This window comes from Pseudorca crassidens, chromosome 20 (genome assembly GCF_039906515.1).
Source record: "Pseudorca crassidens isolate mPseCra1 chromosome 20, mPseCra1.hap1, whole genome shotgun sequence".
In the NCBI taxonomy this organism is placed as follows: Eukaryota; Metazoa; Chordata; class Mammalia; order Artiodactyla; family Delphinidae; genus Pseudorca; species Pseudorca crassidens.
The window spans coordinates 7445476-7583338 of NC_090315.1; the positions used below are offsets into that span (position 1 = coordinate 7445476).

At 52.1% G+C, this 137863-nt stretch overlaps 9 protein-coding genes, 2 long non-coding RNA genes and 1 pseudogene across 14 annotated transcripts in view; 6 read left to right on the plus strand and 6 right to left on the minus strand.

The window, feature by feature from the left end:
• Positions 1-2890: 2890 nt before the first annotated feature.
• On the minus strand, positions 2891-12300 carry LOC137214808 (sialic acid-binding Ig-like lectin 5). Its single transcript, XM_067719080.1, has 8 exons — positions 11802-12300; positions 11307-11585; positions 11038-11085; positions 9023-9280; positions 8653-8937; positions 8248-8344; positions 7816-7897; positions 2891-3677 (listed from the first exon to the last, which is right to left on the minus strand). The coding sequence occupies exons 1-8, from the start codon at positions 12298-12300 to the stop codon at positions 3501-3503; spliced, it is 1725 nt and encodes a 574-aa protein (XP_067575181.1). The 3' UTR covers positions 2891-3500.
• Positions 11239-12818, plus strand: LOC137214933 (uncharacterized). 2 transcript variants are annotated; one of them, XR_010939094.1, is made up of 3 exons: positions 11239-11371; positions 12337-12591; positions 12778-12818. It is a non-coding gene; the product is annotated as an uncharacterized lncRNA (long non-coding RNA). The 2 variants fall into 2 exon arrangements; XR_010939095.1 differs by having other exon boundaries at positions 11263-11376.
• A 4860-nt stretch (positions 12819-17678) lies between these two features.
• Positions 17679-27497, minus strand: LOC137215479 (myeloid cell surface antigen CD33-like). The gene is made up of 8 exons (XM_067720758.1): positions 27449-27497; positions 26999-27382; positions 26502-26780; positions 26233-26280; positions 23588-23845; positions 22252-22348; positions 21242-21323; positions 17679-18174 (listed from the first exon to the last, which is right to left on the minus strand). The coding sequence occupies exons 1-8, from the start codon at positions 27495-27497 to the stop codon at positions 18001-18003; spliced, it is 1371 nt and encodes a 456-aa protein (XP_067576859.1). The 3' UTR covers positions 17679-18000.
• Positions 27498-32904: 5407 nt separating this feature from the next.
• Positions 32905-47258, minus strand: LOC137214830 (myeloid cell surface antigen CD33-like). Of its 2 annotated transcripts, XM_067719140.1 has the most exons (8): positions 47225-47258; positions 46781-47158; positions 39261-39638; positions 38781-39059; positions 38502-38549; positions 37109-37205; positions 36100-36181; positions 32905-33368 (listed from the first exon to the last, which is right to left on the minus strand). In XM_067719140.1, exons 1-8 carry the CDS (start codon positions 47256-47258, stop codon positions 33195-33197), a joined length of 1470 nt encoding a protein of 489 aa, XP_067575241.1. In that variant the 3' UTR covers positions 32905-33194. The 2 variants fall into 2 exon arrangements, with proteins under 2 accessions (XP_067575241.1, XP_067575242.1); XM_067719141.1 differs by lacking the exons at positions 46781-47158; positions 47225-47258 and adding an exon at positions 39705-39756.
• Positions 47259-50726: 3468 nt separating this feature from the next.
• On the minus strand, positions 50727-54877 carry LOC137215480 (myeloid cell surface antigen CD33-like). The gene is made up of 8 exons (XM_067720759.1): positions 54765-54877; positions 54321-54698; positions 53842-54120; positions 53561-53608; positions 51432-51528; positions 51052-51084; positions 50971-51017; positions 50727-50743 (listed from the first exon to the last, which is right to left on the minus strand). The coding sequence occupies exons 1-8, from the start codon at positions 54796-54798 to the stop codon at positions 50727-50729; spliced, it is 933 nt and encodes a 310-aa protein (XP_067576860.1). The 5' UTR covers positions 54799-54877.
• Positions 54878-58827: 3950 nt separating this feature from the next.
• LOC137214932 (uncharacterized) lies at positions 58828-81890 on the minus strand. Its single transcript, XR_010939093.1, has 3 exons — positions 81554-81890; positions 61319-61483; positions 58828-61100 (listed from the first exon to the last, which is right to left on the minus strand). It is a non-coding gene; the product is annotated as an uncharacterized lncRNA (long non-coding RNA).
• Positions 68424-70194, minus strand: LOC137214899 (sialic acid-binding Ig-like lectin 7; annotated as a pseudogene).
• LOC137214844 (cytoplasmic tRNA 2-thiolation protein 1) lies at positions 75954-84712 on the plus strand. The gene is made up of 3 exons (XM_067719177.1): positions 75954-76080; positions 79591-80134; positions 81575-84712. The coding sequence occupies exons 2-3, from the start codon at positions 79627-79629 to the stop codon at positions 82108-82110; spliced, it is 1044 nt and encodes a 347-aa protein (XP_067575278.1). The 5' UTR covers positions 75954-76080; positions 79591-79626; the 3' UTR covers positions 82111-84712.
• A 10521-nt stretch (positions 84713-95233) lies between these two features.
• Positions 95234-100272, plus strand: LOC137214871 (kallikrein-14-like). Its single transcript, XM_067719232.1, has 5 exons — positions 95234-95550; positions 96381-96546; positions 98058-98311; positions 99133-99269; positions 99871-100272. The coding sequence occupies exons 1-5, from the start codon at positions 95511-95513 to the stop codon at positions 100024-100026; spliced, it is 753 nt and encodes a 250-aa protein (XP_067575333.1). The 5' UTR covers positions 95234-95510; the 3' UTR covers positions 100027-100272.
• Positions 100273-113412: 13140 nt separating this feature from the next.
• Positions 113413-124802, plus strand: KLK12 (kallikrein related peptidase 12). Its single transcript, XM_067719245.1, is given in 8 exon segments — positions 113413-113613; positions 114050-114209; positions 116213-116367; positions 116370-116471; positions 117350-117483; positions 118321-119842; positions 121533-121607; positions 122586-124802. Coding segments are annotated over 6 exon segments (783 nt in total). The 5' UTR covers positions 113413-113537; the 3' UTR covers positions 118477-119842; positions 121533-121607; positions 122586-124802.
• Positions 124803-126286: 1484 nt separating this feature from the next.
• Positions 126287-130183, plus strand: KLK10 (kallikrein related peptidase 10). Its single transcript, XM_067719329.1, has 6 exons — positions 126287-126323; positions 126770-126874; positions 127580-127763; positions 128404-128675; positions 128863-128993; positions 129544-130183. Exons 2-6 carry the CDS (start codon positions 126784-126786, stop codon positions 129694-129696), a joined length of 831 nt encoding a protein of 276 aa, XP_067575430.1. The 5' UTR covers positions 126287-126323; positions 126770-126783; the 3' UTR covers positions 129697-130183.
• A 4142-nt stretch (positions 130184-134325) lies between these two features.
• LOC137214869 (kallikrein-9-like) overlaps positions 134326-137863 on the plus strand; it is a 5271-nt gene continuing 1733 nt past the window's right edge. The window contains exons 1-3 of one of the 2 annotated variants that reach the window (XM_067719230.1): positions 134326-134552; positions 134727-134883; positions 137363-137628. In XM_067719230.1, coding sequence (XP_067575331.1) covers positions 134510-134552; positions 134727-134883; positions 137363-137628 — 466 coding nt within the window. In that variant the 5' untranslated portion in view covers positions 134326-134509. The remainder of the gene's footprint in view (positions 134553-134726; positions 134884-137362; positions 137629-137863) is intronic. The other variant, XM_067719229.1, reaches the window with a different exon arrangement.

Consider the following 137863-nt stretch of genomic DNA (forward strand, 5'->3'; position numbering starts at 1 on the left):
CCGGCTACAACTAAGACCCAATGCAAATACATAAATAAATATTTTTTAAAAAGACTCTTCCCCAGATGATAGGACAGGGTTGAAGAAGGCTTCATGCTGAAAGCTGGGCCTTGAATACTACTGGACCTGGTAGCTGGGTCTTGAGGCACTTTATACAGTGGCCAGGGGAAGCTTACAACCCCCGGGGGGAGAAGAAGATGCAGACTCACCAATTCAGGAAGTGGTTAGGACAGTGGCCTCTTGGAGGAACAGACAGAGAGGAACCTAAATGGAAACCAGAGAGACTGGAGAAGGGGAGGAGGCCTGTTTCACAAGATCCAAGACGTGCTGGGCCAGGAGTTGTGTCCTGGTGGGGAGATGGCGCTAATCCAGGCACAAGGGTGCGATGCTCTCCTGGGCTGATACTGCGAGTCAGGCACCATGCTGCTGGATGGACATTCTCGAGTCCTGGACGGAGGACCCAGGCGAGAACCAGGCTTGAGGGGTGATGCAGAGTCCGGCTTGCGATACACTGAAAGCAAAGCACCTGTGGTCAATCAGGGAGAGATGTGGAGGAGGACACTGGGATTCAGAACTTAGGAGAGAGGCTTGGGCTGGAAACAACATGGGAAGCCTCAGCAGAGCCCGGCCGTGTCTTCCCCTTGCACTTGAGTGCAAATCATTTCGAAGGTTTACTGAGTCCAGTTTATGTGTTGTGTCCAAGGCTAGGCTCTGAAAACACAAGGCTGGACACAGTACTGTCCCTGCCCTGGGGAAGCTTATCGTTTGGTGGAGATCAGAGTTAGAAACTTACAAGGATCATCTTTTTAAAGCTTAATGTAAATTTTATTCAAGAGTAATAGTCATATAGAAAAGAGCACACATCATAATTGTTTGACTCAAAAATGTTTCATAGGGACTTCCCTGATGGCGCAGTGGTTGAGAATCCGCCTGCCAATGCAGGGGACACGGGTTCGATCCCCGGTCCGGGAAGATCCCACATGCCACAGAGCAACAAATCCCGTGCGCCACAACTCCTGAGCCTGTGCTCTAGAGCCCGGGAGCCACAACTACTGAGCCTGTGTGCTGCAACTACTGAAACCCTGGTGCCCTAGAGCCCACGCTCCGCAACAAGAGAAACCACTACAGTGAGAAGCCCACACACTGCAACAAAGAGTAGTCCCCGCTCGCCGCAACTAGAGGAAGCCCGTGCGCAGCAACAAAGACCCAATGCAGCCAAAAATAAATAAAAATAAATTTGAAAAAAAAAAAAGGATAGGAGTAGGACCCAGTATTTAAAAAACAACAACAACCTTTCATAGAGTGAATATATCTGAGCAATGAATGCCCAGATCAAGAAACAGATCCTTACTGGAAACCCCAGGATACCCCTACTGCCCTCCTACAGCCAGTACCCACTGAGGGTAACCAGTATGTGGACTTCTAACACCTAAGATTAGGGTTTTTGATTTTTTTTTCAGCTGCGCCACATGGCTTGTGGGATCTTAGTCCCCCAACTAGGGACTGAATCTGGGCCCTCAGCAGTGAAAACTGCTTTTTAACTTTTTTTTCCTTTTTTTTTTTTTTTTTGTGGTACGCGGGCTTCTCACTGTTGTGGCCTCTCCCGTTGCGGAGCACAGGCTCCAGACGCGCAGGCTCAGTGGCCATGGCTCACGGGCCCATCCACTCCGCGGCATGTGGGATCTTCCCGGACCGGGGCACGAACCCGTGTCCCCTGCATCGGCAGGCGGACTCTCAACCACTGCGCCACCAGGGAAGCCCCTTGATGTTCTTTAAGGAAACATTTTTTATTGTGATGAAGTACCCATGACATACTGGTTTAACCATGTTTCAAGTGTACAATTCAACGGCGTTAAGCATATTCACATCGTGCAACCATCACCTCCGTCTGTCTCTAGAACCTTTTCATCCTCCGAAACTGAAATTCTGTACCCACTAAACATGAACTGTCCACCGACACCCCCAGTCCCCAGCCCCGGGTAACCACTATACAGTACTTTTAAAAACATTGTGGTAAAAAAAAATAACATAAAACTTACCATCGTAACCATTTTTAAGTGCATGGTACAGTAATGTTAATGACATGCACATTGTTGGCCATCAAATCTCTACCATGTTTTCATCTTGCAAAAATGAAACTCTACACCTATTGAAGAGCAATTTCCTAACTCCCCTTCTCTGAGTCTCCCCCAGGGCCCCTCTACCTTCGTTTCAGAGTTTGATTTCCTTAAATACTTCCTAGAGCTGGAATCATGCAGCATTTGTCATTCTGTAACTGGTTTATTTCACTTAGCGTAATATCCTCAACACTTGATTTCCTTGACATTATTTTTATTACCTTAGCCAGTGTGACTATGCAGTTGGCACCACTGTGATTTTAATTTTTATTTCCCTGACAGCTACAGAAGTTGAATACTTTTCTCTATGCTTATTGGCCATTTGACTATTTTGTCTTTCTGTTCGGTTGTCTGCCTTTTTCTAATGGATTCGTGGAAGCTCTTTACATAGCCCTTTAAATTTTTTTTCAAATTTATTTATTTTAAAATATATATATTTATTATTATTATTATTATTTTATTTATTTTTGGCTGCGTTGGGTCTTTGTTGCTGCACGCGGGTTTTCTCTAGTCAGGGTGAGCAGGGGCTACTCTTCGTTGCGGTGCGCGGGCTTCTCATTGTGGTGGCTTCCCTTGTTGCGGAGCACGGGCTCTAGGCATGTGGGCTACGGTAGTTGTGGCACGCGGGTTCAGTAGTTGTGGCTCGAGGGCTCTAGAGCACAGGCTCAGTAGTTGTGGCGCATGAGCTTAGTTGCTCCACGGCATGTGGGATCTTCCCAGACCAGGGCTTGAACCCGTGTCCCCTGCATTGGCAGGTGAATTCTTAACCACTGTGCCACCAGGGAAGCCTTCAAATTTATTTTTAAATTATTTATTATTAAAAAAATATATTCATTATATATCCTGGGTGTCCTTTGTTAGATACATGTATTGGGAAATATCGTCTCCAACCAGAGAGGTAAATTTAGATTTACTTAAAAAAAATAATACATGTTTTATCTCCTCCCTCCCGGAAAAACAAACAAAAAATAATTCATGTTCTTAAAAACAGTCAGGCAAAACAGAAATATGTGGCAGAGCTGACATCTCCCTCCATGCTGAGGCTAACTTAACACATGACAATGTAGTTAGCAACTCCCAAAGTGCATTTTTCCCACTTAACAATGTACCTAATGGATATTATCCCCATTTTACAGAGAAGGAAACTGAAGCACAGAGAGGTAAAGTGATTTGCCTGATATAACACCCTCAGGGTTGCCAGGGTCTGGATTTGAACCTAGGACTCTCTGTGCCCTTCAGCCGCTCCAAGGAGCTTCACCTTCTCATTTATAAGCTCTGGCTCAGAGGGCAGCCAAGTCCTCAAGAATCGGTGCCTGGCACACATTTTCTTCAGAGATGCGTTTTCTGGGCTCCAGCCTGGTTCTGGGGTTGGGGACGGGGGCATCATTTCTGGATCTTGATCTCTGAGTACTCAGTGGTGTCCTGAAAGTTGTGGGTCCTCAGCCTGTGGAAGTTGAGGGTGGCGTAATGGAGCTCCTGCTCCTTCCCTGGGGTGGAGGTGGCCGGAGCTGGGGTCTGGTAGTCCGAGGGGCTGTCTGAACAGGATTCATTGAGGTGACCCTGAGTGGGACGAGAGAAGAGCTTCAGAGCTGGCTGTTGAGGTCTGGAGAAGGGAACCTGGGGCTTGAGGGGGGCAATTATTCCCTTATCCATTTCACACCCATTTCCTGAGGATTCACTCATTCACTCACTCACTCATTCATTCATTCCTTTAATCATAGTGGTCTGTTCTTCTTGTTTCTCACCCCACTGAATGCTTACAACTTCCCTCCATGGATGATATAAATGTTATCCTCATTTTACAGTTAGGAAAACAGACCGAGTGAGCAAGGTGAAGTGATTCTTCCACAGACAAGATCCCTGACCTTGGACAGTCTATGAGGACAAGGGGACTGTATGAAATTGTTGCGCACTCAAAACTTATCGAATTGCAAATTGTGATTTGATGGACAGAAGCAGGGTGCTGTGGGTGAGAGTCACAGAGGTCTGCAGGAGACCTGAACTACCCTCCAGGGGCTCACAGTGTGGTGGGGACAGGCCTGTGATTATTACAGGGATGCATGACGACAGTCGGTCTGGTATAGGGCAGGGGAATATTTAAATGACATAAATTGGCATGACATTAAAAAAGAATGAAATAAAACAGAAACAGACTCACAGACATAGAGAACAGACTTGTGGTTGCCAAGGAGGGTGGGGTGGGGGAGGGATGGATTGGGAGTCTGGCATTAGCAGATGCAAACTATTATATATAGAATGGATAAACAACAAGGCCCTACTGTATAGCACAGGGAACTAAGTATCCAGTGATAGGGCTGCCCTGGTGGCACAGTGCTTAAGAATCCGCCTGCCAATGCAGGGGACATGGGTTTGAGCCCTGGTCCGGGAAGATCCCACATGCTGTGGAGCAACTAAGCCCGTGCGCCACAACTACTGAGCCCACGTGCCACAACTACTGAAGCCTGTGCGCCTAGAGCCTATGCTTTGCAACAAGAGAAGCTACTGCAACGAAAAGCCCGTGCACTGCAACGAAGAGTAGCCCCTGCTTGCTGCAACTAAAGAAAGCCCACATGCAGCAATGAAGACCCAACGCAGCCAAAAATAAATAAATAAGTTCATTAATTAAAAAAAAGCAATATCCAGTGATAAACCATAATGGAGAGGAATATGAAAAAGAATGTGTGTGTGTGTGTATATATATATATATATATATATATATATATATATAAAACTGAATCACTTTGCTGTACAGCAGAAATTAACACAACATTGTAAATCAGCTATACTTCAATAAAATACATTTTTTAACAAAAGAAGGAAATAATGCCGTTTTCAGCAACATGGGTGGACCTAGAGATTATCATACTAAGTGAAGTAAGTCAGACAGAGAAAGACAAATATCATATGATTTCACTTATATGTGGAATCTAAAAGAATGATACAAAAGAACTTATTTACAAAACAGAAACAGACTCACAGACAGAAAGCAAACTTATGGTTACAGGGGAGGCAGGGAGGGATAAATCAGGAGTTTGGGATTAGCAGATACACACTATTACATATAAAACAGATAATCAACAGGGTCCTACTGTATAGCACTGGGAACTAGGTATAATATCTTTTAATAAACTATAATGGAAAATAATCTGAAAAAGAATATATATATAGGAATCACTTTGCTGTATACCAGAAACTAACACAATATTGTAAATCAACTATAGATTGATAAAAAATAAAAATAAAAAAATTAATTGGGGCAAGAAAGATGACTGAGGGCTTGACCAATGCAAATGGGATCAGGACAGAGGAAATCTCGAATGCAAACGCACAAAATCACAAAGAGTGAGCCCTGCCTGGAGATATAAGGATCCTGGAACCACTTACAATATGGGGCAGGGGTGGGGGGATTTGCACACCGACAAGCACGTCTGCAGCACCAGCTGGGTGTCCTACCATTCAGCTCAATTCTGACACTGTTAAGGGCTCGGTCCCACAAGACTGTCCCACCCTCAACCTCACATGCCAATCACAAGTCCCAGATTCTCACCTGTGCTTCTGACCAGACAGCTGTCGATCAGAGATTCCCACAACCCCTCTCCTCAGATTCCATTCATTTGCTAGAGCAGCTCACAGAACTCAGAGAAATATTTCACTTATTAAATTAGCTGTTTTTTTTAAATTAAAGTATATAACTCAGGAACAGCCAGATGGAAGAGATGTGTAGGGCAAGGTATAGGGAAAGGGTGCAGAGTTTCCATGCCCTCTCCGATTGCTTCAATCTCTTCAAATCTCCACTTGTTCACCAACCTGGAAGCTCTCTGAGCCCCATACTTTGTGGGGTTTTATGGAGGCTTCATTCCATAGTCATGATTGACTGAATCATTGGCCCTTGGGGATTGAACTCATCCTCCAGCCCCTTTCCCATCCCTGGAGGTCAGGGCGTGGGACTGAAAGTTCCAATCCCCCAATTGCATGGTTGGTTCTCCCAGCAACCAGCCCCCATCCTTAGGTGCTTCCCAAAAGTCACTCCATGAATATAACAAGAAATACTTTTATCACTCCCATCACAGGAAAGTTCAAGGGTTCTAGGAGCTCTGTGCCAAGGAATAGGGGATAAAGACCAAATATATATTTCTTATTATAAATCATAATATCATAGAATATAATCAGCTCATTTTGTGGGGAGGGACAGGATGCCGGCTGGAGAACTTGGCAGGGGACAGATCACAGAACCCCAGACTGAAGAATTTGGTCTTGATTTCCTAGGCCTGCGCTGTCCAGCGCAGGAGCCCCCAGCCACACGTGGCTCTGGAGCCCATGAAACGTGGTGAGTCAGAACAAAGATGTGCTGAGTACAAAATGCATACTGGAGTTTAAAGTCGAGAAAGAAAGAAAGAAAGAGAAAGAAAAAAAGAAAGAAAAAAGAAAGAAAGAAAGAAAGAAGAAAGAAGGAAAGAAAGAAAGAAAGAAAGAAAGAAAGAAAAAAGAAAGAAGAAAGAAGGAAAGAAAAAAGAAAGAAAAAAGAAAGAAAGAAGGAAAGAAAGAAAGAAACGCAGGAAGGAATGAAGGAACAAAGGAAGGAAGGAAGGAAGAAAGAAGGAAAGAAAGAAAGAAAGAAAGAGGGGCTTCCCTGGTGGCGCAGTGGTTAAGAGTCTACCTGCAAATGTAGGGGACATGGGTTTGAGTTCTGGTCCCTGGAGGATCCCACATGTCATGGAGCAACTAAACCCGTGAGCCACAACTACTGAGCCTGCACTCTAGAGCCCAAGAGCCACAACTACTGAGCCTGTGAGCCACAACTACTGAAGCTCTTGCGCCTAGAGCCCGTGCTCCGCAACAAGAGAAGTCACCACAATGAGAAGCCCACGCACCACAACGAAGAGTAACCCCCACACGCTGCAACTAGAGAAAGCCTGTGTGCAGCAACAAAGACCCATGCAGCTAAAAATAAATAAATTAAAAAAAAAAAGAAAGAAAGGGGGAGGGGGAGGGAGGGAAGGAAGAAGGAAGGAAGAAAGAAAAAGAAAGAAAGAAAGAAAACAGAGGAAGGAAAGAAGGGAGAAAGAGAGAAGGAAAGCAAGTAAGAAAGCAAGAAGGAAAGAAAGAAAGGAAGAAAGAAGAAAAGAAAGAAAGAAAGAGAAATCTCAATAATTTGTATGTTTATGTTGACTGTTGATGACATGAGGTTTGAAATAACACTTTGGCTACGTTGGCTTAAATAAAATATTATATTAAAATTGATCTCATGTTCCTTTCTACTTTACTCACGTGGCTAAGTTTTAAGTTATATACATGGCTCGCATATTTCTGTTGGATCTAGACAGTGGGGAGCAAGCACAGGGTGACTGAAGGACAGCCGTTCGGGGAATTTCTTGCCGAGAGCTTGTTCGGGGAGGAGAGATGAAGCCAGTGACCCGGCAGAGAGAATGTGAGGGCTCAGCAGGGAAGGGGTCAAATGGAGATGAGCTTTGCTAAAAGGAAGATGGACAGGACTTGGGCAATTCTTGGCTCTGGGAAGTGATGGAGGGGAAAGAGGAGAGGGTGACTTGAGTGCAACAGGAAATTCAGGAGGAAGAACAAATTTGCAGGTGGGGAGGACGAACTCATTTTTTGAGGTGCTGGGTAAGCTGCTACAGACCCTGTTAGGGGAGAGGTGTCCAGCGGAGACACTGGATGGAAAGTTGCCCACATCACTCACCAGAGAGATGGAAGTCAGTGCGGGACGGACGCCATCTCTGCCTGATGCCTTCTCCGCTGATTTCTTCCTGTAGATCTTCACTCTGAAAAGAGAGACCAGGGCCTTTCTTGGCTTGGTGGACTCACTGCATGGAGCTGAGAAGGACTGACTGAATGCAGGCTGGCGTCCAGCTGCAGAGGCCATGACCAGACCACCTGTTCCCTCCTCCAGGATGGCTGGCACCAGAGTCCACACTTGGCCAAGATGTCAGGAGGCTGCATTCCTGATGCCGCTTTGACTAACGGCCCTCCTTCCTGGCTTCATCACTCTACCAGGGCCCTCAGCTCTGAGCTTTGAGTTTTGAAAATTTCTTTAAGTCTCCCCCTCCTTCGCCCCTTGCCCCCCATACCACCACCTCGGGAAGTCTTGTCCCAAACTGGGACCACCACTCACACAAAGAAGATGAGGCAGAGGCAGAGAGCTAGCAGGGCTGTGACGCCGGATCCCCCGACGGCCCCCCAAACCACACCAGTCCTGAGTGCTGGCCTCCCTGCAAATAAGAGACTTGGGGTGACCTGCAGTCTCCCTAAGCAGGCACCTAAGTGACGAGCCTTCTCAAATCCATGACCCACGAGTGTGCCCACTTCTATCCAGGACTCTGTCTTTTGTCCCCCATCCTTCTATATAATTGTAGGTTCCTGTGTCCCCAGCCCCCACCCCAGCCAACCGACAGAGGACCCTGAACTCTAGTTCCCCTTTTGCCCTGAATCAGGCCCATTTCTCTCCCTCTCAGTATCTTCTAGGACGCAGACTCGTGTGTCCCCTTTCCCCGGACACGGCCCTTCATAGCTCCCAGACCTGGCAGCAGCAGGACAGTGGCGCTCTGTTTCCCGTGGCCGTTCTGGGCCTCGCAGCTGAGTCGGAGGCCAGAGCTGAGCCCCTCGCGGAGGCTCAGGGAGCTGTTGGCCCAGGGCCCAGCCGAGCTGGAGGTGACCTTGAAGGAGGCGTTGCTGAAATTCCCCTCCAGCAGCCCCTCCCCCAGCCGCCAGCGCAGGGAGGGGGCCGGCTGGGCTCGGGAGGAACAGTCGCAGTGCAGACCCTCCTCCTCCTGGGAGCAGGAGGGTCCCTGCAGCTGCGGGGGGTCTGTGGGGAGAGATGGGAGGGATCAGAGGAGACTCTCCCCTCCCTAGAACCCAGGGGTCCTTCCCTCAGGTGTGTTCCAACTCACTTTTCACAACGAGGCTCAGAGATGCTTTCTGAGAGCCTAACGGATGCTGAGCTCGGCAGACATATTTCCCATGGTCCTCCAGTTCCACCCGGGGCAGCTCCAGGACCCCTGGGTTCGAGGAATTGGAGGGGCTCAGGGTCAGGCTCCCCCGGATCCAGCTCATCCTGGCAGGAGGGTTGCTGTCGGCAACACAGTCCAGGCGTAGGAACTGGCCCTCCTGGACTGGGAGAGATAGGCTTTGGCCCAGACTTTCAGGTCCTGGCAGGACAGAGAGAAAGCTAGCTTCAGTCTGCCTGTCTGTCTGTCTGTCTCTTTCATTGCCTAAGGGCTCATATCTTCCTGTTTTGTAGCACTTGTCAATTTCCTCTGTGTAAAAACTCCCATCTTGGCCAATTTCAAGCACCTAATTTGAAGCCTCTGAACTCAGAAGTGGGAAAAGATGGACACAATGGCACAACTGACTCTCGCCAACCAGTAAGAGCTAGTCCCAGTACATCACTGAATGCAACTTAAAAAAAAAAATGGCGGGGGTTCCCTGGTGATCCAGTGGTTAGGATTCCGTGCTTCCACTGCGGGGGGCACGGGCTAGATCCCCGGTTGGGGAACTAAGATCCCACAAGCCACGCGGTGTGGCCAAGAAAAATGGCATGTTTTTGCCTAGCAAAATCACCGTGCACTAAGTCAAAAGCCCATGATTAGGATGAAAAGAAATCCTCTCAACTTATACACAGATGATTGCGTTAATATGAAAAGAGTTTCTTCAAATCAAGAAAAAGACCACAAAGAAATACGCATGGGGCTTCCCTGGTGGCGCAGTGGTTGAGAGTCTGCCTGCCGATGCAGGGGACGCGCGTTCGTGTCCCGGTCCGGGAAGATCCCACATGCCGCGGAGCGGCTGGGCCCGTGAGCCATGGCCGCTGAGCCTGTGCGTCTGGAGCCTGTGCTCCACAACTGGAGAGGCCACAACAGTGAGAGGCCCGCGTACCGCAAAAAAAAAAAAAAAAAAGAGAAAGAAATACACATGGTTTTTAAACACAATGAAAGATACCCAACCTATTCACAAAATGATAATGCAAGTTAACATGATAGTGTATTCACTTATGGTATCAGCAAGGATGAAAATGTTTAGCAGGGAAATAGACACATAGCAGGGGGTAGCGTAAGCAGAACAACTTCCATGTAGCTCGATTCGGCAATATCTGTAGAAATTACAAACATGCCCTTCGATCTAGGACTTTCTTCTCTCTCAAGAGTAATCTTCCAGACCCACACATTTGTCTTGTCTTTGCAAAGGATTGGAAACACCGTAGTTTTCCACTAACAGGAGACCTATTAAGTACTTTATCATATAATATACTTCTAATTGGAAAACCATGGGGTCATCATTAAGAATGAAGAAGGTTTCCTAGGTAAGATACAGGAGAATCTCCAAGATATACCAAGTTTGAGAAAAAGGCGAGTTTAGTTTGTAGAAATGTACCAACGTCACTTCCTTAGTTGTGACAAATATGCCATGTGGATGGAGGATTTTAATGATGAGGAGAGAGATTTGTGGAAAGTCTCTGTACCATGTGAGTCTAAAATTACTGCATATGAAAAGTTTATTAAAAAATACTAATAGAGATGCAAAGCATGTGGGTAGTATGATCTGCATATATGTGTGTGTTTTAAAATGTATACGTGTAGGTTCTATTCGAAAAGATAACCAAGAGGGGAGATACACAAGTGCTGAATACTATTGGGCAGGATGTGGGACAAGGATGGAGCCCTGGCAGTGGGGACAGCCACGTCCAACAGGCAAGGAGGAGGCCACGCGATACCCCATGAGAGCAGGGCCAGCGAAAGGGGGAGGCCAGTGCGTAAGCTGACGAGCCAGTGGGGGTTTTCCCACCTCTGCTGTCCCTCCCCGGGCCTGAGCCTCTCTGCCATCTGAGTTCTGATCCCCAGCTCTGCTCCGAAGGGCAGAGACACTTCCACTTCCACCACACCCCTGGAGAAGAGAGGTTTAGACCTACCTGTGTCTTCCTTCCGGAACACTCTGATGGTCGGCTTCTGGGGTGCATCTGGACAGACAGACATAACAGTCCCCTTTTCAGCGGCAGGAAGGCAGGCATTGGCCCTTTTCCCCCAGAAACATTAGAAATAGGAAGAGGGTGGAGTAGTGTCCTCTTTCCTTCCTCCCCAGTTCCAGCTTGCAGGGCTCAGCACGCAGTAGCCCAGGCCCTCCCTCCCGTCCCCAACGCCCTCCGCCCTCAGGGCCCCGGCATCCCGGCCCTGCGCTCACAGGACACGTTGAGCCTGATGGTTCTGTCTGTGCTCACGCCAGCTCCGGGGAAGGTCACTCGACAGGTGAGGTTGGTGCCGTGGTCCTGGGGCCCCAGGGTGAGGGTGAGCACCGAGGAGTGGGGGCCCTTGGGGTGCAGGGAAGGGAGGGCAACCCCGGTCCAGGAGAAGGTGTGGGGTGTCCCCCTCTCACAGGCCCATGGCACTGCACAGGTGATATTCCTGGGGAGGCCAGATTCTAGGGTCCCCTGGACGTGGATGTCGGGTGTCTGTGTCAGAGCTGAAGAGGAGAGAGAAAGAGACCCAGGTCCTGGACGGGGGGCCCCGAGTGTGCCCCTCAGAGCTGTCTCTGCCCCAGGCCAGCCGCAGCGGCCTGTCCTCTAGGTACCCTTGGGCCCCTCCCAGGATGAGAAGACAGGGGGTCCCCTCCCAGCCCTGCCCTGGGGACACTCAGGGCTCCTGTGTCTGTGTGTCCTCTCCTTGACACCATCCTTACCTGTTACATGCAGGTGGAGCTTGTCCTCAAAATAACTATATTTCACAGTAGGCCCTCTCTCCACCCTAAAGAAGTATGTCCCCGTGTCTCCCTGCCGTGCATCTCTGATGTCCAGGGAGCAGCTGTAGGTCCGGGGGTCTCCAAGGAGGTGGAATCGGCCCTGGGTGTCCGTCAGCACCTCACGATCTGGGTTGTTTGTGGCCACTAGACGATCCTGGCGGGTTCTGGCCCCTTCCTGGAACCAGTAGCCGAAAGCTGGGACAGAGTCGTTCCAGTCGTCCCGGGGATACTGGAAGGAGCAGAGCACGCGGACACACAGGCCCTCCTGCACCGTCACAGGCCCCCACACCCACAGCCAGTATCTCTTGTCCTGAGCCAGGGACCCTGCGAGGAAACGAGGGTCAGCCGCAGCCCCTGCCCCGGCCACCCCTCTCCCCGCAGCCCATCCACCTGCCCACAGCAGGGACAGCAGCAGCAGCGGTGGTGGCAATAGCAGCATCTTTGGGGTAAGAGTGATGGGGCCTTTGTGTCACAGGATTGAGAGGAAGCCCCCACAGGAAGCCCAGAGCTGAGGTCAGAAGGTAACCGACCACAAAAGAGGAACTCCGCGCCCACATGCTGCCGGAGCTGCGTGGACCTTGGAGAGTCACCACTTCTACTTTCCATGTGAGGCCCTGGTGAGGGTCACGAGCAGCGAATACAGCCCAAAGGCGTCTCCCGGATCCCTGTCCACAGCCTGTCCCTCCCACACCTCTGTCCGCAGGAAATCAGGCCGGTCAGTCCCCGCCAGGTGTGAGATGCAGGAGGGGCAGCCGGGAAGGCTCCATGCATGAAAGACGGGGATGGGTCCCGCCAGGGCGAAAGAGGTGGTGGTTAGTTACTGAAATTGTAACAGGGAAGAGTCAATCCTGACTCCGTGTTGGATCTGTTTCTTCTACTTTAACCTTTGCTTTCCACTGCTTTTGTTCATTAAAAGGATACTGTCTCTACATAATGGCCTGCCTCGGGGAGCCCTGCCCCTCTGCCTGAAGGTTAAAACAAAGTGGCCTCGTTCAGGGAAACATCTGGGCGCCGTTCCACCCGTGAATGGCTGCAAGGAAGAAGAAATGAACGCATTCCCTCCCCGAGGCTGGCCATTCCAGGAGATGTTTGCAAAGCTTGTGGCCTTTTCACTTTACTTCCTCATCTCCTCTCCCTCTCTGTGCTGTAAAAGAAATTGGCATCCAAACCCCAGTCAAAAGGTTCTTCAGAGACACTAGTCTGCCGTCTTCTAGGTCTGCCAGCTTTCCGAATAAAGGTGTCATTCCTTCCCTCAACACCTCATCTCCGATTCACGCGCCCGTTGTGAGGCGAGCAGAGCAAGCTTGGACTTGGGAACAAAATGAGCACGACAACGGCACAGGGGCACCTCTCCTTTCAGGGGAGTGGAGCACAAGGCAAGAATGCGGCAGACGTTGTCTCCACCCTTGAGAACTTCTCCAGCGCCCCAGCTCCTGCTGATACAGTGTGAGATAGGGGCAGCCCAGATAGAGGCTTGGAGGAAACCCCATCGCTCCGTGCAGCTAGAAGGCGAGTTCCCAGGTATACATGGACAGAGAGGATGAGACCAGGATCCAGGAGGGTGGCCACCAGGACACGATCCCACAGGGGGTCCTGAGGCTTCCTGACCTGCTCTCAGCCCCCTGCCCCAGGCCTCCCTGCACATGCCAGGCTTGGGAGCCGGGCACTGGGAGCAAAATGGCAGCCAGCGTGGCCCTGGGGGGATGCCAGTGTTTGGAGGTAGGTGGGCCCCGCCCTTCTCCCTTCCAGGCCTCAGTTTTCTCATCTGTCACATGGAAGGATCACAATGTTCAACCCTCGTCTGTGGGAGAATCTGACACAAGGACAGAGGCGGGCGTTTTCTACAGACTCTTCTGTGGCTGTCTTGCAGGTCAGGTGTCTGGCCCTGCCCGTTCCTCAGGGCTCACTCTGAGTCCCACCCTCAGTGGTGGTCAGCGCTTCCCTGGGGCTTCCTCCCCTGAGGGCTTTCATGCGGGGCTCAGGGGCACAGGCTCTGCAGCAGATGGCTCTAGGCTTGCGCTTGCTTCCCTAATCCTTGCTGTGCCACCTTGGGGAGGCGCTTAACCACTCTGTGCAGAGGTGTGCCTGTGCTCGCACGGCGTTGGAAGCTGGATTGTGTCACCCCCCAGCTTCCTATGTGCACGTCCTAACCCCCAGTACCTCTAAGTGTGACTGCATTTGGGGACAAGGCCTTTAAAGAGGTAATTAATATAAAATCAGGTCATTGGGCTGGGCCTTCATCTAATAGGACTGGTGTCCTTGTAAGAAAGAGAGATTAGGACACAGACACATACCGAGGGAAGACCACGTGAAGATACAGGGAGAAGACGGCCATCTACAAGCCAAGGAGAGAGGCCTCAGAAGGATGTCTATATAGGTGTGACTGAATCACTTTGCTGTACAGCAGAAATCAGCACAACATTGTAAAGCAACTATACTTCAATTAAAAATTTAAGATAATAATACTAAGAAGCCAGCCCTGCTGACACTTTGATCTCAGACTTCCAGCCTCCTGATCTGTGAGAAAATGAATTTCTGTTGCTCAAGCCGCCCAGTCGGCCGTACTTCCTTACGGCAGCCCTAGCAGGTGAACCCACGGGGTCACCCCGAAGATTCGATGTGTTCCTACAAGTGGAGGGCTCAGAGCAGCCTAGAGCAGCCCAAATTGACGCAGCCCACACAGTGGCCCGTGGTCAGCCTGCAGGATGGGGCCACTCCAAGGACAGGAGGAGAAAAGGGAATGAAGGAGGTGGTAACCCGAGGACACCTCGGCTTCTCCTGCTCTCAGAGTGGCGGCAGGGAGCGGTGGCGTGAAGCGAGATCTTAGTTCCCTGCCCAGGAATTGAACCTGGGGCGCCTGGATGAAAACCAGGAATCCCAGCCACCACACCCCCTGGCCCTTGCCCCAGTGAAAAATGCATCTCTCACGGAGGCAAAACTGTAAAAACAGGTACAAAGCTTATTATCAGAGACACAGCACAACAACAAGGGGGAGAGCACACAGAGACACAGTTTGTTTAGTTAAGATAGAAGCCGGGCAGAGACGCACACCCGCAGGGAAACGGTGTGGGCGTCCCCCCAATGAGGAAGAGCCCCATAAAAAGGCGGTTACGTCATTCATATAGGGCGGTTCTTCCGGGTCTTTGTTTCCCTTTGGCCAATTATCTGGTTTCTTTTTCCACACCTGACCTGCCCTAGGACCCTCAACAGCATGCGTGCGCAGCTTTTTCCCAAGATGGATTCCAGCCCAGAGGCCTATGGGACGGCCTTAGCCTCACGTTATGGGGTGGCGCCCCCCCTTTTGGACCCCAAGGAGCCTCTCTGCGCATGTGCAATGTCTCCCTTGCCCCAAGGGTGGCAAATGCATGGCCTCGTGACCTTTTAACAGGGTGTGTCCCACTCTGTTCCTGCCATAAAAATGTCCAATGTCTGGTTATTTACCCTATTATTTCTGTCGCTGGTTTTTATATCGAGGTGCAGATCTCGAAAGATAGACAGGAGTCCGGTCATATATGGAGTCCTGGAGCCTGTTCGTCTCTTGCTTCAGGAAATGTAAACAGGGGGCTGGGAATGAATGTCCGGCCTGCAGCCCATCTTCTCACCCCAGGAAGTGTGAACAAGAGGCCAGTTGTGAATGTCTAGCCTAGAGCGCATCTATCTCCTGCCTCACTCCGTGCACCGGCTCTGATCTCTGCTCGCTCTTACTTCACTCTGGCCACACTTCTGCTCCCCTCCCCAGGCCAGGACGTGCTGAACAGGCCGCTGTTCGGGCAGGTCCCTCCACTGGCTGAGCTGGTGGCCGCTCCTGCACCCTGGGTGCCTGTCTCCCATCTGTTGAGCAGAGTGTCCTGTGGGGTTGGGCTAAGGCGAGGCCACCACTGGAGGAGAACCAGCCAGGGTCAGGAAGGGGGACGGAGACACAATCACAGTGGGGCGTGGCCTGGGCTGATGCAGCGGGGAGGACGGGGCTGCGGGAGCCCCAAGGAGGGAGGAGGACAGAACCCGGATGATGGGACAGGTGAGCGCATTCCTGACACTATGATGATAACCCTTGACTGTTTCTCAGTCAGGGTTTGGGAAACGGTGGGTGTGAGTGTTCATCCCCGTTTGGCTGTAGGAACTGGGATGGCCTGACTCTGCATTGTTTCTCCAGTCCTGGGGTCCTAAGGCAACCTGCCTTCTTCTTACCACTTTCCAGAATTCTCCTTTGGTTGTGTCTTGCACCATGCGCAGGGTTTATCGTTGTGAACAGAGGGAGAAGCAGGGAACAATGGGCCAGTGTCCTCTTGCCTGGGTTGGAAGGCTAACCATCGACCTTTAATGTGATGAGTCGCATCGCGCAGGCTGACGTTATCATAAACGGAAGTCTGACCTAACTGTCCTTCTGGGTGGAGGCGCCGGGTTTGGGCCCCAGGCCTTTTCTTACACCACACCAGAATCTTTCATCTGTTCGAGTGTCACTTTAGAAACTGGGGCGTCATGCATGGTCCCTGCCATGGTTTTGGTGCTGCTGGTCTATTTGGGGCTGTTTTTGTTTCAACTGATTTGCAGTAAAATTAGAGTGTTAGGCTTTGTAGGAGGACGTTTCCAAGCTCTCGCTTCCCTCTACCTTCTCAACCCAGACTATAATTTTGAACGCACTTTGAAGGATAAGAAGGTGTTAGCCAGATGACTTCATGGGGCTGGGTCTTCCTGGAAGGAGAGATGCAGGTGCTTAGAGACAGTGAGGGATGCATCGGAATGGGTTCTTAGAGAATGGCTTGAGGGATAGGTGGTTTGGGGTACGGTGATGGAGAAGCAGATTGGGTGAGACTAAGAATAACCTCGAACCTACAACCCTGGGGCTGCCTGTTCTTGTGAATAAAGTTTTGTTGGCACCCAGCCACATTAATTCGTTTGCAAATTGTCCACGGTTGCTTTTGCACGACAGTTGAATAGTTGCAACGGAGACCCTACGGCTTGAAAAGCCTAAATACTTACCATCTGGCCCTTTAGCAGAAAGGTCTCCTGACCCCTGACCTCAAACGTCAGGTTGAGAAGCTTGTAAATTATTCTTTGGGCTTGAGGAGAGAGCGGTATTTTGGCTGTGGTCAGCTCTAAGATTTAGGAAATTCTCTAAATGTTATTACTTGATTTTGGCTATAGCAGGACTAGTAGAAGACACGGAGGGTGGAAAGGGAAGATTCAGGAATGGCAAGAGATGGTGCTGGAGGTCCAGTCAAGGAAGGGATCCATGGGAGGGTTTTGAGTAGACAGGGAGACTGACATGTAGCCGATGTGGTGCCCGGGACAGGACATACCCAGCCTCTGGGTGAAATGTGCAAACAAACAAACAAAATGTCGCCTGCGGTTTCAGTAAACAAAGGATGTTGTCGCCATTAAACAGTCAACCACTGCGGTCTCCCCCGAAGGTGTGCCCTGAGGGGAATTCAGGACGAGAAAAACGCGATCCTGGCCCTAGGTTGTTAAGCTGCATCTAAGGACTAATTTCCAATCAGCTCAGACTGTGCATCCTCCCATACACAGAAAAGCTCTGAAAGCTCCAAAGTCATTACTCTGATCGTCTGATGTTTGTGGTTGGACATCTTTTGATGTTCGACTACATGTTTGTGTGTTTGTTTTCAGCAAAAACACCCTTATATCCTGGCTCCTCCCTGACCTCTTTGGAGCAGCTCCTCAGAGCTATGGGAGAGGCTCTCTCCCAGGCTATAGTCCTCAGTAAGGTCCCCAAGTAAAACATAATGTGCAACTTTTAGGTTGTGAGCTTTTGTTCCGTGGACAAAGGTCACAATGTATGAAGACTTCTGTTGCATATTTGGTACTTTCGTTTAATCCTCACAACAACCTTGTGATGCTGGACCTCTCACATCCATTTCACCAAAGCAGAAAACCAAGACATGGCGGGGTAAGGTGCCGCGCATGATATCATACTCTTGCTGAATGAGAAAGCGTGGGTTTGATGCCAGGTGTCTCTGAATGCAAAGCCTAAGATAGTTCCAATAGAGCAGGAAAGTCACTAACAGTAGTTCATAAACCTATCACCTACGGGGATGTTAAGTCTCTAAGGATTAGCCTGTGGGTCCCGCTTCCTGTAGAGGAAATGGACGTCGTGCCTGAGGCTGATGCCGCGTGCGGTCCCTCACTTGGTCCTGATCTCCGTGTATTCTGAGTGGGCACTCTCCTGAGGATGACGCGTCCCATGGAAGCTGAGGGAGGCGTAATGCAGCTCTTCCTCCATCCCCGAGGTGGGGGTGGCCCCTGCCGAGCTGGTGGGGTCAGGAGGATCCTCTAACTTGGACTCTTGCCGGTGATCCTGGATGGAGAGCAAAGGAAGGGGTCAGATCAAGGTAGTTTCGGGGGGAGAAGGGAGAGAGGGTCCAGGAAGTGAATTTGACTCTGGGACAGAGCATCATTCATTCTTCCATTCTGCTAGCAAACGTTTCTGAAGGTTCCATTGATTCAGTCATCCAACACATATAACGCTATAGATTGTTTTCCAGTTCTACTGAGCACCCACACAGACCTATGGAGGAAATATTACTACGTTACAGGGAGAGAAACGAAGTCTCAGAGAGGGTAGGTTCTTCCCAAGGTCACACATCTATTGATCACAAACTCAACTCCTGGCCCTCTGAGGTTTCCTGAGGTTTTCCGTAAACAGGAGGGTGTTTATGGAAACTCACTTCTCCTGTGTGTCTCTCCTTTACTCTCGCACCATTATCACACTCACAACACTTCTGTCACCAGATGTGTGGGTTCTTTGTACCCCCACACCAAGGAATTCTCCCACACCAGCTGGGTGTCCTGCAATGTAACTCAATTCTGATACTATCTGCCTGGAGAGAGTGTCAGATCCCACAGGTTGAGGGCTCAGTCCCATGAGACTGCCTCCCCCCTACTTCAGGTGTCAATCACAAGTCCAGGTTGTCACCTGTGCTTCTGACCAACTGGCTATAAATCAGAGGTTCCTAGGACCTCCTCCGCAGGTTTGAGTAATTTGCTGGAGTGGCTCACAACACTCAGGAAAACCGTTTACTTACTAGATTACTAGTTTATTATAAAAGGATATAGCTTAGGACGGCGTGAAAAGTCCGATGAAGAAATACACAGGGCAAGGTATGTGGGAAGGGGTGCAGGGTTTCCACCCCCTCTCAAGACACATCACTCTCCCAGCACCTCCACTTGTGCACCAGCCAGAAGCTCCCTGTGCCCCATACTATTGGGATTTTTATGGCGGCTTCGTCATGACTAAGCGATGCATCTCTCCAATGCATCAGCTCGTCCCAACCTCTGAGCCCAGCACTTGTGGCTCCCTCTGTCTAGAGCCCTTCAACGACTCTCTTTCAGGGGCTCCCACTGTGTTCCTTCACTTGCTGCAGGGGTTTTCTCAAAGCCTCCCACCCCCAGAACTGTCCCTCCCATTGCATCTCCCTCCATAGCTCTCATTTCCTGTATAGTTTCACTACTCACCTGTTCATTGCTTTCACCACAACCGCCCCACTCCCCTCAATAAATGTAAGCCCTTGACAGCAAGGGACATTTTCCACTTGTAACATATGTCTCTGTAAAAATACAGAGATTACCCAAGTGCTCAGAACAATCAACAAGTGGGAGATAGTTGCTGAAGGAATAAGTGGATGCATGGGTGATGGATTCGCTCAGAGACCTCAGTGATGGCCACATTAGCCATAGGTCAAGAAATAAATGAAAGTCAGGGATCAGAGGATGAGCATGAGTAGGGCTGGTTGATACGGACACGGGAGGAGAAGGGGGCAGATGGGCAATGATTCTGAGGGGCAAAAAGCTTACTTTGCTTGAGCAAGCCTGTTTGGAAGAAGTGCAGCATTAAAGCTGACTCTGGTTTTCCTGCCCTAAATGTCAATCAAGTTGTTTGGCAGTGTGGAGAAATAGTGCATTTCAGACTTGGGCAGGATGGGACGACTGTCTAATACAGATGCAGGCAGTGCAGATGCAGGCAATGCAGGTGCAGGTAATGCAGACGCAGGTAATACAGATGCAGGCCATGCAGGTGCAGGCAATGCAGGTGCAGGCAATGCAGATGCAGGTCATGCAGGTGCAGGCAGTGCAGGTGCAGGCAATGCAGATGCAGGCAATGCAGATGCAGGTCATGCAGGTGCAGGTAATGCAGGTGCAGGCTATGCAGAGGCAGGTAATGCAGATGCAGGGCATGCAGATGCAGGTAATGCAGGTGCAGGCAATGCAGATGCAGGCAATGCAGATGCAGGTCATGCAGGTACAGGTTATTCAGATGCAGGGCATGCAGATGCAGGCAATGCAGATGCAGGTCATGCAGGTGCAGGTAATGCAGGTGCAGGCAATGCAGATGCAGATGCAGGTAATACAGATGCAGGTCATGCAGGTGCAGGCTATGCAGATGCAGGCAATGCAGATGCAGGTAATCCAGATGCAGGTCATGCAGGTGCAGGTAATGCAGGTGCAGGCTATGCAGGAGCAGGTAATGCAGATGCAGGGCATGCAGGTGCAGGTAATGCAGGTGCAGGTAATGCAGATGTTTGGGGGAAGGTGGGGAGGCTTCAGCAGGATAAGAGCTAAGAGGGGAGCTCAGCTCAAAGGGAGTGTTTGTATCAAGCTGTATTTAGAAGAAACACAGACATGCTTTGCAGTGTATCAGTGCAGGAAGAGGTGATGGGGGAAAGGGATAGATCTCTGGTTGGGAGTCAGGAAGAAGAGTACCACTGATGAATTGGAGAACCCAGCAGAAGTATGTTTAGGGATGTATTCACCTTGTGTTTCTGATGTTTTGACAACCGGGGCTCTGTTAACCCTCGAGGGATTGCCCCTGCCAGTGCTAGTCAATTTCTAGAGATTCTAAGGGATCTGCCTGCAAGCCTGCCCTTCATATTGCAAACCGATCAGCCCAAACCACTTCCTTTATCAAACTCTTACTCTCTGGACCGTTATCCTGCTCTCATCACCCCGGGGCCAGGTACCAGAAAACCAGAGACAACCCCTACACCCCAGAGCATTCTGAAATCATTCAACTAGACAGTCCTCAGTCTGCTTACCCTGCCTGTTCCTTCCCACGTAAACCACAAAATCTCTTGCCCAGGTTTCCTCCTCACTCCCTCTGCCTCTTGACAGACCCTTGTGCTGCCCCTCATGGCCCTGCAGGGCGTGGCACGCCCCCTCCTCTTGGGAACTGTACTACCTGTCTTTTTTGTGGCAATCGTCTCCTGATCTCTTGGCCTCACACAGAGAAATCATAATAAATCCTACATTTTCAAAGACGCAGGAAGGGGAAGAGCTCATTTCTGGACATGCTGAATGGAGCATGGCTGTGGGCCGCCCCGGGAGATCTGCAGGGCAGGCTGCATTGCCGGGATGCCCGTGTCACTCACCAGGGAAGTTGGTCCTATGACAGGGTGGATGTCCTCCATACCCACTGCAGTCCTGGCTGCTCTCTTCCTGTAGGTCTTCACTCTGTTGGGAGACACGAGGGTCTGTGACACAGGGTATCTCTTTTGAGGCTGGAGTGAGTGACTAAGGCAGGTCAAGAGTAGGGTGAGCCCAACATATTCAGAAAAAACCATAATTTGGAAAGATACCTGCACCCCAACGTTCATAGCAGCACACTTACAATAGCCTGGACGTGGAAGCAACCTAAATGTCCATCGACAGAGGAATGGATAAAGAAGATGTGGCACATATATACAATGGAATATTACTCAGCCATGAAAAGGAACAAAATAATGCCATTTTCTGGGACATGGATGGACCTAGAGATTGTCATACTGAGTGAAGTAAGCCAGACAGAGAAAGACAAATGTCATATGAAATGGCTAATATGTGGAATCTAAAAAAACGGTACAAATGGACTTATTTACAAAACAAAATAGAGTCACAGACGCAGAAAACAAACTTATGGTTACCAAGGGGGAAAAGCGGTGGGGTAAATTGGGAGATTGGGATTGACATATACACACTGCTATATATAAAGCAGATGACTAATAAGGACCTACTATGTAGCACAGGGAACTCTACTCAGTACTTTGTAATGACATATGGGAATAGAATCTAAAAAGGAGTGGATATATGTGTATGCAGAACTTATTCAATTTGCTGTACATCAGAAACTAGCACAACATTGTAAATCAACTCTACTCCAATAAAAAGTAAATATTAAAAGGGTAGAGGGAGCCCAGGGGCCTTTACAACAAGACTGTGACAAGGTCCCTTCTCCCTCCCGGCTTCTGGATCTGGGACCAGGGCTGGGAACACACTCAAGCCTGGCCAGGTGTCTACGAGCTGGATCTTCATGACCCCTGCACCGCCCCGCCCTTGCTCTGGGTCCTCACAACCCCTCCAGGGGCCTCTTCTCCTCCCCTGGCCCACAGCCAGCCCAACTCACGTGAAGAAGATGAGGCACAGGCAGAGAACAAGCAGCGTGGTGACACCAGCTCCCCCAAGGGCCCCCTCAATCACTCCTGCCCTGGCCCCCGAGTTTCCTGCAGACAAGAGAGACTTGGGGAGAATTCCAATCCTGATGAGCAGGCATAGGTCTCCTCCTCCCCGTAGCAGGTAGAGTGGGGTGCCCCTCCCTTCCCACCGAGGGTTCAGGCCCTAGGTTCCCCCACCATTTGTAGGACCTCAGCCTTGTCCAAAAGGACAGTCTATGCCGCACTTCTTCTCCAGCCCACATACTCCCAACAAACTTCAGCTCTTCGTGGAGTCAGATATTTCTCCATCCAGGGTCTCTCTGCAAAAGACTCCAGACCTGGCCACAGCAGAGCCATGAGGTTCTGGGCCCGTGGACATTCCAGAGAGACAGAGAGCACTGTGGGAGGCTGAGGGGCCTTGCCTCTCCTTCCTTCCAGGGAGGGGGACTAAATCTGCTCTCCTGGCCTCTACTGGCCCTGTCCCTCAGGGTCCACGGTGATCTTGTTTGCCTTCAGAGGGAGGTGGCAGCAGGAAGCTTCTCAGACCTCCAGGTCAGGCCCAGACAGCTCTCCTGGCCCTGCCTGGTGGCACCCCAACACCCAGGGCAAGGGATGTGTGTCCGGGCATCAACTGTCAACAGTTCGGTGGGCACTGCTGAGACAGCCCTAATGGGGCTCTGTCCAGATGGGGGACCAGGTGTTATGACCAGTGGGAATACAGCAGTGAGGGGAGCGCTGGGCTCCAGAGAGGGCTCAGGGTGAGGGCTGAGGGGCTGACAGTCACAAAAATGGCCCAAAGAGATGTTGGGACAATGAAACTCTTCTGTATGATACTATAATGGCAGATACATGTCATTATACGTTTGTCCAAACCCATGAAATGTACAACAGCAAGAGGGAACCCTAACGTCAATCATGCACTTTGGTTGAAAATGACGTGTCAGTGGAGATTCATCGATTGTAACAGGCACCCTCTGGCGGGGCGTGCTGTTGGGGGGAGGCCGTGCGTGTGTGGGAAAGGGCAGCGGGGACGAGGGAAGTCTCTTTACCTTCTGACGAATCTGCTACGAACCCAAATCAGTTCCTGAAAATAAAGTCTACTTAAAAAATGCCCCCCCGCAAGGCCTTCGGTGACGGAGAAAGATAAAGACCATATTTAGAACAGCCGCAGTGCAGACCCTCCTCCTCCTGGGAGCAGGAGGGTCCCAGCAGCTGCGGGGGGTCTGTGGGGAGACATGGGAGGGATCAGAGGAGACTCTCCCCTCCCTAGAACCCAGGCGTCCTTCCCTCAGGTGTGTTCCAACTCACTTTTCACAACGAGGCTCAGAGATGCTTCCTTGGAGCCCAACGGATGCTGAGCTCGGCAGACATATTTCCCATGGTCCTCCAGTTCCACCCGGGGCAGCTCCAGGACCCCTGGGTTCGAGGAATTGGAGGGGCTCAGGGTCAGGCTCCCCCGGATCCAGCTCATCCTGGCAGGAGGGTTGCTGTCGGCAACACAGTCCAGGCGTAGGAACTCGCCCTCCTGGACTGGGAGAGATAGGCTTTGGCCCAGACTTTCAGGTCCTGGCAGGACAGAGAGAAAGCTAGCTTCAGTCTGCCTGTCTGTCTGTCTGTCTCTTCCATTGCCTAAGGGCTCATATCTTCCTGTTTTGTAGCACTTGTCAATGTCCTCTGTGTAAAAACTCCCATCTTGGCCAATTTCAAGCACCTAATTTGAAGCCTCTGAACTCAGAAGTGGGAAAAGATGGACACAATTGCACAACTGACTCTCGCCAACCAGTAAGAGCTAGTCCCAGTACATCACTGAATGCAACTTAAAAAAAAAATGGCGGGGGTTCCCTGGCGGTCCAGTGGTTAGGATTCCGTGCTTCCACTGCAGGGGGCACGGGCTAGATCCCCGGTTGGGGAACTAAGATCCCACAAGCCACGCGGTGCGGCCAAGAAAAATGGCATGTTTTTGCCTAGCAAAATCACCGTGCACTAAGTCAAAAGCCCAAGATTAGGATGAAAATAAATCCTCTCAACTTATACACAGATGATTGCGTTAATATGAAAAGAGTTTCTTCAAATCATCAAGAAAAAGACCACAAAGAAATAGGCATGGGGCTTCCCTGGTGGCGCAGTGGTTGAGAGTCCGCCTGCCGATGCAGGGGACACAGGTTCGTGCCCCGGTCCGGGAAGATCCCACATGCCGTGGAGCGGCTGGGCCCGTGAGCCATGGCCGCTGAACCTGCGTGTCCGGAGCCTGTGCTCCACAACGGGAGAGGCCACAACAGTGAGAGGCCCGCGTACCGCAAAAAAAAATAAAAAAAAAAGGAATACGCATGTTTTTTAAACACAATGAAAGATACCCAACCTATTCACAAAATGATAATGCAAGTTAACATGATAGTGTATTCTCTTATGGTATCAGCAAGGATGAAAATGTTTAGCAGGGAAACAGACACATAGCAGGGGGTAGCGTAAGCAGAACACCTTCCATGTAGCTCGATTTGGCAATATCTGTAGAAATTACAAACATGCCCTTCGATCTAGGACTTTCTTCTCTCTCAAGAGTAATCTTCCAGACCCACACATTTGTCTTGTCTTTGCAAAGGATGGGAAACACCGTAGTTTTCCACTAACAGGAGACCTATTAAGTACTTTATCATATAATATACTTCTAACTGGAAAACCATGGGGTCATCATTAAGAATGAAGAGGGTTTCCTAGGTACAGATACAGGAGAATCTCCAAGATATACCAAGTTTGAGAAAAAGGCGAGTTTAGTTTGTAGAAATGTACCAACGTCACTTCCTTAGTTGTGACAAATATGCCACGTGGATGGAGGATTTTAATGATGAGGAGAGAGATTTGTGGAAAGTCTCTGTACCATGTGAGTCTAAAATTACTGCATATGAAAAGTTTATTAAAAAATACTAATAGAGATGCAAAGCATGTGGGTAGTATGATCTGCATATATGTGTGTGTTTTAAAATGCACATGTGTAGGTTCTATTCGAAAAGATAACCAAGAGGGGGGATACACAAGTGCTGAATACTATTTCATTCTTGTTAAATTGCGCTAGGGACTGAACTATGTTCCCCTCACATTCATATGTCAAAGCCCTAACCTCCAATATGATGGTATTTGGAGGTATTTGGACGGGTCTCTGAGAAGTCATTAGGGTTAGATGAGGTCATGAGATTGAGATTCTCACGATGACGTTAGTGTTCTTATAAGAGATACCAGAGAACGTAGACAAAAAGCAGCCGTGCACAAGCCAGGAAGCGAGCCCTCACCAGGAACCCAATCAGCCGGCGCTTTGAGCTCAGACGTCCCAGCCTCCAGAGCTGTGAGAAATAAACTAGTTTTTAAGCCACCTAGTCTCTGGTGTTTTATTATGGCGGCCTGAGCTGACTAACACACATGGTATGCTTATTCTTTTCTTTATTTTTTTCAACTACGTTCTACTTTTTGTTTTATTTATTTAGTTATTTTGGCTGTGCCGTGCGGCATGCAGGATCTTAGTTCCCTGAACAGGGATCGAACCTGCGCCCCCTGCATTGGGAGCGTGGAGTCTTAACCACTGGACCGCCAGGGCAGTCCCGTATGCTTACTATTGTAAACAATGACATTAAAATGAGGGAAGGAAACTGAAGGAGTAGGTGGGGTCTAGATCCTAAGGAGAATGAGGGCAGGATGTGGGACAAGGATGGAGCCCTGGCAGTGGGGACAGCCACGTCCAACAGGCAAGGAAGAGGCCACGCGATACCCCGTGAGAGCAGGGCCAGCGAAAGGGGGAGGCCAGTGCGTAAGCTGATGCGCCAGTGGGGGTTTTCCCACCTCTGCTGTCCCCACCCCGGGCCTGAGCCTCTCTGCCATCTGAGTTCTGATCCCCAGCTCTGCTCCGAAGGGCAGAGACACTTCCACTTCCACCACACCCCTGGAGAAGAGAGGTTTAGACCTACCTGTGTCTTCTTTCCGGAACACTCTGATGGTCGGCTTCTGGGGGGCATCTGGACAGACAGACATAACAGTCCCCTTTTCAGTGGCGGGAAGGTAGGCATTGGCCCTTTTCCCCCAGAAACATTAGAAATAGGAAGAGGGTGGAGTAGTGTCCTCTTTCCTTCCTCCCCAGTTCCAGCTTGCAGGGCTCAGCACGCAGTAGCCCAGGCCCTCCCTCCCGTCCCCAACGCCCTCCACCCTCAGGGCCCCGGCATCCCGGCCCTGCGCTCACAGGACACGTTGAGCCTGATGGTTCTGTCTGTGCTCACGCCAGCTCCGGGGAAGTTCACTCGACAGGTGAGGTTGGTGCCGTGGTCCTGGGGCCCCAGGGTGAGGGTGAGCACCGAGGAGTGGGGGCCCTTGGGGTGCAGGGAAGGGAGGGCAACCCCGGTCCAGGAGAAGGTGTGGGGTGTCCCCCTCTCACAGGCCCATGGCACTGCGCAGGTGATATTCCTGGGGAAGCCAGATTCTAAGGTCCCCTGGACGTGGATGTCGGGTGTCTGTGTCAGAGCTGAAGAGGAGAGAGAAACAGACCCAGGCCCTGTGGGGGGGGAGCCCAAGTGTGCCCCTCAGAGCTGTCTCTGCCCCAGGCCAGCTGCAGCGGCCTGTCCTCCTAGGTCCCCTTGGGCCCCTTCCAGGATGAGAAGACAGGGGGTCCCCTCCCAGCCCTGCCCTGGGGGCCCTCAGGGCTCCTGTGTCTGTGTGTCCTCTCCTTGACACCATCCTTACCTGTTACATGCAGGTGGAGCTGGTTCTCTAAATAACTATATTTCACAGAAGGCCCTCTCTCCACCCTAAAGAAGTATGTCCCCGTGTCTCCCTGTCGTGCATCTCTGATGTCCAGGGAGCAGCTGTAGGTCCAGGGGTCTCCAAGGAGGTGGAATCGGCCCTGGGTCTTCGTCAGCACCGCACGACCTGGTTTGTTTGTAGCCACTGGACGATCCTGGTCGATTCTGGCTTCTTCCTGGAACCAGTAGCCGAAAGCTGGGACAGAGTAGTCCCAGTAGGCCCGGGGATGGTGGAAGAAGCAGGGCACGCGGACACACAGGCCCTCCTGCACCGTCACGGACTCCTGCACTTCCAGCCAGTATTCGCTGTCCCAAGCCAGGGACCCTGCGGGGAAACGAGGGTCAGCCACAGCCCCTGCCCCGGCCACCCCTCTCCCCGCAGCCCATCCACCTGCCCACAGCAGGGACAGCAGCAGCAGCGGTGGTGGCAATAGCAGCATCTTTGGGGTAAGAGTGATGGGGCCTTTGTGTCACAGGATTGAGAGGAAGCCCCCACAGGAAGCCCAGAGCTGAGGTCAGAAGGTAACCGACCACAAAAGAGGAACTCCGCACCCACATGCTGCCGGAGCTGCGTGGACCTTGGAGAGTCACCACTTCTACTTTCCATGTGAGGCCCTGGTGAGGGTCGCGAGCAGCGAATACAGCCCAAAGGCGTCTCCCGGATCCCCGTCCACAGCCTGTCCCTCCCACACCTCTGTCCGCAGGAAATCAGGCCGGTCAGTCCCCGCCAGGTGTGAGATGCAGGAGGGGCAGCCGGGAAGGCTCCATGCATGAAAGGCGGGGATGGGCCCCGCCAGGGCGAAAGAGGTTGTGATTAGTCACTGGAATTGTAACAGGGAAGAGTCAATCCTGACTCCGTGTTGGATCTGTTTCTTCTACTTTAACCTTTGCTTTCCACTGCTTTTGTTCATTAAAAGGATACTGTCTCTACATAATGGCCTGCCTCGGGGAGCCCTGCCCCTCTGCCTGAAGGTTAAAACAAAGTGGCTTCGTTCAGGGAAGCATCTGGACGCCGTTCCACCCGTGGATGGCTGCAAGGAAGAAGAAATGAACGCATTCCCTCCCCGAGGCTGGCCATTCCAGGAGATGTTTGCAAAGCTTGTGGCCTTTTCACTTTACTTCCTCATCTCCTCTCCCTCTCTGTGCTGTAAAAGAAATTGGCATCCAAACCCCAGTCAAAAGGTTCTTCAGAGACACTAGTCTGCCGTCTTCTAGGTCCGCCAGCTTTTCGAATAAAGGTGTCATTCCTTCCCTCAACACCTCATCTCCGATTCACGCGCCCGTTGTGAGGCGAGCAGAGCAAGCTTGGACTTGGGAACAAAATGAGCACGACAACGGCACAGGGGCACCTCTCCTTTCAGGGGAGTGGAGCACAAGGCAAGAATGCGGCAGACGTTGTCTCCACCCTTGAGAACTTCTCCAGCGCCCCAGCTCCTGCTGATACAGTGTGAGATAGGGGCAGCCCAGATAGAGGCTTGGAGGAAACCCCATCGCTCCGTGCAGCTAGAAGGCGAGTTCCCAGGTATAAATGGACAGAGAGGATGAGACCAGGATCCAGGAGGGTGGCCACCAGGACACGATCCCACAGGGGGTCCTGAGGCTTCCTGACCTGCTCGCAGCCCCCTGCCCCAGGCCTCCCTGCACATGCCAGGCTTGGGAGCCGGGCACTGGGAGCAAAATGGCAGCCAGCGTGGCCCTGGGGGGATGCCAGTGTTTGGAGGTAGGTGGGCCCCGCCCTTCTCCCTTCCAGGCCTCAGTTTTCTCATCTGTCACATGGAAGGATCACAATGTTCAACCCTCGTCTGTGGGAGAATCTGACACAAGGACAGAGGTGGGCGTTTTCTACAGACTCTTCTGTGGCTGTCTTGCAGGTCAGGTGTCTGGCCCTGCCCATTCCTCAGGGGTCACTCTGAGTCCCACCCTCAGTGGTGGTCAGCGCTTCCCTGGGGCTTCCTCCCCTGAGGGCTTTCATGCGGGGCTCAGGGGCACAGGCTCTGCAGCAGATGGCTCTAGGCTTGCGCTTGCTTCCCTAATCCTTGCTGTGCCACCTTGGGGAGGCGCTTAACCACTCTGTGCAGAGGTGTGCCTGTGCTCGCACGGCGTTGGAAGCTGGATTGTGTCACCCCCCAGCTTCCTATGTGCACGTCCTAACCCCCAGTACCTCTAAGTGTGACTGCATTTGGGGACAAGGCCTTTAAAGAGGTAATTAATATAAAGTCAGGTCATTGGGCTGGGCCTTCATCTAATAGGACTGGTGTCCTTGTAAGAAAGAGAGATTAGGACACAGACACATACCGAGGGAAGACCACGTGAAGATACAGGGAGAAGACGGCCATCTACAAGCCAAGGAGAGAGGCCTCAGAAGGATGTCTATATAGGTGTGACTGAATCACTTTGCTGTACAGCAGAAATTAGCACAACATTGTAAAGCAACTATACTTCAATTAAAAATTTAAGATAATAATACTAAGAAGCCAGCCCTGCTGACACTTTGATCTCAGACTTCCAGCCTCCTGATCTGTGAGAAAATGAATTTCTGTTGCTCAAGCCGCCCAGTCGGCCGTACTTCCTTACGGCAGCCCTAGCAGGTGAACCCACGGGGTCACCCCGAAGATTCGACGTGTTCGTACAAGTGGAGGGCTCAGAGCAGCCTAGAGCAGCCCAAACTGACGCAGCCCACACAGTGGCCAGTGGTCAGCCTGCAGGATGGGGCCACTCCAAGGACAGGAGGAGAAAAGGGAATGAAGGAGGTGGTAACCCGAGGACACCTCGGCTTCTCCTGCTCTCAGAGTGGCGGCAGGGAGCGGTGGCGTGAAGCGAGATCTTAGTTCCCTGCCCAGGAATTGAACCTGGGGCGCCTGGATGAAAACCAGGAATCCCAGCCACCACACCCCCTGGCCCTTGCCCCAGTGAAAAATGCATCTCTCACGGAGGCAAAACTGTAAAAACAGGTACAAAGCTTATTATCAGAGACACAGCACAACAACAAGGGGGAGAGCACACAGAGACACAGTTTGTTTAGTTAAGATAGAAGCCGGGCAGAGACGCACACCCGCAGGGAAACGGTGTGGGCGTCCCCCCAATGAGGAAGAGCCCCATAAAAAGGCGGTTACGTCATTCATGTAGGGCAGTTCTTCCGGGTCTTTGTTTCCCTTTGGCCAATTATCTGGTTTCTTTTTCCACACCTGACCTGCCCTAGGACCCTCAACAGCATGCGTGCGCAGCTTTTTCCCAAGATGGATTCCAGCCCGGAGGCCTATGGGACGGCCTTAGCCTCACGTTATGGGGTGGCGCCCCCCCTTTTGGACCCCAAGGAGCCTCTCTGCGCATGTGCAATGTCTCCCTTGCCCCAAGGGTGGCAAATGCATGGCCTCGTGACCTTTTAACAGGGTGTGTCCCACTCTGTTCCTGCCATAAAAATGTCCAATGTCTGGTTATTTACCCTATTATTTCTGTCGCTGGCTTTTATATCGAGGTGCAGATCTCGAAAGATAGACAGGAGTCCGGTCATATATGGAGTCCTGGAGCCTGTTCGTCTCTTGCTTCAGGAAATGTAAACAGGGGGCTGGGAATGAATGTCCGGCCTGCAGCCCATCTTCTCACCCCAGGAAGTGTGAACAAGAGGCCAGTTGTGAATGTCTAGCCTGGAGCGCATCTATCGCCTGCCTCACTCCGAGCACCGGCTCTGATCTGTACTCGCTCTTACTTCACTCTGGCCACACTTCCGCTCCCCTCCCCAGGCCAGGACGTGCTGAACAGGCCGCTGTTCGGGCAGGTCCCTCCACTGGCTGAGCTGGTGGCCGCTCCTGCACCCTGGGTGCCTGTCTCCCATCTGTTGAGCAGAGTGTCCTGTGGGGTTGAGCTAAGGCGAGGCCACCACTGGAGGAGAGCCAGCCAGGGTCAGGAAGGGGGATGGAGACAGGATCACAGTGGGGCGTGGCCTGGGCTGATGCAGCGGGGAGGACGGGGCTGCGGGAGCCCCAAGGAGGGAGGAGGACAGAACCCGGATGATGGGACAGGTGAGTGCATTCCTGACACTATGATGATAACCCTTGACTGTTTCTCAGTCGGGGTTTGGGAAACGGTGGGTGTGAGTGTTCATCCCCGTTTGGCTGTAGGAACTGGGATGGCCTGACTCTGCATTGTTTCTCCAGTCCTGGGGTCCTAAAGCAACTTGCCTTCTTCTTACCACTTTCCAGAATTCTCCTTTGGTTGTGTCTTGCACCATGCGCAGGGTTTATCGTTGTGAACAGAGGGAGAAGCAGGGAACAATGGGCCAGTGTCCTCTTGCCTGGGTTGGAAGGCTAACCATCGACCTTTAATGTGATGAGTCGCATCACGCAGGCTGACGTTATCATAAACGGAAGTCTGACCTAACTGTCCTTCTGGGTGGAGGCGCCGGGTTTGGGCCCCAGGCCTTTTCTTACACCACACCAGAATCTTTCATCTGTTCAAGTGTCACTTTAGAAACTGGGGCGTCATGCATGGTCCCTGCCATGGTTTTGGTGCTGCTGGTCTATCTGGGGCTGTTTTTGTTTCAACTGATTTGCAGTAAAATTAGAGTGTTAGGCTTTGTAGGAGGACGTTTCCAAGCTCTCGCTTCCCTCTACCTTCTCAACCCAGACTATAATTTTGAACGCACTTTGAAGGATAAGAAGGTGTTAGCCAGATGACTTCATGGGGCTGGGTCTTCCTGGAAGGAGAGATGCAGGTGCTCAGAGACAGTGAGGGATGCATCGGAATGGGTTCTTAGAGAATGGCTTGAGGGATAGGTGGTTTGGGGTACGGTGATGGAGAAGCAGATTGGGTGAGACTAAGAATAACCTAGAACCTACAACCCTGGGGCTGCCTGTTCTTGTGAATAAAGTTTTGTTGGCCCCCAGCCACCTTAATTCGTTTGCAAATTGTCCACGGTTGCTTTTGCACTACAGTTGAATAGTTGCAACGGAGACCCTATGGCTTGAAAAGCCTAAATACTTACTATCTGGCCCTTTAGCAGAAAGGTCTCCTGACCCCTGACCTCAAACGTCAGGTTGAGAAGCTTGTAAATTATTCTTTGGGCTTGAGGAGAGAGCGGTATTTTGGCTGTGGTCAGCTCTAAGATTTAGGAAATTCTCTAAATGTTATTACTTGATTTTGGCTATAGCAGGACTAGTAGAAGACAGGGAGGGTGGAAAGGGAAGATTCAGGAATGGCAGGAGATGGTGCTGGAGGTCCAGTCAAGGAAGGGATCCATGGGAGGGTTTTGAGTAGACAGGGAGACTGACATGTAGGCGATGTGGTGCCCGGGACAGGACATAGGCAGCCTCTGGGTGAAATGTGCAAACAAACAAACAAAATGTCGCCTGCGGTTTCAGTAAACAAAGGATGTTGTCGCCATTAAACAGTCAACCACTGCGGTCTCCCCCGAAGGTGTGCCCTGAGGGGAATTCAGGACGGAGAAAAACGCGATCCTGGCCCTAGGTTGTTAAGCTGCATCTAAGGACTAATTTCCAGTCAGCTCAGACTGTGCATCCTCCCATACACAGAAAAGCTCTGAAAGCTCCAAAGTCATTACTCTGATCGTCTGATGTTTGTGGTTGGACATCTTTTGATGTTCGACTACATGTTTGTTTGTTTTCAGCAAAAACACCTTTATATCCTGGCTCCTCCCTGACCTCTTTGGAGCAGCTCCTCAGAGCTATGGGAGAGGCTCTCTCCCAGGCTATAGTCCTCAGTAAGGTCCCCAAATAAAACATAACGTGCAACTTTTAGGTTGTGAGCTTTTGTTCAGTGGACAAAGGTCACAATGTATGAAGACTTCTGTTGCATATTTGGTACTTTCGTTTAATCCTCACAACAACCTTGTGATGCTGGACCTCTCACATCCATTTCACCAAAGCAGAAAACCAAGACATGGCGGGGTAAGGTGCCGCGCATGACATCATACTCTTGCTGAATGAGAAAGCGTGGGTTTGATGCCAGGTGTCTCTGAATGCAAAGCCTAAGATAGTTCCAATAGAGCAGGAAAGTCACTAACAGTAGTTCATAAACCCATCACCTACGGGGATGTTAAGTCCCTAAGGATTAGCCTGTGGGTCCGCCTTCCTGTAGAGGAAACGGACGTCCTGCCTGAGGCTGATGCCGCGTGCGGTCCCTCACTTGGTCCTGATCTCCGTGTATTCTGAGTGGGCACTCTCCTGAGGATGACGTGTCCCATGGAAGCTGAGGGAGGCGTAATGCAGCTCTTCCTCCATCCCCGAGGTGGGGGTGGCCCCTGCCGAGCTTGTGGGGTCAGGAGGATCCTCTAACTTGGACTCTCGCCGGTGATCCTGGATGGAGAGCAAAGGAAGGGGTCAGATCAAGGTAGTTTCGGGGGGAGAAGAGAGAGAGGGTCCAGGAAGCGAATTTGACTCTGGGACAGAGCATCTATTCCTTCTTCCATTCTGCTAGCAAACGTTTCTGAAGGTTCCATTTATTCAGTCATCCAACACATATAACGCTATAGATTGTTTCCCAGTTCTACTGAGCACCCACACAGACCTATGGAGGAAATATTACTACGTTACAGGGAGAGAAACGAAGTCTCAGAGAGGGTAGGTTCTTCCCAAGGTCACACATCTATTGATCACAAACTCAACTCCTGGCCCTCTGAGGTTTCCTGAGGTTTTCCGTAAACAGGAGGGTGTTTATGGAAACTCACTTCTCCTGTGTGTCTCTCCTTTACTCTCGCACTGTTATCACACTCACAACACTTCTGTCACCAGATGTGTGGGTTCTTTGTACCCCCACACCAAGGAATTCTCCCACACCAGCTGGGTGTCCTGCAATGTAACTCAATTCTGATACTATCTGCCTGGAGATAGTGTCAGATCCCACAGGTTAAGGGCTCAGTCCCATGAGACTGCCTCCCCCCCACTTCAGGTGTCAATCACAAGTCCAGGTTGTCACCTGTGCTTCTGACCAACTGGCTATAAATCAGAGGTTCCTACGACCTCCTCCGCAGGTTTGAGTAATTTGCTGGAGTGGCTCACAACACTCAGGAAAACCGTTTACTTACTAGATTACTAGTTTATTATAAAAGGATATAGCTTAGGACGGCGTGAAAAGTCCGATGAAGAAATACACAGGGCAAGGTATGTGGGAAGGGGTGCAGGGTTTCCACCCCCTCTCAAGACACGTCACTCTCCCAGCACCTCCACTTGTGCACCAGCCAGAAGCTCCCTGCGCCCCATACTGTTGGGATTTTTATGGCGGCTTCGTCATGATTAAGCGATGCGTCTCTCCAATGCATCAGCTTGTCCCAACCTCTGAGCCCAGCACTTGCGGCTCCCTCTGTCTAGAGCCCTTCAACGACTCTCTTTCAGGGGCTCCCACTGTGTTCCTTCACTTGCTGCAGGGGTTTTCTCAAAGCCTCCCACCCCCAGAACTGTCCCTCCCATTGCATCTCCCTCCATAGCTCTCATTTCCTGTATAGTTTCACTACTCACCTGTTCATTGCTTTCACCACAACCGCCCCACTCCCCTCAATAAATGTAAGCCCTTGACAGCAAGGGACATTTTCCACTTGTAACATATGTCTCTGTAACAATACAGATATTACCCAAGTGCTCAGAACAATCAACAAGTGGGAGATAGTTGCTGAAGGAATAAGTGAATGCATGGGTGATGGATTCGCTCAGAGACCTCAGTGATGGCCACATTAGTGATAGGTCAAGAAATAAATGGAAGTCAGGGATCAGAGGATGAGCATGAGTAGGGCTGGTTGATATGGACACGGGAGGAGAAGGGGGCAGATGGGCAATGATTCTGAGGTGCAAAAAGCTTACTTTGCTTGAGCAAGCCTGTTTGGAAGAAGTGCAGCATCAAAGCTGACTCTGGTTTTCCTGCCCTAAATGTCAGTCAAGTTGTTTGGCAGTGCGGAGAAACAGTGCATTTCAGACTTGGGCAGGATGGGACGACTGTCTAATACAGATGCAGGCAGTGCAGATGCAGGTCATGCAGGTGCAGGTAATGCAGACGCAGGTAACGCAGATGCATGCAATGCAGATGCAGGCAATGCAGGTGCAGGTAATGCAGGTGCAGGCAATGCAGATTCAGGTCATGCAGGTACAGGTCATGCAGGTGCAGGCAATGCAGATGCAGGTAATGCAGGTGCAGGCAATGCAGGTGCAGGCAATGCAGGTGCAGGTCATGCAGGTGCAGGTAATGCAGATGTTTGGGGGAAGGTGGGGAGGCTTCAGCAGGATAGAGCTAAGTGGGGAGCTCAGCTCAAAGGGAGTGTTTGTATTAAGCTGTATTTAGAAGAAACACAGACATGCTTTGCAGTGTATCAGTGCAGGAAGAGGTGATGGGGGAAAGGGATGGATCGCTGGCTGGGAGTCAGGAACAAGAGTACCACTGATGAATTGGAGAACCCAGCAGAGTATGTTTAGGGATGTATTCACCATGTGTTTCTGATGTTTTGACAACCGGGGCTCTGTTAACCCTCGAGGGATTGCCCCTGCCAGTGCTAGTCAAGTTCTAGAGATTCTAAGGGATCTGCCTGCAAGCCTGCCCTTCATATTGCAAACCGATCAGCCCAAACCACTTCCTTTATCAAACTCTTACTCTCTGGACCATTATCCTGCTCTCATCACCCCGGGGCCAGGTACCAGAAAACCAGAGACAACCCCTACACCCCAGAGCATTCTGAAATCATTCAAACTAGACAGTCCTCAGTCTGCTTACCCTGCCTGTTCCTTCCCACGTAAACCACAAAATCTCTTGCCCAGGTTTCCTCCTCACTCCCTCTGCCTCTTGACAGACCCTTGTGCTGCCCCTCATGGCCCTGCAGGGCGTGGCACGCCCCCTCCTCTTGGGAACTGTACTACCTGTCTTTTTTGTGGCAATCGTCTCCTGATCTCTTGGCCTCACACAGAGGAATCATAATAAATCCTACATTTTCAAAGACGCAGGAAGGGGAAGAGCTCATTTCTGGACGTGCTGAATGGAGCAGGGCTGTGGGCCGCCCCGGGAGACCTGCAGGGCAGGCTGCATCGCCGGGATGCCCGTGTCACTCACCAGGGAAGTTGGTCCTATGACAGGGTGGATGTCCTCCATACCCACTGCAGTCCTGGCTGCTCTCTTCCTGTAGGTCTTCACTCTGTTGGGAGACACGAGGGTCTGTGACACAGGGTATCTCTTTTGAGGCTGGAGTGAGTGACTAAGGCAGGTCAAGAGTAGGGTGAGCCCAACATATTCAGAAAAAACCATAATTCGGAAAGACACCTGCACCCCAACGTTCATAGCAGCACACTTACAATAGCCTGGACGTGGAAGCAACCTAAATGTCCATCGACAGAGGAATGGATAAAGAAGATGTGGCACATATATACAATGGAATATTACTCAGCCATGAAAAGGAACAAAATAATGCCATTTTCTGGGACATGGATGGACCTAGAGATTGTCATACTGAGTGAAGTAAGCCAGACAGAGAAAGACAAATGTCATATGATATGGCTAATATGTGGAATCTAAAAAAACGGTACAAATGGACTTATTTACAAAACAGAAATAGAGTCACAGACGCAGAAAACAAACTTATGGATACCAAGGGGGAAAAGCGGTGGGATAAATTGGGAGATTGGGATTGACATATACACACTGCTATATATAAAGCAGATGACTACTAAGGACCTACTATGTAGCACAGGGAACTCTACTCAGTACTTTGTAATGACATATGGGAATAGAATCTAAAAAAGAGTGGATATATGTGTATGCGTAACTTATTCAATTTGCTGTACATCAGAAACTAGCACAACATTGTAAATCAACTCTACTCCAATAAAAAGTAAATATTAAAAGGGTAGAGGGAGCCCAGGGGCCTTTACAACAAGACTGTGACAAGGTCCCTTCTCCCTCCCGGCTTCTGGATCTGGACCAGGGCTGGGGACACACTCAAGCCTGGCCAGGTGTCTACGAGCTGGATCTTCACTACCCCTGCACCGCCCCAGCCTTGCTCTGGGTCCTACAACCCCTCCAGGCCCCTCTTCTCCTCCCCTGGCCCACAGCCAAAGCAACTCACGTGAAGAAGATGAGGCACAGGCAGAGAAAAAGCAGCGTGGTGACACCAGCTCCCCCAAGGGCCCCCTCAATCACTCCTGCCCTGGTCCCCGAGTTTCCTGCAGACAAGAGAGACTTGTGGAGAATTCCAATCCTGATGAGCAGGCATAAGTCTCCTCCTCTCCTTAGCAGGTAGAGAGGGGTGCCTCCCCTTCCCACCGAGGGTTCAGCCCCTAGGTTCCCCCACCATTTGTAGGACCTCAGCCTTGTCCAGAAGGACACAGTCTAGGCAACACTTCCTCTCCAGCCCACATACTCCCAAAAAACTTCAGCTCTTCTTGGAGTCAGATATTTGTCCATCCAGGGTCTCTCTGCAAAAGACTCCAGACCTGGCCACAGCAGAGCCATGAGGTTCTGTGCCCCGTGGACATTCCAGACAGACAGACAGACAGCACTGAGGGCTGCTGAAGGGCCTTGTCTCTCCTTCCTTCCAGGGAGGGGGACTAAATCTGCTCTCCTGGCCTCTACTGGCCCTGTCCCTCAGGGTCCACGGTGATCTTTTGTGCCTCAGAAGGAGGTGGCAGCAGGAAGCTTCTCAGACCTCCAGGTCAGACCCAGACAGCTCTCCTGGCCCTGCCTGGTGGCACCCCAACACCCAGGGCAAGGGATGTGCGTCTGGCCGTCACCTGTCAACAGATTGGTGGGCACTGCTGAGACAGCCCTAATGGGGCTCTGTCCAGATGGGGGACCAGATGTTATGACCAGTGGGAATACAGCAGTGAGGGGAGCGCTGGGCTCCAGAGAGGGCTCAGGGTGAGGGCTGAGGGGCTGACAGTCACAAAAATGGCCCAAAGAGATGTTGGGACAATGAAACTCTTCTGTATGATACTATAATGGCAGATACATGTCATTATACGTTTGTCCAAACCCATGAAATGTACAACAGCAAGAGGGAACCCTAACGTCAATCATGCACTTTGGTTGAAAATGACGTGTCAGTGGAGATTCATCGATTGTAACAGGCACCCTCTGGCGGGGCGTGCTGTTGGGGGGAGGCCGTGCATGTGTGGGAAAGTGCAGCGGGGACGAGGGAAGTCTCTTTACCTTCTGACGAATCTGCTACGAACCCAAATCAGTTCCTGAAAATAAAGTCTACTTAAAAAATGCCCCCGCGCAAGGGGTGACGGAGAAAGATAAAGACCATATTTAGAATGGGCAGGGAGGGAGGTGTGGGTCACTTTGGCAAGACCAGAGTCGGAGGATACGGCAGGAAGAGACCTAATGGGGGCCTTTTGTGGCTAATTGCAGGACCACACCCGACCTGCACCATTTGAGCTCTGAAAGTGCAGCTCTGACCCAACCTGGAAGAGACCCCACTCCACTCAATGCCCCATGGATGGGGGGCTCCGTCTTACCTGTGCCATCCCCTGAGCACACACCTCTTGCTGGGCTCTGTGGAGCACCTAGGAGTGGAAGACAGGATTTCCTTCCTCAGTGAGAGGACTGGGGTGAGATAAGCGTAGGCATCCCCCCTCCACACACCCAGAAGCCACAGAAATGCAGGAGGGACAGGGCTTCTGTCCTTCCAGGCCCTCCTATTCAACCGGGTCTCCAGGCAACAGCACCAAGCACCCCCGGCCTGGCCCACCTGCCCCCATCCCCTCACGCCCCGGGCATCACGGCGCAGCGCTCACAGGTGACACTGAGCTGGATGGTCCTCTCCACGATCACACCGTTTGTGGGGAACTTCACCTGACAGGTGACATTGGTGCCATTGTCCTGGGGCTGTGGGGTGATGGTGAGCACTGAGGACAGGTGGGTCCTGGGGCCCAGGGAGGTGAGGGCGGCTGACGTCCAGGAGAAGATGGGGGGCGCGCCCTGCTCACAGGCCCAGGGCACAGAGCAGGTCAGGTTCCCGGGGCGGCCCGCCTCCAGCGTCGCAGGAATGAGGATGTGGGGTGTGTGGTTCAGGGCTGATGAAGAGAGGGGGAGACGGGGTCAGGAGGAGGGTTAGAGGTGCAGCCCTGAGATAAGCTTCAGGCTTTGGTCTAGCCCGTCTTTCTGAACCCCCACTTGCTCTCCCCCCGACCCCTCCCAGGAGGGGGTCCTATCCGAGTCCTGCCCTGGGGCTCCAGGTCCTTCCCCTGAGGCCTCTCCCGGGCCCCACTCCTTACCCGTCACATGCAAGGAGAGCTTATTAGACTTATAACTCCATAATGTCTCTCCTCTTTCCACACGAAAAAAATATGAACCTTGATCCCTCCTCCTGGCGTCTCTGACGTCCAGGGAGCAATTGTTTCCATGGTCCCCTAGGAGGTTGAATCGGCCTTGGGTCTCTTCCTGAACTTCACGTTCTGGGTTGTTTGTGGCCACAGGGGCATCCAGGTTCACTTCGGCCCCTTCCTTGAACCAGTAGCCGAAAACTGGGACAGAGTTGTCCTTTTTGTCCCAGGGATAGTAGAAGGAGCAGGGAACGCGGACACACAGGCCCTCCTGCACCGTCACGGACTCCTGCACTTCCAGCCGGTATCTGCTGTCCCAAGCCAGGGACCCTGCGGGGAAACGAGGGTCAGCCACAGCCCCTGCCCTGCCCACCCCTCTCCCCGCAGCCCACCCACCTGCCCACAGCAGGGACAGCAGCAGCGGCAGCATCTCTGAGACGGAGGGCTTCTGGGCGTCCTGTGTGTGAAAAGAGAAGGGGCAGGAGAGAGGGAAGTAAGGCTGCGGGGAGACCCACGGGAAGCCGGGGAGGAACACGAGACCCAGCTGTTCACAGAAGAGGAACTGCAGAGCTGGACCTCGGACCCCCTCCGCACAGAGCGGACAGACACCTCTCGGTCCAGAGACCTCGGAGACCTGCCCAGAGAGGAGCAGGCAAGGAGGAGAGTCCTCTCCTGCCCCTCATCTCGGGTGGGTCCTTCCAGCACCAGAGCCTCTGAGGACACGGAGGCGTAGGACACGGCGAGCCTCCTAAGGTCCTCCCGTCTGAGCACCGCTGTCTACACCAGGGAGCCGCTCAGCTCCTGACTTGACCTGGAGGGTCCCAGCCTCACCTAGACCCTCGGGTGGTCGGTCCCGCAAGATGTCGGGTTCTTTAGGGTCTGTGTGAGCGTCTGGGGCAGAAGACAAGAAGGGGCTCCTGGGTGACGTGAAGGCAGCCGCCAATCATGCCTTCACTCCTTCCCCCAACACTGAGCACCTTGGGCTGGTGACCTGGAGACCAGAAGGGCTACGGCTGGCCCGGTCCCTGCCCAGGAGATGCTCCCACCCGGGCCCATCACTTCCTCCCCAAACAGGCAGCGCTGTCGGGCTTTAGAGCTGCATCAGTGGTGAGATTGCCGAGTGTCCGGCAGCATACTGGGTATTTTCTAAAAATATGATATGGGATGTTTTTTTAACTTCTACTATGCTGATTCCCAAACTTTCAATGGCATCTTCAGAATAAAAACCATGTAGCATCTTCATGTAGAACAAACGTGCAAGCACATGTTCTATGTCAGCGCAAAGGAAATTTCTTTTTTTTAACGAGCCTCCAAATTATTTAGTTTTCAATTTAGTTTCATTTTTAATTTGTATTGGAGTAGGGTTGATTTACAATGCTGTGTTGGTTTCAGTTGTGCAGCAAGGTGATTCAGTTATGCATATACATATATCTATTCTTTTTCAGATTTTTTCCAATATAGGTTATTGCAGAATATTGAGTAGCGTTCCCTGTGCTATGCTTTGTCCTTGTTGAGTGTCGATTTTATATATAGTGGTGTGTATGTGTTAGTCCCAAACTCCTCATTTATCCCTCCCCCATCCCCTTTCCTCTTTGGTAACCATAAGTTTGTTTTCTATGTCTGTGAGTCTGTTTCTGTTTTGTAAATGAATTTAGTGGTATTAGTTTTTAGATTCCACATGAAAGTGATATTATATAATGTTTATCTCTGTCTGACTTACTTCACTTAGTGTGATAATCTCTAGGTCCATTCTTTTTTTGGCTAGGTGATATTCCATTATATATATTCATATATATATCTCACATCTTTATCCATTTATCTGTGGATGGACACTTAGGGTGCTTCCATGTCTTGGCTGTTGTGAATAGAGCTGCTATGAACATTGGGTTGCACGTACCTTTTTGAATTAGAGGTTTCTTCGGATATATGCCGAGGAGTGTGATTGCTGGATCATATGCTAACTCTATTTTTAGTTGTTTTTTGTTTTTTTTTTTTGCAGTACGCGTCACTGTTGTGGCCTCTCCCATTGCAGAGTACAGGCTCCGGACGCGCAGGCCCAGCGGCCATGGCTCATGGGCACAGCGCTCCGCGGCGTGTCGGATCTTCCCGGACCGGGGCACGAACCCGTGTCACCTGCATCAGCAGGCGGACTCCCAACCACTGCGCCACCAGGGAAGCCCCTATTTTTAGTGTTTAAGGAACTTCCATACTGTTCTCCATAGTGGCTGCACCAGTTTACATTCCCATCCACAGTGCAGAGGGTTCCCTTTTCTTCACACCCTCTCCAGCGTTTATTATTTGTAGACTTTTCGATGATGGCCATTCTGACGGGTGTCAGGCGATACCTCATTGTAGTTTGGATTTGCATTTCCGTGAGGATCCTTTTCAAATGAAAGTTCAATCCTGTCTCTGCTCTCCTCAAAGGCTTCCGGATACTTGCATTGGCCTGGAAGCCCTTGGGATAATTGTCTCTTACGGGAACACAGAACCTGCTTTCTTCCACTTTCAAGTCTTCGCTCAAACATCACCTCGGGCACACTCTCAGCAACAGAAAACAGCCCCCGAATGTCACGTGTTCGCTCCCTGCCCGATGCTTCTCCAGACACACATTACCATCAAACACACTCAATATTTTTCCTTATTTTGTTTAAATGTTTATATCCTTCTTATATCCAGAAGGACAGCTTCTTGATGACAGAGAGTTAAAAACAATTTTTTATTGAAACATAATTATTTACAAAGTTGTGTCTATGTCTGCTGTCCAGCAAAGTGGCTTAGTTACTCATATACATATAATACATGTGCTTTTCCATATTCTTTTCCATATGGTTTATCCGAGGATATTGACTATAGTTCCCTGTGCTGTACAGTGGGACCTTGTTTATCCATTCTGTATATAATAGTTCACATCTGCTAAACCCAAACTCCGAATCCATCCCCACCCGCCCCCCAGGTAACCACAAGCTTATTCTCTATGCTTGATGACGGAGATTTTTTTTTTTTTTTTTTTTTTTTTTTTTTTGCGGTACGCGGGCCTCTCCCTGTTGTGGCCTCTCCCTTTGCGGAGCACAGTTTCCAGATGCGCAGGCTCAGCGGCCATGGCTCACGGGCCCAGCCGCTCTGCGGCATGTGGGATCTTCCCAAACCGGGGCACGAACCCGTGTCCCCTGCATCGGCAGGCAGACTCTCAACCACTGTGCCACCAGGGGAGCCCGATGACAGAGATGTTTGATCCTGTGCTCACTGATGCGCCCTGGGAACCTCCAACAAGGGGGCACAGAGTACATGTTCAATAGTTCTTGCCGAATATTCTATAATTAAGTGTATCCACTCTTCCATCCAAAACCAGACAGTGAAACACACACACACACACACACACACACACACACACACACTCACACACACACACACACACGGGGACATTTAAGCCTGAGCCTGAGGATATGCTCAGGACTTGGAGAGGCAGGAATGGGGAGAGAAGGATGTTTCAGGGGAAGGGACTGCACGTACAAAGTCTCAGAGTCACAGAGGTCTGGCCAGGCTGGGTGTGGAGATGTGGGGAGATGCAGGGAGAGGAGGGATGTGGGTGGAGAGTCCAGCAGGGCAGAGCCCGCCAGGGCTGCAACTCCAGCCAGTGGTGTGTGCACCTTGGTCTCTGGCCGTGGAGAGGAAACACAGCTGTCCCTGCTGTGCAGCAAGAGGATGGTAACGGTCTCTGCGAACAGTGCGGAGGCCTGTGTTTCCCAGGGAGATGGAGGCAGGAGGTGGGTGGGTTCAGAGACCCAGGGAAGAGAGGAGGCTGCTGGAACGACTGGGGTCAAGATGGGAAGGGGACGGGCATCAGGACGAACTGTGCTTAGGAGGAAGGATGGACAGCACTTAGTGATTATTCGATCCTGGAGAAGAGGAGCGGGGATGAAAGGGGACAAACCCCGTCCTTCCTTCTGGCCTTAGAGATGGGGGCCACCTTGTCATCAGTGTGACAGGGAACCCAGCAGAGAAGTGGGTTTGGGGAGGAAGATGGCAGCTCCACTTTGGGTACGCTGAGTGGAGCAATCCTGGGGGCCATTCTGGGGCAGGTGTGCAGTGGGATGTTGGGTGGTAGGATGCCGACATCACTCACCCAGAGGGGTAACCTGGAATGGCGTTTGCAATAGACGCGCCCCCTGCCGGCCTGGCGTTTGCATCTGACACGCCCCCTGCAGGCCTGGCTGCCTTCCTCCTGCGGGACGTCACTCTGAGCCAGAGAAGAGACCAGGCTCTGGTCAGATCGGGTGCCGCGGGCCGCAGACTCACCCTGTTCCTTGCTCAGGGGCGCGGGGATGACTGAGGTGGGAGAGGCAGGTCTGGCCCCACAGACACTCTAGAGCACAGCGGCTACCCTCAACCCTGACACTGGGTGGGGAGGAGACCCTGCCCCAGGGGACTCCTCACCGACCCCAAGCCCCACACCCCCATTCCCCCTTCCCGTCAGCCTCCTGCCAGCCCCGCCCCGGCCCCCTCCAGCGCTGGTTTCAGGGTGCAGCCACCTGCATCCTGCCCTCCCCACCCCTCCCCTCTCCCCTCTCCCTGGGGGTGCTCACAGGAGGGCGATGAGGACCAAGAAGAGTAGCGGGATCTTGACAGCCGCTTCCCAGATGGCCGTCAGAATCACCTGTGCTGCGACGTGGCCCGACTGCCCTGCAGGAAAATGGGACCAGGATGGAATCATCTGCTCAATCCTGTGTCCTTCCGCTCCCAGGAGGACTCTGGACGTTGGTCTTACAGGCTTTCCTCATCCACTGGATGCCGAACCCCGTGTGCCCGGGGTATCAGCCCACCCCATGCCCTTACCTTCCAGCAGCTGAACAGAAAACAAAAATGCATAAGTTGGACTTCATGAAAATGAAAAATTCGGCTCATCAATCGACTGAGAAAGTGAAAAACCAACCCCTTTAATGGGAGAAAATATTTGCAAACCATAGATTCGATAAGTGTGTGATATCCAGCCTATATAAAAGCTATACGAAAAACAATTCAAGAACAAAAAGACAAACAACGCAATTTTTTAAAACGGGCAAAGGAATAAAAAAATTCTCCAAATAACCAATACGTTCATGAAGAAAATGAACAACGTCATTACTCGCTCCATAAATGTAAATCAAAACATGATGAGATATTCCTTCACACCCGCTAGCAGGCTCGAATTTTTTTTTGAGGAAAATAATGTCGACAAGGATCTGGAGAAATTGGAACCCTCATACTTTGCTGGTGGGAATGTAAAATGGTGCTGCCAGTGTGGAAAACATCTGGCATTTCCTCAGAAATTTAATATTAGAAACTACCATTTGACCCAGAAATTTCACTTCTAGGTACATGCCCGAGAAAACTGAAATCAATGATACAAAAAAAATAAAATAAAAATAAAAAGGAAAAGTATAGCAACGTTCATAGCAGCATTGTAAGAGCCAAAAAGTGGAAACAACCCAAACGTCCATCCACTGCTAACTGGATGGAGACAAGCTGGCGCATCCGCGCAATGGAATATTATTCAGACAGAAAGGAACTGATACTGATACACGCTCTACGGATGATGCTTGAGAACGTTTAGCGAGAGAAGCCGGACAGAAAAGGCCACTGTTCTGTAACATTCCACGTGTATGAAGTATCCACTATAGGCAGATCCAGAGACATGGAGAGCAGCCTCCAGACCTGGCCACAGCAGAGCCATGAGGTTCTGTGCCCGTGGACATTCCAGAGAGACAGAGAGCACTGTGGGAGGCTGAAGGGCCTTGCCTCTCCTTCCTTCCAGGGAGGGGGACTAAATCTGCTCTCCTGGCCTCTACTGGCCCTGTCCCTCAGGGTCCACGGTGATCTTTTGTGCCTTCAGAAGGAGGTGGCAGCAGGAAGCTTCTCAGACCTCCAGGTCAGGCCCAGACAGCTCTCATGGCCCTACCTGGTGGCACCCCAACACCCAGGGCAAGGGATGTGCGTCCGGGCATCACCTGCCAACACTGTGGTGGGCACTGCTGAGACAGCCCTAATGGGGCTCTGTCCAGATGGGGACCAGGTGTTATGACCAGTGGGAATACAGCAGTGAGGGGAGCGCTGGGCTCCAGAGAGGGCTCAGGGTGAGGGCTGAGGGGCTGACAGTCACAAAAATGGCCCAAAGAGATGTTGGGACAACGAAACTCTTCTGTATGATACTATAATAGCAGATACATGTCGTTATACATTTGTCCAAACCCATGAAATGTACAAGAGCAAGAGGGAACCCTAACGTCAATCATGCACTTTGGTTGAAAATGACGTGTCAGTGGAGATTCATCGATTGTAACAGGTGCCCTCTGGTGGGGCGTGCTGTTGGGGGGAGGCCGTGCGTGTGTGGGAAAGGGCAGCGGGGACGAGGGAAGTCTCTTTACCTTCTGACGAATCTGCTACGAACCCAAATCAGTTCCTGAAAATAAAGTCTACCTAAAAAATGCCCCCGCGCAAGGGGTGACGGAGAAAGATAAAGACCATATTTAGAATGGGCAGGGAGGGAGGTGTGGGTCACTTTGGCAAGACCAGAGTCGGAGGATACGGCAGGAAGAGACCTAATGGGGGCCTTTTGTGGCTAATTGCAGGACCACACCCGACCTGCACCATTTGAGCTCTGAAAGTGCAGCTCTGAGCCAACCTGGAAGAGACCCCACTCCACTCAATGCCCCATGGATGGGGGGCTCCGTCTTACCTGTGCCATCCCCTGAGCACACACCTCTTGCTGGGCTCTGTGGAGCACCTAGCAGTGGAAGACAGTGTTTCCTTCCTCAGTGAGAGGACTGGGGTGAGATAAGGGTAGGCATCCCCCCCACACACACACCCAGAAGCCACAGAAATGCATGAGGGACAAGGCTTCTGTCCTTCCAGGCCCTCCTACTCAGCCGGGTCTCCAGGCAACAGCACCAAGCACCCCCGGCCTGGCCCACCTGCCCCCATCCCCTCACGCCCCGGGCATCATGGCGCAGCGCTCACAGGTGACGCTGAGCTGGATGGTCCTCTCCACGATCACACCGCTTGCGGGGAACTTCACCTGACAGGTGACATTGGTGCCATTGTCCTGGGGCTGTGGGATGATGGTGAGCACTGAGGACAGGTGGGTCCTGGGGCCCAGGGAGGTGAGGGCGGCTGACGTCCAGGAGAAGATGGGGGGCGCGCCCTGCTCACAGGCCCAGGGCACAGAGCAGGTCAGGTTCCCGGGGCGGCCCGCCTCCAGCGTCGCAGGAATGAGGATGTGGGGTGTGTGGTTCAGGGCTGATGAAGAGAGGGGGAGACGGGGTCAGGAGGAGGGTTAGAGGTGTGCCCTGAGATAAGCTTCAGGCTTTGGTCCAGCCCGTCTTTCTGAACCCCCACTTGCTCTCCCCCCGACCCCTCCCAGGAGGGGGTCCTATCCGAGTCCTGCCCTGGGGCTCCAGGTCCTTCCCCTGAGGCCTCTCCCGGACCCCACTCCTTACCCGTCACATGCAAGGAGAGCTTGTTAGACTTATAACTCCATAATGTCTCTCCTCTTTCCACACGAAAAAAATATGAACCTTGATCCCTCCTCCTGGCGTCTCTGACGTCCAGGGAGCAATTGTTTCCATGGTCCCCTAGGAGGTGGAATCGGCCTTGGGTCTCTTCCTGAACTTCACGTTCTGGGTTGTTTGTGGCCACAGGGGCATCCAGGTTCACATCGGCCCCTTCCGGGAACCAGTAGCCGAAAGCTGGGACAGAGTTGTCCCTGGTGTCCCAGGGAAGGTAGAAGGAGCAGGGCACGCGGACACACAGGCCCTCCTGCACCGTCACGGACTCCTGCACTTCCAGCCGGTATCTGCTGTCCCAAGCCAGGGACCCTGCGGGGAAACGAGGGTCAGCCACAGCCCCTGCCCTGCCCACCCGTCTCCCCGCAGCCCACCCACCTGCCCACAGCAGGGACAGCAGCAGCGGCAGCATCTCTGAGACGGAGGGCTTCTGGGCGTCCTGTGTGTGAAAAGAGAAGGGGCAGGAGAGAGGGAAGTAAGGCTGCGGGGAGACCCACGGGAAGCCGGGGAGGAACACGAGACCCAGGTGTTCACAGAAGAGGAACTGCAGAGCCGGAGCTCGGCCCCCCCTCCGCACAGAGCGGACGCACACCCCTCGGTCCAGAGACCCCGGAGACCTGCCCTGAGAGGAGCAGGCAAGGAGGAGAGCCCTGCCCTGCCCCCCATCTCGGGTGGGTCCTTCCAGCACCAGAGCCTCTGAGGACACGGAGGCGTAGGACACGGCGAGCCTCCTAAGGTCCTCCCGTCTGAGCACTGCTGTCTACACCAGGGAGCCGCTCAGCTCCTGTCTCGACCTGGAGGGTCCCAGCCTCACCTAGACCCTCGGGTGGTCGGTCCCGCAAGATGTCGGGTTCTTTAGGGTCTGTGTGAGCGTCTGGGGCAGAAGACAAGAAGGGGCTCCTGGGTGACGTGAAGGCAGCCGCCAATCATGCCTTCACTCCTTCCCCCAACACTGAGCACCTTGGGCTGGTGACCTGGAGACCAGAAGGGCTACGGCTGGCCTGGTCCCTGCCCAGGAAATGCTCCCACCCGGGCCCATCACTTCCTCCCCAAACAGGCAGCGCTGTCGGGCTTTAGAGCTGCATCAGTGGTGAGATTGCCGAGTGTCCGGCAGCATACTGGGTATTTTCTAAAAATATGATATGGGATGTTTTTTTAACTTCTACTCTGCTGATTCCCAAACTTTCAATGGCATCTTCAGAATAAAAACCATGTAGCATCTTCATGTAAAACAAACGTGCAAGCACATGTTCTATGTCAGTGCAAAGGAAATTTCTTTTTTTTAACGAGCCTCCAAATTATTTAGTTTTCAATTTAGTTTCATTTTTATTTTGTATTGGAGTACAGTTGATTTACGATGTTGTGTTAGTTTCAGTTGTGCAGCAAGGTGATTCAGTTATACATATACATATATCTATTCTTGTTCAGATTTTTTTCCAATATAGGTTATTGCAGAATATTGAGTAGAGTTCCCAGTGCTATGCTTTGTCCTTGTTGAGTGTCGATTTTATATATAGCAGTGTGTATGTGTTAGTCCCAAACTCCTCATTTATCCCTCCCCCATCCCCTTTCCCCTTTGGTAACCATACGTTTGTTTTCTATGTCTGTGAGTCTGTTTCTGTTTTGTAAATGAATTTATTTGTATTAGTTTTTAGATTCCACATGAAAGTGATATTATATAATGTTTATCTCTGTCTGACGTACTTCACTTAGTGTGATAATCTCTAGGTCCATCCATGTTGCTGCAAATGGCATTATTTCATTCTTTTTATGGCTAGGTGATATTCCATTATATATATTCATATATATATCTCACATCCTTATCCATTTCTCTGTGTATGGACACTGAGGTGGCTTCCATGTCTTCGCTGTTGTGAATAGAGCTGCTATGAACATTGGGTTGCACGTACCTTTTTGAATTAGAGGTTTCTTCGGATATATGCCGAGGAGTGTGATTGCTGGATCATATGTTAACTCTATTTTTAGTTGGTTTCTTTGTTTTTCTGTTTTTTTTTGCAGTACGCCTCACTGTTGTGGCCTCTCCCATTGCTGCGGACGCACAGGCCCAGCGGCCATGGCTCACGGGCCCAGCCGCTCCGCGGCATGTGGGATCTTCCAAGACCGGGACACGAACCCGTGTCCCCTGCATCGGCAGGCGGACTCTCAACCACTGCGCCACCAGGGAAGCCCCTATTTTTAGTTTTTAAGGACCCTCCATACTGTTCTCCATAGTGGCTGCACCAGTTTACATTCCCATCCACAGTGCAGAGGCTTCCCTTTTCTTCACACCCTCCCCAGCATTTATTATTTGTAGACTTTTCGATGATGGCCATTCTGACGGGTGTAAGGCGATACCTCATTGTAGTTTGGATTTGCATTTCTGTGAGGATCCTTTTCAAATGAAAGTTCAATCCTGTCTCTGCTCTCCTCAAAGGCTTCCGGATACTTGCATTGGCCTGGAAGCCCTTGGGATAATTGTCTCTTACGGGAACACAGAACCTGCTTTCTTCCACTTTCAAGTCTTGGCTCAAACATCGCCTCGGGCACACTCTCAGTGACAGAAAATAGCCCCCAAATGTCACGTGTTCGCTCCCTGCCCGATGCTTCTCCAGACACATGTTACCATCAAACAGACTCAATATTTTTCTTTATTTTTAAAAAATGTTTCTATCCTTTTTATATCCAGAAGGACAGCTTCTTGATGACAGAGAGTTAAAAACAATTTTTTATTGAAACATAATTATTTACAAAGTTGTGTTTATGTCTGCTGTCCAGCAAAGTGGCTTAGTTACTCATATACATATAATACATGTGCTTTTCCATATTCTTTTCCATATGGTTTATCCGAGGATATTGACTATAGTTCCCTGTGCTGTACAGTGGGACCTTGTTTATCCATTCTGTATATAATAGTTCACATCTGCTAAACCCAAACTCCGAATCCATCCCCACCCGCCCCCCAGGTAACCACAAGCTTATTCTCTATGCTTGATGACGGAGATTTTTTTTTTTTTTTTTCTTTTTTTTTTGCGGTACGCGGGCCTCTCCCTGTTGTGGCCTCTCCCGTTTTGGAGCACAGGCTCCGGACACGCAGGCTCAGTGGTCATGGCTCACGGGCCCAGCCGCTCTGCGGCATGTGGGATCTTCCCAAACCGGGGCACGAACCCGTGTCCCCTGCATCGGCAGGCAGACTCTCAACCACTGTGCCACCAGGGGAGCCCGATGACAGAGATGTTTGATCCTGTGCTCACTGATGCGCCCTGGGAACCTCCAACAAGGGGGCACAGAGTACATGTTCAATAGTTCTTGCCGAATAGTCTATAATTAAGTGTATGCACTCTTCCATCCAAAACCAGACAGTGAAACACACACACACACACACACACACACTCTCACACACACACACACACACACACGGGGACATTTAAGACTGAGCCTGAGGATATGCTCAGGACTTGGAGAGGCAGGAATGGGGAGGGAAGGATGTTTCAGGGGAAGGGACTGCATATACAAAGTCTCAGAGTCACAGAGGTCAGGCCAGGCTGGGTGTAGAGACGTGGGGAGATGCAGGGAGAGGAGGGATGTGGGTGGAGAGTCCAGCAGGGCAGAGCCCGCCAGGGCTGCAACTCCAGCCAGTGGTGTGTGCACCTTGGTCTCTGGCCGTGGAGAGGAAACACAGCTGTCCCTGCTGTGCAACAAGTGGATGGTAGCGGTCTCTGCGAACAGTGCGGAGGCCTGTGTTTCCCAGGGAGATGGAGGCAGGAGGTGGGTGGGTTCAGAGACCCAGGGAAGAGAGGAGGCTGCTGGAACGACTGGGGTCAAGATGGGAAGGAGACGGGCATCAGGACGAGCTGTGCTTAGGAGGAAGGATGGACAGCACTTAGTGATTATTCGATCCTGGAGAAGAGGAGCGGGGATGAAAGGGGGCAAACCCCGTCCTTCCTTCTGGCCTTAGAGATGGGGGCCACCTTGTCATCAGTGTGACAGGGAACCCAGCAGAGAAGTGGGTTTGGGGAGGAAGATGGCAGCTCCACTTTGGGTACGCTGAGCAGAGCAATCCTGGGGGCCATTCTGGGGCAGGTGTGCAGTGGGATGTTGGGTGGTAGGATGCCGACATCACTCACCCAGAGGGGTAACCTGGAATGCCGTTTGCAATAGACGCGCCCCCTGCCGGCCTGGCGTTTGCATCTGACACGCCCCCTGCAGGCCTGGCTGCCTTCCTCCTGCGGGACGTCACTCTGAGCCAGAGAAGAGACCAGGCTCTGGTCAGATCGGGTGCCGCGGGCCGCAGACTCACCCTGTTCCTTGTTCAGGGGCGCGGGGATGACTGAGGTGGGAGAGGGCAGGTCTGGCCCCACAGACACTCTAGAGCACAGCGGCTACCCTCAACCCTGACACTGGGTGGGGAGGAGACCCTGCCCCAGGGGACTCCTCACCGACCCCAAGCCCCGCACCCCCATTCCCCCTTCCCGTCAGCCTCCTGCCAGCCCCGCCCCGGCCCCCTCCAGCGCTGGTTTCAGGGTGCAGCCACCTGCATCCTGCCCTCCCCACCCCTCCCCTCTCCCCTCTCCCTGGGGGTGCTCACAGGAGGGCGATGAGGACCAAGAAGAGTAGCGGGATCTTGACAGCCGCTTCCCAGATGGCCATCAGAATCACCTGTGCTGCGACGTGGCCCGACTGCCCTGCAGGAAAGTGGGACCAGGATGGAATCATCTGCTCAATCCTGTGTCCTTCCGCTCCCAGGAGGACTCTGGACGTTGGTCTTACAGGCTTTCCTCATCCACTGGATGCCGAACCCCGTGTGCCCGGGGTATCAGCCCACCCCATGCCCTTACCTTCCAGCAGCTGAACAGAAAACAAAAATGCATAAGTTGGACTTCATAAAAACGAAAAATTCGGCTCATCAGTGGACTGAGAAAGTGAAAAACCAACCCCTTTAATGGGAGAAAATATTTGCAAACCATAGATTCGATAAGTGTGTGATATCCAGCCTATATAAAAGCTATACGAAAAACAATTCAAGAACAAAAAGACAAACAACGCAATTTTTTAAAACGGGCAAAGGAATAAAAAAATTCTCCAAATGACCAATACGTTCATGAAGAAAATGAACAACGTCATTACTCGCTCCATAAATGTAAATCAAAACATGATGAGATATTCCTTCACACCCGCTAGCAGGCTCGAATTTTTTTTTAAGGAAAATAATGTCGACAAGGATCTGGAGGAATTGGAACCCTCATACATTGCTGGTGGGAATGTAAAACGGTGCTGCCAGTGTGGAAAACATCTGGCATTTCCTCAGAAATTTAATATTAGAAACTACCATTTGACCCAGAAATTTCAGTTCTAGGTACATGCCCGAGAAAACTGAAATCAATGATACAAAAAAAATAAAATAAAAATAAAAAGGAAAAGTATAGCAACGTTCATAGCAGCATTGTAAGAGCCAAAAAGTGGAAACAACCCAAACGTCCATCCACTGCTACCTGGATGAAGACAAGCTGGCGCATCCGCGCAATGGAATATTATTCAGACAGAAAGGAACTGATACTGATACACGCTCCATGGATGATGCTTGAGAACGTTTAGCGAGAGAAGCCGGACAGAAAAGGGCACTGTTTTGTAACATTCCACGTGTATGAAGTATCCACTATAGGCAGATCCAGAGACATGGAGAGCAGCCTCCAGACCTGGCCACAGCAGAGCCATGAGGTTCTGTGCCCGTGGACATTCCAGAGAGACAGAGAGCACTGTGGGAGGCTGAGGGGCCTTGCCTCTCCTTCCTTCCAGGGAGGGGGACTAAATCTCCTCTCCTGGCCTCTACTGGCCTTGTCCCTCAGGGTCCACGGTGATCTTTTGTGCCTCAGAAGGAGGTGGCAGCAGGAAGCTTCTCAGACCTCCAGGTCAGACCCAGACAGCTCTCCTGGCCCTGCCTGGTGGCACCCCAACACCCAGGGCAAGGGATGTGCGTCCGGGCGTCACCTGTCAACAGTGTGGTGGGCACTGCTGAGACAGCCCTGATGGGGCTCTGTCCAGATGGGGGACCAGATGTTATGACCAGTGGGAATACAGCAGTGAGGGGAGCGCTGGGCTCCAGAGAGGGCTCAGGGTGAGGGCTGAGGGGCTGACAGTCACAAAAATGGCCCAAAGAGATGTTGGGACAATGAAACTCTTCTGTATGATACTATAATGGCAGATACATGTCATTATACGTTTGTCCAAACCCATGAAATGTACAACAGCAAGAGGGAACCCTAACGTCAATCATGCACTTTGGTTGAAAATGACGTGTCAGTGGGGATTCATCGACTGTAACAGGAACCCTCTGGCGGGGCGTGCTGTTGGGGGGAGGCCGTGCGTGTGTGGGAAAGGGCAGCGGGGACGAGGGAAGTCTCTTTACCTTCTGACGAATCTGCTACGAACCTAAATCAGTTCCTGAAAATAAAGTCTACCTAAAAAATGCCCCCGCGCAAGGGGTGACGGAGAAAGATAAAGACCATATTTGGAATGGGCAGGGAGGGAGGTGTGGGTCACTTTGGCAAGACCAGAGTCAGAGGATACGGCAGGAAGAGATCTAATGGGGGCCTTTTGTGGCTAATTGCAGGACCACACCCGACCTGCACCATTTGAGCTCTGAAAGTGCAGCTCTGAGCCAACCTGGAAGAGACCCCACTCCACTCAATGCCCCATGGATGGGGGGCTCCGTCTTACCTGTGCCATCCCCTGAGCACACACCTCTTGCTGGGCTCTGTGGAGCACCTAGCAGTGGAAGACAGTGTTTCCTTCCTCAGTGAGAGGACTGGGGTGAGATAAGGGTAGGCATCCCCCCCCCACACACACCCAGAAGCCACAGAAACGCAGGAGGGACAGGGCTTCTGTCCTTCCAGGCCCTCCTACTAAGCCGGGTCTCCAGGCAGCAACACCAAGCACCCCCGGCCTGACCCTCCTGCCCCCATCCCCTCACGCCCCGGGCATCACGGCGCAGCGCTCACAGGTGACGCTGAGCTGGATGGTCCTCTCCACGATCACACCGCTTGCGGGGAACTTCACCTGACAGGTGACATTGGTGCCATTGTCCTGGGGCTGTGGGGTGATGGTGAGCACTGAGGACAGGTGGGTCCTGGGGCCCAGGGAGGTGAGGGCGGCTGACGTCCAGGAGAAGATGGGGGGCGCGCCCTGCTCACAGGCCCAGGGCACAGAGCAGGTCAGGTTCCCGGGGCGGCCCGCCTCCAGCGTCGCAGGAATGAGGATGTGGGGTGTGTGGTTCAGGGCTGATGAAGAGAGGGGGAGACGGGGTCAGGAGGAGGGTTAGAGGTGTGCCCTGAGATAAGCTTCAGGCTTTGGTCCAGCCCGTCTTTCTGAACCCCCACTTGCTCTCCCCCCGACCCCTCCCAGGAGGGGGTCCTATCCGAGTCCTGCCCTGGGGCTCCAGGTCCTTCCCCTGAGGTCTCTCCCGGACCCCACTCCTTACCCGTCACATGCAAGGAGAGCTTGTTAGACTTATAACTCCATAATGCCTTTCCTCTTTCCACACGAAAAAAATATGAACCTTGATCCCTCCTCCTGGCGTCTCTGATGTCCAGGGAGCAATTGTTTCCATGGTCCCCTAGGAGGTTGAATCGGCCTTGGGTCTCTTCCTGAACTTTACGATGTCGGTTGTTTGTGGCCACAGGGGCAGCCAGCTTCACATTGGCCCCGTCCTGGAACCAGTAGCCGAAAGCTGGGACAGAGTTGTCCCTGGTGTCCCAGGGAACGTAGAAGGAGCAGGGCACGTGGACACACAGGCCCTCCTGCACCGTCACGGACTCCTGCACTTCCAGCCGGTATCTGCTGTCCTGAGCCAGGGACCCTGCGGGGAAACGAGGGTCAGCCGCAGCCCCTGCCCTGCCCACCCCTCTCCCCGCAGCCCACCCACCTGCCCACAGCAGGGACAGCAGCAGCGGCAGCATCTCTGAGACGGAGGGCTTCTGGGCGTCCTGTGTGTGAAAAGAGAAGGGGAAGGAGAGAGGGAGGTAAGGCTGCGGGGAGACCCACGGGAAGTCGGGAAGGAACACGAGACCCAGGTGTTCACAGAAGAGGAACTGCAGAGCCGGAGCTTGGCCGCTCCCCGCACAGAGCGGACGGACACCCCTCGGTCCAGAGACCCCGGAGTCCTGCCCAGAGAGGAGCAGGCAAGGAGGAGAGCCCTGCCCTGCCCCCCATCTCACGTGGGTCCCTCCAGCACCAGAGCCTCTGAGGACACGGAGGCGTAGGACACGGTGAGCCTCCTAAGGTCCTCCCGTCTGAGCACCGCTGTCTACACCAGGGAGCCGCTCAGCTCCTGTCTTGACCTGGAGGGTCCCAGCCTCACCTAGACCCTCGGGTGGTCGGTCCCGCAAGATGTCGGGTTCTTTAGTGTCTGTGTGAGCGTCTGGGGCAGAAGACAAGAAGGGGCTCCTGGGTGACGTGAAGGCAGCCGCCAATCATGCCTTCACTCCTTCCCCCAACACTGAGCATCTTGGGCTGGTGACCTGGAGACCAGAAGGGCTACGGCTGGCCTGGTCCCTGCCCAGGAGATGCTCCCACCCGGGCCCATCACTTCCTCCCCAAACAGGCAGCGCTGTCGGGCTTTAGAGCTGCATCAGTGGTGAGATTGCCGAGTGTCCGGCAGCATACTGGGTATTTTCTAAAGATATGATATGGGATGTTTTTTTAACTTCTACTCTGCTGATTCCCAAACTTTCAATGGCATCTTCAGAATAAAAACCATGTAGCATCTTCATGTAAAACAACGGGAAGCACATGTTCTATGTCAGCGCAAAGGAAATTTCTTTTTTTAACGAGCCTCCAAATTATTTAGTTTTCAATTTAGTTTCATTTTTATTTTGTATTGGAGTAGAGTTGATTTACAATGGTGTGTTGGTTTCAGTTGTGCAGCAAGGTGATTCAGTTATACATATACATATATCTATTCTTTTCAGATTTTTTTCCAATATAGGTTATTGCAGAATATTGAGTAGAGTTCCCTGTGCTATGCTTTGTCCTTGTTGAGTGTCGATTTTATATATAGCAGTGTGTATGTGTTAGTCCCAAACTCCTCATTTATCCCTCCCCCATCCCCTTTCCCCTTTGGTAACCATACGTTTGTTTTCTATGTCTGTGAGTCTGTTTCTGTTTTGTCAATGAATTTATTTGTATTAGTTTTTAGATTCCACATGAAAGTGATATTATATAATGTTTACCTCTGTCTGACTTACTTCACTTAGTGTGATAATCTCTAGGTCCATCCATGTTGCTGCAAATGGCATTATTTCATTCTTTTTATGGCTAGGTGATATTCCATTATATATATTCATATATATATCTCACATCTTTATCCATTTATCTGTGGATGGACACTCAGGTTGCTTCCATGTCTTGGCTGTTGTGAATAGAGCTGCTATGAACACTGGGTTGCACATACCTTTTTGAATTAGAGTTTTCTTCGGATATATGCCGAGGAGTGTGATTGCTGGATCATATGCTAACTCTATTTTTAGTTGTTTTTCTTGTTTTTCTGTTTTTTTCTTGCAGTATGCGTCACTGTTGTGGCCTCTCCCATTGCAGAGTACAGGCTCCGGACGCGCAGGCCCGGCGGCCATGGCTCACGGGCACAGCCGCTCCGCGGCGTGTCGGATCTTCCCGGACCGGGGCCCGAACCCATGTCCCCTGCATCGGCAGGCGGACTCTCAACCACTGCGCCACTAGGGAAGCCCGATGACAGAGATGTTTGATGCTGTGCTCACTGATGCCCCCTGGGAACCTCCAACAAGGGGACACAGAGTACATGTTCAATAGTTCTTGCCGAATAGTCTGTAATTAAGTGTATGCACTCTTCCACCCAAAACCAGACAATGAAACACACACACACACACACACACACACACTCACACGCGGTGACATTTAAGACTGAGCCTGAGGATATTCTCAGGACTTGGAGAGGCAGGAATGGGGAGGGAAGGATGTTTCAGGGGAGGGACTGCACATACAAAGTCTCAGAGTCACAGAGGTCAGGCCAGGCTGGGTGTGGAGACGTGGGGAGATGCAGGGAGAGGAGGGATCTGGGTGGAGGGTCCAGCAGGGCAGAGCCCGCCAGGGCTGCAACTCCAGCCAGTGGTGTGTGCACCTTGGTCTCTGGCCGTGGAGAGGAAACACAGCTGTCCCTGCTGTGCAGCAAGAGGATGGTAACGGTCTCTGCGAACAGTGCGGAGGCCTGTGTTTCCCAGGGAGATGGAGGCAGGAGGTGGGTGGGTTCAGAGACCCAGGGAAGAGAGGAGGCTGCTGGAACGACTGGGGTCAAGATGGGAAGGAGACGGGCATCAGGACGAGCTGTGCTTAGGAGGAAGGATGGACAGCACGTAGTGATTATTCGATCCTGGAGAAGAGGAGCGGGGATGAAAGGGGGCAAACCCCGTCCTTCCTTCTGGCCTTAGAGATGGGGGCCACCTTGTCATCAGTGTGACAGGGAACCCAGCAGAGAAGTGGGTTTGGGGAGGAAGATGGCACGTCCACTTTGGGTACGCTGAGCGGAGCAATCCTGGGGGCCATTCTGGGGCAGGTGTGCAGTGGGATGTTTGGTGGTAGGATGCCGACATCACTCACCCAGAGGGGTAACCTGGAATGGCGTTTGCAATAGACGCGCCTCCTGCCGGCCTGGCGTTTGCATCTGACACGCCCCCTGCAGGCCTGGCTGCCTTCCTCCTGCGGGACGTCACTCTGAGCCAGAGAAGAGACCAGGCTCTGGTCAGATCGGGTGCCGCGGGCCGCACACTCACCCTGTTCCTTGTTCAGGGGCGGGGGGATGACTGAGGTGGGAGAGGGCAGGTCTGGCCCCACAGACCCTCTAGAGCACAGCGGCTACCTTCAACCCTGACACTGGGCGGGGAGGAGCCCCTGCCCCAGGGGACTCCTCACCGCCCCCAAGCCCCGCCCCCCACTCCCCCTTCCCGTCATCCTCCTGCCGGCCACGCCCTCGCCCCCTCCAGCGCTGGTTCCGGGGTGCAGCCACCTGCGCCCTGCCCTCCACACCCATCCCCTCTCCCCTCTCCCTGGGGGTGCTCACAGGAGGGCGATGAGGACCAAGAAGAGTAGCGGGATCTTGACAGCCGCTTCCCAGATGGCCGTCAGAATCACCTGTGCTGTGACGCGCCCCGACTGCCCTGCAGGAAAGCGGGACCAGGATGGAATCATCTGCTCAATCCTGTGTCCTTCTGCTCCCAGGAGGACTCTGGACGTTGGTCTTACAGGCTTTCCTCATCCACCGGATGCCGAACCCCGTGTGCCCGGGGTATCAGCCCACCCCATGCCCTTGCCTTCCAGCAACTGAACAGAAAACAAAAATGCATAAGTTGGATTTCATGAAAACGAAAAATTCGGCTCATCAATCGACTGAGAAAGTGAAAAACCCACCCATTTAATGGGAGAAAATATTTGCAAATCATAGATTCGATATGTGTGTGATATCTAGCCTATATAAAAGCTATATCAAAAACAATACAAGGGCTTCGCTGGTGGCGCCGTGGTTGAGAGTCCGCCTGCCGATGCAGGAGACGCGGGTTCGTGCCCTGGTCCAGGAAGATCCCACATGCCGCGGAGCGGCTGGGCCCGTGAGCCATGGCCGCTGGGCCTGCGCGTCCGGAGCCTGTGCTCCGCAACGGGAGAGGCCGCAACAGTGAGAGGCCCGCGTACCGCAAAAAAAAAAAAAAGGGAAAAACAAACAAACAAACAAAAAACAATTCAAGAACAAAAAGGCAAACAGTGCAATTTTTCCAAACGGCCAAAGGAATAAAAAAATTCTCCAAATGACCAATACGTTCATGAATAAAATGAACAACGTCATTACTCGCTCCATAAATGTAAATCAAAACATGATGAGATATTTCTTCACACCCACCAGCGGGCTCGAATTTTTTTTAAGGAAAATAATGTCGACAAGGATCTGGAGGAATTGGAACCCTCATACATTGCTGGTGGGAATGTAAAATGGTGCTGCCAGTGTGGAAAACATCTGGCATTTCCTCAGAAATTTAATATTAGAAACGACCATTTGACCCAGAAATTTCAGTTCTAGGTACATGCCCGAGAAAACTGAAATCAATGATCCAAAAAAAAAAATAAAATAAGAATAAAAAGGAAAAGTATAGCAACGTTCATAGTAGCATTGTAAGAGTCAAAAAGTGGAAACAACCCAAACGTCCATCCACTGCTAACTGGATGGAGACAAGCTGGCGCATCCGCGCAATGGAATGTTATTCAGACAAAAAGGAACTGATACTGATACACGCTCTACGGATGATGCTTGAGAACGTTTAGTGAGAGAAGCCAGACAGAAAAGGCCACTGTTTTGTAACATTCCACGTGTATGAAGTATCCACTATAGGCAGATCCAGAGACATGGAGAGCAGATCAGTGGTTGCCAGGGGCTGGGTAGGGGAGTGTGGGGAGTGACTACTTCATGGGTACCAGGCTTCTCTTTGGGGTGATGAAAACATCAGATGGATGGAATTAGGTAGTGGTGATGTTTGTACAACATCGTGAATGTTCTCAAAGCCAACTATTGTACGTCTTAAACTGGCTAAAATGGTGAATATTATTTTATCTGATTTTTCCTCAATAAAAAATAATGCATTTAGGGACTTTGCTGATGGTGCAGTGGCTAAGAATCTGCCTGCCAATGCAGGGGACACAGGTTTGAGCCCTGCTCTGGGAAGATCCCACATGTCGCAGAGCAACTAAGCCCGTGTGCTACAACTACTGAGCCTGCGCTCTAGAGCCCACGCACCACAGCTACCGTAGCCCGGGCGCCTAGAGCCCATGCTCCACAACAAGAGAAGCCACCACAGTGAGAAGCCTGTGCACCGCAACGAAGAGTAACCCCACTCGTAACAGCTAGAGAAAGCCCACATGCAGCAATGAAGACCAAATGCAGCCAAAAATAAATTAAAAAAAAAAAAAACCTTCTCTGAAAGCCACTGGGGAGGGGAGTTCAGGTCGTTTGAGTACGAGCTACTCATTCTCCCTGCTTGGTGCCCTGCAATAAATGCTGTACTCTCCTTCACCACATCTTGGTATCAGTAGATTGGCTTTGCTATGCAGACCCAAGCTTGGTTTGGTAACAGAGTGTTGGTGGTTCTGTGTGGGTGTCTGGGGCATAACAGATGAGTAAGGGTCTTAGGTAACCGTTGGAAGCAGTTCACCCATTCATTCATTCACTCCTTCATTCATTCACTCAACAAACACAGAGTGAGCGTCTGGTCTGTGATGAGTCTGGAGGCAAAGAGGAGACACAGCCAACTCTATTCATGTCCTGATGCTCCCCGCCCCAGGGAGACACAGACAAATCTACAAGCGTCTGGTGGAGACCCTGAAGGTGGAAACACAGGCTGGGGCAGCAGGGTTACAGGCTTCGTCAGCAGGTTGCTTTGGACACAAGTGATCAACTGGACATGGCCTGGACTCTGAGGGGACAAAAAGGAAGGTTCTCAGCTCTTGGACCCTGCTGTGGGCCCAGGGTCAATGAAGAGGCCAGATCGCCAAGAGGGTAGATCAGGGGAGGGGGGCTCTTCTCACCTCTTCCCTCATCCTCGCTGCTCATGGGACACCTGGCATTTCACAGTGCCCTCAGCTGGCCTTCAGGTCTTGCTTTATTTCTCACCTCCCTTCGTCCTGGGCTGACACTCTGTCATCCTGCCACTCCTGCTGGAGGCCACACCTGCGCTCACAATTGACCCCCGGTTCCCGCGAGAGGATCTGATGGGCTCGTTTGAATAATCCCACCGCTGATTGGGAACTTGTCTTAGTCAGCTCAGCTTCTGTCACAAAATGCCAACCAGGTGACTTGAACAAACACATTTATTTCTCACGGTTCTGGAAGCTGGCAAGTCCGAGATCGCAGTGTCAACAAATTTGGTTCCTAGTGAGAACTCCCTTCTTAGCTTACAGATAACTGCCTTCCTGCTGTGTCTTCACAAGGTCTTTCCTCATAGCATGCATGTGGCAGGGAGTGTGGCGGGGAGAGAGAGATTGCTCTTTCTCTTCCTCTTCTTATAAGGCCATCAATCTTATGCATTTATTGAATCTCAATGATCTTGGAAAAGCACTCTCTGAATAAATCAATGCTGGGGAGTTAAGGCTTCAACATATGAATCTGCAGGGGACAACATCCAGTCTGTAGCATTCAGGTTCCATGGGGTCCCCACATTCCGTCTTGTCCTCTTCATAGGAAATTCCATACCTGTCACATGCAAAGAAAGCAAGCCACATTAGTAATTATGTTCTGCCTCTCCTCTCTCCACTGGAAAGAAGTATGTCCCATTCGCCATCATCCTGGTTTCCATGATGCTGAAAGCACAGCTATGTTTCCCAGGGTCCCACAAGGAGTTGGAATCACCCCCTGAATCCCAACCTGCAGTATTTAGTCCAGGTGGGTTGTGGCCACAGGTACATCCTTACCAGGCTTGTCCCTCTTCTGGAACCAGTAGCCACAGGCAGGTGTGGATTCATTCCAGCCATCCCGAGGGTAGGAGATGGTGCAGGACACAGGGATGCACAGGCCCTCCTGTATCATCAAGGACTTATTCACTTCCAGCTGGAAATCCAGATGCTCAGCCTGAGGCCCTGGGGGTGAAAGGCTTGACCTCAGCCCCCCGCCCCCATCCTACTTACTCATTCCCAGATGGTAGGGGCAGCTCCAGCTCTGGAATGGGAAGGGCCAAGCCCTTTTCTGGCGTCTATGTTCCCTCTTTCAAGGAACCAAGAGCGCTAAGACCAAGAGGAAGTCCTGAAAACAAGTGTGTGGGGGGGGGGGAGGGGGAGAGAGGGAGGGGCAGGGCGAGAGAGAGAGAGAGAGAGAGAGAGAGAGAGAGAGAGAGAGAGAGAGAGAGAGAGAGAGAGAGAGAGAGATTGTGTGTGTTTGCAGAAGAGGAGTCTTAGACCTGCTCTCATCAGACCTAGGCTGTCTTGGGAGATGGTCCTCACTTACTCATTTTTCAGAGAGACACTGCAGTCCAGAGAGGGCAACGGACAACCCAAGATACTTGGAAAGGCAAGATCTGCTCCCCCGTCTCCTGGCTGCCTCTCCACGTCCTGTCCTTTGGAACCTGCTTTGCATATCAGGGACCCAGGCACTCCCGGGCAGGCATCAGAGAGTCACTACTTTTCATCATGCTGGCATATTATTCCTGCTGGGGATTAGTTCTGGAGTGGCCCGAGTTGGCTTTAAAGGCAGAAGAGTGTGGAAGAACCCCAAGTGAGCTGAGGGAGGAAGATTTTCACTCCTTCGTGTAATTAGCAATACAGAGTGAACACATTCAGTGCACCAGGGGCTGGGACTAAGACCTGGCCTCACCGCTCACTGTTCAGTGGGATGGGTCATAGGCAATTCCAGCATTTCAGTGATAGGAGCTGGAACAGGGGAAGAGCAGAGCCCTCGCTCTTCTAGGTTTTCCCCTGAATCACCACACACCTGATCCCAACATCTGTTTGTTTTAAAAGGTGGGGGTGGGCGGGTCATTACTACCATCCGGTGGCCACAACCTGAACTTCTGCTTCTGTAATTTCCCACGTGAAGAGGTGGTCCAAACAGCAGCTCACTACAGGTTTCTACGAAAGAATGCTTGAGTACATGGGTGAAGGCTGTTCCTCTCCGCCTAATTCAAAGTGCAAAGCTGCTCTGGAACTTGCATCCCACATCAATCTTTTTTTTTAACGGAGGCTCTTGCTCTGGGCAGCACCTCCTTTACTCAAGGTTAACACGTGCGACTGTTTCTGTTGCTTTTCACATGCTCTGAGCACCTTGTACGCGTGTGCCCGGAGATGCCTGATTCACACAGACTACTGTCTATTCTGTGGTGGGAAGAGCAAATTGTGTCTGGTATGAAGGCAGGACATAGGTTTGTATCAGTGTGCAGTAAGGTTCTGTTACAAAATTTCCTGTGTAGCGGCCGCGAAAAGCCCTTCTCTCTCTCTGCAGAGGTTCCTGGAATGCTACTTTTTACCAACCTCCCATCTAGTGCAGAGAAGCCAGAACAGAATCTACCGTGAAACCGCAGTTCACCAAACGAGGATGAGGGAGGGCATTCTTGCCTGTTTGAGACCACCCTCCTTTGGGAATTTTCAGAGGCAGAAATCAGGTTGTGGCCATCAGATGGCAGTAACAATTCCTCAATTTCTAGTCTTAATTAAACCCAACAGCTATTGGAATCAGGTGACAGGTTATCTGAGACTTGTATGATTAGCCAGATGTAGTCCAGTTATGGTTGAAGCATGTTAGGGTGAGCATCTAGTGTCAATTAATTACTGTTCTAAATTATTTACCTACAGCAGATCCTCTGAGCCTTAGGAAAACCTGCCGAGGTCAGTAGTAATGATCCACTTACCAGTGATGAAGTTCAGAGATGTCAACACATTTTCTTTCTTTTTTTGTTTTAAACTGCGTATTGAGATATAATTTATATATGAATTTATATATCATATAATTATATATGATATCATTTATATATGATATAATTTATAAACATGGGACACATTTAATGTATACAATTTGATGAGTTCGGACATATGCATTTACCTGTGAAACAATGACCACAACCAAAATAAGAGAAATACTCATCACCTCCCAGAGTTTACCTGTGCACAGTACCGGTAACTACAGGCGCTACGTTGTACAGCAGATCTCTAGAACTCATTCATCTTGCATAACTGAAACTTTATATCCCCATTTCCTCTCCCTCAAACCCCTGACAACCACCACTCCATTCTCTGCTTCTCTGAATTTGCCTATTTTCGATACTTCCTAGAAGTGGAATCAGGAAGCATTTGTCTTTCTGTGACTGACTTATTCCACTTAGCATAATGCCTTACAAGAAATGCTTGAGAGAGTTCTTCAAGTTGAAACGAAAGGATGGTAAAGAACGACATGAAAGCATACGGGAGCATAAAACTCACCGGTAAAGGCAGATAAAGAGAGAAATACAGAATACCGTAACAGGGCAATGGTGGTGTGTAAATCACTTTGAATTTGAGTCTGAAAGTAAAAGACACAATTATTAAGGATAACTGTAGTATCCACTATTTGTTAATGGATACATAAGATCAGAAGATATAAGTTGCCACACGAAGAACGTGAAGTGTTGGGGGTGAAATCGTAGCGTTTGGTTATGGGATTAAAGTTAAACTGTTGTCAACTTATAATAGACTATTACCACATGGTGATAGTTCATGACCCCGCTTTCTAGAGAGCAGATCCAGCTCTTGCTTGGAGACAAGATTTGAATCTCATCTTCCTGTCTGTAGAGCAGGGGTCCCCAACCCCCGGGCTGTGGACCGTACGGTCCTCGGCCTGTTAGGAGCTGGGCCGCACAGCAGGAGGTGAGTGGAGGGCGAGCGAGTGAGCCAAGCTGCATCTGCTGCGTCCCACTGCTCCCCATTTCTCGCATTACCGCCTGAACCATCCCCCCTCCCTGCGCCTGTCCATGGAAAAATTACCTTCCACGAAACCGGTCCCTGGTGCCAAAAAGGTTAGGAACTGCTGCTCTAGAGCATCTGGGGTTTTTTTTGTTTTTCTGTTTTTTAAATTGAAGTATAGGTGACTTACCATGTTGTGCTAGTTTCAGGTGTACAACAGAGAGATTCAGATTTATATATTCTTTTCCTTTATAGATTATTACAAAATACTGAGTAGAGTTCCCTGTGCTATTCTGTAGGTCCTTGTTGGTTATCTATTTTATATATAGTAGTGTGTATATGTTAATCTCAGACTCCCAATTAATTCCTCTCTCCTCCACCCCCACCCTTTTCCCTTTGGTAACCATAAGTTTGTTTTCTGTGTTTGTGGGTCTGTTTCTGTTTTTAACAGTACACTCCAAATCCCCAACCTGCCCCCCACCCCACAAAAATATATATAGTGAGGGATAAAATGTGGATTGGAGTTAAGTATTGACTCGTCCACCAGGTCTGGGGCTCCTGTCTTATATGTCTCTGCCTCCTGAGTCCCCTTTATTTTTTTTTATTCAGGACATAGTTTGACCTGGCTTTAGATGTGGCTGGATTTCAGGGTGCATATGATGGAAGGGCCTCTCTCTCTCCTCGCTTTTTTGGTGGTGTTGTTGATTTGATTCAGCCTGGTTTTTGTTCTCAGATTCATACAGGTAGGAGCTGTGATGCCCACTTTGCAAATGAAGACACTGAGGCCTGCAGAGGTTAGGTAAGTTTCCTTTAGAAACTGGAGTCTGGGCACATCTCACTGCCTCATGAGGTCCAGACCCTTGCAGCTGCGCATGTAGCTCAACGTTCCCTGGGGAACGTTGGTAGCGCGCCCTCTGCTGCTCATCCAGGGAATTACCGGGATCACTGCACAGGTTTCCACTGCCCTGATCATCTTTTTTTTCTTTTTGGCAGCGCTGTGCTTAGTTCCCCCGCCGGGGATTGAACCCACCACGGCAGTGAAAGCACTGAGTCCTAACCACTGGATCTCCAGGGAATACCCCAACTTTTTCAATCCATATTTTTTCACTATCAACTTCTTCCTGATGCCTAGTTCCCACCCTATCACTCAGGGGCTAATCTATCTCAAGATTTATAGTCTCACTACATAGGTATGATAAATAGGAAATAATAATATTATTATTACTGTTACTATTGGTTTTTTAAAAATTTTTATTTATTTATTTATTTTTGGCTGCGTTGTGTCTTCATTGCTGTGCGCGGGCTTTCTTTAGTTGTGGTGAGCAGGGGCTACTCTTCGTTGCGGTGCGCGGGCTTCTCATTGCTGTGGCTTCTCTTGTTGCTCTAGGCACGCGGGCTCAGTAGTTGTAGCTCGCGGGCTCTAGAGCGCAGGCTCAGTAGTTGTGACGCACGGGCTCAGTTGCTCCGCGGCATGTGGGTATCTTCCGGGACCAGGGCTCAAACCCGTGTCCCCTGCATTGGCAGGCAGATTCTTAACCACTGCGCCACCAGGGAAGCCCCGCTACTGTTAATCTTAATCTTATTACTATTTTCCCATTCCACTCCCTTCCTCTCTGGAAGCTGATAGGGGACCCTGCCACTTACCCTCTCTATCCAATTCTTACTGTACCCCCATGAGGATGTAGACCAAGAACGGGATCGCCGCGTTTCACAACTCCATGGCTCCCCCTGGTGGTCGGATGCACTTGGGGTGATGGGGTTTGCCCAGGCAGGTCCACAAGGATGGGGGCTGGGGGTTATTAGGTCTCCACCTTGTTTAGAGTTCCACAAAGATTCCAGGTTAATATTCCTTGTGCTCTCCAGGCCTGATACATAGGTGGGAGTGGAAGCTTATTAATGTCCGTGCTGACTGCACCAGGCAGGACTTTGCCGTGGGCGGGGCTGTGACGTTTTGCTCTTCTGATAAGAACGAACAAAGCTGGGCTCCGGAAAGCGATTAAGGGCTCTTTGAGCCTGCTCCCCTGGCTGCCCCCTGCTCCCAGGTGAGCACTGGGGCTGGCTAAGGGGAGCTATACCTGGTATTAGCATGTGTTTCCTGAGGGAATCAATTCCGCAACATCGGTCAGACTTCTCTGATTCCGGATGTTCAGGGGCTGATGATGTAGGAAACCTCACGCTCCTTGACTAGGGTTCAGACAAGATGCTCCATGTGATAGGGAATCCAGGATGGAATGGGCCAGGGCCAGCTCCGCCGTCTGCTTGAAGGCAGGAGAGTGAGTCTCTGGAGGCTGGGACGTGTTGCAAGCCTGCAGTCACCTCCCGAGGGTCTCACTGCATTAAACTCTCAGGTTCGTGCGATGAACCGGAACTGGACTCTGAATGAAACCGGTTCTATCTATCTTGGTTCCGACTCATTGGACCAGTCATCGCTGATCACGTACAGTCTGAATAAAAGGGAGGGACATTTCTCTGCAATAACTTGGCACAAAACTCTATCTGATGGGGCAGCTCCATGTCGGATGTCGCCAAAGAGGTCCGGTCAGAAGCTCTCTGTGAGAGAGGTTGCTGGTCTCCTGCTATTATCCCCCACTTCCCTTTAGAAATAAAGACCCCCCTCCCCACCCCACCCCCCACCATGGACACTTGTTCTTTCCCGCCCCTTTTGTATGTAACATTCAAGATGACCCAGGGGCAGAATTCTGATAGCATCACAACGTGTGGGAGTTTGGTGAAACTCAACGTGAATCAAGGTAAGTGTGTTCCAGCAGGATAGGTGTTAGCTCTTCTCTAAATGTTTGATAGAATTCGCCTGTGAAGCCATCTGGTGGCATGGACATATATACACTACCAAAGGTAAGGTAGATAGCTAGTGGGAAGCAGCTGCATAGCACAGGGAGATCAGCTCGGTGCTTTGTGACCACCTAGAGGGGTGGGATAGGGAGGGTGGGAGGGAGAGAGACGCAAGAGGGAAGAGATATGGGGACATATGTATATGTATAACTGATTCACTTTGTTATAAAGCAGAAACTAACACACCATTGTAAAGCAATTATACTCCAATAAAGATGTTAAAAACATAACTAATGTAGAAAAAAAAAAAGGTAAGCATGTTCTAAGACTGAGAAAGTGGGGGGTGGCCGTAGTGATAATGCCCCCCAGAAAGGCTATGCTTTTCATCCAAATCAGAACTTGCTTTGAATGCAGAAAGAAGGCAATGACATTGTAAGAAACACAAAAGACTGAAGAATTCGATTACATCCTTTCTTATCACATTAGTTTCCTGCATTAGCCAACAGCTTATACTGAAAATGATGACCTAGGAGGAAATGGAAGGATACGGCCCCAGAGTTCTTTCTCCTTCTCATCCTTCCTTACCCATCAGGAATCTGAGGGCAGAGCACGTGGGCAGAATGTGCCTGTATCAGGAAGTGAAATAAAAACACTGAGGTAACAGGGAATGTTATGAACCTACTGTTTCCCCCCAACTAAATTCGTATGTTGAAGTCCTAACCCCCCAGTCAGGACCTTTAGAGACATAATTAAATAAAAATGAGGTCATCAGGGTGGGTCCTAGTCCAATCTGCCTGGTGCCCATATAAGAAGAGGAGATGAGGGCACTGACACACCAAGAGGCAAGACCCTATGAAGACAGCAAGAAGACCGCCACGCACAAGTGAAGGAGAGACGGTGCCTCAGAAGGCACCAACCCTGCAGACACCTTGATCTTGGACTTCTAGCCTCCAGAACCGTGAGGAAATAAAGGTCTGTTTTTTAAACCACCCGGTCCGTGGTACTATGTTATGGCAGGCTGAGAAGACTAACACAAAACCTTATTGTATAATGAGTGCAGATTTCCAGTTTCGGAAGATGAAAAAGGTTTGGAGAGTGATGGTGGTGACGGTTGCATGACGATGTGAATGTACTCAAAGCCACGGGACTGTGTACTACTTAAAAATGGGTAAAAGAGTCCATTTTATGCTCTGTATACTTTGCCACACACACACAAATTTGAATTAGTGCAGTGCGGTGTTTCCACTATTCTGTTAAGAACAAAATACATACACCTGTACCACCGACAAATTAGGAATCGTGCAAACTCCAGGATTTCATAGATGAGTTAAATGTTCTTGTATTCAAAACTGGCATTGCACAATAGAAAGACGAATGGTAAACTAATGCTAATAGTTTAAATTTTAATTTTTCCTAGAGCGACATTAAATAGAAAATATAAATCGCCACGACGAGTCAAGAGAAGCACAGCAGGGGTTTCCCTGGTGGTGCAGTGGTTGAGAGTCTGCCTGCCGATGCAGGGGACGCGGGTTCGTGCCCCGTTCCGGGAGCATCCCACGTGCCGCGGAGCGGCTGGGCCCGTGAGCCGAGGCCGTTGAGCCTGCGCGTCCGGAGCCTGTGCTCCGCAACGGGAGAGGCTGCAACAGTGAGAGGCCCGCGTACCGCAAAAAAGAAAAAAGAAAAGAAAAGAAAAAAAAGAAAAGATGGTTAGAGGTGCGGTCCTGAGAGAAGCCTCAGGCTTGGGTCCAGCTACTCCTTCTGAGCCCCCACCTGCCTTACCCCGACCCCCATCTCAGGAGTGTCTCATCCCAGCCCTACCCAGGGACCTCTAAGGCCTTCCCCTGTGACCGCTCCTGGATCCTCTTCATTATCCATCATATACAAGGAGACCAGGTTACACATGTAATTCTATTTCATTCTTCCTCTCTCTATCCTAAAAAAAGTATTTTCCATCGTCCCTCCTCCTGTCATCGCTGATGTCCAGGGAGCAGTTGGTCTGGGGGTCCCCAAGGAGGAGGATTCAGCTCCGAGTTTCCTCCTGTAGTTTATGATTTGGATTGTTTGTGGCCACTGGAGCCTCCCAGTCTGTATCTTGGAACCAGTAGCCATGAACTGGGGTAGAGTCAGTCTAGCATCTCCTGGGATAGTAGAAGGAGCAGGGCACATGGACACACAGGCCCTCCTGCACCGTCACCAGCCCCTGCACTTGCAGCATGTAATCCTTCCTGGACTCCCTTTGGCCCTCGGCCCCCTCCGTCTACCAGAACAGGGCCACCAGCAGCAGCAGAAGCATGTCTGGGGTTGACAGTGCCAGGGTCCCCCAGGGAAAGTCTGTTTCTCAGGGTTCGTCTTTCAGGAACTACACATTGCAAGGTTTAGAGGAGCCCCAGCAGGAAAATGTGGGTGAGGTCAGAACATTGAGCCTCCTCAGAGGAGGAACTTCACAGCCAGAGACTGTTGGCACCAGGAGAGCCCTTCGAGATCAACCACGCACCACCCCACGTCCACTCCTGGGGACACTGGACCAGGGAAGGTGAGAGACTTGCCCAAATCCACACCCCATGCTGGGCCTGAGCTCCATTTCCTGCCTCCCTGTCAATGCCCTTCCCCTCAGGGGTCATTTTCTGCAAAGTGAAAGTTGGTCCCTTCTGGCCAGACCCCTTGAGTCGCAGGGTATAATTTGTGGAGGTCGGTCCAGCCAGGGTGGGACGTAGGGACATGGGAGGTGGAGGGGACCTCTCCCAGTGTCCATGTGATGGGCATCCCCTCTCTGCTCCTGACATCACACACCAGGCCTAGACGCTGTCCCTTGAGTCACCGTCCAGTGGGGAGACAATAGATGTCCTGGCACCTGGAGCTGTGATGGGGGATGCACAGGGGTGTAGGGTGTCGCTGTCCCCACAAGGTTGGAAGTTGAGTGTCAGGAGGACTGAGTAGAGGGGAATCTCGGGCAGTGGAGTTGAGGATTCTGTGTATTAACACACATGGAAGACTTGGAGGGGAGGTGGGCTTTCAGGATGCCTGGGGAACAGAGCATGGTTCTCTGTACGGATTTCGAAAGGGATGGAAACTAGCCCATGTGTTGTGGCTGTCCAGGTGCCAGGATTATTTCTTCACTGCTGGTGTGTCTCATGACCACACTTCTCTTTGTTACTCCAGAGTGTGGTGGGGGTCTGTCAGCCTCTGGGGCTTTGCCCGCGCAGGTTCTGCCCCCAGAAGTACAGGTGTGCAGGAGACCTGGAGCGAGGAACACCAGCCTGGCAGTCGCCCACCCTCGGGGATGGTAAGGATTTCATGAGAGAAAAGACATGCACCGAACTGACAGAAGATTATTTTTAACTGTGTGGCTGGGGGCTGGGAGGAAGTGGTTGGAAGGCATGGCAAGCGGTGACTCCTCAGAGCCATGCTGGGTTTTTTTGAAATATTATTGGGGAAAGATATAAGACAACTTACCGATTCAACACAAAACGAACACCCTCCAAGAAACAGAACACTGCCAGGCCCCCAGGATCTCTCTCTTGTTTCTCCTCCCCATTCCCACACTTCACTCCTTCAATAAGCCCCTAGCCTCACTTTAATGCTATTTGGTTCCTTGCTTTTCTCTGTAGTTTTAACATCCGAGCATGCTGCCTTCAGTACTATGGCTTTGCACTTGTTTTTCTTAAGACCTGGTATAAAGAGAGAGAACTGCCATCTGTTTTCTTCCATTCAGCTTCATGAATCTGCCCGTCCTATATCATCCCCTTCCTGGAACCATTACCCATAACACGGGGTAGCGTCGGTGCTGGGATAATTGAGAAGGGAAGGTGCAGGGTCTAAGCACGCAGGGCACACGCACACCATCACCAACTCCTGCATTTTCAGCTGGTATCTCATCCTGCAGCCCCATCCCCCTCCTCGTCCTGGCCAACTCACTCTCTCCTAGCAGGGGTAGTTACAGCATCTCTGTGCTCAGAGGCGCAGGGCTATGCCCAAACTATTTCCCATGGTCCTCAATTTGCAAAGAAAAGCAGAATAATTGGAGGAGAGACACAGGGAAGCCACAGAGGATCTAACAGTGTGCGAAAGAGGAACTTATGACCACAGGACATCAGAGCTAGGAGGACTTTTAGCCCCAGTTATTCAATTCGCAGAAGAAGACACTGAGGTTCAGGGTGGGCAAGTGGATTGTCCAAATCACACAGGAGCCCTGTCTCATGCACCATGGACTGCACAGGGACACACTTCATCAATCTTTGCCCAGGGTTCATTGGCTGGGTGATAAGAAGTGTATGTTAATATGAGAAGGAAGAATTGTCTACTCTTACAATGAGGCGAGGGAAGACATTTCAGTCACTCATCAACCATCCACACTGTGCCTTTAGGTTTCTAGTAAAGATTCAGCTCTTGCTCTTGAGGAAAGCAGCATCTGATTGGGGGGACAGGTTATGTGACAATTTCAGTGCCATAGGGAAAATGCCTGTGATGGGAGAAACAAAGGCAGGTGATGGGTGGGGCTCTTGTTCTTCTGGACTAGAAGGTGAATTCTCAGAGTGGAATAGGCCAGGAAGACATAGTAGGGACTTTCAGGCACTCACAGGGTATGTGAATTCTGCAGGTGGTCCTGGACTCTCAGGTACTATGTTCTCCATCCCACTTACTCTCCCACTGTGCTGGGGATCCTTCACCAGCAACCAAGTTCTGTGCTCTGTTCGTGACCACCCCCACCTCTGCCCCAGCAGGGGTCGGGCCTCTGCCCAAGACTTGCTCCTAGGGATCCCGGGGATCCCTGGGAAAGGGCGATGCCGCTGTCCGTGGTGCTGATTCAGAGTCGAGTGCTGACTCAGGATGTCTGCAGCTCTGGGGCAGAGGAGGGGGAGCTGATCACAAAGAACAGGGACCCTAGGTCTGTATTCAGGAGGGTCAATATGTCAGATGTGCTGGAAAGGGTCCAGGTCTGCCTGCGAGGAAGCGCTCAGGGGAAAGGAAGACCTCTGTTTCTCCTCCTTGACCTTTTGGCAACCCTCAGGAATGTCCCATGGACATTCAATAACATAGGCTGTCGACACCGGTCCAAGCTCAGGGAAGGTGAAAGTTTTGTGCTACCCTTTTACAGATATGGTCCCATTTCATTTTCTGAACACCCCTGACAGAAAGGGGTAATCCCCCCAACAGAGAGAGGGTGCAGCTGACAGACGGATGAGTAGCTGTAGGTACTAGTCTCCAAAGACCACTCCAAACAATCCTACCCCTGCCTTATGCAAACATGGTCATCCTTTCATTACATAATGGAATTTATTATGTCTTCCTCTCGAATCTGGATTGGGCCCGTGACTGCTTTTCCCAATAAAATGTGGAGGACAAAACGTCCTGAGATTTGTATGACTCAGATATTAAGAAGGCCTGGCAGCTTCTGCTCCTGCCTCATGGATCCCTGGGTATCTGTGCAAGCAGTCCAGGGGACTCTGATGGAAAGAGATGCTACACAGAGAAACCCTGAGGGGTTAGACCTTCATCCCCAGCCCCAGCCACAGTTTCAACATGACTGCCTGAAAGAGTTCAAGGCAAAACTAGAAGTGAAACTGCCCACCTGGTCTCTGGCCAATTCATAGCACCATGAGATAGCATTAAATGATTGTTGGGGCCATTGAGTTTTAGGGTGGTTTGCTGTGCAGCAATACATAACCGAACTAGCAGCCCACACGAATTATAGCTAATAGGGGAAGAGGGAAATTGGAGGCTTACTCACCACCAATTTTCTCACGTACTGTATGTAAGTACGTAGGTAGGTACGTATGTATTTATTTATTTGCTGCAATGCACGGCTTGCGGGATCTTAGTTCCATGACCAGGGATGGAACACGGGCCATGGCAGTGAAAGCACCGAGTCCTAACTACTGGACCGCCAGGGAATTCCCCCACATACTGTATTTAAAGGATGACTTTTAAATGGTAACTTGAAGCCTTCAGTGAAGATAACCTGTGGCGTCTTTGTCAGGCTGGTGAGCTCCAAGCAACAGGGTGGCGCTGCCCGTGGTGCTGAAATAGAGCCAGGTCCTGAGCTCAAAAATCGCCCAGCTCCAGGAGGGGTCTGATCCCTCAAGCATGGGATCCAAGACTCAGGCCAGGAAGGAAGCCATATAACCTGGAGTGGTGAAAAGATAAGGTCTTCTTAACAGAAAAGGATTAGGGGACAAGAAGACCCTCTTATCAGTGGGCTGGGGTTCTCTTATTTTTCTCTCTGCTTCCTAGTTCATCCTCAGGGATGCTTCTGCATGTCTGCCTGTCCTATTGCTTAAGGGAATAAAGGACAGTGAGTCTACAGGAAAGACCATGGGGCCTAAGGTTGAGGACACTAATGGGGACCAGAGAGAGAAGGATTACAGGAGAGTTTAGGACCTTATGTAGAGAGATTGAGAAATGAACTGATAGGAACTCATCGGGGAGGGACCGTCAGTTTCGGCAAGTAATTATAATAATAGTGAGAAGTATTCATAATCCTCATTAACTATTATATTTCAGGAAAAATGTTAAAATATGTTTTCTCATAAGACCTTACTAGGTATGATTTGTACTTATTAAATAGAATGTTTAGATCTAGGTTTTGGAGGGACCAGCTGACTTTCCCTCATTCTTGAATGTTGATTGAACACCTACTCTATGCAAAGCACCATCCCACACATGAGGTTAAATGGTGTCACGGTATGGTCTATAACATCATCAACACCAGGTCCAGCTTCCCAGAGGCAACGACATTTGATTACCACCTTGGTAGCCTTCCTTCTTTTTTTTTTTCTGGGCATTTGTTTTCTCTATTATATATCCTATTGGAAGTATGATTTTATGTTGTTCTATTTTATTTTTCTGGGCAATTACCTAGTCTTCTAAATTCAATTCTCACTTAAATATATATATATATATATATATATATATATATATATATATATATATATTTAGTTAGTTAGTTAGTTGCACCAGGTCTTAGATGTGGCAGGCAGGCTCCTTAGTTGTAGCATGCGAACACTTATTTGAGGCACGCATGTGGGATCTAGTTTCCTGACCACGGATCAAACCCCGGCCCCCTGCATTGGGAGTGCAAAGTCTTAAACACTGCACCACCAGGGAAGTCCCCTCACTGTTTTTTTAAAAAAGAGGAAATGTGCTATATTTAATAAAACTTTCAAATGAGGTTGGGCATTTATTTTGCTTCCACTTTATCTTGAGTGAAAGTGCTTTTCTTTTCTTTTCTTTTCTTTTTTTTTTGGCTGTGCCGCGCAGTATGTGGGATCTCAGTTCCTCGACCAGGGATCGAACCTGTGCCTCCTGCAGTGGAAGCGCAGAGCCTTAGCCTCTGGATCTCCAAGGGAAGTGCCCCAAAATGCTTTAAATTCACCACCTCTGGAGATTCATTTTACCAGTTCTTTCTAATTTGGCAACTGGAATAAACTTTCTAGAGCACAAACCACTCTTTGTAGGTGTTGTTAATTCAATTTGACTTCACATAAGCCCTTTAAGGCAGGTATTGCTATTATCATCCCCATTCTACAGATGAGCAAACTGAGACAGTGCATGTAAAGTGCTAAGCACACTGTCTAATAACCTCTGCTTGAATTTTTTCCCGTGATGCCCTGGCTAGCAGTGATTGAGGCTCAGCTTCCAGAGCTCCTAACACCGACGTCAAGCTTTGTCACCTGTATTAACTATGACTCTCTCACCCCCACCAGGCAGAGGGCTAAGAGGACTGTGACTTCGCTTGTGTCACCAGAACCTAGCACAGGGCCAGCCTGGCACAAGGAGACCTCAGGAAATGACCATTCAACAGATGAACCAACGAGCCAGTGATGACAAGAACTGGCCCATGATGACCCTTGACGGTGACTTCATGGAGGCCATCTCATCTTACACTAAGGCATCATGGCTCCCCTGTCATGAGGAAAACATGGCCTCCACAGTGCCTGTCAAGTCACTCGTGACATCACTCACCACAGACCCGCACACCCTGGGGCTGTGCACCTCTGTCTTGGGATCCCTGAGGCTCTGGTCCCTTCATCGTGAGGACCTCTGAGCACCAGTTTTGGGGGGATCTGGTTTGGGGACCCTGGGTCTCAGTTTCTGAGGCCCAGGATCTATGGTCTTCTGCGTCTAAGAGATCTGAATCTTTGGTCTTCTTTGGCCCCCAGATTTCAGTTTTGAGGGCCTGGGGGGTGAACTCTCCAGGTCTCTGGGCTTTGGTTGGGGAGAGTTGTCTCTGGAGTCCTGGTTCTCTCGGCTGCTTGAAGTCTCAGGGGTCTGGGTCTCTGGGTCACTGGAACTCCGAGTCTCTATGACACGGGGCCTAGGGACTAGCGAGTTTCAGGGATCTGAGTCTTTGGAACCCTCAGTCTCAGAAGTCGGAGGCTCTAGGGCTGATGCACGCGCAGAGACCTCAGCTTACACACACACTGCTCCCTCTCCCCACCCTACGCGTCCACACGCACCATTACCACCCCTGCAGGCAATGCCTAGATCCATTCCGAACCCCCACCTTCAGGTTCTCTGCGCTGCGCATGCGCTGTCTCCTTTTACACCCACGACAAAACCCCGCACTCCCACCTTCAATTCCCACCCGCAACCCCACCTCAAAGGGTAAAAATAATATGCTCTATAATCCCTCTAAAAGCCTATAATAATCCCATTAAAGCAGATCATCCGAATACAGCCATTTCGCCTTTTAAGCGTCCTGCATGGTAACAGATAACTACCACAGCAAACAGTACACGCCCCACGGCCCTCGCCCGTGCGCAGGCGCAGACGGAAACAAGGCAGTGCATTTTGGGAGTGGTAGGCAGAGCGAAACAAGGGGCCGCAGGGACTGCTGGGAGTTGAAGGCCGAGGGCCCAGTAACCACAGGTGCTTCGGGTGGAGCTGTTGCATGGGGTTCTGGGAGTCGTAGGCAAGACAGCCCCCAAGGCCTTGTGGTAGTCGTAGTCTCTGGAGCCACTTCCGCGCCGGAGTTCCGCGTGTTCGGCAGTTTGGACCATCCAGCACCGCGTTCTACTCAGGTATTTCCTCACCAGCTGGTCGGCTCGTGAGCGCCCGCTCTTTGTTGCGGTGCCGTGTGAGGGTTGAGGGTCTCTCTGGGGGTGAAGCCACTCGCTTTTGATTTCCCAACGCTTGTATCGCAGAGGCCTTCTGACCGGGATCCCCACTTTGGGCACTGCGGTCCGGCCTGTCTCTTGCTCGCCCATCCCCTCCCCCAGGTTGGAATTCGACCATTTCCCTGCCCCCGCTTCCAACTGGGTACGTCCGGGAGGTCCCTACTCTGTCCTGGAACCTCTGTCTTGATAGAATGATGTTACACACTCTCCGTCCTTCCGACAAGGCTGCGATTCGGAGGCATCCCTGGGGGTCTGGGTCTCGTCTTCCGGGCGCATTTATTATTCCCTCAGCCTACAGATCTTTCCTGAGCACCGACCCTGTGCCAAATCCCGTGCGAGGCAGGAGAAGTCAGTGGTGGCCGAAGCAGACCCTGTCCCTGCCGTTAGTGAGCTCACAGTACAACGGGGGAGACAGGCCTGTCACCACGAAGGATACCGTCATGATCCGGTTGGGGTGGGGGCATACATGGGGCTCTGCGAGCCCAGAGGAGGCGCCTGACCCAGCCTGGGGTCTATAACGTCTTCGAGGGGGAGGTGCATAACAGACACTTCAAATCTGACATGTCCAAATGGAATTCTGGTCAGCTCCCCTCTGACTAAATGGTCCCATCATCCTCCCAGGTGCTCAGGCCCAAACCTCCAAGTCCTCCTTTCCTCTTTCCTCATGACCGCACCCTCCACCCCAATCCAAGTCCTGTGCAAGTCCCGTGGACCCTGCCTTCAAACTAGATACAAAATCCTACCTTTTCTTGTCGTCTCCACTGCCAGCACCCCAGCCCAGGCCACCATCATCTCACTGACTATTGCCATAGCCTCTTCCCTGGCCCCGCTGCCTCTGATCCTGCCTGCCACGGCCTGTTCCCCACACAGCAGCCAAAGGGGAACTTTTAAAACCCAAGTCAGATCGTATCCCTTCTTCGCGCAAAACCCTCCCATGGCTCCCATCTCTCTCTGAATGAGATTAAAACTGTATCATGACTTCTGAGCCTCTGACAGTCTGCACAGACTCATCGCCTGCCAGGGTCTTCCTCACTCAGGGGGTAGACCCCTAGGACCGAGTGACCATAGATTTAGGGGGAGAAGAGGGATGAGTCCAGGGTGACTTTATGTCTTGTCCTGGGGAGGAGCTGGAAGTGGCAGTCCTCTCAGGACACAGGGAACAGCTGGGCAAGCACAGGTTTCTCCCTGTGGGGAGCAGGGTTGCTGGTCAGTTTGGGCGCCTAGGATCCCAGAGGACCAGCGGGGATCCTCAGTGGGGCATCTGGAGGACCAGCCCGATGGACGTCATTATTCAGAGTCACCCACAAGGAAAATGAGCTGGGAAGGACCTGAGAACTATAGAGGACTCTCCAAACGAGACTGAAGGCTGAGCAGGAAGCAGACCAGGAGAGCGAGGGAGAATCAAGTCAAAGCGGGGGGTGGGATAGGGTGTGTGTGGGGGGGAAGATTTCAAGAGGGCGTTGCTCAGCTGTGACGGATGTGGCGAATGGTCATGGCCAATGGGTCCTGAGGGCTGCTTGCTGGGCCCAGTGACAAGGAAGAGTACTCTGGGCAGAGGGAAGAGCAGTGCTAACACTTTCCTGGGTAGGTGTTTCCTGGGGTGTTGGAGAGTAGAGGCCAGAGTGGCTGAAGGAGAGTGGAATGTGAGGTCAGAGAAAAAGGGAGCCTCATCAGACATAAGCTTTTACGAAAGTGAGATGAGATGCATGGACGAATGTAGAGGAGATACTGGGCAGGATCCCACTGGCTGTTTTGTGGAGAATTTTGTGTGTAGAGGAGGGGAGGGTGGGGTGGGGAGACCAAGGAGGAGCCTCCTGCAGTAAGAGCGCCATGGCTCAGCTCAGACTAGGGTCGCAGTTGTGGAGATGCTAAGGAGTGTTGGGCTTCTGTTTTGAAGCTACAAACAGGATTTGCTCCATTCTAGTTGGGCATCTGGGGTTTGAGGTCTGGGGAGGATGCCCCAGGTGCATCTTCAGTGGCGCATTTGGAGGAAAGGCTGGGACTTGCCATTGCAGTTGGGAGTCACCCACAGGGAGAGTGAGAAGCAAGAGCAGTCGTGGGTCCTGGACCACAAGGCTCCTGCCCTGAGTAGCTGGAGGGATGGAGCTGCCCTTTACCGCAAGAGAAGCAGGTTTGGGAAGGGGAATCAGGAGTCTAGGTTTTGAGATGCCTGTCAGACGTCTGGGTTGCACTGGTCCTTAATTGGTGTTACAGGCAGTAAACATACAAGTCACATAAAATGATTCCACACATTGTGGTAAATCCTGGAAAAAGGGTGACCTGCTCAGGGGCTACTGCACTAGTTCAGCCTGGAGATGATGGTGGGTTGGGGAGGAGGGACTCAGTCTGGTGGGTTTTCATGGGTTCCCCAAGCAGGTGGGTTCGAGGAGAGAGGGTTGGAATTTTTGGCTGGGTGGGGACGGATGAGGTGGGGGGAACAGAAATGAGTTAAAACTGGGCTGATCCAAGTCTTGGTAAGGCCACAGAAGCTTTCGGGAGATTCTGAGACCACAGCAATCCTGGAGGCCCACACCCCGCCCTCCCCCGCCCCCAAAACAGAAGAAGCCACAGTTGATCTCCTTGGAGGTACGACCCATGCTGCCTCTGTGTCTCCCTGGAGGAGATGACTGCCCTGCCTTTCAGAGGATACAATCGGGACCAATGCCTAGAGACAGTATCCCACCCCCACCAAAGTGAAATCCAGTTGGTCTTTTCTGTCCATCCCCCTTCCCCTAACAGAGCTGCAGTTCCCTGGACTCCCTCTGTTCTTAGATCACTGACCCCTCCCAAGCTCTCTGAACAGCCCTGGGAGCCCAGGTCAGTGATAACCACCCTGTCCTTCTGACCAGGGTTGTAAAAGGGCTGGCCTCCCTGGAGACTGTGAAACTGGCCCTTAATAGGCACCTCCATCCCTCCAAACAGAATCCGACCTAATTCTGGGTGTAACTTGCCTGTCTCTCCCTCTCCCCTCCACCTCTCCCAACCAGCTCCTTCTCTTCTTGGTGTGTAATGGGTGTAATCCAAGAAGCCTTCCTGGAGGCACTAGCTTCCTTAAACTAGAATACAGTTGACCCTTGAACAACATGAGTTTGAACTGCGCTGGTCCCCTAATACTCTGATTTTTTTTTTTTTCCAATAAATACATACAGTACTACACCATCCGCGGTTTGGTTGAATCCGCGGATGCGGAACCAGAAAGGCCGACTGTAAAGTTATGCGGATTTTGGCTGCGTCCCTGGCCCCCGTGTTGTTCAAGGGTCAACTGTATACGTATAACCCTCCCTTACTCTGGAAAAGGCCTACTCGACCTGCATTATTCCTGGTAGAGACACTACGCAAGCAGCCTCTCTGTAGGCAAGGACTCCTGCAATCCGGAATCCACGTGTAACCCGCCTCCCCTCTCCACCCATCCAGGAGAAGCCGACCCTCCCGCCTCGCCAGGACCCCGCGATGCCCGCCCCGCAGTGCGCCTCCTGCCACAAGGCGCGAGCCGCCCTCCGCCGTCCGCGCTCGGGCCAGGCGCTGTGCACCACCTGCTTCTGTGCCGCCTTCGAGGCCGAGGTGCTGCACACGGTGGTCGCGGGCCGCCTGCTGCCGCCCGGCGCCGTGGTGGCCGTGGGCGCCTCGGGCGGCAAGGACTCCACTGTGCTGGCGCACGTGCTGCGGGAGCTGGCCCCGCGCCTGGGCATCTCGCTGCACCTCGTGGCCGTGGACGAGGGCATCGGCGGCTACCGGGACGCGGCGCTGGCGGCCGTGCGGCGGCAAGCAGCACGCTGGGAGCTCCCGCTCACCGTCGTGGCCTACGCAGAGCTCTTCGGGGGCTGGACGATGGACGCCGTGGCCCGCAGCACGGCCGGCTCCGGCCGCAGCCGCTCCTGTTGCACCTTCTGCGGGGTGCTGCGACGCCGGGCGCTAGAGGAAGGGGCGCGCCGCGTGGGAGCCACGCACGTCGTGACGGGTGAGCGCAGGCGCGGCACAGAGGGGCGCGGTGGGAGGAACGGGCGCATGCGCGGGCGAGGGGCGGACACTGTAAGTCCACTGAGGCGCATGCCCCAGAGGCCATAAAGGAGACTGCGTATATCCTAATTGGAGACGCTAAAAGAGGAGGAGGGGCTGTGCATGCACACTGAAGGTTCACAGTATGTGCGTGTCCTTAGGTTGCGCATGGTAAGCTTTTGAGTCACTGCCATCATCTTTGTACACACACGCTGGCAAATAGAGGGGTGGTAGGGTACTCTCTAGGGGCTAGGGCTGTGGTTCTCTGCACTTTTTTTTTATGACATTGTGTCCCTTGTCACAAAAGGAGGGGTATGAAGGGGCATCTCCCATCAGAAGCATCTAGTCTGAACGCAACTGTGTCCTTTTCTCTATTCGCTTCTCCTCTTTGATAACACTTTCTCTGTACCAATCATTACTTAAACAAATAATTGTTGACCATTTATTGTGTGCCAGATGCAAGCTATATAGCCTAGAACAAACTACCTAACCTTGGTTTCCTCTTTTATATAATAGGGATATTAATACTATCTAGGTCGTAGAGTTACTGGGAATTGGATGAATTATGGGAATTACGTATGACGCACTTAGACAAGACACTGAGAAACGGTGAACATATAAATGTTTGCCGTTATGATGATGCACAACACAGTCTCTGCTCCTGTCCGTTTCTCACATACGTAATTATAACCTGATTATAATTATTTCCTGTGCCACTAAGGAAAATGACACAGGAGGACCTAGTGAAGGGAGAAACGTGGGGATTAAGGAAGCGTTTCCTGAGTGAGCGGAGACCTGAAGCCGAGTGGGTAACTAGGTGAAGGACAAAACGGGGGTGGGAGAGGTTCTGAGCAGAGGAAACAGCTTATGCAAAGGCCCTGAGGAGGGAAAGTATGGCCGACTTGAGAAGCCGTAAGACCGGTGCTTTCCTATAGACCCAAGTATAAGGTGACAAGTTGCAGAATAAGCAGAGATTCAGCTTCAAATTTATGGTGACTGTCGTGTAACTATGCACTTGCTTTCTCCCTGGTCCTTCTAAATACCATAATCTGCATTCCCAGAGGCACCTGTGTCAACAGCCCACTTGAGCATCTCCATCAAATGCCATTTTGATGTCTGTGCGGTCTGAAGTACACTTCACTAGACTGAAATTATATCTGCAGCGTAAAGCAGTGTTACTCACTACCTGAAAGGGCACCGAGCACAGAGCCTGGTTTGCAATAAGAGGGGGGCAAATGAGGGCATCCCAAGTTGCTCCACGGGAGCCTGGTGTGTTCCCCTCTCCTTTCTCGCGGGGTTCACCCGCAGCCTCCCCCGGCCGCCCCACGGTACCGCGGGGTCTCCTCCCGCGGACCCGCCGGCCCCCGCGCCCCCTCCTCACCGGCTCGCGTCTCTCCCCCAGGACACAACGCCGACGACATGGCGGAGACGGTGCTCATGAACTTCCTGCGGGGCGACGCGGGCCGGCTGGCGCGCGGCGGGGGCCTGGGCTCTCCGGGCGAGGGGGGCGCCCTGCCGCGCTGCCGCCCGCTGCAGCTGGCCTCGCAGAAGGAGGTGGTGCTGTACGCGCACTTCCGCCGCCTGGACTACTTCTCCGAGGAGTGCGTGTACGCGCCCGAGGCCTTCCGCGGCCACGCGCGCGACCTGCTCAAGCTGCTGGAGGCGGCGCGGCCGTCGGCGGTGCTGGACCTCGTGCACTCGGCCGAGCGCCTGGCGCTGGCCCCGGCCGCGCGGCCCCCGCCCCCCGGCGCCTGCTCCCGCTGCGGGGCGCTGGCCAGCCGCGCGCTCTGCCAGGCCTGCGCCCTCCTGGAAGGCCTGAACCGCGGCCGGCCCCGCCTGGCCATCGGCAAGGGCCGCCGGGGGCTGGACGAGGAGGGGTCGCCGCGGGAGCCACAGCCGTCCGGACCCCCGACTTCGGAGCCCATCCCCGGCTTCTAGAGACTCCAGTTCTCCGCTGGGATCCGACGACGTGGGAGTGCGGGGCCGCCTGTAAATGACACTGTGAAGGAACCCGAGTTACCTTAGCCCGGGCTTCGGTGTGAGGTTGGGAAGGGGTCGGAACCCCTTACCTGTGGTCCTGCAGAAGCTGGGGCTCTGGGCTCCTGGGGCTGCGGAGGACTCCTGGGTGTCTGGGGGACCCCTGGGCCTCAGAGAGGAGAGAACTGTACAACTTTGCATTCCTGAGCGAGTGGGAATTAGGGGACCTCTTGCCTGTACCTCTGTGGGGCTCTGGGCGTGCTCAGATAGTCCTAACCCTTCTTGAGCGCCTACTGTGTGCCTCATGTTTCCTGTTTGCCTGCAGTGGGATAAGCAAAACCATGTAACGTGATGGGCACGTCAGTTACAGCAATCGTGATGCTTCTGTGTGAGCGCTGTACACAGGGCAGGCCGTCTCATTTCATCCCCAGCATGATCTCATTGGCTGTAGCCTGAGCCCCATAACTGGCCTGAGGTCACCTCGCTGGAGCCCCAACTGGGGGCTCACACCCAGGTCTGCCTGGGGCTCCTCAAGACGGTGTATTTAGCCCTTACCCCCACTCTCCCCACCCACCACCACCTGAATCTCTGTGTGATGGGTGGGGAGCCGCTGGGTGAGCTCCCCAGACCTCAGATTTCTGGAGGCAGAGCTGGGTGAACCTGGGTCAGTGACTTAACCTCTCTGGTCTTCCATTTCCTCCTCTGAGAATGGAATCAAAGCCTCCTAGCAAAGCACTGTTGTGAGTATTTGATAATGGTGTCCAACTTCGTTGTTCACATTAAAGTTCGGCCCCCCGGGGGGCTCTGGGTTGCAGGGTTGCCTCCCTGCCGGTCCAGACAGGTGTGAGGCTCAGAAACTTCCTGCCTGACCCCTGGGGAGACTTGGTGTCCTCAGTCCCACTTCCGAGCTGTGCTGGGCTGGTCCCTTGTCAGGAGTGCCCTCCTTTCCCATCTTCCAGCTCACATCCTCCAGGGGCCTCCTGGAAGCATCCCTGATTCTCTCCTCCCACCCTGCCCAGCCCAGGACATTAGGACTCTCCCAAACCCCAGCCCTTGGGTCCTCTCCTCCAGCCATCCACACTCTTTGGGGCTCGCTTTTCCTAATTAGATTGGGCTGGAAGGCAGGGACCAGAGGCCTCACCTCCTCCGTGAGTTAACTGAGCATCAGGATAATTATTCATTCGACAGACGTTTATTGAGCACCTCATCTGTGGCCCATGTGCCAAGTGCTAGGAATACTGCAGTGAGCAAAAGACAAAAAGCCCCTGCCCCCGTGAAGTTCACAATCTGGGAGAAACAGACAATAAGTCAATAACAATAAAATTTCAGATAGTGATTAATGCAACAAAAATAAAGCAGGATAAAGAGGGAGGGAGATAGCAAGAGCCAGTGTCCATAGGGGTCAGGGCAAGGCCTCTTTGAGGAGGTGGCATTTGAGCTGAGACCTGAATAAAGCAAAGGAGTGAATTATAAAGCCATCTTGGGGAAGAGCTTTCCAGGCAGAGGGAACTGCCGATGCAAAAGCCCAGAGGTGGGAATAAAGTTGGTAAGTCCAGGGAACAGCAAGGAAGTGTGGTCAGGGCAGAGCGGACAGGGAGAAGAAGAGCAAGAGTTGAGATCAGGTGGTAGCCAGGGCTGGTCCTGCAACATCTCGCAGAGGCGGGAGCCCATCTCCGTTTTCTAAAAATCCCTGCAGCTGCGCTGGAGAGAACGGGCTCTAGGGGGCGCAAGATGATCACGGTCAATTGGAATGATTCTAGTGCACCAGGCACTGCGGAACGCTCCTTCCTTGCGTTTTGATCCCCAATTTTACAAAGGGTAAATTTTTGACTCAGAGGGGTGAAGTGACTTTCCCAAGGTCACACAGCAGCAAATCCGTGAAGGAGCTAGGACTTTTGAACCTTTTTGCTATGCCGCCTGCTGGAAGCAAGAGGACCTGGGCCCTTGTTGCAGGTCGGCCACTGATTGACCCTGTGGTTTGGGGCAAGGGACTTTTCTGTAACCGAGTTTCTCCCGTCACACCTTCACACCTTCACACCAGGAGGTGGGTGGTTGGTTAGATTTCTGTTGTGGTTTAGAGTAGCACTATCCAATAGGAATATAATGCGAGCCATATGTGTAATTTCAAAATTACGAGTAGCCGTATTTTTAAGGGGGGGAGGGGAAAATTTAATAATGTATTTTATTTGACCCACTATATCCAAAATATTACTATTTTAACATGTAATCAATATTTTAAAACCTTGAGGATGGGACTTCCTGGTGGCTCCGTGGTTAAGAATCCGCCTGCCAAGGCAGGGGACACGGTTTTATCCCTGGTCTGGGAAGATTCCACATGCCGCGGAGCAACTAAGTCTGTGTGCCACAACTACTGAACCTGCGCTCTAGAGCCTCCGAACTACAGCTACTGAAGCCCACGCGCCTAGAACCGGTGCTCCGCAACAAGAGAAGCCGCAGAAATGAGAAGCCCGCGCACCACAAGGCAGAGTAGACCAGAGAAAGCCCGCGCCTAGCAACGAAGACCCGGCACAGCCAAAAATAAATTAATTAATTAAAACCTTGAGGGTGTTTTACGTTTTTTTGGTACTAAGTTTTCAAAATCCGGTGTGTATGTTACGCTTACAACCCGTCTCTATTCAGATTCAACCACGGTTCTGTGGCAAATGTGACGAGGGCCTCGAGTGGGAGCTGGGGAAAATGCTGTTCCCAGCTCCAACCACAAGGGGGTCACTGACCGCACCTTGCATTGGGTGGCCATTGACGGAAGAGCAAAGTCTTTCCTTCCGCTGCCTGGCTGGGGAGCTTTGCTCTCTCCTCCCACCTCCCCACCGGTCCCCCTGGCCTGAGCCAGCCTCCAAGGGCGAGAGACACAGTCTGGCAGAAACCTGAAGGTCCCCTGTGGACACTGGAAACCTTCCATGACCTCAAGACCCATGTGTACATTCATTCATTCATTCATTCTGCAAATATTTATCGAGCACCCAATTTGTGACAGCAATGAACAAAACAAAAACCTGCCCTCATGGGAGAGGCCAGAAAAGGAGGAAAATAAGTAGAGTATGTAGTGTGTCAGATGGTGATAAACTGATGAATCGGAGGATGGGAAGCATGCCACACATGTATGTAGGGTGGATATGGCAGACCTCGAGGAGAAGACGACATTTGAGCAGAGACCCACACAGGGTGAGGCAGTGGGCTCTGCAGATGTGCGGGAAGGGCGATGCTGGCCAGGGAACAGCGTGTGCGCACGCCAAGGGAGGCAGGCGAGTGGTGGAGCGGGTAACTGGAGGAGAGAGGTAAGCGGGGCCAGCCTGCATGGGCGCAGCTGTGATTTTGAGGCGGAAGCCACGGAGATTTTGGGGCAGAGGAGTGATAAAGGATCATCCCTTTATTCACGAAGCCAACATTTGCTGGCATCTCCCAGGAGCCAGGCCCTGCACGGGGCACTGGGGAAACAGAGTTGGGTGAGCCCCAGTCCCTGCCCTCAGTGGGCTCTCTATCTGATGGGGGAGGCGGCACGGACCGACACTGGCAAATCAAGACCCAAAGGGATACGTGTCACGGCGGGGGTTGGTAAGGGCACAGGGGAGCCCAGAGGTGGGGCGACCAACTTAGCGTGGGGCGTCACAGAACGCTTTCTGAAGGAGGTAGTGTTTAAACCAGGCCCGAGAAGATGAGTAAGAATGAGCACGGGGAAAAGGGTGGAGGAGGACGGGTGCACCTGCGGCCCAGAGAACAGCAGGCGGAAAGCCTGCAGGGAAGGACACACCGTGAACCGGGCGGAATGGCTGCTTCTGGTGCAGGACGCCTGGGTAGGAGCTGGTGAGGGCGGCCAGCGTCCCCCCACCCCACCCCCAAGAGGGTCAGAATGCCATTGCACAAGGCAGATTTCCCGCTGGGGTGATGGGGCACCAGGAAGGGTTTGGAGCAGACAGGCCTCGCCCCGGGTGTCAGAAAGAGCCTTCTGGGTCTGTGTCTAGGAGGACTGTGGGGTGGGGCTGGGGGAGGGGGACTTAAAGGCCAAGAGGCCAGGGAGAAGCCAAAACCATTAGGGGGTGGGAATGGTGGGAACAGAGATGAGGGCTATTTAAGAAGTCTGGAAATCCTACTAAACTCTAGGGTGTGCTTTGTAAGTATTAAGAGCTCCTGCCTAAACCCCCAAAACTGTAAATACAAGAGAAACCTCTCCTAGACAGGCTGACCAAACATAAAGATGTTTGCCACTTAGGCAGATGGCCGTGGTGAACACGGCCGAGTCTTTCTGAGGGAGAAAGTCGTGGTAAACAAGGAGGGTGGGGCGCGGGTGTTGCCCAGGCACGAAGCCTAGTCATCATGGAGCAGGGCTCTGGCTAGGGCGGAGGTCAGGAGATTTGGGGGCAGAGGAGTGATAAGGAGCACCCCTTTATTCACGAAGCCAAGGTCTGCTGGCATCTCCCAGGAGCCAGGCCCTGCACGGGGCACTGGGGAAACAGAGCTGGGTGAGCCCCAGTCCCTGCCCTCAGTGGGCTCTCTGTCTGGGAGCCCACGGGCCCTGGTGAAGGCAGCCCTTACCTAAACACAAGGGGTCCTTTATGCTTATCAAATGTCTGTGAAAGGACCAGGACTGACGAGGCTCCCCACGCCTTAAGGTACCATCCCCTGGAGTCAGAAGCATTCTTTCCTGCAAGGATTTAGAACCCAATCTCAGAAAGATGGGCTTCCCCACCTTCCGCCTGTGCGTGCTCTCCCAGGGCTGGGTAATTAGAGATTCCTGTCAGGTCTGAAGATGTGGGGGCATTGGGTGCAGGGATTCTGGGGAGAGGAAGGCTCTCAATAATGTCACTCTCATTCAGCCTGTTTTCATAGAGCCCCAGCACATGCCAGGTACCAGAGTGGGCTCCAGGGATTCAGCAGTGAACACCTTAGACAACGTCCCTGCCCTCATGAAGCCTCAGTCTGAGTGAGAGAAATGTTTCTTCATTCCATAAATGTTTACTGAGCACCTACTATGTGCCAGGGAACAGAAGCCAAGAAAGCAGGCAAAACCCCCTGCCCTGTCAGAGATGGCACTCAAGTTCTGGGAGATAGACTACACAGAAAAGGAGATAAATAAAACACGAGGGACATCCAATGGTGATAAATGCCATAGAGAAAAAACAACAATAAAAAAGGAAGCAAACACATAAAGCAATTATAGGTTGAAATGAGGCATAGGAAGGAAACCAACAAGGGGCTGAGATAGAAACTAGAAGGGAATGTCTACTCTAGAGAAGGTGATCATGGGCAGAGGGATGGGACGCGTGTCCCAGGCAGAGGGAACAGCAGAGACAGGCCCTGAGGTGGGAAGGCACCTACCATGTCAAGAAAGTCAAGGAAGTCTAGGGGGTCCGAGGCACAGTGCGTGACGGAATGGTGAGGCTGGAGAGGCGGACATAAAGCCAGACACAGAGTGCCTTGGAGGTGTTTAGGTGTTATTACAATTGCAGTGGGAAATCATAGATGGGCTTTAAGCAGCGTTTAATATGATACTCTTCTATATTTTAAGAACACATTGCCTGCCAAGTGGAGAATGAACTTAGTGTGGAGTAGGAGTGGGGGGAGGTGGGAACGTTGAACGTGGAAGCAGGGAGACTAGCTTGCATGCTCTTGCACCTGTCCAGGTGAGATATAAGGGTAGCTTGGACAAGGGTGAGTGAGAGGGAGTAAGTGGGTGGATTCAGTGTCTATTTTGACACTAAGGTGACGTGAATTGCCAAAGTAGGAAGTGGGCGTGAGGGAGGGATCAAGGAGCACTCCCAGCTTTTGACAGAAGCAACTGGGGAGAGGACGGTGTCACCACCAACAAAGGGAAATAAGTGATTGATGATGGAGATGGAGGGAGGTGGGGCAGAGATGTTCGTTGGCTGTTGACGGGGCATCGGGGACACCCAGGTGTGTATGCAGAAGCTGCCTGGCATGTAGCAGATTCAGGTGCTGACTCAGAGCCATCTAAGAGATTACCCAGAGAGAGTTCGGGTAATCAAAGAGACACATGAAATCAGCAGCAGAGGAGCATGGAGTCAGATGGACTGGGGTTCCAATCCAAGCCCCACCACTTGCTCGTTGGGCAACTGACCTCCTTCCTCTCAGTTTCCGCATCTGTAGAATGGGTGTGATTGTGTGCCCCTCACAGGGCCAATGGGGGAATTAAGCAAGACGTGACACTTAGGAGGTACTAGAGAAATTGCCAACCAAGAGCTGATGGGGGACAGAAGACAAAGGTGAGGGTCCTTTGGTTTTTTGTTTGTTTATTTTTTTTGGCAGCCTGTGGGATCTTAGTTCCCTGACCAGGGATCGAACCCATGCCCCCTGCAGTGGAAGGGTGGCGTCCTAACCACTGGACTGCCAGGAAATTCCCAAGGTGAGGGTCCATTTGCACATACCAGAAACACTCTTTGCACGAACTCTCAGACGCTGGGGCTGTTCCAGGAGACGAGGATCCAGCAGAGAACTCCCCGCCCTCGATGGCATGGAGACAGATTTGGAGACAGAATGGCGTGGCATTTAACAGCCAGGTGACCCAGCTTCCAATCCCGGCTAATGCCATTTGCACAAGTGACTTCTGCCTGAGACCCAGTTTCCTCATCTCTAACGCGGTACTAACCCTAACCCTAACCCTAGCCTCATGAAGCTCTTGTGAGGGTTACATGTGATAACGTATGGTAAGTCCTTGACAACCTGCCAGACTTGTATTATAAATGGAGATAGAGACAGGCGTCTGCTGACAGGGGGTCAGGAGCCCGCAGGAGAGAGGACCCCCTGGCTTCACAGCCCCTCAGCCTCCAGGTGGCCGGAGACCACCTCCCCCATCACCCATTCCCACAGGTACACCCTGGCCGCTACCTCCATCAGAAGAGCTCCACCTCTAAAACCACAAAAGCCCATGTCCCACTCCCTGACCACAGCCTCCCATGCTTCCACCGCAAAGACACCCTGACCCTCTCTGTGCAGCCCTCCCTCCACCAAGGCCCTTCTTTCTGCACTTCCTTTATCCCTACATTCCGCCCCTTTACCACACCCCCTCCCACTGTCCTTTGCTGGAGGAAAACAAAACAAAATCATCCAGCCGCTCAGAGGACGCGTCTTTAAATTCCTCACCACCAACCTCACCCGGGAACCTGCTAGCTGTCCTCCCCTCCCCAACCAGGTGCCCGTTGAGATGAGTTGGCCCGGGCCTCCCCGTCTCCCTGGCCCAGCCCTCCCTCCACGTCTGGCCAGCCGACCCACAGCCCACCTGCAAACTCCCCCACCCTCGCCTTCTTCCTTCCTGAGCAAGGGAAGACGTGTCTCTCCTTCGGTCTGGGGCTCATCCCACCACTCGGCTGGGCAGTTGCTCCACCCACGCCTCTGTGTTCGGGCATCCCTGAGGTTGTTAAGAGCTCTTTGCCTGGGTTTGTATCGTGTGCTACCACTCAGCTTTGTGTAACCTTGGATGGGCGTCTCCACTTCTCCTTCTGCACGTGGAGAATCATACGTGTACCTTTCTCGCCAGACCCTGGGAAGGGTTGGATGAGTTAACTTACGAAAAATGCGTTAAGACAGCGTTGGACACGCAAATTAGCGCTCAGATGGAACTGAGGCTCAGATCACCTCGGGAGACCATAGGGAGGATTCAGAGAGTCCAGGAGTTTGTACGCTTCCTCCTGCGCTTACCAGCTGGATAACCTTGGACAAGCCACTTCCCCCTTCCCCCAGCCTCCGTTTCTCAGACTGTAAAATGGGCCCAAGATAGTCCCTAGCCCATGGAGCCTGGACTTTCCACGACCTCACCGCCCTCATTTCCTTCTATTTTCTTCCCTGGCCCATGCTGCACCAGCCACACTGGCCTCCTCACTGGTCCCCAGACACATCAGCCCTCCTTCCACCCCAGGGCCTTTGCACATGCTGCTCTCTCTGTCTGGAACAGTCTTCCCCCAGTATCCCTGACAATCTGCAGGTCTTTGCTCAAAGATCCCCTCAGTCAGGCCTTCCCCGGACACCGACCTCCTCCTTAGCACTTAGCACTCATAACTTGTAATAGTATACATTGTGTTTATTTAACTTTCTTTTGCTTGGTTGCCTTTCCTTCCACAATGGAAGCCTCAGGAGGGTAGGGATCTCCGTCTATTTTGTTTATTGCTATATCCTCAGCACTTAGAACCATGCCTGATACCTAGTAGGTGCTCAAGAAATATTTGTTGAATGGAAGGAAGGATAGGGAGAAAGGGAGGGAGGGGAGGAGGAACGAAAGAAGCTAACCCACATAAAGAAGTTACCTGGATACACAAATTATGGCTTATCCACACGGTGTTGTATGATCCAGCCTTAAAAAGGAAGGAGATTCTTGGGACTTCCCTGGTGGTCCAGTGGTTAAGAATCTGCGCTCCCACTGTAGGGGGCGCAGGTTGGATCCCTGGTCCGGAAAATAAGATTCTGCATGCCACATGATGCAGCAAAACAAAGTATAAAAAACAGGAAGGAAATTCTGACAGGAGCCTTGAGGATATTATGCTCAGGGAAATAAGGCAGATACACACAAGATAATCACACAATGACTACATGATGACACTTACATGAAATACCTAGAGTAGTCAAATTCATAGAGACAGAAAGGAGGATGAAGGTTACCAGGGCCTGGGGGAGGGAGGGTGGGAAGCCCGTGTTTCATGGGGACAGAGTTGCAGTTGGGGAAAATGAAAAGGTTTTGGAGACGGATGGTGATGGTTGCACAACCAAGTGAATGTGCTGCATGCCATTTAAAGATGTTTGAAGGGACTTCCCTGGTGGCGCAGTGATTAAGAATCCACCTGCCAACGCAGGGGACATGGGTACGATCCTTGATCCTGGAAGATCCCACATGCCGCGGAGCAACTAAGCCCGTGCGCCACAACTACTGAGCCTGCGCTCTAGAGCCCGTGTGCCACAACTACTGAATCCCGCACGCCTAGAGCCTGTGCTCCGCAACAAGAGGAGCCACCGCAATGAGAAGCCCGCGCACCGCAACAAAGAGTAGCCCCCGCTCGCCGCAACTAGAGAAAAGCCCGAGCACGTCAACGAAGACCCAACGAAGCCAAAAATAAATAAATAAATAAAAATTTATTTTAAAAAATGTTTTAAATGGTAAGTTTTATGTTATGTACCTATTATATTTATGTATTTATTATGTTATGTATTATACGTCACCACAATTAAAAATTTTATTTTTAAAAAAGTTTTGAACATTAAAAAAAAGCAGAAAGAAGAACATGACACAGCACCTGGCTGAACCAACACCTCAGTACATGTGTGGGGTTTGTTTTTGTTTTTTGACAATTTAAAGCTGGAAATTCTTTTTTTTTAACTTTTAATTTCATATTGGAGTATAGTTGATTAACAGTGTTGTGTTACCATGTTCACTGCAGCTCTATTTACGGTAGCCAGGACATGGAAGCAACCTAAGTGTCCATCGACAGATGAATGGATAAAGAAGATGTGGGACATATATACAATGGAATATTACTCAGCCATAAAAAGAAATGAAATTGAGTTCTTTGTGGTGAGGTGGATGGACCTAGAGTCTGTCATACAGAGTGAAGTAAGTCAGAAAGAGAAAAACAAATACCGTATGCTAACACATATATATGGAATTTAAAAAAAGAAAAAAAAAAAGGTCATGAAGAACCTAGGGGCAGGACGGGAATAAAGATGCAGACCTACTAGAGAATGGACTTGAGGACACAGGGAGGGGGAAGTGTAAGCTGGGATGAAGTGAGAGAGTAGCATTGACATATATACACTACCAGATGTAAAATAGATACCTAGTGGGAAGCAGCCGCACAGCACAGAGAGGTCAGTTCGGTGCTTTGTGACCACCTAAAGGGATGGGATAGGGAGGGTGGAAGGGAGACACAAGAGGGAAGAGATACGGGGATATATGTATATGTATAACTGATTCACTTTGTTATAAAGCAGAAACTAACACCATTGTAAAGCAATTATACTCCAATAAAGATGTTTAAAACAAACAAACACCAACCAAAAAATGTTGTGTTAGTTTAAGGTGTACAGCAAAGTGACCCAGTTATACATATACACGTATTTTCAAATTCTTTTCCCATTTAGGTTGTTTTATAATATTGAGCCGCGGTACCCAGCTTAGACAGGCCGCCCTCTGGAAACACTGTCCCCGACCCTGGGGCTTCATCAGGCCCTTCAACACTGCCACCCCTTCCCACCCCCCACCCCCATTAGAGCACAGATCACACCAGACTGACTTTCCTGTTGCCTCTTAGGCCTTTCCTGCCAGACTGAGTTTCTTGAAGGCAAGGACTGTGGCCATATGTTCATGCATTCATTCATCATCAGATATTTTTTGAGGCCCCTGTCATGGCAAACAGTCCTGTGGCGGGTGGAGTAGGGAGCAAAGCAGCGCAGAGTGGAGTCTGACGGGAGGGGAATGAGTAGCCTGGCAGTGAACCGAGGGAACGAGGGGCTGGAACGGGGAGGATGAGGCAGTTAACTGAGCCCTATTTGTGGCTGTATCCCCAGCACTTTTTTCTTGCGCTCCCTGGGGTTTGCCGGGGCTTGTGCTCGAGCTGAGTGTTCTTTCTAGGAAGAGGGAGATCTCAGGTTTACCTAAGCCTTCTAGCTCAGCAGAGGGTCCCCACGCGTCCCCCAAATCACAGCCTTCTGCTCAAATGGAGGGGGGCAGGGCTTGCGCTTACCAGGAATTTGTTTTGCTGTTCATTCTTTATTTGGAAATAATGATAGACTCCCAGGAAGCTGCACAGAGAGTACAGAGTCCCAACACCCTTTTCCCAGCCTCCCCCAGTCCTGACAGCTCAGATAACTGCAGCCCAAACTCAGAGTTGGGAGATCGACGAGGGTACCGTGCTATTGACGGGACCACGGGTCTCATTCGGTGTTCGTTGTCTACGTGCATCTAGTTGCCCGTGCACCTATGTGCACGTGTGTTTCTGTGTCATTTTATCCCAAGTGTGGATCCGTGTAACCACAATGGCATCAAGATGCGGATCTGAACGCTCACAGGGCAGCTGCCTGTCCACCCCACGCCTTCAGGGGGGTTTCTGTTCGTGCATCTCGCCCTTCTGGTTTACCAGGGCCTGAGCCAAGACCTTCAGTTCAAAGCAGCGAGGCCCCTCAGCAGAGCCAGTTCACGGGAAACAGACACGCACGGGGGCTAGGTGGGCACGTGGATTCAGAAGCACAGAGGGACTCCCTAGGGGCAGAGACCAGCCCGGGGGAAAGGGGAGGAAAGTGGTTTGGGAGCAAGCCCCGGGGTTGGTGAGGGAGGGAGGGTGCAGAGACGTGGCCTCTTGAGTCGCTGCGTGGCGGTCCGGATGGGCTGCCCAAGCCCAGAGACAGATGCAGTCATTAGGGAATTTAAGAGGCTGGGGGAGGGGCTGAGGCTAGCTAGCCCCGCCCAAAGTTACGATGAGTCCCCCAAACCCAGGCCCTCCTCTGTCTGCCTGGAACCATTCCCCACCTGTCCCCCTCTCTCTGGGTCCCTGTCCCCCTCTCTCTGGGTCTCTGTCCCCCTCTCTCTGGGTCTCTGTGCCCCTCTCTCTGGGTCCCTGTCCCCCTCTCTCTGGGTCTCTGTGCCCCTCTCTCTGGGTCTCTGTCCCCCTCTCTCTGGGTCCCTGTCCCCCTCTCTCTGGGTCTCTGTCCCCCTCTCTGGGTCCCTGTCCCCCTCTCTCTGGGTCTCTGTCCCCCTCTCTCTGGGTCCCTGTCCCCCTTCTCTGGGTCTCTGTCCCCCTTCTCTGGGTCCCTGTCCCCCTCTCTCTGGGTCCCTGTCCCCCTCTCTCTGGGTCTCTGTCCTCCTCTCTCTGGGTCTCTGTGCCCCTCTCTCTGGGTCCCTGTCCCCCTCTCTCTGGGTCTCTGTGCCCCTCTCTCTGGGTCTCTGTGCCCCTCTCTCTGGGTCTCTGTCCCCCTCTCTCTGGGTCCCTGTCCCCCTCTCTCTGGGTCTCTGTCCCCCTCTCTCTGGGTCCTTGTCCCCCTCTCTCTGGGTCTCTGTCCCCCTCTCTCTGGGTCTCTGTCCCCCTCTCTCTGGGTCCCTGTATCCCACTCTCCCCCGACCTCTCTGCAGAGCCTGAGTTGGGGGGCACAAGTTCTGCCCTGAGCCCCCGCCCTCACTCCCTGCCGGGGCCCTTGCTCCCCCACCCTTCAGGACTGTGTGGACCACAAGGTGAGAGAGCCTAGGAGACAGGACCACCTGGCACCAGTTGCCTCCAGCACCTCCAGTCTCCTGCCGGCTCCCCACCCCCACCCCCTTCTCTCTTCCTCTGCGGCTGTGTGTCCTCTGCGTCCGCTCTCCCTCCATCTCCCCACTGTGCCCTGCCTGGGCCTGCATCTCCGCCTCACTGTTCCCTGTATCACCACTTCCTTATCTGTCATCTCTTGGCCTCCTTTCATCATCACTGCTATTATTCTGTATGAGTGTGTTTGGAGTTGGGGTACCTCTGCCTCTTTTCTCTCTCTTCATTTTTTTCTCTTTCTCTGTGCCTGTTTCTATTCTGCCTCCCCCTTCTTCCCTCTGTTTTTCTGTTTCTGTCTCTCACGTTTCCACACTCACCTCTCCACGAGTGTCTGCCCCTGTGCCCTGTCCCCATCTGTCTTGTCTCTTTCTATCTGCCTCCCTTCCGCATCTATATTCATCTGCTCTTTGTCCGTCTCCCTAAATTCTCTCTACCTCTGACTCTTCTCTCTCTGGCCTGTATTTCTCTTACTCTTTCTCTGCCTCTCCACCTTCATATGCTACTTCTCTCACATTTCCTAGATTCTCTCTCCTCCCATGGCAGCCCCTCTCTCTGTCTCTGTCCCTCCCTCTCTCAGACTCTCTCCCACCCCCACCCCGTCCACCCTGCCCTGGGGTCCCCCTCCCGGGATTCCTTCCAGATTACAACACCTTCACCTACCAGGCAGGCAGGTTCTCATTAACAATTGGGACTACTTCTCTGGTGAGAGAGGAGAGAGAAGAGATGGGACAGGCTATCCTGAAATGGGAAGTAGGCAATAAAAAAAAAAAAAAAGTCAGAAGGGTGGAGGAGAAGCGTCAGCTACTCAGACCAGAGATAAAAGGCCTCCATGAGTGACAAGGAAGCAAGACATCTTCCCCACTCCTCCAGACAGGAGACATCAGGGCAGGACCTGAACCCATCTCAGCATCCTCTCTCCAGCCACCAAGGAGCCCCCAGCCCCTGCCCTCCTGGTTTCTGGCCTCTATTCTGTCCCTCATCCATGTCTCTAAGGTCTTAGTCTCTGTCTAAGACGCTCTGTCTCTGACCTATAATTTCTGGGTCTCTCGCAGCCTCCTTAACCCTCACTTTCTCTCTACATCTGCCAGAATCCGACCCCCAGCCCTCAGAATGTTCCTCCTGCTGACGGCGCTTCAGATCTTGGCTGTAGGTAAGACAGCAGTGGGGCCTGGACTCTGAGAAGAGATGGGGAAGGGTCCTGGGGACCCGATGTGCTCACAGATGACCCGATGAGAAGGGGCAGGGAGTCGTTTGGGGATCATGGCTGAGGAGCACGCTGGAGGGGGCGCCTAAGTTCTAAGTTGTGGAGGTATTAGGAGGTTGCAGGGTCCAGGGGGTTGTAGGAGACGGGGAGAAATAAAAGAGGAATTGAGAAAAACTATCAGGTCTTGACTGGGTCTTATTAGAAAGGACAGCAGGACACTTCTTGATTGTGTTAGGGAAGAACTGAGACAGGAAAGACAACGTGTTGCCAGAAATGATGGTGGGAAGGATGATGGGATGGTGAGCTCTCGGCAGGGAGGGTGGGTGTGGGGAGAGATAGTGGATCCTGGGGGGGTCACATTGAGTGAGAAGTTTGGGGAAGGAACAGGGAGCTCCCTGAAGGTGTTGGAGGATTCCTGGGTGGAATTGTGCTGTATTGTGAAAAGTGATGACAGAAAGTATTCATGGAGAAGCAGAGTCAATCATAGTAGCTGTATCAGGACCCTGGAGGAGGTGGCCCTGGGATCCAATAATAGATACTATGGAGGTGCCTGGGGGTGGGGGGTGTCAGAAAACTCCCTGGTTATGTTGGGACAATAATGGGGGCAGTGTTGGGCATATCTCCTATAGGGTGGGGTAGATAAAGGTGGGGGGGTTTAAGGATTAGGCAGAAAAGGGGGGATTTGTGGATTCCAGATGTCCTAGAGAGTTGGGGGTAGATGGAGAGCATCTGTTCATCTGCTTTTCCCACTCCACCTCACCCTTGCCTCCTCCTAGCCATGGCACAGAACCAAGGGGACAAGATAATTGGTGGTTCCAGATGCATCCGGAACTCCCAACCATGGCAGGTGGTCCTGCTGGCAGGTCCCCACCGTAGTTTTCTCTGTGGAGGGTCCCTGCTGTCTGACGAATGGGTCATCACTGCTGCTCACTGCGCCCGTCCGTGAGTGAACCCCTCTTTGTTCTTCTGCCAAGTGCATTCCAGAGTCCAGCCCTGTGTGGAACCCAGTGTAGTAGCTGGACCCTGGTTTGGGATCTAGATAAGAGCTTAGAACAACAGACCCGGCTCAGAACGTGGAATCCAGCCATAAATCTTGAACTCAGTTTAGGTTCTAAAAGCAGGTCAACCGTTTAGAACCCACACACAAGCTTAGAGTCCCACACGGAACCTAGAATCTAACACATAACCTGAGATCCATCCAGGGGCCCAGCTCTACATAGAGACTAAGATTAGGAGTCTGTTCCAGAGTCGTGGTTGAATTCTGCACACAGTCCACCTCCAGAAGCTCAGGACCCCCCTCAGAACCCTGCCTGGAATCTAGAGTCAGGTTCAGAACCCACAGTCCAGCCCTAAATCCAGAAACCTGCTCACAGCTCAGAGCATAAGATAGAGACAGAACCTGAAGCTTGTTCTAGATCCAACATTTAATCCAGAGTCTAGTCTACAGCTCCTCTCTGAGCAGCCTAGAGCCCAGACCTCAACCCACCATCTACATCCCAGAATGGAGGCCATAATCCAAAGCTTCATATTGAACCCAGAGCCCTTCTCAGATTCTAGACTGAAACCTGGACCTCAGACCCCAGACTAGAAGTCAAAGTCCAGATGAAAGCTCACCCAGTGCCCATAAACCAGATGTAATGTCATAAACGGAAGTTCAGCGTAGAACCTAGGGCCCAGACTCTAGAATGGGAACCAACATCTAGAACCTGGGACCTGGAGCTCCGTCTAGAGCCCAGAGCCTGGCCTGAGGTCAAGGGCTCAGACCAGAGTCTAGAACCAAGAGCCCAGACTATCACCTGTAATTTGATCTAAGACAGAACCCAACCTAGAATCAAGAATGCAGACCAGCGTTTAGAGCCCCGAGCCCAGCTGGAGCACAGAGCTCAAACCGTTGTCTACAACCCAGGTCATCAACTAGAGCTTGATCAAGAACCCAGAACTCAACCTGGAAACTGGAGCTCACACCAGTATCTAGAAAGTGTGCTATCGTCCAGATTCAATCTAGAACCCAGCTCCCGGCTTAGAGTCCAAAGTTCCGGATGAGTCCAAAGGCCAGGCTAGAACTGGAATGGAGCCTCCCTGAAGCAATGGAGTAACTGGAACGAATACTCCAGAATATCAGTTCTGACCTAGAGCCACAGCCCACAGTCTCACTTAGAACTCAGAGTATTGATCCAGGTGCAGACCCTAGGACAGAACCAAGACCGCTCAACCACCACCTGATACCCAAGGGGGAAGGCAAAGTGCAGCCCACAAGGGGAAGGGGAGAATGGTAGGATCGGGTCCAGAGAGAAAGCCGAGGCTGGGGGAGAGTGTACAGGATGCCAGGAGGCACTCAGCCTGCAGTTAGAGGGAGGGTTAGACATCACCAGGGAAGGGAGCATCACTGGAGGGTGGGGAGAGGCCTCCAGGTCAGATCCTGAGCAGCGCTACTCTTGGGGGTCACGGGCCAGGAACCTTCGAGTTGCCCTGGGAAAGCACAACCTGAGGATTTGGGAGGTAACACAGCAGGTGCTGCGTGTGGTCCGCCAGGTGCCACACCCCCAGTACAACCCCTGGACCATCGCAAACGACCTGATGCTGCTGCAGCTGGAGCAGCCCGCTCGGCTGCGGAAGGCAGTGAGGCCCATCACCGTGGCCAGCTCCTGTGCCAGCGCAGGGACTCCCTGCCTTGTGTCGGGCTGGGGCACGACATCCAGTCCCAACGGTGAGAGTCCTGCGTCAGGAAAGAGGGGCGGGAGCCTGCGTCCTGGGTCTGAGGGGGGAAGGGCTGGGGGCCTGGATCCTGGGGCTGAGGGAGGAGGGGCCTGGGGACCTGGAACCCTGGGTCTGAGGGGGGAGGGGCTAGGGGTCTGGACTCCTGGGTCTGAGGGAGGAGGGGCCGGGGGCCTGGATCCTGGGTCTGAGGGAGGAAGGGCTGGGGGCCTGGATCCTGGGGCTGAGGGAGGAGGGGCCTGGGGACCTGGAACCCTGGGTCTGAGGGGGGAGGGGCTAGGGGTCTGGACTCCTGGGTCTGAGGGAGGAGGGGCTGGGGGCCTGGATCCTGGGTCTGAGGGAGGAAGGGCTGGGGGCCTGGATCCTGGGGCTGAGGGGGGAGGGCCTGGGGACCTGGAACCCTGGGTCTGAGGGGGGAGGGGCTAGGGGTCTGGACTCCTGGGTCTGAGGGAGGAGGGGCTGGGGGCCTGGATCCTGGGTCTGAGGGAGGAAGGGCTGGGGGCCTGGATCCTGGGGCTGAGGGGGGAGGGCCTGGGGACCTGGAACCCTGGGTCTGAGGGGGGAGGGGCTAGGGGTCTGGACTCCTGGGTCTGAGGGGGGAGGGGCTGGGGGCCTGGATCCTGGGTCTGAGGGGGGAGGGGCCGGGGCCTGGATCCTGGGTCTGAGGGAAGAGGGGCCGGGGGCCTGGATCCTGGGGCTGAGGAGGAGGGGCCGGGGGCCTGGATCCTGGGGCTGAGGGGGAGGGGCTCAGGCCCTGACTCCTGGGGCTTGGTGGAGGGTCGACTCCGTCGTAACCCCTCAGTGCCCCTGCAGCCAGGTTCCCCAAGTTTCTGCAATGCGTGAACATCAACATCTCCTCGGATCGGGATTGTCAGTGGGCCTATCCTGGAGCCATCACTGCTGGCATGGTCTGCGCAGGGGTCCCCCAAGGTGGGAAGAACTCTTGTCAGGTGAGGCCCAGGGAGAGCATGGGCAGGGGGATTGTTTGGGGCAGGGGCTTAGGTACAAAAGGACCGCAGGAACATGACGATCAGGGGAGTCCCCCCCCCCAACTCCACACACACAGAGAACGAGAGAGGTTGTAATAGCCGGGCTTCCTCCACGCCATTCGCCCTTGGGTACCGGACCTCAGTTTCCTCATCTGTCCCCTGGGGGTAGCAGGTCTTAGTCGGTGGAATGAGATGAGCTAGTCCATGGAGAGAGCACAGAGCTCTGATGACCACTGTCATTGCCATCATCACATACTGGTACCTGGAAAGCCGGGCTCAGGTCCTCTAGAGGTCTTAATCCATCCCTGAGCAATGGCTCCAGAGACAGGGGATGTGGAAACACACACATAGTTTTCTAGAGACAGAGCTAAGATGAAGAGGGGCCCAAGGGACAGAGACAGAGTGGGAACCAGTGACCCCAACACCCAGGGGCTGAGATCTCCAGAGCCCCTGCCCAGGGGTCTCAGCCCACCCCCATCCCATCTTTGCCTCTCGGGTTCTCCATGCCCACGGCTCTGGTCATCTGTCTGTGGATGTCTCCATCTCTGTCTCTCCCCCTCAGGGTGACTCCGGGGGACCCCTGGTGTGCAGAGGAGAGCTCCAGGGCCTCGTGTCCTGGGGGATGGAGAACTGTGCCCAGCCTGATTACCCCAGCGTCTATACCAACCTGTGCAAGTACCAAACCTGGATCCAGGAGACCATACAGAGCAGATCTTAGCTGGTGTTACAGAATATCACCTGCCCACATGCTCCCCAAGACCCTGCTCTTCTTTCCCAGAGCAGTTCCTTCAGGGGTTCTCTCTGCACCCCACCACATCCCCGTCATTATTCAAGGTACCCCTGAGACACACAGAGCAGGAGTGTGAAGGCAAAGGCACTGCACTGGCACCATATTCCGAAGAAGACAATTTTCAAAACTCTTGGTGTCTGTAAAAACCAGGGAAATGCTACGAATAAAACTTTAACAATCCTAAATTCCATTCTCCATTCATTTAATTCACCCAACAGATATGCACACACAGGTCCAATCGTGCCCAGCCAGAAGCCATGTTCCAAAGCGCATGGTGTCCCCTGGGGGTCTGCCCCCTCACCATCCACTGTACTTGGTGCGGTAGAAGGAAGCGCCCCAGCCTTGCGCTGCGACCCTGAGCAGGGACCGCTGAGGTCCCGGACTGGGAGGGCAAAGACCTAGCTTGTTTCCTGGAAAACACTATGGAAGTGAAGAGATCCTCGTTTCCCTAATCAGATCTCAGGTGAGGAGAGTTGAGTTAATCACACTCAGGTCCTGAGAGCTCTGCTCTCGTTTTATTTATTTCCATTTGTCATCCCTGGCTCTGGTTCCCCTCCCTCCCCAAAGGCATCAACACAGATGGCCTTGAATACCCTGCATCCTTGGAACACATGCATTGTCACATTGTGTTGCTTCTAATTTACACAAAATCATTGTGTTATGAATCTCATTCTCTTTCTTATTTTCACTCAAGAATGATTATTTATCGGACACCTACTGTATGCAAGGCATTGGTCTATTTACTGGGCACCTCCTATGCGCCAGGCATGGTTCTAGGTACTGGAAGTAGGGCTGCGAACGAGCCAGATAATCTACATGTTTCTCGTCACAGAGCTTGCATTCTAGCAGGAGGTCACAGACGAGAAACAGTAAACATAATTTAAAAGCAAAGTAGAGGGCTTCCCTGGTGGCGCAGTGGTTGAGAGTCCGCCTGCCGACGCAGAGGACACGGGTTCGTGCCCCGGTCCGGGAAGATCCCACATGAAAGATTGCTGGGGTGAATATAGCCAATATTTTATAAAACTATACATGGAGCCTAACCTTTAAAAATTGTGAATCACTATATTGTATACCTGGAAATTATATAATATTTTACAGCAACTATACTTCAATTAAGAAAAAGAAAAAAGAGGGGAAAACACGATGGCTGGGGGGACTTCCCTGGTGGCACAGTGGTTAAAAATCTGCCTGCCAATGCAGGGGACATGGGTTCGATGCCTGATCCGGGAAGATCCTACATGCCGCAGAGCAACGAAGCCCCAGGGCCACAACTACTGAGGCTGCGCTCTAGAGCCACAGTCTACAACTATCGAAGCCCACATGCCTAGAGCCCGTGCTCCGCAGAGAAGCCACCGCAATGAGAAGCCCGCACACCGCAACGAAGAGTAGCCCCTGCTCGCCACAACTAGAGAGAGCCCGGGCGCAGCAACAAAGACCCAATGCAGCATTAAAAAAACAAAAAGAAGATTGCTGGGAAGTGGAGACTGCACCTTCTGTCATGGTGATACAGACACACCTTGGCTCTCATGTGTGGCAACCACCCAAGCTCTGCGGAGGCAAGGAGTTGGAAGCAGCTGTGTACTTGAGTAGCTCTGAGCCCCCAGAGAGATGAAGACACGGACCACCCTATAATTCTTGGCCTGCATCCTACTATAAAGCTAAGTAAAAATAGTTTAAAGTAATCTTTAATCTGATTTCCAACTCATATTCCCAGCTGTGATGGTTACGTACCCTATTTTATTGCTTCTTAGATGCACATCCGTTTCCCGTTTTTACAACCTCCGTAAGCGGGAGGCATCTTATAATTAGCTGAGTGTTATGTCTTAGCGTTACGCCCTAATTTCATCGATGGCCCCTTTTTCTTTCTCAGTGGTATACAAAGTGATAGTGCCAATACTACTGAGGCATTTTAGATTGATGCAATAGGGTGTGAAGGCAGGTGGGTGTGGGTGAGGAGTCAGGTTTCAGTATTAAACAGGCGACCTTATTCCACCAAAGGTGGTGTGATGTTATTTCACACCAAAATACTGTGTTAACAGCCTATCCATGTTGCTCTCTGCCCAACTGGTTTATTACTGCTCACTGCCACGGTGTTGGTGTTTTCTCAACCTGTGTTGTCCAAGATGGTAGCCACTAGCCACATGTGGTCATTTAATTTTTAAAGTAAAATTATCTAGATTGAATGTGCATTACAATTCCATTCCTCGGTCGCACTCGCCACATTTCTGATGCTCTATAACCGTATGTGGCTGGTGGCTGCCGTATTGGACAGCACAGATAAATAGAATTCCATCATTGCGGAGAGTTCTGTTGGACAGGCCTGCTTGAGTCTATACCCTTGCTCCAGTGTGGTCCAGGGGACAGCAGTACCAGAATTATCTGGGGCTTATTAGAAGTCAGAGTCTTGGACCCCACCCCAGACCAACTGAACCGGAATCTGCATTTTAACAAGACCCCCAGGGGTCTCAATGCTTATTAGAGTTTGAGAAGTACCACTCCGTGGTGTACATCCACCATGTTTAATGACCCAGTCCGCCAGTGATGGACACCTAGTTTCCTTCTACTACCCAAGCAATACTGCACTGACTATTTGGGGGCAGGCCCCTTATATAACTAGAGAAGACTTCTCTGGAATATCACAGAAGCAGGACCACTGGGCCAAAAGCCTTACTTTTAATCAATTCCACCAAGTACTGGCAAGTTTTTGCCCGGATAAGAAAGATTCATATCTCTCCACACCCTCAAAAATGCCTGTCGTTCATTCATTCATTCAGCAAATATTTACTGAATCCTATTATGTGCCAGTTACTGCTCTAGGAACAAGGCAGGTAATATTGTTGCCCTCGGGGAACTCACTTCTGGAGGTGAGGCAAACAAGGGACAAGTAAATGAGTAAAACATGAAATATTGGGAATTCCCTGGCAGTCCAGTGGTTAGGACCCAGCACTTTCACTGCCATGGCCCAGGTTCGATCCCTGGTCAGGGAACTGAGATCCTGCAAGCCTCATGGCACTGCCAAAAAAACCATTAAATATTACAGACGGGAGCAAGTGCTTTGGAGAAAAATAAAGCAGAGTAAGCGGATAGAGAATGTCAGAGGAAGGTTATAATTTTAAGTGGGTTATGCAGTGGGTGTTAACTCCGCAGGGCTATGTTGTCCAAACCCTGCATATTACAAAAAGTAGTTAGGCCATTGCCTGGCATCTGGGAGAGAACCTCTAAGCCCTTGTAATATTCTGCCTAATAACAGCGTCTTTCTTTACCTGGGGGCCTTGGGCCATGCCAGATAGTCTATCCCAACGGGATGATTTGTGATGGAGGTCTTGGGGCATATTTGACCTGAGAAGGAGCTGGAGACGAAGGCCAGCCATGCAGGCAGGCAGCCATGTGCCTATGTGACTGACCCCCAATAAAAAACATAGACAACCAAGGCTCAGGTGGACTTTCCTGGTGGGCAATCCTCCGTACGTGTTGTCACACATTGTTGCCGGGCAAAGTAAGTGCTGTCTATACGACTCCTCTGGGAGAGGTCAGCTGGAAGCTCGTGCCTGGTCTCTCCTGGACTTGGCCCCATGTGTCTTTTTATTTTGCTGTGATAAACCAAAATCATGAGTGCAGGAGTTTTCCGAGTTCTGTGAGTCCTTCTAGTAATTCCCTGAACCCATCTCAGGGATCTCCAACTACAATGGTCAAGGAAGTCTTCATGGAGAGGATGACAAGAATGGAAGAAACCAGGCAGACGTCTGGTTTGGAAGAGGGGTCCGGGGGTGGGAATTGAAGTACTGAAGTTCTGAGATGGGATTGTGCCTGACATGAGAGGGGCAGGAGAAGAGGAAGCGGTGGGTGACATCAGAGGACTACTGGGGCCAGACGGTCTGGGGCCTTGTTGGCCACCATAAGGAAACCTGACTTTCACTCTGAGGGAGGTGGGAGGCACTGTGGGCTTTCCAGAAGAGGCGTGGCCTGCCCTGACTTACATTTTATAATAAAAGTTCACTCTGGCTGCTGTGTGTAAACAGTGTAGGCGGACAAGGACAAAAACAGGGAGACCAGATAAGAAGCTTGCATAATCCAGATGAGAGATGATGGCGGCTGGGAGGGACCAGGGCGGCGAGGATGGAAGATGTTGAGAAATGGTCCGATTCTGGATCTATCTTGAAGGCAGCGCCGGCAGGGGTCGGTAACACAATGGATGTGTGGTGTGTGAGAAAAGGAATTCAAGGGCGAGACTGAGGTTTGGGCTAAGGAATGAAAGGACGAAGAAACTATTTACTGAGACGATCAAGACTGTAGGAGGAGCCCATGTGGAACATGAGAGGGGTGAAGGACAAGAGTTTGGTTTTGAACATGAATCTATTGAGTAGGCAATTGGATGTCAAGCTGAGAGTTTAAGAGCAAGGTCTGGCTGGAGACATAACATTTGGGAGTCATCAGCATGTAGATGGTATTTAAAGCCACAGGAGCAGATGAGATCACTGAGGGAGTGAGCATAGACAGAGCAAAGAAGGGGGTCAAATGCTCCAGCATGTAGAGATTGGGGACGTGAGTAGAAAACACCACCAGGCATGAAAGAGAAGCAGTCAGTGAGTTATGAGGAAGACCAGGAGAAATGTAGCGTCTCAGAAGCCGAGAAAAGACTTTGAAAGACCAGAGAGTGAACCACTTGTTAAATGCTGCTGGTATCTCAAGTAAGATGAACCCCAAAGAGCTAGCCACTGGGTTCAGCGCCATGGATCTTATTGGCGCCCCTGAAAGAGGCGCAGTCGGTGGAGCAGTGGGGGTGGAAGCCTGCATGGAGTGGGCTCAAGAGAACAGGAGGAGAGGAATGCCAGACAGGACGTGCAGCCAACATTTTGGAGTATTGCAGTCAAAGGGAGCAAAACGGGTCAGGGGCTGAAGGAGAGCACAGAGGTGGAGAGAAGGTTTTTAAAAAATTCTGTTCATGGAACATGGGAGACATTGTAGCATGTGTGTATGTTAATGGAGAAGAAGAAAATTGATGATGCAGGCAAGGGAGCAGAGGACTGCTGGCTGGAACAGTGTCCTCGAGGAGGTGAGAGGGGATGGGGTACCTCGAACAAGTGGAGGTGTCTTTCTTAGACGGAGGTGAAGATTGTTCACCTATAGAAATGGAAGGGGGGCGGAGCATGTGAGCACAGATGCAGGTAGATGGCAAGTCTGACCTTTCTAGCGTTTGTTATTCTGATGGGTGAAAAGTGGTATTTCGTTGATGTGTGAGAAAGATGACGACTGGGACCAACATCCTTAATAACATGGATCCAGCTCTAAAGAAGAAGTCACCTCAGTGTGTCAATTTCTTGTGCATCTGTCTCTCCAAAAGACCAAGTCTGATTTCTCCCCAGGCGTCTCTCTTTCTACCTCTTACATCGTCTTGCCTTTGTCTCTCCCTGCATTTCCTCTGCTCTCTCCCATCCACCTTGTTTTTCTGTCTCTGTGTATTTATCCCTTTGGGTCTTTCTTAGTCTCCCCATCCCTTCACATCTGCATCAGGGCCTCTGCTCTGGGCATGGGTGTAGGGCCAACTTTCTCATCCCAGCCAGCAATTCCAACCAGAACTTCCAGTTCCTGCTTGACAAAGGACCTCATTTTGAAGCCAAGCTATAGGGTGGGGGCCCCCGGGAACCTCAGGCTGCCTCCATCTCCAGCTTTACTTATTTAACAAGCGTGTTTGTGGCCTTTGGTTCGTGTCAAACTCTCCTCTAAGCATCTTCAGATATTAACTCATTTAACCCTGCTCTGTGAGGCAGGTGCTGTGGTTAGTGCCATTTTACGGAGGCACAGAGTGGCCATGTCACTTGAACTCAGCTCTGAACCACTAGGAACACTGTCTCTTTTTCTAGTCCTTTTTCTTTCTTGCTCTAGCCCTTCTCTCTGAGGGCGACAGACCCTGATCTATGTGACAGTACCCCTGGATTTGGTCTAATTGGCATGTGACTTTCAGCTACTCACTGAACTCCGTGGGCTCCAGTTGCCTTATTGATCAAGTGAGGGGGTAGAGTACCCCCAACTCTTGGTGGGTCCATGACCTCACTTCAACAAGAGTCAGCCAATCATTAGCCCTACTGTCAGTGTTGACCTGGTACTCACCCCTCCACAAATACCAAAGACAGCCACCCCACTGCAAGTTCCAGCCGTTCCCAAGGGAGAAAGACTTTTTCTGGAAGTGTGGACCTAGGCCACAAAGGAGCACAGGTTCCCCGACTTCCCACACAAACCTGTCACCTCACTTAACCCGCATCCTCCCTCCTGCCACTCAGCCTGAACCCAACTCAACTCAGAAAGAGTGAACTCGGTCCCTACTCAGGGTCCAGTCCTGGGAAGTGGGGTAATTCCAAGGTGGGGAAGGACAGTGGCTTTCTGTCACCATGAGAGGCACTCACAGCTATGACCCAGCACACTCCTACCAAAACCCTACCCTGACGCAGATACTGGACCTCACATCTAGCGCTCATTAACAATGTCAACGCACAACACCAACTCAACTGTATTTCAACACCTCCCCACCCAAATACTCAATCTTGGCCTCCTCTCCAGCCCCAACCCAGCTGGACTCTGTCAACAACATTATCCCCAGATCCCTCCCATCTACAGCTTAATTCTACCCCCAAAACCAACTCCAACCCCATCCTCATCCCAGGTCCATTCTCTTCCCCAAACTCACCTGCATTCCCAGTGTAGTCGTCAGAGCCCCTCCCCCCACACCAACCACCATCTTAAACCCGACCACAGACTTTTCTTCCTAGTGTAGGGAAAAACTGTGAAAGACTTTCAGATGGACCCAACAGATGTCATCAATGGAAAACGAGGTGAGTTATCTGATTCTATGGGGTCTCAGCTTCTTTTTTTTTTTTTTTGCGGTACGCGGGCCTCTCACTGTTGTGGCCTCTCCCGTTGCGGAGCACAGGCTCCGGACGCGCAGGCTCAGCGGCCATGGCTCACGGGCCCAGCCGCTCAGCGGCATGTGGGATCTTCCCGGACCGGGGCACGAACCCGTGTCCCCTGCATCGGCAGGCGGACTCTCAACCACTGCGCCACCAGGGAAGCCCTCAGCTTCTTTTACTGTCTTTGAGCAACTTTACAACTCTGTAAGTGATAACTAGTGGATCGTAGTGCCAATAATTCTCGTCCATAACCGTGCACATGAGTTTTGTCAGGTGGAAGTACAGTTCTCTCCCCTCCATATAGAATAAGCCAGTTTTGCATCTATTGGTGAATTCATGTTAGCGCTTCTTATCGCCCGCGCACCGCAACGAAGAGTAGCCCCCGCTCACCGCAACTAGAGAAAGCCCGCACGCAGCAACAAAGACCCAGGGCAGCCAAAAATAAATTAATTAATTTTAAAAAAAAAGAAGGGCCTTGTGCTCATGATAAGGTGCTACCAACGAATTCAGTTCCCTCCATCGGAGGATTAAGAAGTCTCTCAGTCAATGAATAAACTTAAAAAAAATAGAACCTACTTCAGAGGGTTCTTGGGAGGATTGAGTTAGTATGTGAGAGCGCTCCCTAAGGAGAATGCCCGGTGAACGCTTACTAAGTGGTTGCTCTCATTAGTATTACTGTTGTTCTTATTATTGATGTCATTGTTATGCTTCCTCCAAGGCCCCAGTGCCAGAGCAAGACACCTTGGGTGGCAGCTGTGTATTTGAGAGAATGAGAGGTAGCCGCCCAAATCCTTCCCATGGAACAGAAAATAAGGACATAGCTGAGACGGAGATTCTGACTGCCAACAAGACCTTAATTCAAGAAGGCCAGCCAGGTGGCAGGCGTCTCAGACCACCCTCCTCCCTGCCGTCTCCAGGGACTTTGCAGCCACACGTCCTCTCCTCCCTGTTTTTGCCCAGGGGAGTTTTAACATCCTGGGCAGGAAGGAATTTGGAGGCTGGTGGAGGGAGAGAGGAGGTGAAAAGACTGGGGAAGAGAACAAAGCAGAGAGAGGAGAGTCAAAGAGAACACGATACTTCCTGTCTTTGGTCCAGCAGATAAAGCCCTTTCATGCCATTTCCCCAAGGCCCCGGTTGGGGAAATGTCAGCTCCCCATTTTACAGAAGTGTAGACCTAGACTAAGGAAAATCCGCCGGTGACTTGAATCCATCCAGGCTGATGGAGACACATTCCTGTATCTCTCTTCTGAGACCGTCTTCGGGGGCATCCCCCTCAAGTCTGGAAGGAGGGCCCAGACCGTGCTGAACCACTGCCCGATGTGGGAGGCCTTGTTTAAGGGACGAGGCTGGACTTACCAGGCAAACGGGAACAACACGCATATAAGCCCGCAGTTCCGTTCTAACAAAGTCAACGCTAAGATGAAAGAAGCAGACAGGCTGTGAGAGGGTTGAAGAAACCAGAGACCCAGGTCAGGTTTTTTGGAGGAAGGGATAAGGAAGGATAATGTAGCCATCCCACAGAAATAGGATGGAGTCCGCCCTCCAAGAATTGGTTCAGATGTCATGATTCGTGATGCCCCACATGGGGACTTCCCTGGCGGTCCAGTGGTTAGGACTCCATGCTTTCACTGCAGGGGGGTGCAGGTTTGATCCCTGATCAGGGAATCAAGATCTCACATGCTGCACGGTGTGCGCCCCCCGGCCCCCCACCCAAAAGAAACAAGCAAAACGATGCCACACCTGCAGCAAAGGGTCCTTTCTGCCCCTGTGGGGTGACCACCATTGGCACTGTGAGTGGGGGTCTAGATGGGACCACCACCTTGTCCACTGAAAAAAAACGCACAACCTAAAAGGTGGGAATTATGTTTTATTCAGCAGACATGCTGAGGACTTAAGCCTGGGAGACGGCCTCTCAGAGAGCTCTGAGGGACGGCTTCAAAGATAAGGGAGGAACCAGGATATACACTGGAGCATTAGCAACAAAAGCCAGACGGTCGGGAACGTCAAGAGATTACCGTGCATTAAAGAAAGTCAACAAACAAGCACCTCCAGTTAGTGAATTTCATGCTTTTCTATGTATGGGAAGATGCAGAGTCTGGGCTCATTGAAATCACTCCTTTGCTGTGCACCTCAGCTATGCAGGGCCAGTAGCCCGTTCCTCTCCATCCTGAATCCCGGCAGGGCGCACGGTCCTCGGTGGCCGAAGTGGCTGTCGATGGCTCGACGGCTGCAGCGTCCTTTGTTTACTGGTACGGCAGGTGACACTTCTTGTCCACGGCCTCCGAGGTCTTTCTCATCTTGCCGTCTGGCTCACTGGCCCCGCGGCCAGGCACTTTGAGCTGTGCCGCCTGCTGCTCTATTTGCTGAGACCTAAGGAGACTCCGTGGTAGATTTAACAGACCTAAGTCAGAAGTTTCCATAGTTGGTGATCAGGAACGGGGTATGGGGCCCTCCTTCAAGGGGCCCTGGGTTGTGCATCTCCAGCCGGGACCTTTGTGCCTCTCTCCTGCCCTGAGGTCGGAAGGTGGGACTCTGAGTTCCAACCCCTCCAATCAATTGGTTGGTCCCCCAGCAGCCAGCCCCCGTTTCCTCCCCCATCCTGTCACTTCATTAACATAAACTCAAATAGGGTTACTGGGATTTATTATGAAAAGCAAAAGAAGCTCATCTTTCCCCTACCACTTGGGAAATTCCAAGAGTTGGGTTTTTTTAAATAAATTAAGTTATTTTATTTTTGGCTGTGTTGGATCTTCGTTGCTACGCGCGGGCTTTCTCTAGTTGCGGTGAGCGGGGGCGGGCTTCTCACTGCGGTGGCTTCTCTTGTTGTGGAGCACGGACTCTAGGCACGCAGGCTTCAGTAGTTGTGGCACGTGGGCTCAGTAGTTGTGGCGCACGGGCTTAGTGTCTCCGCGGCATGTGAGATCTTCCCAGATCAGGGATCGAACCCGCGTCCCCTGCATCGGCAGGCGGACTCTCAACCACTGCGCCACCAGGGAAGCCCCCCCCCCAAGAGTTTTTAAAAGCTCTGTGACCAGGGCAGGTTGGTGGGGACAGAGGGTGAGGTGGGTTTATATTGTCCAGGAGGCTGTTGGATGCACAGGAATGAGAACCAACCTGCCCCAGGTGACAGGTGAAACTGTCAGGTGTATACAGTCAGTGCAGAGGACAAGGCTTAGGACAGAGCCCTGGGAACACCCTTGTTTGTGCAGACACCAATGGAGGGGAAAAAGAAAAAAGGCCTATTAATGAAGGAGGCTGGGAAGGAGAGTCAGGAGAAGGAGGAAAACCACAAATGCATGGTGTCCCAGAAGGAAACCCAGAGAAGGGGGGCCGGCCATGTTGAGTGCTGCCCAAAGTTGAGTAGGACGGGGACAGGCAGGTGACTGTTGGATCGTTCAACATGGAAGTCTCTGGAGGCCCAAAAAGACTGTGGCTATGGGGTGCAAGCAGTGAGTAGATCTCCAGGGAGAAGTGTTGCTGGGAAGGATGGTAGGAAAACAAGGCAGTAACTGAGGGGCGTGTGGACTGTGGGTTGCGATTCAACTCTGTGGCCCCGGCATCTCCCAGCAGATTATCAGGCCCACACAGCACAATGTTTGCAGAGTGAATGAATGAATGAATGAGACAGAAATAGAGTGAGAGAGAGGTGTAAAGGTAAACTGAAGACTACAGAGAAAAAGCTTCTGTCATCCAAGTCAGCTTTGAAAATTCCTCCTTTTTTTTTTTTTCTGCAGTACGCAGGCCTCTCACTGTTGTGGCCTCTCCCGTTGCGGAGCACAGGCTCCGGATGCGCAGGCTCAGTGGCCATGGCTCACGGGCCCAGCTGCTCCATGGCATGTGGGATCTTCCCGGACCGGGGCACGAACCCGTGTCCCCTGCATCGGCAGGCGGACTCTCAACCACTGCACCACCAGGGAAGTCCCCCATCCATCTTTTGTTGCCTTGTTCGAGGACCCCAAGAGGAAGTGGTAGGTAGACATTTAGCTTCCTCCCAGCCCCCTTTTTTAAAAAATTTATTTTATTTATTTATTTTTGTCTGCGTTGGGTCTTCTTCGCTGCGCGCGGGCTTTCTCTAGTTGCGGTGAGCGGGGGCTACTCTTGGTTACGGTGCACAGGCTTCTCATTGCGGTGGCTTCTCTTGTTGTGGAGCACGGGCTCTAGGCGCGTGGGCTTCAGTAGTTGTGGCACGTAGGCTCAGTAGTTGTGGCTCGCGGGCTCTAGAGCACAGACTCAGTAGTTGTGGCGCACGGGCTTAGTTGCTCCGCGGCATGTGGGATCTTCCCAGACCAGGGCTCGAACCCGTGTCCCCTGCACTGGCAGGCGGATTCTTAACCACTGCGCCACCAGGGAAGCCCTCAGTTAGTCATTCTTTTGCTCATTCACATATTTGGATAATGATTAACAATACAAGTTCTGGAGCCAGTCTGCCTCAGTTCAAACTCCAGTTCTGCCTCTTACTAGCTGTGTGACTTTGGGCAAGCAGCTCCACCAAGCTGTGTCTCGGTTTCCACACCTATGATGGTATCCATGCCCTGAGACATCACCCCACGTGTTGGGATGCCTGAGTTGTCTTTAGGGAATGGGCTTCATGGTGAGCTTATGATGACGCCCAAGAGGAAAGCATGAGACACAGGGACTTGAGCGCTCCAGGGGCTCCCTGGATGAGGTGGCAAAGGTGCTCAGAGCCTTTTCGGAAAGCAGGAGGTCTGTCCTCTTGGAGTCTCCAGCTACAAAAAGGGATTGACTTTATCCAGAAGCCCCAAGCTGCAAGTCTGCGTGTCAAAAGAGAACCGCTAAGCAGTCATTCCCCACCCCCACTCCCTGCCGCCCCGGGCAATCACTAGCCTGCTTTCTGTCTCCACCGACTGGCCTTTTCCGGATATTTCATATAAATGGGATCATACGGTTTGTGGGCCTTTATGACGGGCTTCTTTCACTCCGCACAGTGTTTTCAAGGTCCGTCCACGTGTAGCACACATCAGTACTTTGTTCCTTTTGTAGCTGAATAATACTCCATAGCATGGACAGACCGTCTTTTATTTGTCCCTTCATCATCTGATGCACATCAGTTTAACGGGTATGGGGTCTCCTTTGGGGGTGACGAACATGTTCTGGAATTAGTCGGTGGTGATGGTAGCATAACACCGTGAGTGCAGTGGAATTCACGGCGTTGTAGACTTTAAAATGGTTCGAAGGCTGGATTTTATGTTATATAAATTTTACTTCCAAAAAAAAATAAAAAGAGAAGAGGAGAAAGAGAGGGATTCTGTCCTGAGTCTCTTTCACTCTCCCTCTCTCTGTTTCCTGTCCCCTGTCTCTCTTTCTCAGTGGACGGCCCTATGCAAACAACTTTCATGGAGTTAGATAAATCCACCTCCTAAGACCTGTGCTCTGAATTTAAAAACATCAATTAGAACCAAGCTTCCTTGGATCCCAGTTTGGAAACTCCTCTGTCTCCCCTATTTTGTTTTTGGCTTTTTATTTTGCGGTACACAGGCCTCTCACTGTTGTGGCCTCTCCCGTTGCGGAGCACAGGCTCCGGACGCGCAGGCTCAGCGGCCATGGCTCACGGGCCCAGCCGCTCCGCAGCATGTGGGATCTTCCCGGACCGGGGCACGAACCCACGCCCCCTGCATCAGCAGGCGGACTCTCAACCACTGCGCCACCAGGGAAGCCCTGTCTCCCCTCTTTTGAAACCTCTTCCCTCTCCTCCTCTTCTGTCTCAGGCTCTCTCTGCCCTTGGTTTCCTTGACTCTCTCACTTCCACTCTGTTGCCCCTTCCATGAAACGCTCAGGGAGGAGTCCAGGTATCTACCTGCCCCACTCTCCCTGAGGCTTCATTACAGGAGTCGGGGAAGATCCCAGATCACCTTGCGTCATTGGCTTCAGGGCTGTTGGCTAGTTTGCAGAGGAGGGGAGAAGGAGAGGGCCTGGGTCTTCCCTCCAGAGCCATACTGGGGCCCCCGCCCCCCTCCATTTAACTGTAAATCTCACTAATTGTCATTAGCCAAGAAGAGTTTCTACCTGATTAGAGGGTGTCCCGCCCCATGTCTACCTTGTCTCCTTCCCTCAACCCGTAAATCGCATGAGCTGGGACAGAGTTAAAAGCTGTATCAGCTGCTGGTCTGGGACAGACAGACGGAAGGAAGAAGACAGGTGGTGCAGCATGACAGGTAGCTGAGAGGCCAGGTGAACAGCAGGAGAGTTGCCTGATAGGGTGGCTGGCAGATGAAAAGGCAAGCAGGCAGGGGGCCAGACAGATAGCAGAGAGACCGACAGGCTGAGATTGCAACAGTCACATGGAGGAACCGGCAGACAGGCTGAGATTGCAACAGTCACATGGAGGAACCGGCAGGCGGCGAAGCAAGGTGAGCAGGGGGCGGGCCAACATCAGTGAGGGGGTAACGCTCGGGGGATGGGGACAGAGAGGAATGGGCCTGTGGACCATCCCCTCCTCGTGGAATTGCTGGTGGAAGGGGAGGAGAAAGGGAGGGTCCACTTGACAGGGAAAAGGAGGGTCCAGTTGCCATCTCTGAGATGCCTCGCCTTTTCCCCAGAACCTGGAAGTGGACCACCATGGTGTCCAGCACCTTTTTTCTCCTGTGTTTGATTGGTGAGTTCCCCAGAAGGCAAGGAACCCTCACGAGGATGCCTGGCGCTGAGGAGGGGAGGGAGGCTGGCTGACCCTATGCCTCCATTCACCTCCATCTCCAGGGGTCCTATGCACCTCGCTCTCCCTGTATCTTCCGATCCATCTCCCCTCTGTCTCTCCCTGTCACTATGTCTCTGTCCTTTCTCTCTCTGAATCTCTGTTTCGCTTATCTTTAAGCATCTCTCTCTCTTCCTCTTTGTGTCCTTTGGGTGTTTCACTGTGTCTTTATATATCACTGGGTCTGTGTCTCCCTGCCTGTGACTCTCTCTCTCTCTCTCTCTCTCCCTCTCGGTTTCTTTCTCTTGCCTCTTTCTTGTTCTTTCTGTATCTCTCTTTCTGTCTGGTCCACAGTCTCTAGGTTCCTGACTGTCTCTCTGGCCCATGCCACTGTCCTCAGGGCTCAGCCACGAGGGCACACAGAAGGTTTTTAAAGGCACGGAGTGTATCCCTCACTCTCAGCTTTGGCAGGTGGGGCTGTTTGAAGGTACACAGCTGCGCTGTGGGGGAGTCCTCATCGACCGCAGGTGGGTTCTCACAGCTGCTCGCTGCAGCAACAGGTAAGCCCCCCACTTGGGTCCCTGCCTACTCAGGGTGGGAAGGGAGGGTGATGGGGAGGGTAGCGCTGGGCGGAGGGGGCTCACAGGAGTAAGGAGATGGTCCTGCAACAAGAGGGTCTGAGGTTAGACAAGAAGTAGGACTTCTTCACAATGGGCCTGGGGTGGACCTGGGTGGGGATCGGTGGAGTGGAGGTCAGGGGAGAGCCCTGGAATCTGCCCACCCCCCCCGATGTTCCCTCATGTCCCCCTTCCTTCCCATAGGGTGTCATCAGTTCAGCATCTCCTGACCCAGTCTAGCTGGGGACCCATGTCTGACCCAAACTCTTTGTGCAGCTTCAGAGTTACATCTGGCGCCTCTCTGGGCCTCAGTGGTCCCATCTGTAAAATGAGGTCAGAGGTTACATCTGGCGCCTCTCTGGGCCTCAGTGGTCCCATCTGTAAAATGAGGTCAGAGGTTACATCTGGCGCCTCTCTGGGCCTCAGTGGTCCCATCTGTAAAATGAGGTCAGAGGTTACATCTGGCCCCTCTCTGGGCCTCAGTGGTCCCATCTGTAAAATGAGGTCAGAGGTTACATCTGGCGCCTCTCTGGGCCTCAGTGGTCCCATCTGTAAAATGAGGTCAGAGGTTACATCTGGCGCCTCTCTGGGCCTCAGTTTTCCCATCTGTAAAATGAGGTCAGAGGTTACATCTGGCGCCTCTCTGGGCCTCAGTTTTCCCATCTGTAAAATGAGGTCAGAGGTTACATCTGGCGCCTCTCTGGGCCTCAGTGGTCCCATCTGTAAAATGAGGTCAGAGGTTACATCTGGCGCCTCTCTGGGCCTCAGTGGTCCCATCTGTAAAATGAGGTCAGAGGTTACATCTGGCCCCTCTCTGGGCCTCAGTGGTCCCATCTGTAAAATGAGGTCAGAGGTTACATCCGGCGCCTCTCTGGGCCTCAGTGGTCCCATCTGTAAAATGAGGTCAGAGGTTACATCCGGCGCCTCTCTGGGCCTCAGTGGTCCCATCTGTAAAATGAGGTCAGAGGTTACATCCGGCGCCTCTCTGGGCCTCAGTGGTCCCATCTGTAAAATGAGGTCAGAGGTTACATCCGGCGCCTCTCTGGGCCTCAGTGGTCCCATCTGTAAAATGAGGTCAGAGGTTACATCCGGCGCCTCTCTGGGCCTCAGTGGTCCCATCTGTAAAATGAGGTCAGAGGTTACATCTGGCGCCTCTCTGGGCCTCAGTGGTCCCATCTGTAAAATGAGGTCAGAGGTTACATCTGGCCCCTCTCTGGGCCTCAGTGGTCCCATCTGTAAAATGAGGTCAGAGGTTACATCCGGCGCCTCTCTGGGCCTCAGTGGTCCCATCTGTAAAATGAGGTCAGAGGTTACATCCGGCGCCTCTCTGGGCCTCAGTGGTCCCATCTGTAAAATGAGGTCAGAGGTTACATCCGGCGCCTCTCTGGGCCTCAGTGGTCCCATCTGTAAAATGAGGTCAGAGGTTACATCCGGCGCCTCTCTGGGCCTCAGTTTTCCCATCTGTAAAATGAGGGGATTGGGATTTGTAGGTCTGATGCTCTCGATTGTTTTTCTTTTTCCAAAAGGGAAGTTTCAGACATGGAGAGACAGAGATATTTGGGGACAGGGAGGGACACCAGCAGGACAGAGTCCACTCATTATTCCCCCATTCGTTTAGTTGACGGTGTTGATGGCCCAGGCCACCCGCTGGGTGGTGGGAACAGGGCAGTGAATAGGACTAATGGATGTCCCTGCCCCCATGGCCATCACCAGCTAAGAGAATCAGAAAGTGACATACATGCGGTAGCATGGAGAGGAGCAACAGGACCAACACTAGAAATGGAAAGATGGCGATGGAAATAGAGACCAAGAGGTGGGAAGAGACAAAGAGAGTGAGAGCAAGGGAATGAACAACCATCAAGGTGCGGAGCAGCAGAGAGAGGCAGGCGGGTCTGGGAGCCCCAGGCCAGCCCACCCTGCCCCTGCTGAGCCTCTGTGACCCCCAGCAGGCACTGGCTGAGCCTGGGGGAACACAGCCTCAGCCAGATGGACTGGACCAAACAGATCCGGCACAGTGGCCTCTCCGTGACCCACCCTGGCTACCAGGCAGCCCTGCAGAACCAAGACAATGACCTCCGGCTTCTGCAACTGGGCATCCCTGTTCTTTGACCCGCAGCATCCGGCCCCTGCCCCTGCCCACGACCTGTGCAGTGGCTGGCACCAGGTGCCACATCTCGGGCTGGGGCACCACCAACCACACAAGGAGTAAGGGGGTGCTGGGGTCAGGGGTCACAATTGGCAAAAGTTTGCGGCAGAGGGTGAGAGGTCAGGAGTCATGCCATCTCAGAGGAAGGATGGGTAAAGTGTCACACATCAGGATTCATGCTTTAGGATCTGAGATCATGGTGCGTAGGGGTCTTGGGAGTTAAAGAGGTTAAGTGGTTGCGTATGGAGTTAGGAGTCATGGGTCAGGGATGTGGTTAGAGGTCAGAGTGATGTTATCAGACTGGATGGAGCAAAAGACATATGTGGTCATATGGGGTCATGGGTCAGGTACTCTGATGTTACTCATTGTCGAGTTGAGGTCATGGGATCCAGATGTTGGCCACAATCCGAGGACGGAAATTGGGATTCGATCAAGGATCACTGGTCTGGGACTGGAAGCCACAGGGCTTGGTGTGTGGAGGTAGAGGTTAGGGGTCATGGAGTCTGGAGTCAAATAAACTAGGATCAGAGGTCACTTTGGAGGATTCCGAGCTGAGGTTGGAGGTTAAGGTGAAGACAAGGAACATGGGGCCAAGAGACAGAGAGAAGACATGAGGCCAAGTTGGGATCAAAGGGCAATAAGATTGAAGGTCAAAGGTCACAGTAGCTGGGATTGAAGGAGAAAGCCAGGTCTGGATTCACTGTATCTGAGTCGTAAGCTGAAGGTCAGGGAGATGGGGCCAATGAATTGAAATCAAGAGCTACTGTGTAATCAAGTCATAATCTGAAATTTAGAGCTTGGAAGATTGTAGTGGAGGTCATAGGGAGGGGGTGGGGTATAGACTTGTATTGGGTTTCCTTGAGAAGAGGGATGTGGCCTCTTTGGGGACATGAGGGAAGCTTTGGGGGATCCTGCAGCATCCCTCTTCCATCCCCAGACCAGTTGTCAGACCGACTCCAATGCCTTAACCTCTCTATCGTCTCTAACGCCACCTGCCGGGCAGCGTTCCCCGGGAGAATCACGGACAACATGGTGTGTGCTGGCGGCATCGCTGGGGAGGATGCCTGCCAGGTGAGCGACTGCAGGCAACATCCGGGACAGAAAGTAGGGGAGGGAGAATTGGGGAGGTGGGGAAGGGGGAGAAGGTAAGTCAGGGAAAGGAGATGGGGAGAGAGATAAGGTCAGAAAGAAGGGGAGGCACAGGATGCGGGAGGGAGAGCCAGGGAGTGGAGGACAGAGAGAGGGAGGGCAGAAACAGAGAAGGAAAGATGGGTGGGGCACAAAGGGAGGGAGAGGAAGAGACAAAGACAGACGATGGGGGAGGGAAAGAGGCAGCCGGCATCTGGAGCTCAGGCAGGTAGCCGGCTGTCTCTCCAGTTCCGAGTCTTCCCCATACCATCCAGTTGGTGCTGGCCCAATTAAGAGCGAGAGATTCCAGGATGGAGGAGGAAAGGGGGCTGGAGGACTCTCTCACCCTGTAATTCTGCTACCTTATCCTCTCGGTCCTTCACAGAGGAGGCTGCCCCTCCCTACTGGCCAGGGCCCCAGCCACTGTCTTGGAGAGAACTCTTAAGGAGTCCCGTCCTCCTTCGCTGGGATTGGTCACTGGTGCCTGCGCTCTCTTCCCCCATTGGTCAGAGCCTACCCATTGTCCTTGAGGGAACGCTCTACCCAGCATAGAGCCCCGCCCTCCTTCCCTGGCGTTGGCCCCTAGGGACAGTGTGTTCTCTATTAGTCATTGCTGTTGTCCTCTGGGAACTTGTGTGTTCTTTTTTCTCTGCTGACGAGGCTTGGAGCCACGGTCCTCAAGGCCCAGGAATGGGTGAGGGGGCAGGAGACTGTGGAGAGGAAAACTGGAAGAGGATTTCTCCCATATTCAGATCATGCTCCTTCTCCTCTGCCTTCCAGAGTGACTCTGGGGGTCCCCTAGTATGCGGAGGAGTCCTTCAGGGTCTGGTGTCCTGGGGATCCGTGGAGCCTTGTGGGCAAGAAGGAATCCCAGGGGTCTACACCAATATTTGCAAATACGTGGACTGGATCTGGATGGTCATGAGGAACAACTGACCTGCTCCCTCCACCTTCATACCTCAGCTTGGGGGCCACTCTGACCCTCAGAGCGCCAATACCTCCTCCATCATCACCCCCAGCTCCCACTCTTCTTGGACTGGGGATCTTCTTCCTGGAACTCCAACTCCAGCCAGCCCTTCTAAGACCCATGGTTGGGGGAGGAGGGAGTATACAACTATCTGGGATAAATATAACTGGAGGAGGGGCTGTGTCTGTCTGTTTGATCCCCCTGCTGGTTGAGATTGGAGGGAGGGTTACCCATCAGTTGCCCTACCCACAGGTGTAGAAATAGAGATCAGAGAGGGTGAGGGTTTTCCCTCAGGGGCCACACAGGAATGGACTAGAGAAAGTTACTTATAACAGTAAAAAATTAAGGCCATTTTTCTCCATCTGCCGCAACAGGAACACTGCCTAGAGCTTATAAGCTGAAATGGGGGAGGGGTGTGTGTGGACAGGATTGTTGGCTGCAAAATACCAAATGAAAACTGCAAAATCAAAATCCACTACCATTTAGTTGTGTCTATAAAACGTAACCTTCTTCCAACTAGCCAACTGCAACTTGGCTCAGCTGGAGTTGAGCACGTATTATACTTAATGTGGGGTGCGGGTTTGCTTTAATACATCTGCGATGATGGAGGGTGGGGTGCAGCCTTGGAAAGCAAGAGGACCCAGCCTAGGTCTAAAAATAGTTCTGCCCACTATTCTGTCTTCACAGCCTCTCCAGGAGTTGGAAAGAGAGTTTCTTCTCCGCAATGAATGGAAGGGAAATTTGAGGTGGGAGAGGGTGAGGGGTGACTGTGGCAGCTGTGGGAGCATTTGCTGAATGCCTATTGTACTTGGCTCTCCTGGAGTCATCATCCCAACCCCCTGAGGCAGGGCTGTCACCCCCATCTCACAGATGAAGAAACTGAGCCTCGCCGGGGTGGAGTCTCTCGTCCCACATCACTGTGGTAGGAAGAGGCAGTGCTGGGATCTGGGGCCAGGGCTGGCTGCTGTGAGAACCCAGGCCTACCCCGTAGTCCTTTTTTTTTTTTAAGTGCTACGTGGGCCTCTCACTTTTGTGGCCTCTCCCGTTGTGGAGCACGGGCTCCAGACGCTCCGCGGCACGTGGGATCTTCCCGGACCGGGGCACGAACCCGTGTGCCCTGCATCGGCAGGCGGACTCTCAACCACTGCGCCACCAGGGAAGCCCCTACCCCGTAGTCTTGCTTCACATGTCGTTAGGGGAGAGAGGAGGGTGAGACGGAGAACTAACTGATAACAAATAAGCTGGGAGAAGTAGGGATCGTCACTTGAGTTCTGCAGACGAGGAAATTGAGTTGGCTCGGATTTGGGAAGTCATCGGACCTACGTCACAGAGCAAGTAAATGCCACAGTGGGATTCTGGGGACCCTGGGTTCCTGGCAGCCTAAGAGGCTGGCAGAAGGGAGTGGAGGGAAGGGTCGGCAGAGAAGTAAAGCCCCAGAGGAGCTCTGGGGGTTGCGGTACCTGCCCAGGGCTGACTTCCCTTTCCTGGGCCTTGAATCCCACAGGCCCCAACCTGCCTTCCCCGCCCTCCTGCCTGCCCCTTCGGCTGGCAGCAGCCCCACCTGTGTGGCGTCCCAGTGCCCCCACCCGCTCCTTGGAATGATGAAGGGAGGGGCCAGAAGGGGCCAGGGTCCCACCTGGACTTGGGCTGTGGGGAGGGAGGGGCTGGGAGATGAGGACGGAGAGGGGTTTAGACACAGAAACGGAGGGAGGGGGAGAAAGAGACAGGGCTGGAGGCAGGGACACAAAGAAAGGCATAAAGCATTAGAGGAGATGCGCAGAGAGGCGCGGGGAGAGAAGGGCAGAGCGAGACAAAGAGCAAAAGGCCCAGAGAGACACAGGCACAGAAAGGGAAGTGACACACACACACACACACACAAAGAATTACAGAAATGTGGGAGAGGTAAAGAGAGACAGGGAAGGGTGCAGACAGACGGCCGGACACAGAGGTGTGGGGGACAGAGAAGCAGAGAGAGGAGGGGCTTGGGGAGGTGACAGTGACAGGTGGGCAGCACCTCCAAGGCCCAGGGCTGGACTGGGGAGGGCTCCCACACACCCCGCCCCCAGGGCAGTAAGGCAGGGTTGGGAAGCCCAGTCATCCTGGGCCTGCGGGGGAGGGGGTGTGTGGTGAGGGGGCACCCCTGCCTGCTCGCCTTCCTGGTGCCTCCCGCTCCGAGACCCAGCCTGCCGCGTCTGCCGCCACTACCAGACCCCCAGAGCTCCAGCCCCAGAGCCCGTGAGTCCAGAAGGGAAGGGAGGGCTCCCCTCCAGGCACCTGCCCTGCCGAGTGTGCCAGGCCTCTGCCCCAGCATCATTTCTCCTTCTGCTCTGTACTTCTTGGGGTGGGGGGGATTGTGTCTCTCTGCCTTGATCTGCATCTCCAGCAGCTGCCCCCCAACCTCAGTGTCCTGCAACCCCACCTTCGGTCACTGAGTCCAATCCTCCAGCCCCACTCCCGCTGGCCAGGGCAGCTAAGGGCACTGGCCCTTCCAGTGATCAGCCCTTCTCTGCCTCACTGTTCTTCAAAGGGGCAGGGGTTCAGCAGGGTGGGGGCCAGAATGATGTCCCAGGCCGAGCCCCCTACTGTACCCCAGGTAGCCTTCAAAGGGCTCGTATCACCCTGGCGTGGTTACTGAACGGAGCCTGGTTCCCTTTATCCTCCCACCCCAAGCTGCTGGGCCCCAGGTCTCAGGTGGGTAAGAAGGAAAACATTTTCCAAACCACCTACGAGGTCCCGTGGCTGATTTAAACGGAGCCAGCCTGTCGCTTGCCCTGGGCAATGCCTTCCCAGCAACTTGGGTATGAGAGGCTCTAACTGGGATTAGGCCCCTGCAAGGCCACACTCCATACCAAAGATTTATTTTGAAAGTTTGGAGGTTGGGATGCTGTGTGAGCCAAGGGATTCCTCACACCTGGTTGTTTCTCCCTGGGGGGAGCCGGAGCAGGCATGGGGGAGAGAGAGGGCGTGAACCAGCCCTAAATCTCCCCATGGAGTGATTTGGCCCCTTGTCCCTCCTTGTTCCCAGAAGAACCTGGGGCCTGCCCTGCCCCCCTCCAGGCCATGATGATTCTGCAATTAATCATGTTTGCTCTGGTGACAGGTACGGTGGAGATGGGGATGGGCAGGGGTCTCCCTCTCCAATCTCTAGGATTCCCAACCCTCTATGTCTAGACAACGACGGGGCTGATATTAAAAATATAGAACAACCATAGGGCATCTGAATGGATATATGAGCCATAACAAGGTCCTGGATGCCCCTTGCCTTCCAAAGGTGTAATCTCTTTAGAGCTAGAATGGGGAGAGGTCCAAGAGGGTCCCAGAGGAGGGACCGGGGCAGCTGGGGTGGTGTGGGAGACATTCAAAGAGCTCAGGAAAGTGGCTACTGACCGACGGGTGTGGAAGGATTTCAATCATTTAATACCCAGCCTGTCCATTCAGTGCGTCCCCATAGGACACCAGGCTATGGTCCTCCCCCCGCTGCCCCATTTCTGGGAGTCGTCTCATGGCCGAGCCCCCTCTTTTGCCCTCACCCTCTCTAGGACATGTAGGGGGAGAGACCAGGATCAATAAAGGATATGAGTGCTCTCCTCATTCCCAGCCGCCCTGGCAGGCGGCTTTGTTCCAGAAGACACAGCTGCTCTGTGGGGCAACCTCATCGCCCTCAAATGGCTACTGACGGCAGCCCACTGCCACAGGCCATGAGTGCGGGGGCAGGGGCGGGGCTGGGAGGGGGCTGGAGATGGAGAGGTGGATAGAGAAGGGCTTGGGGATGGGGAGAATGTGTATGGGGTGGGGAAAGTGGGGTCAGAGACGGGCACTGATGATGGGGATTGGGTTGGGATTGAAGATGGAAGGATGAATGATGTTGGAACTGGCATGGTGTTGGGAATGGGGTTGGATGCTGGGCTGGGGATAAGGTTTTGGTGGGAGATGGGGATGAGTTTGGAAGTGGAGCTATGTTTCTTCATTCTCTTCATCTCGCCCCTTCCCCCCCCGCCACAATGTCACTCTCCATTTCCTGTCTCTCCTTCCCCTTCCATCTCTGACCACCATCTCTCTCACTTCAACTGATATGTAGCTCATCTGGGAGAACACAGCCTCCAGTGACGGGATGGCTGTGAGCACACCCGAGGAGCCACTGAGTCCTTCCCCCACCCAGACTTCAACAGTAGCCTGCCCAACACAGCCCACTGCGATGACATCACGCTGCTGAACATGGTGGCCCCAGCCTTCGTCATCTGGGCCGTGCGACCCACAGGGTGTCATCACACTGTGTCACTGCTGGCACCCACTGCCTCGTTTCCGACTGGGGCACCACGTCCTGCCCCCAGTGTAGGGGCTCCAGAGAGGAGCGTGATGGGGGGTGGGGTGGGGGAAGGTGTTTATGATTGTGGAAGGAAATAGGGAACCAGAGGAACCTTCAAAGATGAGATTCATAGTGATACAAGAGGGTGCTCCCTGGAGGTGTCAATAGTGGGATAAGTTGAAAGGAAGTGTGGAAAAGTAAGGGCTGGGGAGGGCGGAGACAAAAGTTTGGGCCTTGGATTCAGGCAGACATGATGTGGAATTTCAGATCCACAACCTGCTAGTTGTAGGTCCTTAGGCAAGTCTCTGAACCTTGGTTTTCTTCTCTATAAAATGAGAATAATCACATCCACCTACTAGAGCGGGATTAGACATAATGTTTATAGAGCAACTGACGTAAAGAGTTTTACTTGATAGCGTTACTGTTGCTATGGTTACAAGCAGAGAGGTGAGTTGACTGCAAGCAAGAAGGACAGGAACTGGATTCAGAGCAAGGTCCCTGGTTCTCTGCTGGGTTCAGAGCAAGCCCTGCAGTGTGGGGAAGGGGAACAAAGGGATCTAATTTTCTGTACCCCCTCATGTCATTTCTACAGTGCACCTACCCCATACCTAGCGATGTACCAACATGACCATCATCGAGCACAAGGAGTGTGAGGACGCCTACCCTGGGGACATCACAGACACCATGGGATGTACCAGCATTCGAGAAGAGGGCAAGGACTCCTGCCAGCTCAGAGGGCAGGGCTTGGGTCTCCAGTCACATTTCCATTCCCATCTCCAACCTCAGCCATGTCTTCATCCACATCCACAACCTCATCCCCAACCTCAACGCCACTTCCCCCTGCAACCCCAAAACCATCTCCACTCCCAGGTCCCATTTCTAACATAAACACAATTCCCAGCTCCATTCCCAGTCCCACCCCTATTTCCGACCCTAACCATCCCCAAATCAATTTTCGACCCTAACCCCATCTTTGTTCTCACCCATAACTCTAACCTCATCCTCAATCCCACTGCCAACCCCATTTCAACCTCCACCTCACTTTCAACACAATTCCCCCCTCCTCCCTAACACCATGTCCAACCCTTTCCCCTCTCCTGAGGCCTCCCCTCCTCTCTGACTGGTTCTCTTCCTCCCCATCTCCAGGGTGATTCTGGGGGCCCACTGGTCTATAATGGGTCTCTTCAAGGCATCACCTCCTGGGGCCAGGATCCATGTGCTGTCAGCAGAAAGCCCAGGGTTTACACAAAGGTCTGCAATATGTGGTCCGGATCCAGAAGACTACAGAGAACAATTAGCCAGGACCAGCTCATCACGGCCCAATCCCCTGCTCCCTGCTTGGTGCCGTGGTACCTGTTCATTCTGTTAATAATGAAGCCTGAGCCGGGACCCCTTTATACACTTTTCTGGGGGCCTTCTTGACTATGAGAGATGCTGTACCTTAATAATCAATTTGGAGTTTGGGGTTGGGAGACCTGGGTTCTCCTCCTGCCTCATACTAACTTGTGACTCTGGGAGTGAAAATAGTTGTTTGGTTCACTGTTGTACCTGCAGTCTCAAACACAATTCCTGGCACACACCAAGGTTTCAGTAAATAGTTACTAAACAAATGAATCTTTTGAATGCTTACTACGTGCCAGACCCTGGTCCAAGGGCTTTTAAATGTATCGACTGACGTAATCTTCACAAAACCCTACAAGGTTGGTACTATTATTATTATACCCATTTTGCAGCTGAGGAAACTGAGGCACAGAGAAACAAAGTCACCCGTTCACGAGCACAGAGCCAGCAAGTAGAAGAGCAAGGAATCTGAAGCAAGGTGATTTCTTAACTGACAAGCAATACTACCTTGATTAAGGCTCCATTCCCTGGGACTTCCCTGGTGGCGCAGTGGTTAAGAATCTGTTTGCCAACGCAGGGGGTATGGATTCAAGCCTGGGTTCGAGCCCTGGTGTAATGAAGACCGAACGCAGCCAAAAATAAATAATTTTTTTAAAAAAAAGACTCCTTTCCTTATCTGTAAAATCGTGCATGCAAAAGTATGATAGTACACAAAGTCAGTCAGCCTGCACGTAGCTAAGACCCAATAAAAGGGAGCTATCATTGTTTTCTTTCCAACCTCTGCAATAGTTAATAGGTAGTTCATCAAGACCTGAGCAGGTCAGTACAGTAGCCACTAACCATACATGGCTATTTAAATTAAAACTGCCTAAAATCAGAAATGTAATTCTTCATCTAGAGGGGTGGTATAGGGAGGGTGGGAGGGAGACGCAAGAGGGAATGGATATGGGGATATATGTATATGTATAGCCGATTCACTTTGTTATACAGCAGAAACTAACACACCATTGTAAAGTAACTAAACTCCAATAACGATGTTAAAAATTTTTTTTTAATTTTTAATTAAAAAAAAAATATAACTCCTCAGTTGCACTCGCCACATATCAAAAGCTCTCTAGCCACATGTGGCTGGTGGCTACCGCGTTGGATAGCACAAACGGAGCACTTCCATCACGGCGGAAAGTTCAACTGAACGGCGCTGTGCTGGACAACCTCTAGAGTTAACTGACTTCTCGCTGGAGAAGATGCTTCACAAATAGTCCAGAACTCGGAGTCTCTTCTGATGTTCTGCTCACCTTGCAGGGGAGGTAGTGGGCATGAGCAGTTAAGAGCCCAGAGCTGGAACTGGGCATCTGGGTTGTTAAATGGACTTGCTGTGTGACCTCCTGTGAGTCACTGCCCTCTCTGAGCTTCCCATTCCTCACCTGAAATGAGGGAGCTGGCTGAAGTGACACTGATGTCCCTTGTAGCTTTTGGCCTCCTGTGATCCACGGGCCTGTGTGTCACCTGGAGACATGAAGAGGGCAGGAAGTATGTGAAGTGACCACGCATGGGCTAGTTGCTGGGACACACGAGGCTGCTCTGGCCACCCCTCTGGGTCTGCATCTTCCTCTTCCCTCTCTGTGTTTTCTTTCCCTTGTTTGCGTGCATCTCTTGTTCCTACTCTTTCCTTCGATCTATCTTATCTCTCTGCCTCCCTCTTTCAGGGTCAGCATTCTGGCTTTTCTCATTATGCCACTCTAGGTATGCACGTCCCTGTTTATTTATTTTCCTCTCTGTCGCTTACAATCATCGGTCTCCGACACTATCCCCGCGACCCCCACGGCCCCTGGGGATGTGGCACCCTCTTTCCCCATCTGCGAAGACTTCTTGGAACAGGGACCTGGGGAACCTCCATGAAATCCACCTCTAAAAAGGGTGTTTCGGGCACTGGGAGAAGCCTGTATTCCCGGGCCCCTCCCAGAGCAGGAATCTGGGGCCCAGGTTGGGTGCCAGCCTCACCCAGGGTGTAATTAGGGAGAGGGAAAGGGAGGAGGTAAATCCCTGGGGGGAGGGTGGGGAAAAGGGCTCTTCGGGGTTAAAAGGGAGGGCCTGAAAGGGGTCCCTGGGCAGAGGATTAGCGGCGGCCCACACGGCAGGACTGAGGCACTTCCCCTCCACGACTCCCAGGTGAGCGGCATGCACCTCACCTTGGTTGGGGTGGGTCGCGAGAGCACAGGTGGGGACCCTCGGGTAGCGGGCAGGAGACTTGTTCCAGCCTTAGTTTCCTTATCTACGGGACGCACTTCGGAGCCTCGAATCCCCAGCCCACCTGTGAAGGTAGGCGAACCCCGAAGCGCTGAGAGGCTGGCAGCCGGGACAGCCCCGGCCAGGAGAGCGCTCCCCTCGGGCGTAGGGAGAGCAGGACGCCAGAGCGGCGTCATTAGGGTATTTGCGCCCATTACGCCTGTTCAGGCCCCGATCGCCCGTCTGCCCAGCCCTGCGTTTGTCGGCCGCAAGTTAAACGGGTCCCCGCGGGCTGGGGTGGCCCAGGACGGGCGGACGGGCGTGGCAGGCTGGGGTGTCTGACCCGGCAAGTGTTTTGAACCGTCCCCCGCCCACCCGCACCCCCCCAGCCTAGGTCCTGGCCATGAGACCCTCACACCTCCACCTCTCCGCCGCCTCCAGCCCTTGGGGCCTCGAGAACCTTCTGCTGCCGCTACTGATGGCGCAACTCTGGGGTGAGGCCGGGGACAGGGCTCGGCGGGAGGTGCCGGACACCGGGGGCGATGGCAGAGTGGGCTCTTATCACCAAGCCCCGCACACTTCTCCTCCCCTTGGGACCCCAGCACTCACCCACAGATCCGGAGAAGTCCCGCCCCAAGTCAGACCCGCCCCTCTTCTAGCTCCGCCCTAGGTATCCCGCCCCCTTCACTCTTCCGAGATCCGTACTCCCCCTTTCTCCTCGCCGCGTCCTTTCCCCGCCGCTTCTTACTTCGCCCGATTTTACCCCAAGTCTTGCCTTAAGAGCCCTCCGCCCTCACCCCTTCTTCCGGCGAGTTGCGTTATTCCCACCACTGCTTTCACCCACCAGGACCTGCTTTCTATCCCCGCCCCTTTCCGCCCCGCCCACCTTAGCCCCGCCCCTTCTGCCCCGCCTTGTTGCATTCCTGACCTCTTCAAGCTCGCTGCAGCGTCCCTGCTCCTCCAGACCCAACCTGTTAGGTCGCCTTACTCCATTCTTAACCCCGCCTCCTTGCCCTTTCACGCCGTTCTTCTCCGCCCACTTCCATTCAGTTCCTTCAGGATCCCCAATTTCCACGTACACTCTCGGGTTCAGGCTGTGCCCCCCCGAAGCCCCGTCCCATGGCCCCACTCGGATCCCGCACCCAGTGCTTGCCCTGCTGTCCTGCCTGCTCTGATCTCCACCTCCTTTCTTTCTCCAGTCGCGGAGGCTCTGCAGCTCCCCGGAAACGAAACGCACTCGCTCTCCGTGGCCTCCAGCGCCCCTTGCCCTTACAGGTCGCAGCCCTGGCAGGTGTCCCTCTTCAATGGCTTCTGGTTCCACTGCGCCGGCGTCTTGGTGGACAGGAGTTGGGTGCTCACGGCTGCGCACTGCGGGAAAAATAAGTAGGGAGAGCTGCTTAGGGACGCTACGGAGGGGCTGTGGAGGCAGGTCCCGGGGAGGGGGCGGGAAGGGCTGGGGTACTTGAGGGTATGGAACTAACAGCTCGATGTGGGGTCGGCCCTGGAGGGCTTCCTGTAGGAGGAGAGGTGGGCTTGTGCTGTGGCCACGAGGGGGCAGTGTGGTCTTTCTCAGAGTTTCTGGGCCCATCCAGAGCCACTGACCAGCTGATTCTGCTAGGGTTCCATTTAGGTGTAGATAGTTGTTTGCAGCAGACAGAAGCCAGGATCTGGTGTGGTTAGGACTTCAGAACTAAAAGAAATTGTTCATCTCATGAGTCCCCACTGAGGGAGGAAGAAAAGGGTAGGTTTACCAAGGTAGACCCTCTGCCTTCAATTCCTGCAGAACTCAGGGACCCAAACACCTGATCGTGTTTCCCCATGTCCCCCCAGATCAGGTCTCCAGCTCCCTTCTCCCCTACCCACTCCTCCCTCAGACCCAGGAGTCCCATCCCCCAGGCCCCTCCCTTGCCAGGACCCCAGTGTCTATCCCCACCCCACTGCCTGTACCCTCCTTCCCAGGGACTCAGGCTTCAGTCTCAGTCCCAGTGAAGGCTTTGCATCCATGAGACTCTTCCCTCCCCAGGCCTCTGTGGGCTCGAGTTGGGGATGACCACCTGCTGCTTCCCCAGGGAGAGCAGATCCGCAGGACCTCTCTTCCTATTATCCACCCCAAGTACAAGGGCTCGGGCCCCATCCTGCCCAGGCGAACAGATGAGCATGACCTCATGCTGCTGCATCTGGCCATGCCCGTTGTGCTGGGGCCTCGAATCCATCCTCTACGCCTGCCCTACCGCTGTGCCCAGCCCGGAGACCAGTGCCAGGTCGCCGGCTGGGGCACCACAGCCTCCCGAAGAGGCAAGAGCTGGGGGCCCTGGGGCCTGTACCTTGGGGAAGGAGGACGAGGGGCCTGGACTCCTGGGCCTGAGGGAGGGGCATTTGGGGGCCTGAAGCCTGTGTTGGGAACAGTCTGGGTATCTGGGCTCCTGGATCCTGGAGGATTGGGGGCCGGACCCCAGGATTACCTGATGTTTTCTCCCATCAGTGAAGTACAAGCGCCTGAGCTGCTCCCGTGTCTCTATCCTGAGCCCTGAGGAGTGTGACGTCTTCTATCCTGGCGTGGTCACCAACAACATGATATGTGCAGGACTCAGCAAGGGTCAGGACCCCTGCCTGGTAGGAACTGGCCAGAGAGGGTCTCTGACTCATGGGAGCAGCATAGGGAGGTTATGGGAAAACAGACATCCCCAACCCCATAGCCACTCCCAGCCCAAATTCATCCCCACGTCCAGCACTATCCCATTCCTACGCCAACATCAACCCCATGTCCAACTCTACCTCCTTGGGTCCACCTTCTCATGCCCAACCCTGTCCCCAAGTCTACTCTCAAGCCAATCCCCAGCCCTAACCCCCTTCCGACCCCATCCTCAACCACATTCCCATCCTCAAGCCATGCCTAAGCCCCTACCTCAGCCCTATCTCTAGATCCAGCTCCATCCCTCACCTACCAAGAACTACAGTCCCAGCTCCATCGACTCTCCATTCTCACCCCCCACCCAATGCCCCCAAACCCCAAGTCCAACTCCATCACAACCCCACCCCACCCCCAACCCCAACCCAGCTCCAACCCTACCCAACACCTCCTTTCCCCATCACTACCCCAGCCCCCAAGTGGCAGCCTTTCCACTGGTGTATTTATTTGATCTCTCCTTCCTCCCACCCCCAGAGTGACTCAGGTGGCCCTCTGGTCTGTGATGAGACCCTTCAGGGCATCCTTTCATGGGGAGTTTACCCCTGCGGCTCTGCTCAGCGTCCAGCTGTCTACACTGAGATCTGCAAATACCGCGGCTGGATAGAGAAAACCATCGGCTCCAAGTGACCCAAAGGCCCTGCAACTGCTTCGCCATCTGCCCTCTTCCTCCTTCCTCCCCTCCTTCCCCTGCAGACAGCTGGACTCTCCCCCTGCCCCACTCAAACTTCTGTCACCCATCCACACCTATTAACATCTCTCGTCTTCCCTCATGCCTCCTGCCCACTGCTGTTCTCTGCCCACGTTGAAGCCAAGATGCAGAACGTGGTGGCAAAGTTTTGTTCATGAGAAACGAGGAAGCCGGTGGTCACTAGTCTCTGAGAGAAGTTATCAATCACAAAACCTGGCTTCCTCCACCACTCCCTGATGTGTGACCTTGGGCAAGCCAAGCGTCTTCTCTGAGCCTCAGTTTCCTCACCTGGAAAATGGGAACAATGAAGTGTGTACCTCATAAACGTGTTATGAAGAGACTATAACGTGTGTAGATTGTTATGGTCATTGTCATGCAAAGTACTAACACGGTGGGTAGTGAGTTCTGATTAAATGGCAACAGGTCCTGGTGGGAATGTGTGGATTTTGTGTCCTGGGGAGAAAAGCACAGGGGTACCCTACCATCCCAACCCCCCATACCATCCCCATCCCCATCCCTCAGGGCTGATGGGAGAATTACATTCCTCACCCTCCTGTCAAGTTCCATGAAGCACCTCTTAACCACTTCCTTCTTCCCTCCCACTGTTTCCCATGTCTGGGTCTACCCAACACCTGTTCCTCCTGTCCCAGGAGGAACTGGGCTGTCTCTGAGTCATCTGGTACCTTCTGTGCCTTCCTGGGGCCACTGGAACTCAAGGGACCTCACCCTGCATCCGTCTCAGCCTCTAAGACCAGAGGACCTCACCCCACTTCAGTTGCTAAGTTTATGCAAAGAAGCCCTCTGAAATTTAGAGGAAATTTTTTGGTTTCTTTGTTAGATCCGTCCCCATCCCCTCACCTACGACCGGCTCCAATTCCAGCTCTACCACGTCTCCATTCTCATTCCCTGATCCAACACCCAGACACCCTAAGTCCAGCTCCATCCCCACCCCCATCCCAAATTGGCTTTGAAATTTTGTCCTGAAAATTGGGAGGAGGGCTTCTTGTCCTGTCCCTGAAACTGTCCCTGTGTAAATAGTCCCATGCTGGGGGCTATTATACACAAAATCCAGGCAAAGCTAACAGAAGTTTCAGTGTCTCCACTTAGCCCAGACTTTGGAGTCGTAACGTAAGCAGAACACATGCACAGTAGAAATTTTCCATCCAGCACAGGTTGTTTTGTCCACTTGCACACCCCTCCCCCTTTTTTTTTTTTGGCGAGGCTTGTGGGATTTTAGTTCCCCGACCAGGGATCAAACCCGGGCCCTTGGCAGTGAGAGCACGGAGTCCTAACTACTTCCCTGTTTCCCCTTTCAAACACCAATTTATTTATTTATTTATTTTAAAATACAGTATTTCAGTTTCATTTTATTTATTTTATTTTTAAATATTGAAATATTTCTTTCTTTATTTATGGCTGCGTTGGGTCTTCATTGCTGTGTGTGGGCTTTTTTCAGTTGCTGTGAGCAGGGGGTACTCTTCGTTGCGCAGCCTTCCCATTCCAGTGGCTTCTCTTGTTGCGGAGCACGGGCTCTAGGCGCGCGGGCTTTAGTAGTTGTGGCTCGTGGGCTCAGTAGTTGTGGCACGTAGGCTTTAGAGTGCAGGCTCAGTAGTTGTGGTGCACGGGCGTAGTTGCTCTGTGGCATGTGGGATCTTCCCAGACCAAGGCTCAGACCCATGTCCCCTGCACTGGCAGGTGGATTCTTAACCATTGGGCCACCAGGGAAGCCCACACCAATTTATTGAGCACCTGTTGTATGGCAGGCTCCGTGCTGGGCGCTGGGAACACAGTGGTGACCACAAGGTCCCTGCCCCACAGAGCCCACAGGAGATCGGGGCACAGGGTTTGAGCAGAGACTACACAGCTCTCTTCCGCTGACTATCCCCCCACTCCTATTAGCACACCCAGGAAACATCAGTCAGGCTTATCAGCTGAGTTCATTACCCAAGAATCAGAAGCGAAGTAGGTAGGAACTCAAAAACTCGATTCATTTTTAAAGGTAATTCACCCATTCCTTTAGTCACATCATAAATGTTTACTGAGCTATGTCCTATGCCAGGTCTTAGAGATGAATCAGAGTGAGCCCTACCTTCAGGAAGCTGCTAGTCAGGTCAGGAAGCCTTACATTCTTGTCATTTGGGTCTCCATTTAAAGGTCACTTCTTCAAGGAGGACTTCCAGGATTGCCCTGGCTAAAGGGGTCTCCCCCTGTACTCCTCCTCCCTGGCCACTAATCCATTGCTCTGTTTATTTCTCTTGCAGCACTTGTTATAGCAAAAATGATCTCATTTATCTGTTTACTCCATAATGGTCTGTCCCCTACTTCCCCTCACCCAGTCAATGTGGGCAGGGACTCTGATTTAGTCACTGTGGTTTTCTAAGCACCTGGTCTGATGCTTGACACACAGAAGGCATTTAACACATTGTTGAGTTAACAAATAACACAAATTGATCAGTGCTGTAACAGAAGGAGGCATAGGGTGCCCCAAGAGGGCCTAAGGACTCCTCCTGAAGGAATCGGGGAAGGCTTCTCAGGTGAGGGGATATATGCATGGGGTTTTAAAGGATCAGTAGGAGTTCACCAGGAAGCAAATATATTTCTGTAACTCACTGTGTGACTTGAGCAAAAAACTTGAATGCTCTCTCTACCACAGTTATCCCCACTATGAAATAGAGATTGGTTAGGCTCTTGTGAGAATTAAATGAGAAAGCATACATGAAATGTTTAGCCAACTGCCTGGCACAGAGTAAACAGTCAATAAAGTTAGCAATCAAAATGTTCTATAGGGCTTCCCTGGTGGCGCAGTGGTTGAGAGTCCGCCTGCCGATGCAGGGGACGCGGGTTCGTGCCCTGTTCCGGGAGGGTCCCACATGCCGCGGAGCGGCTGGGCCCGTGAGCCATGGCCGCTGAGCCTGCGCGTCCGGAGCCTGTTGCTCCGCAACGGGAGAGGCCACAACAGTGAGAGGCCTGCGTACCACAAAAAAAAAAAAAAAAAAAAAAAAAGTTCTATAAAGCGGTTAGTATGACACTTAGCACAGAGTGGGTATTCAGTCCCTGGTCTCGAGGACTTCTCAGTCTGCAGAGGGTATAAGGCAACTGCAGCCATGGATAAAATGTATTATGATGGTGGCAGTGCAGGGCTCTATAGGTGAGGGACAAACATATTTATTGAATGCCTACCACAGTTGTAAGTGCTTCATATGTGTTAACTCACATAATCCTCCCACAACCCCAGTTATTATTGCTACTTAATAGATGGAGCAACTGAGAGAGGTCCAGTGACTTGCCCAAGGTCACACACTTAGTAATTACCAGCATTGAGGTTTGGACCCACATGGTCCAGTTCCACAGTCCATGCTCCAAACCACTAAATCATGGTGAGTTGTACACATTCAAGGGGAGCCCAGACCCAGCCTGATAACCAGGCTTACAGCAACAGAAAGTGGAAGAAGCCTGGAAGTGCCCAGGCTGGAAAAGATGGACTCTGCCTGGAGAAATCAGAGAAGGCTTCCTGGAGGAAGGGGCATTTAGGTTGGATCTTGAAGAATGAGTTGGAGTTCACTGGAAAAAGAAAGATGTGGAGAAAGACATTCACTCATTCAATTAACATCTCCTGAGACCCCCCCCCCCCCACCATGATCCCAGCCCTGAACAGGGTGATGTGAGGGACACAGAGATGAGTCAGATCTGGGCTTGGCCCTCCAAGGGCTGCCCATCTGGTGAGAAGGAGGGATGGGGGGAGAGGCAGGAAAGATGAGGTGATGGGAAGGACAGTGGAGGGGAGGAGATGGGTGGAAAAAAACAAGACCATGTTCTCAGGACTTAGCCAAGGTATGGTGGCATTAAGAGAATGGGAAAAGTGCTTAGTTCCACCTAGGCTGGGCACCTGGATCCTTGGAGTGGTGAGGATGTGAAAAAGGAAGTAGGTTATGACAAGAATGAGTTAACCCAGCTGGAACCATGCTAGGAGAGGCCTCTGTCCTCACGGAAAGGGGCCCAAACCCCCAGTGCAGGGAGGGTTCTGTGGGTGTGTACACGTGTGCAGCTCTCTTTGTAGCCTCTGCCACTCCAGACAGTGTTTCTGTCTCTCTTTCCTTACCTCCTCCTGCATCCTTCAATGTCTTTATCCCTCTGTTTTGTTTTGTTTTTCCTTCTCCCTCTTTCCCTGCCTCCCCACATCCTGCCTTCTTGCTTGTCTTTTTGCTCTGAGTCCTGACTCTTTCTCCCACTCCTTGCCTGATTTCTGGGAGGTCCTTCTATGTAAACCTGCAGCCTGCCCAGTGCCCTGGTCCCAGCCCACTGCAGCTACATTCAAGATAAACTTGCTTCCACCCCAGGACTCCACTTGAGGGATCTTCCTCCTTTCCCTCTTCCTCCTCCAGGCCACAGAATATCCTGTATGTAGATGCTGTAACCAGAAGTCAGGGTTACTTCGGGCTCCTCCCTCTGGTGAACCCCAGAAGGACTATACAACCCAGAGCCCCTCCCCCATTTAGCAGGATCCCTGAGCCCCTCCCCCACTTAGCGGGATTCCCTGATGCTGCAGGCCACCAGCTCATCCTGACCAGTGGTCTCTCTGTGCTGTCTTCCTTCCCAAGGCCCCCGGGGAGGAGGCTTCCCCCTCCCCCTGGAGTATTTCCCAGCCCAGATTAATCACCGGGGTGGCCCCAGGGAGGAGGAATATAGTATGATTTACCGTAGAGAAGCACGGACTTGGAGAGCAGCCTCGAGGACCAAAGCACCCTGGAGGTCATGAGGCTGGGATTCATCTGTGCTCTGCTTTGTCTCCTGGAAGGTGAGGTTCCTGCCGTCCTGCCGTCCTGCTGCCCCTCCGTGGCCCCCCGGCGCCCCTCTACCATGCTCTTTGTCGCCCAGGCGCCCACTCCTGCCCTCTAGGCATCCCAGCATCTGTCCCCAGCCCGCCCAACCTGGCTCTTCACCAACCGTCTGCCTCTCACCCCCACCCCAGGGCAAAGCTGGGCAGACACCCGAGCCATCGGGGGCAAGGAATGCCGCCCCAACTCGCAGCCCTGGCAGGTCGGGCTCTTCTTCCTCACCCGACTCTTCTGCGGGGCGACCCTCATCAGTGACCGCTGGCTGCTGACAGCTGCCCACTGCCGCAAGCCGTGAGTGACCTGGGCGGGCCACTCTGGTGGGGGGCTGGAGGTCAGGAAAGGGAGAGAGGGCAAGGAGCCTCGTAGAGGAGGGAGGGAGCTGTGGGCAGGAAGAGCCGAGCCTCCATTTCTGCTCCCCAAAGTTCAACTCTTCAGAATGACAAAATGCCCACTCTCCAAATTCTAGCGTCCAGAAGAATCTGTTACTAAGAGTGTAAGATTTGCAACGTAGACTCTTAGAAGCCTAGCCTCTGACCCAGAAAAACCCAGAGTTGTAGAATCCTAAAATCTTGGACGCAGCAGATGTTACATTAGCTTCACTAGATTGTAGAATCCTAGATTCAGAGACTGGTCGACTCTGAGAAGCCTGGAGCGGCGCCGTCCAATGGAAATATAGCCCCAGTCACAGAGGAAAGTTTTAGGTTTTCTAGTAGACACACTAAAAAAGGTAAAAAAGAAATGAGTAAAATTAATTTTAATAATAGATTTAACTTGCCATCTCAAAATATTATTTCAACATGTAATTATCAATTTTAAAATATTTATGAATGACATAGTTTAGTCTTTTTTTTTTTATACTAAGCCTTCGAAATCAGACATGTAGTTTACAAGTACGGCATAGCTCAATTTGGACTAGCCACACTTCAAATGCTCAATAGTCGTGCTGGATAGCGCAACCCTAGAATCTTAGATTCAAACTGTTCTAGCTAGGTTCACTGAGCGCAGAAGCTCATAGTCTTAGCATCTCTGAATTACAGTACCCTAGAATACTGTGATCCGTAGAATTCTAGAATCTTGAACCAAGAGAATTCTAGAAGCTTATATTCATACATGTCTAGAATCTGGTGGATTTAGTATCCCAGCATGCTCTCATTCAAGATTTCTAAAATCCCCAAAGTTTTAACCAAGAGAATTCAAGAGTTTCAAACTATTCGAATCCTAATCCTTACATTTCTAAAATCAAAGATTTCTAGAATGATGAAATTCTTGCCTTTTTATCCCAGAATATTAGAATTCTAGGTTCTTTGTTTCCTAGATTTCATTCAGATAATTTAAAAATCCTAGACATTTACTTATTTCATTGTGGCTGAGCCAGGTCTCGGTTGAGGTATGCGGGAATCTTCGTTGCACCATGAGGAATCTTTTCTTTTCTTTTTTTTTTAGTTGCAGCATGCAAACTCTTAGCTGTGGCATGCACGTGGGATCTAGTTCCCTGACCAGGGATCAAACCTGGGACCCCTGCACTGTGAGCGTGGAGTCTTAGCCACTGGACCATCAGGGAAGTCCCCCGCATCCTAGACTTTTTGATCCAGAGAAATCGAAAACATTAGAATCTCGAATTCATAAGATTCTAGAACTTGAGCCTCCTAGAATTCTAAAATCGTGGATTTCTAAGGTGTTAGAATCTTAGAATTCTAGAATCTTAGATTCTGGGCATCCTAACAGAATTCTAGGATCTACCTGATGCAGAAATCCTTTTTATATTCTCTGGGGAAAGGAGCCATCCCTCCTGTTTGAAGTTCTTCCCTCTAGGAACGAAGCACAGAGGCTATACAGGATGCTGTGTGAGAATTTCCCATCATGCATCTATGCTGGAATTTCCCATCATCCATCTATGCTGGAGCCTCTTTTAGCTCAGGCCTGGACATCAGGCTAGGAAAACAATGTTCAGATTTCAGCCCCAAAGACAAAGAAAGGGAGAAGCAGAAATATGGAGGTACAAGAGATTCAGGAACAGGGACAAGTTGGGGCTGGGAGGTGGGGTTGGGACGGGTTTCCCAGACACAGAACCAAGGCAACAAGGTGACAGAGAGGGAAAAGGTAGAAATAACACCTCATACTCCTCAAACCCTGAGTTCTCAGTCATTAGTCTCGTCCCTAATGTCAGAGTCAGAGTCTGGGGGATGGACATGTAGACCCCTTGAGGGTCCCCAGCTATCCAGGGCATGAACCCAGAGCAGAACAAGTGGAGTTGGACTGGGACTGCAGTGAGAGGGCTTGAGGCCAGACCTCAGGAAGCATTGAGAGATGAGGGATTTGGCAGACAGGAAAAGCCTGAGCCTACAGATGACCCCAACTTGGGGATTTTCCATATCCCACCCCTTCCATACACACACACCGAAACACAGAGAGCCACTCCCTACGGAAACCACCAGACCTGTGAGGGCGGGGGGGGGGGGTCTGTGTTTGGGTGGTAGGTGGAGCCTTCACCTGTCTCCATGGTTCCAGGGGACTCAGGTCACCACTAAGGCTCCAGGTGGGGCAGAGAGGAAGGTGGTTTACTTGACATGGGGCTAGGAAGAGGTGTGAGCTTTTGGGGAGAGGTACAAAGTTAGAGGCAGACAAAGAGATGGAGTAGGAAGCAGGGGCCCAGAGAGGGTGTGTGGCTTGTGGAGAGTCACATAGCATCCTGGTGGACAGAAGAAAGAGGACAGGGGCTGAGAAGACACCTCACCTTATCCCACCTTGACCTCTGGGACCTGTCCAACAGGTTTCTGTGGGTCCGACTCGGGGAGCACCACCTCTGGAAATGGGAGGGTACAGAGCAGCTGTTCTGGGCCACAGACTTCTTCCCTCATCCTGGGTTCAACAAGGACCTCAGTGCCCACGACCACAATGATGACATCATGCTGATTCGTCTGCCCAGGAAGGCATTACTGGGACCTGCCGTGCAGCCCCTCAAACTCAGCCGGACCTGCGTCTCCCCAGGCACCCAGTGCCTAATCTCAGGCTGGGGGGCCACATCCAGTCCTAAGGGTACAGCCTTGTCCACCACACACACCCTATGTTTCATGCCAGGGCTCTGAATCCCCTCTTTTTTTCTGTCTCTGCTTTTTCATCTCTATGTTCTATCTATCTATCCATATACTTCATCAGATCTAAATGCTATAAATTATAAGATGCATCATTATTCTACAACCCGCTAAAAACGAGAAAAGGAAAAAAGGTCCCATCTATCCTTGTATGACATCGTTTACTGGAAGGCACATCC

Bases quoted from the DNA above. Each gene is read 5' to 3' on its own strand.
- LOC137214808 (XM_067719080.1), bottom strand. From the start codon at position 12,300: ATGCTGCTATTGCCACCACCGCTGCTGCTGCTGTCCCTGCTGTGGGCA. The intron at 11,586-11,801 runs GTAAGGATGGTG...TCTCCTCTTCAG, and splicing joins GCTCCACCTGCATGTAACAG to CTCTGACACAGACACCCGAC. The intron at 8,938-9,022 runs GTGAGTTGGAAC...CTCTCCCCACAG, and splicing joins TCTGAGCCTCGTTGTGAAAA to ACCCCCCGCAGCTGCAGGGA.
- LOC137215479 (XM_067720758.1), bottom strand. From the start codon at position 27,497: ATGCTGCTATTGCCACCACCGCTGCTGCTGCTGTCCCTGCTGTGGGCA. The intron at 26,781-26,998 runs GTAAGGATGGTG...TCTCCTCTTCAG, and splicing joins GCTCCACCTGCATGTAACAG to CTCTGACACAGACACCCGAC. The intron at 23,846-26,232 runs GTAGGTCTAAAC...CTGTCCTGCCAG, and splicing joins GTTCCGGAAAGAAGACACAG to GACCTGAAAGTCTGGGCCAA.
- LOC137214830 (XM_067719140.1), bottom strand. From the start codon at position 47,258: ATGCTGCCGCTGCTGCTGTCCCTGCTGTGGGCAG. The intron at 39,060-39,260 runs GTAAGGAGTGGG...TCTCTTCATCAG, and splicing joins GCTCTCCTTGCATGTGACGG to CCCTGAACCACACACCCCAC. The intron at 38,550-38,780 runs GTGAGCGCTGCG...TTCCACTCCTAG, and splicing joins CATCCAGCTCAGTGTCACCT to GTGCTCCACAGAGCCCAGCA.
- LOC137215480 (XM_067720759.1), bottom strand. From the start codon at position 54,798: ATGCTGCCGCTGCTGCTGTCCCTGCTGTGGGCAG. The intron at 51,529-53,560 runs GTAAGACGGAGC...ACTTTCCTGCAG, and splicing joins GTGCTCAGGGGATGGCACAG to GGCAGTCGGGCCACGTCGCA. The intron at 51,018-51,051 runs TGCAGGGGGCGT...AACGCCAGGCCG, and splicing joins AGGAGGAAGGCAGCCAGGCC to GCAGGGGGCGCGTCTATTGC.
- LOC137214844 (XM_067719177.1), top strand. From the start codon at position 79,627: ATGCCCGCCCCGCAGTGCGCCTCCTGCCACAAGGCGCGAGCCGCCCTC. The intron at 80,135-81,574 runs GTGAGCGCAGGC...TCTCTCCCCCAG, and splicing joins AGCCACGCACGTCGTGACGG to GACACAACGCCGACGACATG.
- LOC137214871 (XM_067719232.1), top strand. From the start codon at position 95,511: ATGTTCCTCCTGCTGACGGCGCTTCAGATCTTGGCTGTAG. The intron at 95,551-96,380 runs GTAAGACAGCAG...GCCTCCTCCTAG, and splicing joins GCTTCAGATCTTGGCTGTAG to CCATGGCACAGAACCAAGGG. The intron at 99,270-99,870 runs GTGAGGCCCAGG...TCTCCCCCTCAG, and splicing joins GTGGGAAGAACTCTTGTCAG to GGTGACTCCGGGGGACCCCT.
- KLK10 (XM_067719329.1), top strand. From the start codon at position 126,784: ATGAGACCCTCACACCTCCACCTCTCCGCCGCCTCCAGCCCTTGGGGC. The intron at 126,875-127,579 runs GTGAGGCCGGGG...TTCTTTCTCCAG, and splicing joins ACTGATGGCGCAACTCTGGG to TCGCGGAGGCTCTGCAGCTC. The intron at 127,764-128,403 runs GTAGGGAGAGCT...TTCCCTCCCCAG, and splicing joins GCGCACTGCGGGAAAAATAA to GCCTCTGTGGGCTCGAGTTG.